Below are 144179 nucleotides of genomic sequence, written 5' to 3'. Positions count from 1 at the left end.
AAATTAGATCAATTAAAGTGAAAGATGCTCAGTCACATACTGGTCTAAGAGTTAGATGTTCAGGGAATAGAACTAAAACCAATTCTCCCTGAAACTGGAGAACATCCCAGGTGGAAAACAACAATTCCTGAAGGAAAGAAAGTAAAAGTATTAGTTTCTTTCTTTCTTTTTTTTTGAAGGTTAACACTTTTTAAAAAAATATCATGCATGTTTTGCCTGGCTATTTATACATTTCTACCCTCCTTGAACGACAACAGTAACAACAAAAACAGAAGAAAAAGGCACAAACCTTTGCTCATGAACTCAAAAAGGCCAACCAAAAGTTGACCCTAATTTTCTCAAAATTTAGAGATTTAATCTCCTTCGTTAGATTTTTTACACACTCAGTTAAATATTTCTTAACTAAAGAACTACAAGAGAGAAATGGGGAAACTGAACATGTTATTTCAAGACAAAGCAAATGTGTGAAAGTCCAGTACATATTATAGACAAGGTGAATTGGTTTGCTATCACTATTTATTATAACTGTTTATTATTGTTCAAGCATCTATGGCAGCTAGATGATTCTTCAATTTCAGCTGGACTCACTCATGCGTATCTGGTCATCTGCAGGTTGGGTAAGCAGCTCTCCTGATCTAGATGGGGCTCCCTCACAAAATCAAGCATCAACTAACTAGAAACTGGGGTGCCTCAGCTCTTCTCCACGTGGTCCCGCATTGCCCAGTAGACTAGCCCAGGCTCGTTCTTTTTTTTTTTAATAGATCTTTATTGGAGTATGATTACTTTACAGTGTTGTGTTAGTTTCTGTTGTGCATGAAAGTGAATCAGCCATATGCATACATATGTCCCCATATCCCCTCCCTTGTGAGCCTCCCTCCCATCTTCCCTATCCCACCCCTTAAGGTCATCGCGAAGCACCAAGCTGATCTCCCTGTGCTATGCTGCTGCTTCCCACTAGCTATCGATTTTACATTCGGTAGTGTGTATACGTCGATGCTCCTCTCACTTTGCCCCAGCTTCGCCCTTCCACCCCATGTCCTCAAGTCCATTCTCTATGTCTACATCTTTATTCCTGCCCTTCAACTATGTTCATCAGTACCTCTTATTTTTTTTTTTTTTAGATTCCATATATATGCATTAGCATACCGTATTTGTTTTTCTCTTTCTGACTTACTTCACTCTGTATGACAGACTCTAGGTCCATCCACCTCACTACGAATAACTCAATTTCATTTCTTTTTATGGCTGAGTAATATTCCATTGTACGTATGTGCCACATCTTCTTTATCCATTGATCTGTTGATGGACATTTAGGTTGCTTCCATGTCCTGGCTATTGTAAATAGTGCTGCAGTGAACATTGTGGTACATGACTCTTTTTGAATTATGGTGTTCTCAGGGTACATGCCCAGTAGTGGGATTGCTGGGTCATATGGTAGTTCTATTTTTAGTTTTTTAAGGAATCTCCATACTGTTCTCCATAGTGGCTGTATCAATTTACATTCCCGCCAACAGTGCAAGAGGGTTCCCTTTTCTCCACACCCTCTCCAGCATTTATTGTTTCTAGATTTTTTGATAATGGCCATTCTAACCGGTGTAAGGGGATATCTCATTGTAGTTTTGATTTGCATCTCTCTAATAATTAGTGATGTTGAGCATCTTTTTATGTGCCTCTTGGCCAGCTGTTATGTCTTCCTTGGTGAAATGTCTATTTAGGTCTTCTGCCCATTTTTTAATTGGATTGTTTATTATTTTTGATATTGAGCTCCATGAGCTGTTAGTATATTTTGGAGACTAATCCTTTGTCTGTTGTTTCATTTGCAAACCAGGCTCGTTCTTAATAGTGGAGGCCAGGTTTTGAGAAAGTGGAGGTACATGAGATCTCTTGAGAATGTAGGTTTGGAAATGGTACACTGTTGTTTCCCCCACATTCTATTGGCCAAACAAGTCAGAAGGCAATCTCTTATTTGAGTAATGGGGAAATAGGAATTTCAAAGTCATATCTTAAAGAGTATGGATATAGGGAGACCGTTACTTGGGCCATCAGTGCAATCGGTCTCTCTCACAAGAGATAAGCAATCTTCAGGGAAACGACTTTTATTGTAGACAAATTATTATAGACTAGCGACATCAAAACCATTGCCCCATGAAATGATAGAAGCTGGGGAAAAAAAGGAAACAAAAGTTGACTTCGGATCATGGAACAACCTGCCATTCATCAACCTCTCCTTATAACTGATGTTGTAATTACCAGTGGCTTTGGGTGTTGTTGGCTTTATGTTATATTGCTAGCACAATGATAGATAACACTGGATAACATTTATTAAACAGCTGCTATATATACCAAGTGTTAATGCTAGGCAGACTATCTACCTATCTAATCTTTTTTAACCTTCAAAAATGAGCCTATGGTGTACAACTTATTATAGAGGAAGAAGAACTTCTCCAAGAAACAAGAACTTCTCCAAGAAAGAATAAGAACAAGAACTTCTCCAAGAAAACATCACTAATAAATTAGAGGATTTGAATCTAGAGCCCAAACACATGCTTTTTTTTCTTTTTAAAAGCATGAATGTTTAACTACATAGATAGACATTTACAGTGGACATCCTTATTATTTGCCTCTCTGGCATCTTCTCCCTCTTTTAGTGGCAGTCCCAAGTTTTATTCGAGACTTTTAGTCTTCATGGTGTCAGTGCCCTACAGGTGCTGAGCTCTCAGCCAATCAGTGTATTGCTTTCTTCTGGCCACTATCATTTCCTTCTTCTGGTCCACACTTGGGCACCTAACTACTTAGTAATCTAATTGGAGCAATTCTCAGGCTCCTTCTAGGACCAGTGGCTCAACAAAGACAGGCTACCAGAGGTCTGCCACAGGGCAGACAGTAAAGGGGTGCATGGTCTGTGGAGAATTTAAAAGCAATAGTAAAACTAAGTACACGTCAGTTGCTTTTTATTATGACCATCTACTGGAAATTATAAGAAATGTTAATGAGGAACTACTACTCCCTCTCAATTTGTCTGCTCTGACTGCCAGCCCCTTTCCCTAACTGGAACATCCTGGGTAGGATTACTATGATGAAGAAACTGGCTTCTTTCTCCAGATTCAAACAGGGAAACCAAGACCCCAGGAATTGCTGGTAATTTCCTCTTATGAAAAATTTGGGCCTGAGCATGGAAACAGCCCAGGGGAAGTAGAGCCAAACTGACTCAAGCCACAGATGAAGTTACCTTGAACCTAGGTTTTTTCAGTTTGCTTGAGTCAACAATGTCTTTCTCTCTCTCTTTTTTTTTTTGTATACATATATCCCCTCCCTCTTGGACCTCCCTCCCCCCCCATTTTCTCTCTTTTTTAAAGACTCTGTGATTTGTTTCAGAAATCCAACCAACGCAAGGAGAAAACTTTCTGTTTTAAACCCAGAACATTAACGTTAAGGGTAGAAGTCTCTTTGACCACTATAATTAGTTTGTGTTTATTCTTTGGGCTTGACACACTTTTTCTGAAAAAGGGCCAGATAGTAAATATTTTGGCTTATGTTTTCTATTAATTAAATACTAATTAACTAATGGAAAGTTTTAGGCTTATATTTACTGTCTCTATACCAACTATTCAACTCTGCCATTGTAGCCTGAAAGCATCAGCTACATTTAAATTTAAAGTATCATTAAATTTCGCCATCGACAAAATTTAATCAGATGATTGTGACTGTATTCTAATAAAATTTTATGTACAATAAAATTTGAATTTCACATAATTTTCATGTGTTTCAAACTATTTTTCTTCTTCAGATTTTTCCTTCAACCATTTAAAATTTTAAAAACCATTCTTAGCTACAGACCTTACAAAACCAGACAAGCCATAGTTTGGTGACCCTTTTCTCCAGACTATTTAAAATATTAATATGCACATATATGTATCCATGGAAAATAGTTTCCTTTGAGATTTTGAAATGTATAGATGATATTGATTTACATATACCTTTCTACAACATACTTTTATAACTCAATAAAAGATTTTTAGAAATTTAACCATATTCGGACTTCCCTGGTGGCACAGTGGTTAAGAATCCGCCTGCCAATGCAGGGGACACGGGTTCAAGCCCTGGTCCAGGAAGATCCCACATGCCGCAGAGCAACTAAGCCTGTGCGCCACAACTACTGAGCCTGCGCTCTAGAGCCTGTGAGCCACAACTACTGAGCCTGCGTGCTGCAACTACTGAAGCCCACACGCCTAGAGCCCGTGCTCTGCAAGAGAAACCATGCACTGCAATGAGAAGCCCACGTACCGCAATGACAGCAACGAAGACTGAACGCAGCCAAAAATAAATTAATTGATTAAAAAAATTTAAGCGTTAATCCAAACCCTCCTTTTTAAGTGCTTCTTACTAATATAATATTGATAATTCTAAGAGATACTTAGGCTATTTCTACCTTTTTGTAACAAACACTTTTACTTATGTCACCTTTTTCCCAGGCATAGTACATTTTCAGGGTAGGTGCCCAATTGTTCCTGGGAAATGTGTCATAAGCATTTGAAATTTTAAACTGTATGAGAGTATCGCATTCCTCACACCCTCATAAACATTTGATGTCATTAAACCTTTTAATATTTGACCATATGATAGATGAATGTTGTTTTAAATGTTATTTCCCTGAATGTTATTGAAGATGAATACATTTTTACATCTGCGTTGACCATTTGTAGTTTCTATGAATTGACTGTTCCTTTCTTTTGCTAATTGTTATTGTACCGCGTGTCCTTTCTTATTGGTTTATAGAAATTCTTTGCATATTCTTGATGAAAACCCTTTATCATTACATTGCAAATATTTTCTCTTCGTATGTCTTCATCGTTTTTTCTATTAGTGATGTATTTCATCAATGCGAAGTTCTAACATTTGATATAGTCAAACATCAATTTTTGGTGTCACAGATCTTCCCCATTTCAAGGACATAAACTTAAGCATTTTTACTTTCTTCTATTATTTTTATTTTTTTGTCTTTTACATTAAGGTATTTAATCCATCCAGAATTTAATATTATCATTTCCATAAGGAAGAATATAATTATTTTTTCAAAATGATTAGACAGTTGCCTAGAAAGCATTTATTGAATAATCTGTCTTTTCTCCACTGATATAAAATGCTGCATCTATCATGTCTAATTTCCCAACTATGCATGGGCCATTCTCTGTATTATCTAGTTAATTTCACTGATGTATTTGTTCCTTAGCCAATTTCACACAGTTTTAATTACTATACTTTATAAGATGTTTTAATGTCACACAGGGAAAAATCCATCTTTTGTTTTTAAATATTGTCTTGGCCACCATTTTGCATTTTCTCTTGTACATGAATTTTAGAATTAAATTTTCAACTGCTGTGAAAAATTTTATTGGTATTTTATTTGGAATTAATTGAATTGATAAATTAATATGGTAACAATTGATAGTCATAAAATACTGAGTTTATGGATCCATAAATATATCTTTCTATATATGAAATCATTTTTTATGTCCTTCAGTATCATTCTATATTTTTCCATGGATTTAAAAAAATTAACTGGTTATATTGCTATCTATTTTGTTTGTGTGCCTATGAAAAATGACATCTTTTTTCTTACAATGGGTTATGTAAGTCTCTAGACAAACTATCAATTTTTATACATAAATGAGAGTGTCCTATAGTTTGCTGTAATTTGCTATCACTATTTGATTCCAGTGTTTTATGTGAGTCATAAAATAAATTTAGTGGCTTTCCACATTTTCCTATGCTCTGAAACAGTTCGTATAAGCTGGGAATTCCATGTTCCTGAAGGTTTGGTAGACATCACCTATAAAGGAATTAGGATTTAGTACCTTTTGAGGGTCAGGCATAATATATTTGTAAAAACTGCATTGACTGCAATATATTCAACGGATGATGGTTTAATCAGGTATTCTACTTATTTGTGGCAGTTTTTATAATTTAAATTTTATTAGTAAATTGTGCAATTCATTTCATATTTATTGGTATCATATTGCACATATGACCCTTACTTTTCAAACCTCTTCTTTTGTGTAGTTATATCCTAGGATATTACTATTCTTCTAGTAGTTATTCCTAACTTAAAAACACATAATTTAATTTGTACTTTATAGTCAATATCAACATTTCACCAGCACCTATATCTAATATGCAGATGTAGATATCAATATATTAGCTATATCTGTATATGCCTAAATACGTATTTTGCTTGAAAGCTTACAGTTGTTTACTGCATGCCTACCCAATGTCAGGCACTTTACTAACCAATCCGCAAAATCCCACTGCAAAAAAAGTAGGCATTCTTATTCCCATTTTACCAAAAAGGAACCTCAGAGAGCTTAAGTGAAGTATTCAGGATCTCATAGCTAGAAAGGCGGGCAACTGGGGCTTAAATGTAAATCAAAGCCTGTCCTATACCTAGCCCAAGCACTGTCCAGAAATCCAGTTTTGAATAGACTTTCATCTAGCTTCTGTCAAAAGTGAATTTAGGCCAAATGATACAATAACAGACTATGATGGCAAATTTAATCCCTGGTTGATCAACAGAATCAATTTAGAGGCTTTAAAATATACATAATTGTGTGAGTCCTATTCCAAGATCTACTGAATCAGAATTTCTAGGAATAAGACCAATACATATATGCTTGATATTTTATATTTTGAAACATTCCCCAGATAATTCTCATGGTCCAGGTTTGTGAAGTACTCATCCAAGGTTTACATTAATGATTCATTCCACTAAACTAATATTCCTCAAAAGTATGGTCTATTGAGCTGATGCCCACTAAATAATAATCTCTCAGTCAGAAGTTCTGTAATTGTATCTTAAACAAGCTCCCTGGGTAATCTTGTGCACACTGAAGTTCAAGGACCATCACTATATGCTTACTGAGTTCTATCCTTAATATATCTTATTTTGGCTCCTTAGTATTTTCATAACTGACAAACTAATCTTGAGTTTTTGGCTTTGTGGAGGATCCAAAAACAATAACAAATAAAACAAAAAACAGGTATATGGAGAACACTTCAACATTCCTTGTGAAATTATCATCAGCAAAATTCTATTGATTGTGACTTGAGAACCAAGCTGAAAGCTCAAGATAACTTGAAAGTTTCATTATATTAATTACACACGGGGTGGTTTCTGGTCAAATTATTGTTCCTTTTTCTTCATCACAGTTGCCCAATCATTGACATTTTGGGTCAGACAATGCTTTTTTGAAGGACAGGGAGTAGCTGTCCTATGCATTGTAAGACATTTAGCAGATTCCCTGGCCTCTTCCCACTACACAGCAGTAGCAATCCACCTACCCAGCTCCCCCCCCCGCCCCAACTGATGACTGAAAATGTCTTCAGACATTGCTAAATGTCCCCTGGAGGGCAAAATCACTCCCCAAATTGCCCACTGCATTACAGGATGGCTTATCTCTTCTCACTGACTTTATAGTTAAGACTCTTGCATGAGTATTTGAATTATGAGTCACCTCAAGTAATTGTGGGAGTTGTGAATTATAAACACATTTGAAACAACAAATATTACAACTTTATTAAAAATCCATTCATAGATTAATATTCAGAAACTGATTGAGTCTTTATATAATTATTAACAGATTCCAAAATAATTTAACAGATTCTTCACTTCAATATGACCTTTTGGAGACCTGTGAAATGACCTGCCATCCCAAGCTTGTTCTCTTGTCTAACAATTTAGCTAGCATTATCAACAATTCTTCAAAAATACGTCCTAGTTCTTTAGGGCATGATAGCATATGAAGTCTATCCATGGACACTACAGCAGATAACAAATTATATAGACCTGGGTAAGTGAAGGGGAGATGAATGTAACCATTGAGTTAATATTTGTCCTTCGTCATGTTTGTCTTTTTATCCATTGTTCAGGAAAATGTCATAAAAAAGTTTGTCATAGCTCAGTGTTTGATGTTGGATCCGGGTATTGGTCCAGAAGAATAAGTATTTATTTGTAATATTTGAGACCCAGCTAATCTTGGGTTTCAGAGCTAGTTCTCATTAAAATCACTAGCATTTCTATTTACACTTTTTCCTATCTGTTGACATTTTGTAAATAAATATTTAGACACCAAGTGGCTGCATCTATAGGACTTCACATTTGGGGATAAAAAAATGAAAAATATCATTATCTAGCCATTTCCTAAGTTTGCATGTTTTGTTCTATGTTAATGATGCTAATTAAAATCAAACAGAGCAAATAAAAAGTAACAGGGGCTCCATTTTCCTATATATCATATAAAAGAAGGCATGAGAAACAGAGTAATTTAAGGATATCTTGTGCTTATGTAAGTTAGGAAATATGTATTTTACTAAAATTCATTTCTTTTTTAATTTCTAGAAGATTCTGAACAGAGAAAACACTGTTATGTTACACTTAGGATTCTGGTATTCATTATAGCTATACTGCTTTACATAATTAGAAGGCCACTGAAAATAAACGTAGTTTACTTGCATTCAATTAACACTAACTGAGCGTATATATTATGCAGATGTTGTGCCAGGTGCCCGGGAAGACTAAGATGAATAATCATGGTCGCTGTCCTTGGGGAGCTCGTAGTCCCTGGGGGAAAGAGATTGTGACTAATGGTAGTAAGAAGTGGGTAACAGATACATGCTTGCCGTGTGGACACAGGCCATGGACTGAGGGGTCAGTAAGCAGTTCTGGAGTGTGGCTGGAGGTCACAGTGCAGTGGGAGGATGTTATAGAAGATGGGCTGCAGTGGCGGTCTGCAGATTCCACAGGAAAAAAATGAAGAAAGAGTATCTTCCTCACAGTTACCTTCTGGTAACACAAAAGCTGGGTAGGTACATTTTTTGCTGCTCTTTCATATAACAAAATAAATCAGTTTTTTTTTAACTGGAGTTTGGCCAGTGGTGTATTAAGCAATAAAGATGCTCCAAGTCAAAAATCATTTATTTGGTACTTTTGGTTTCAAATGTTACCTTCTTTCTCCTAGTCTAACTACGTAACTTTCACTCGTGTTTTAAAGAACAAAGAGAGCTTGAAGTGATAAAACGTGTATCATTAACTTCATTGATTTGGATATATTCCATTTTATTGAAGGTCATGTCAATTATAGACTTGATGCTCTATATTTTAACCAACTGAAGCCAACCCTGTCATTTTCCCCCTCATAATAGAAGGGTGGCTAAGGGTTTGAATCTACCTTTAGATAAGCGTATTTAATATAATACAACTCAAGCCAAAAGCATTGTCACACTAGCCTATTGGGGTGCTCAGGATATATCCAAGTGCATTAAGTCAAGGGCAGCAGCAGCAGAAACAGCCCTGGCTTCCCAGCTCCTTGTTCCTTCACTCACACGTCCTGCCTCTAGGTCAAGGTGTTCTGAATCTCCTGGTCTTTCTCCCCCCTTTCTCTTTGCCAAACTGTACTCTCAGAAAAGGATCTGATATTTATATCTTGGTATAAATTTAAGTCATTGTATTATCTCTCAATACTTGCTTCTGAATCATACCTTTAATTTTTGTTACTTGCTTTGTTACTTGCTTCTGAATCATACCTTTAATTATGTATACAATACATTTTAGATATCTGTGAGTAGGAAAAGGAGATCCAGTTAACATAAGGACGTACTTAGTAAATACCTAATGGCTGACTGTTGGATTACTCACCAAGTATTAGCTGCTTTGGGTCATAGGAAAATGAAGCATGTAACTTTATACCTTCAAATAATGTTAGAGGTAGAAGAGAGACACCTACTTCAGCTTCTGCAGTTTACAGATTACAGGACTAATGGCCAGCAAGTGAAGAACCAGGAGCCTGGGGTAGCACAGCTGGAAACAGAGCTCTGATCTCCTGATCAAAATACTCCCACTATGCAACATGCTATTTTCTGCAAAGCAGGCGACACAGTCCCCAGTGCAAAAGACTGAAGATAGATAGAGTTTATAACGTATGACTCTTAGGCTGTGCCTTTTGATTCTTACATTATTGTCTCTGGTTATGTTTTACCAGAACTACAGCCCAGCCTTAGCCATAGAGACACTCTACAGCATTGCTATTGGTTAGTAATTTCAACATTGACCTTTGTTTTCAGAGACACTAATCATCCTGATTATTATGTTCTGTCTGTGTTTTATCACATATGCCTCTTTCTTGGTACTGTTGCATGTACATGATGTTCCATCATCACTGAGAGCTTTAAGCCTCATCTTCTTCATCAATTTTTATCAAAATATGTTTTACTTATGTTTGTAAACCAAACGTTCCCTGGCCTTACTGGCCTACACCTACAAAATAAAATTACATTTCCTTTAATAACCATATTATGACGACTTAGAATGAGCATTCTATTCAACTGCAAGGAATCCAGTGTCTCAGCTGGGGAGATTTACGTACTCTGCCAATCCAGGCTGTCTTCTGGCGTCTCAGCCTTCTCTGGTCTCTACGCTGCCCCATGAGTTGCTACTTGTTCCACTGCAGGTCACCTCTTGATAGGCTGAGAGTGCAGTGTCTCTCAAGTTATCAGCCCTTCTCTGTGCATCCTCAGTGGGGATGCTATTGCACCCACAGGGGTGAAAATTGGTTCTTGAGGGGTGAAAACATCTTATCTTACTGTTTAAATGTAGAAGGCACAGAAATGCATATAGTACATATACAGTCTATCTGTGGCATGAAACTTTCATGAGGAGGAAAGCAGTTAGGGAAAAAAAGGGGGGGAGGAAATTGCTTGACTTTTCATAGCCCAGCTGAGACCAACCTGCAGGCGTTTACAAGATTTACTTAACTAAAGATTTTGGGAGTGACATCAGGTGAACATCCTGGGAAAGTGCTAGATCTAGTCTCACTCAGAACACATCCTCCCTTAGGGCACCTCACAATGCACCCCTCCACCTAGGTCCTGATCGACTTTTTTTCTCATCGGTGTTACTACCCTCTCTCCAGGAGAGTTCTGGACGTGTCTGTGATTTACATTTTACATTTCCCCTCCCAGTTTCATTCTCTGTCCTGGAGCTGCCGGTTTCCAGGGTGGTTGACTGTGGAAATTTCCACTCCCTCCAGAGTACTCATTACTCATAACAGGTCACCTTGCCTCATGGCCTCCAGAAGGAAAATCTTGTTGGAATATCCTAGTCTGATATAGTACAGTTTTCAAGTCTGTGATATCTGGGTCTTAAATTACTCTAAAATTATAACATCAACAATTTAACCTAGTTTGAGATTAGTCAAACCCAATCTAATACCCTTTCAGTTTCCCTTTTGTCTGAAAAGAGATCATATTGCCAAGTCTTCCCGGTCATCTCTGAGATCATTGTGCTCAAATTCCAGTACAAATAATTAGAAAAAGGTGAAGAAATTCTTTAACTATTCTGTCAAAGTATAATAGTTACTTATTCTTGAAAAATCCATTATCACTTTGTCTTCCTTTAGGTTCCACCACAAGAGTGACCCAACTGAGGTGTCAGTTGTTGGGTAGTTGATCTATGGTTTTACTCTATTTCAGATTGAAGTGCGTACTGATGATAAGTGAAAAGCTTCCAGCAGGTTACCAACTTACCCCTGTTTGTCTGGGACTTGATCTTAGCACTGAAAGTCCTGGGTCCCAGGAAACCACTCAGTCTTGGGCAAACTAGTTTCCACCTTTTAAGTGACTACTTAGAGACCATTCTAGCAAAGGTGACTTAACATTGGCAGGTATTATCACAATTTCCTGTGGTGCGGTGCTGAGTTTGTTTCCTGGATGCTACATTCTTCCTTACTCTATTTCTCACCGTAAAAAGCAAAGCTATGCAGCAATATTACTTTTCCCTATATAACAAGTTAAACATTTTATCTTATAATCAATATGTGAACACATATCTTTTAGAAACTGGACATTGAGGCAGTCATTCGGTAACAGGCCTCTAATAGGAAAAGCTATTATCTTTGACAGCTGAAAGTGGTGAATCATTCTATTTGGTAATCACAGTTTGCTGGTTGTCATGAAAAAACATTTTAAATATTGCATGATACTGCTTAGCCCTCTGCCCCTCCTTGTCAATGCCACTGCTGTGTCTCCTGAGAGATCCAATATGTTAGGGCATGCCCACTGAAAATTGAAGCTGTATAATCTATTACCATGCAAAATAGAAATCAGCTTCATGCTGTGGGTAGCATTGAAACAGCCTTGTTACATTTACAAAGATTGTTCTGATAAGAGCATCCCCAGTTGACCAACATATGGGCTCTGATGAGGCTATGTGTCTCTCATTTAATTTATAGTTGGAGCTTCCACCTTTGAGGTTTAACTAGCTTTTCAATGGGACATTTTGCACCTGTGCAGTGTTACTAATCCCAGAGACTATTTTCCTCTTTATCCTGTGGAATTATCGAGAGAGGCCAATTAAGGGGGGGAAAAAAGCAACTCAGGGAAATAGAAATATGCTGTATCCCAGAGGTTATGAGATGGAGCACATGAGGGAAGATGAATTCCTCTTTGAATTTGCTACTATAATTTTAAAATAACATCATATATATATATATATATAAATTGGCACATATTGCAGGAAGCTTTTAATGAGTTTTACAATTCTCTATTAATTCCTATTGTAGATATAGTTCATATATTTTTGAAGTTCCTACTGTATAGATTAATGACAACAGACAACTCTTTCTTCTCTTCTTTCTTTGCCAGAAAGAACAGAGGTCAGTATCGCATAACTTCCATATCAGCTGGAGGAAAGTAGAAGACGCCCTCATCTCTATGTTACAAATGGAGAGACCATCGCACAAAGACACTGTGAAATCTCCAGCAACCTCATAACTTGCCAGCAGGCCTGAAATATGATCAAGTCAGGGCTCTTACATCCCTGTGAGCTTTCTGGCAGGAAAATGGACCCACTTTTTCTCTTTACTTTGTCTTGTTCTGAAAAACATAGTTCATTAAGTTTTCAAAGGATTGATTTTCTGATAGTTTTTTATGATAATGCTTAAGCACAGCCAGGAAGGAAATCAAAACATCAGGTATTAGAAGTTCTGTGCAATCTAAATAGGGAAGAGATTGAATTTAAATACATAAACTGGAATAAGCCGAATATTTTCACATTTCAAAGTTTCAGTTATAGCAGTGTTCCCCTCTGCTATGTTGAGATTGTGACCTTTTATATCTACTATTGTTTTGAAGTGCCTGAAAGGCAGTCACCCCACCTCTGTCCTGTTTCAATTGTAGTAGGAAGTTTTGGTGCCAAGGAATTAAATCTGATCAATTATGGAAGATTTTATGTAATTTTTCTGCTTATATTAGAAAGATTTAATAGTGCCCTAATTGCTTAATATGACTGCTCAGATTTCATTAAGATAAAATTATAGTAGATTATTGTAATATTTAATTATGAACAAGAGACTTGGCTTCGTTACAGGGAGTTCTGACAAAATACATAGGTTGAACCATATGATTCAGTTTCATTCAGTTCAGTCTCACAATTTCAGATCTTGAAATAATTGTGGCTATGCTATTTTAATAATCCAAGTCTGATGTAGGTTTTCCTCTCTTCATAAAGAGCTCAGTCAACAAATTAATAAGCTTTGCACTCAGAATTTTAGGCTAATAGAGACTTGGGAAAACTAACCAAGTTTTAAAGCGATCCAAACTTTTTGAAGTTTTGATACATGCCTATTATTTCTTTATTTCTTTTGCTGTTTCCTTTTGCTAAAAAAAGCATTCAAAGTACCGGCAAATGAATATTCACGTGCAATGAATATTCTTTAAAAATAAGTTTTATAGCGAAAGAAGTTTTATTTTGAGACTTTTATAATATTTTCCTTCCATAGAAACATCTTAATATATAGGGAAGCCTGGATTGGTTCATCCTTCAACTTAAGTTGATTATTTAAACTCTGTCTATTCCCAAAAGAATTTGAGTTGGCCCACAAAAATACACACAATACAAAAGGATGATAAATAAATTAGGAAACTGAGAAGATAGAAAAATGAGAAATATTAATTTAAAAAAACCTAAATACTTGGCAGGAAAATGGAACTCAGGGATTCCACCATTAGCACTTTCATCCTTAGATCAGTGCATCTCAACCTTGTCTGTGTGTTCAGACCAACTGGGAAGCTTTTAAAGGAAGGTGAAAGATTTATACGATCTTAAGAGAAACCAGAGTATTAGGGAAGCTTTTGAAAAACACAAATGTCTGCACCCCACCTCAGGTCAGTTATGTAAGAATTTTGAGGGTGGGGTCTGGGCACTGCTACCTTCAGAAAATTATGTAGGTTATTCTAATATGCAACCAAAATTAAGAATCATTGCCCTCTGCCAAAAAAAACAAATAACACCCCACAACGTGTTCTCTCCTTTTGAATGTAAAGAAAGTTACGAGACTTTCACAGCAACCCATTCTGTCTCTTACATCATTTCATCATATCATTTTATCTTCATAGTAATCCTGTAAAATAAGATCTAGTTTTATGTCCTTTTTACACATGAGATCAGACCGGTCAACTTGGTAAGGTCACTCAACAAGGATACAGGGAACGTGGATTCAACCTTAGACTGACATCACAAAAACCTATTTCCTTAACTTAATTCCTATATCCCCACCCTAGAATCTTCTTCTATGCTGCTAGTAGTAAAAAAATATATGCTAATAAACCAAATGATAGGAATGCTGTCAGCAAAGGGCTTATTCTATTACTTTCCTTCCGTGACAATATGAAAAAACTCTGATAAAAAGGGCTGAACAAATTCAGTTACCAAGTGTACCACACTCACGCCCAGAGATAACTGGAAGAAGCTCCACCATGACCCAGTCTGCTTTTCCAGGGTATATCTCCACACATTTATTCCTTTTCCTAAGACTGCACATATTTTTCTGTAAATGACTACTTGTCATTTACATTCATTGTGTTCTGATAAAGGGCTGTCATAGCTTTAAAGTAACCTTCAAAGAAACCATCCCAAATCAAACACTTATAGATCTCTGTCTCCCTACTCCTTATCTTGGAATGAATATCTGAGAAGGAAATCCTTTCACCACATATTCGTTGGGAAGGAAAATGGATTGTTTTTTCCATATGCGAGGCAGGATTTTTGATGAACTTTGAGATATTCTGGTATTTTATGCACCTGTCACTTTGTTCAGTCAAAGTAGTTTTGTTTCTTGACAACCTGTTCAGTAATATCAAGAGGCCAGCGAGAAGTTGAGCTAAATTAGGTAAGAGATTCCTAAATGATACTTGTATTGAGGAGCGGCTTTTTATAAACCCACTTCATAGTGGAGACCTTGGGAGTAAAGTGGTCCTAAACCTTTCCTGGTGTCCAATACTGTGTTCCTCTATCTTGATAAGATGCATTTTAGAAAATTCTTATAAGAGACAGAGACTGGATAGGTATATTCATTCTGACACATTCTTTATAGAAACATTAGTAGCTTCAACTGTCCGTTCGAGGTGGTGAGATTTGGGGCCAGTTTATTTTTCCACTATGTATCATTATTCTCTAAGAGTCACATTTTCTAAAGTGCACATTTATAATTTACCGTAATTTATAAACAAAATAATGAATAAGAGGCATGGAAACAGCTTTAGAGGACATCTGAAAAGAAACAAAAAACTAGAGAACAGTATCATGAATTATCGTTAAAGACAAATTAAAATGGCACAAAACATTTTGTGAACTATAGGCAATGCCTCTGGGAGTCTTGGCATGGGGAAGGGAACAACTAGATGGGTACTCGGTCTGCCATGGAAGAAACTGCTGGACAAGTCAGTGCCGGGGCAGAGCCGACGCTGAGTTCTTCAAGAAGCAAGGAAACTGAACACACAGCTCTGGACTCCTTTAATCTAGGATCTTCCTTCTCAGGGGAATGACATACCCTGAAGGAATTAAATGAGGTTGGCCTTGCAGCTCTGCCAGGCACAAAAGAAAGTGTGGAGGGAGGTTAGGTATTCTGCTTGTTCCCCATCTTTCCACTGCCAACCCCAGAAATTTTTTTAAAAAATAATAATGAAATATCTTTATCAGTTTGTGTTTTTCCTGATTAGAGAAAAGAGAATCTTGGAGGCCGGATTTGGAACCCGGGTCAGAGAAGCATTGCTGGGTAAACCCTGCTCTCTGCGTCTTCATCAGGGATCTATTGACAAGTTGGTCTGGTTGTGCTCTGCATCCCCACAGGGCATTTGCACCCAGCCCTGCTGACTGGGGAGCAGTGCAATGCAGCTTCTGACAGATAGCTTGGTTGTTTTGTTATAAGGAGTTTCATTTCCCAAGGATGAATTATGAAGACTTTTTTCTCTCTTGTTGTTGTTTTAGGGCTGTCTTATCTGAAAATGTGTTCATTAAGTTATCACGCATTGCCTTCTTTCTAGCCCTACACATTTAATACAGGTAAATTACTCCTTAGAAGACAGCTTCCCATAGTTGGAATAGCACCTGGGGTAATACAACCAAGAGAGCAGTCCTGAAGGGTTGGGCATGAGAGGTGGACTTGGTGAAAGAAAGAATAAAGAAACGATCAGATCAGGCTTGAAGGTAGGCAGGATTCCTGTGGTAGCCCTTGGTTAGGTCCATTTCTCTTTCTGTTTTGCCTCCTAATCAGACTTGTTGTTATTTACCCGCTGACCTCTGTTTCTCCATGACACTCTCCCAGCTGGCCTTCCTACTAAATCTCTTTGCTGGCTGAACATCGGCCTTCCCCAGCTAAAACCCAGCCAGAAAAATACTACCTCTATCTCAATAGACCGGAGTATGGCACTCTAGGAATGGAAGCAACAGCTATGGCTCCTGCACTGAGTCAGTCGGGTATTCAATTCAAACAAATGACCACTTAGTAGGCAGCTACTGTGTTCAATGGTCCTGGGATAGTACAGAAAGAGATGCAAAGATTAAAATATAGTCTCTGCCCTTGGGTAGTTTGGGACCTGCTTTGGGGATAAAGCAATTGTTTTCAAGAACAATAGTAAGCACAGCAAGAGAGATGTGGCACTGTGTTATGAAAGGGGGATATTCAGAGAATTTCCTCGCTGCTCTCCCTCCCCCCACACGCAGTGAGCTCCTAACAACATGAGGTGTTAGGACTTCATGCCCTCTGTGCCCCAGTGACTGCCTCATGCAAGTCTGTCACACAGTGTTTGTAAGCCATTATTTTGGAGAAGAGATATGCAGTGGTGTAAATCTGAAAGGGCTTACTAGGCAGGAGAAGTGCTGCTGGGGAGTTAGGGATGAAGGTTGGAAGAGCATTCTGGTTGGAAAAAAACAAACAAACAGGTGCAACAGTCCAGAGACATATAATCCCTGCCCAACTTCCTGTGCTCACTGACTCCCACTTCAGCCAGGAATTTTGAGGAGGGATTTCCACACAGGTATTTGAAAATAAGACTTATCTGGTAAAAATAGCTTAGTTGGGTCTCCCAACTCTGACATCACTCAGGAATCATCTGCTGGCTTCCTTCCCTTCCTCCCATTCTTTCATTCCTAACCTTTCCACTGCTCTTTGGTGTCCTATTTCCCTTTTCCCTTGCCCTGAGCTCCCCACGCCATCCTCATCCCTGCAGAGGAAGCTCTGAGAAGCTCTAACAGAAGCTCTGAGAGTTGGTGTGGCTGCAGCATGACATAAAAAAGTCCATTTTCCACGTTTGTATTTTGCCTCTGCAAGGTTTAAACCTCTCCTCTCCTCGCTGCCTCACCCCCTAAAAATCTGCATCAAGTTCATGTGCATCTTCAACTCTCTCCTCCTCAGCTCCCCGGAATGCAACTTTTCACAATGTTCTGGCTCCCCAGGAGGTCTGAGGATCTAGTGTATGGCCTTGGTTTTATAATAAAAGGCTGGTAAAATGTCCTTTTTTTTTTTTACTTCCACCTTCTCCACTGGATTGTTCAGTTTTGGCTTTCCTATCTTCCCTTGTATCTTAGTAAGGTTTCCTTCCAGACATTTCTTCAAATGACTTGACAACAGCCCTGCTATCTTCTAAGAACCTAACATCACTTTGGCTGCTTTAGAAAAATGTGTCTGTTTTTCCATCTCATTAAGAAGCATCTGCAATCTCTCTGAAAACACATGAAAGGGATATACTGAGGGCATGCCAGAATCTGAAAGTCCCGTTGAAATTAAAGCCCATTAGTGTTTTTTATGACATCAAAGAGTTACCCATGCATTTAAAATATGTACTATTTTGTTTTGGATATGGGTAGGATAGGATGTAAAAGCAAACATATTTGCTTCTTAGTTTATAGTCATAGGAATCAAAGGAAAGAAGAGGAAAAGAGAAAAGGGAAGAAAAGACAGAACTGACTCTTTCCATCTCAGGTTATTTCTGAAATGACAAAATGACGATCTTTCACAATTCTCCAAGCTGTGTTCGTGTTGCTACTGTTCCACTGCTCTCAGGGGTGACTCGCCCAGGACAGGGTCCCTTTCAGCCTCTCTGGCTACTAAGCTGAGGCAAACATAGCCACAAGGTGTCACTATTGCTAAAATAGCTCTGCACCTACAGATTCCGATACATATATAACTTAGCTTTCATTTTGTTTTTAAGCAGGGTCTTTGGGAGAGGCCCTTTCGGATTGGCAGTATCAGCTGCCTCCTTCACTGCGAACACACTGTGACCTTGCGTGAGGCTTGGATTCCTAATCTGGAAATTGGATAGAAGAAAACAATTCCTGTTTTTCAGGATAGTTATCAGCTTTAAATTAAAACACCTGGTGTAGCTGGGTTTCGCAGGCAGCACCGAGTAAGCTCTCAACACAGGTTAGCTCCCTTAACTCAGAAAGTGAGGACTGGGGTTGGGAGGTAGGAGAGAGTGAGAGAGTGGTAAAATTTTGAGCCCGCCTGCCTTCCTTCCTTCCCTCCTTCCTCTCTTTTGATTTTAGAGCTGCAAAAAAATATATCATCTAGTACAGAGTTCTGGCTATTGTTAATAGCCGTGCCATTAAAAAAAATGTTTGGGAGAAGCTAAGTACTATAGCTTCCTTTGGCAGAGTCAAAGTATTAAAGTCCTATTAAAGTGTCTAAGGAGTCCTGTCATGAAGAAACCTATTTAATCAGATTATTTTGTTGAATCCAAAGTTCCCCAAGTTTCTTTGAGCCAAGACATATTTTTTTTTGTTTGTTTATTATCATCCAGATTGGGAAACTTTAGTCTGGTTTAACTTCTTTGTCATGTAGATGAGAAAACAGAAACCCAGAGAGTAACGTTTGGTTCATAAAACACATGTCTTAGAAGTGGCAGAGCTGGTCTGGAACCACTGCGGTGTTAGCACTGGTTTGTACCAGATCACAAGAACCAGTTGTGCTCATCTCTTTCCAATCCTGTGTTTAGTGATAACCAGGTTTGTTTGCCTGACATGCAGCAAGCCAAAGACTGAGATGAACAACTTTACAGCCAAGAGAGAGTTTACTCACAAGGCAGCCAAGCAAGGAGATGGGAGAACAAGTCTTAGATCTGCCTCCCCAAAGGCCAGGGTGTTCGGGTATTTATGGGATAAGCAGGTGGTCTTAGGCTGGGGAAAGGTGATTGGAAGCAGGGGAAAAGGTGAGTAAATCCGTGTTCTGTGCAGGTGTGCCTGGGTCACATGCTTCCACATATTCAACGTGGAGGCGCTTAGCGTGACCTGAGGGTCGGGTTTCCAGCCCTCTGACGTCTAAAGGCCATTCATCGGACAGCTGCACAGGCCCAGTTTTAGGGTCAGTGGTCCCAACCAACCCCCAGCCAGCGTGCACTGGGCAGAGGTTGACTCCAGTTTCCTATAAAACAACTGGGCTGCGTGAAGGTGGGAAGGTATGCAATTAAAGAGAGGAAAAGAATGAAAGAAAGAAAAAAAAACCTGAAACAATCAATGAAGGCAGTTTACAATCAAAGGGTTTACAAGCAAAGAGGTTCTCTTATGTTATTCTGTAAGACAAGTTCAAGAATTTCTATTAGTTATCAGCTCCTGATAACTCTGTGGGGCATGGTTTCAAGGTTGAAAGCTTGAAATCCACCTCAGTGGGAATATCTACACCACAGAAATTGTCGAACACCACAAATTGTTTTTTTTTTCTCCAAAGTTTACCAGCACACCACTGTTAGAACCCAAATCCCCATTTCATTGATGTTTTCAGCCTCTAAGGACTTCAAAGCAGATGTTTTGGGAGAGGAATGACTAAAACTCAGAATATTAGTACCACTGAATGTGCATGCATGACACATACTGATGTCATTAGGGGGAGAAGCAGAATATATCCCTCATGTTAAGAGGTATTTCAGTTTCCATCTGGGTTCTAACCTGGCAGGGCACAGGCAGTCAAATTTCAAGATAGAGGAAGATTATTTGCTAACTGGCCAGAATCTCTTCCAGCCCAACGCTGACTCTTGGGGTAGCTTCAGGGGCCAGAACAAATTCAGTGACTCCATGCACCCCACTGCTGGCCGACTATGGCTTATTTTATAGGTTCATGGGATGCTAAAAAGTCTCTCTCACTAATATATAAATATAACAATAATGAGGAGGTTGACAGCCATCACTGGAGTACTTTTCCCAGGCCCTGCATTCAAAACTTCTCACACCCAGTCCTAATCTTACAGAGGAGAAAACTGAAACGCATCCAACTTTAATAACATGTCCATGGTCACACAACTAATACTTGTCTGCCAGACTTTAAATAGCATGATTTTCCCTCAAGCCACTTCAGGCTTCCTCAGGTATAGTGGAAGAGGAGCAGAAATGAGGTGCCTGGCGCGGACACTCCTCAATAAGAAAATGCCCCGGAAACAAGGAAGAAAGCACTCGATGGGGGAGGCATCTGCCTGCTCTGTTTAAAACTCACACTTTCCAGGCTTCCCTGCTGGCGCAGTGGTTGAGAGTCCGCCTGCCAATGCAGGGGACACGGGTTCGTGCCCCGGTGCGGGAAGATCCCACATGCCGCGGAGCGGCTGGTCCCGTGAGCCATGGCCGCTGAGCCTGCGCGTCCGGAGCCTGTGCTCCGCAACGGGAGAGGCCACAACAGTGAGAGGCCCGCGTACCGCAAAAAAAAAACAAAAACAAAAACAAAAACTCACACTTTCCGGGCTTCCCTGGTGGCGCAGTGCTTGAGAGTCCGCCTGCTGATTCAGGATACACGGGTTCGTGCCCCGGTCCGGGAAGATCGCACATGCCGCGGACTGGGCCCGTGAGCCATGGCCGCTGAGCCTGCGCGTCGAGCCATGGCCGCTGAGCCTGCGCGTCGAGCCATGGCCGCTGAGCCTGCGTGTCCGGAGCCTGTGCTCCGCAACGGGAGGGGCCACAGCAGTGAGAGGCCCGCGTACCGCAAAAAAAAAACCCCAAAAAACCTCACACTTTCCTTAGACAGGAGGGCGGAAATGGAATTGTTTCATGCCCAATGGGGGGGATATTAGGTAAATACATTGGAAACAGAGAGATTGCCGTAGTTGATTGCTTCTGAGCAGAGAAAATATGGAAGTTAAAGTAGCTTTTACAAATAATAGCTTGGGTGTTAAACCAGAATGACAAGCTGCTTCATGCTTTTGGGAAATGGCTTCAAATCATTCATCAGTCGTTTCAGTCACAACATTAGCATCAGCAGAGACTGAAGTTTGAAGTGAGATGGCAGCTGAAAGCAGGAGAAGCACAGAGCCACGTGGGCTCTGGCCGGAGCCCTGGGCTGTGGGATTCCTAGGCGCTGTGGATGGGGGAGGGGGGGGCGATGCCATGGAAGCCCAGAGCCCAGGCATGAGAGAGTTGGGGTCACTGGTCTGTCCTCTGCACGTGCCTCCAGCCCCACTCCTAGCAGCTGTGGATGCTGAGAACCCGGCCTTGCAATAAGAGAGGCCGCTCCAGCTCCACAGTAATTTGCTCAGTCCGGCTTTTTTGTTTGGGGAATGAAGCGCTGGAGCCATGGAGCACCTCTGCATTCAGGCTGGGACACTGACTTTGTGCTCTCTCTGGTCTACTGGTTGAGCTTCACACAGATTTTTCTTCCTGGAGGGTTTATCTATTTTGTTGATAAATTTGAATTTGATACCACCAAATTTGAGCCAGAAATCATTTCCTATACTACTATTTACGGCTCAAATCAGATAAGTACCACTCTCTACAATGGACTAGAGATCTGTCAGTCATGGTCAAGCATCCCAAATCAAGCCCTCATTATGTGAGTTTGGCTGAATTGGCTCTTTTTAAGCGTGGAGCATGCCGTTGCTACATACTACTGGGTTGCCTGCCTCTAAAATGTCCTGTGCCGAGCATCTCATAACCTGGAGTGGAAAGGCCGCAAGTGTAACCTGTCATGACCACAACTCCCTTCCAAGGAGGGATCTGAGAGGAGCTTTCAGGTGGTTGCTTATATAGGTAACCATGCTCTCTGCAGCACATGGTCCTGGATTATTCTTCCACTGCAGCCGTAGGACATAGCTTGATGTAAGGACTGGCTGAGAAGGAAAAACACTCAGAGTGTGGCTCCAGGGTCCTTCCAGCATGACAGCTGCAGGGGGCTTGTGGCTTAGCACTAGATTGTTTTCCCAGTGTACAGGCTTCCCACCAAGGAGAGTCGATGGAAAGTTCAGCCCATCCACTCGACAAGAGTAATCTGCACACACCCCTGAATTGGGAGCTAAAGCAGTTTAAGAGTGAAAAAGCATGAAAATTTAGACTCTGATAGGATCAGAAGTTTAAATTAAAAAAATATATAATAGAATATTAAATGGAATAGCAAGATCTACTATCCATCGGTGCTATGAAGTGGAATTGATGATGAAACTTTTGCTGCCTACCATTTTATTTTAGACCCTAAACAGCACAACAGATTCCAAAATTAATTATAAAAAGCGAGGGCAACTACATCACAGTCTTTGTGTGCTTATCGCCATCCACCAGAGCAGTCCATTAGTACTGCTTTATCAGAGGATGTTAGAATGCAGACACATCAACAAAGCTCATTTATTAATGCCATGAACAAATTAGATCATCAGAGCTTATTCCTAAATTTTTGAATGAAAGCTGAATATTAATAAGTAAACAGACAATTCAAAACAAAACAGTGCATACGCTACAGAAAACCCTCTTCTCCCTGTCCCCCTCCCCAAATGAATATTCTCCATCTTCGAACCTATAAAGTTTTCCCTATTTGCCTAGGTCACCTATACCCAGGGGACCTTCTGCATTTCCTTGGTTATGGGAAGGAGATGCTTTCCAGTGAGACAACCATTGTTCAACTCTGTGTGATTTCTCATATTTCTCTTCTACTGTCCTACATTATACCTTGTTTCCAACAGAATTGGTCTTCTCACTATTCAATAAATATAATTTACTTTTCTGTCTCTGTGTGTCCACCCGTGCCATTGTTTCCACCTAGAATGCCCCTTTCTTTCAGTTTTAACTCTCAAGTCCTACTTATCTTTCAAAACTCAGCTAAAAATCACCTAACCTGGCCCTGAGAACGGGATATGATCTTGTCCACCTGCAGTCATCTGAAAAGATTATTTTCAAGTTTTTGTGTGTGTAAGAATCATATGTAGAGCATATTAAAAATGTAGATTCCCAGGCCTTACTCCCAATGATTCTGATTAAGCAGATCTGGGATAGGGCTCCATAATCTTCATTTAAAAAAATATCACCAGTTAATTCTTTTTTTTTTAATATTGCCAATTTTGGTAATTTGTTTTTTAAAGAAATTAACATATCACAGGCAGAATGAAATGAAGTTGGTCACCTCAAGTGTTTCAGTGAAACACACACACACACACACACACACAGCACACCGCAACACCATAAGACAATGTCCCACAATAATTGCCTAGAAACATTTAAAATACAGACTCCTTTTAATTTCCTAAACATTACACAGCTGTGTACGGCATTCTGAGAAAACAGGCTTCAAGTATGTTGTTCTTACTGAGACCAGGAAAAATTGCCAAGAAAGCATCAGATAAGTTCAAATTACAATTATTATTATTGCCATAAATCAAAGGGTTTATTTAAGAGAGCTAAGGTTTCCTCATCGGAACTTTGAAGTCAGAGTAACCCATTTATTTATTTATTTATTTATTTATTTATTTATTTGCTAGTATATAGAAATTAAATATATTCAATTTTATTGAGATATAATTGACATATAACACTATAGAGTTTAAGGTGTAGAACATAGCGATTTGATATATGTATGCACTGCAAAATTACCACAATAAGTTTAGTTAATATCCATTACCTCACATAGTTACAATTTTTTTCCTTGTGTTGTTAGATTGTTTAAATATATTGACCCTGAATCCTATGGCTTTTTATTTTATTTTATTTATTTATTCTTTTATACAGCAGGTTCTTATTAGTTACCTATTTTATACATATTGGTGTATATATATCAATCCCAATCTCCCAATTTATCATCACCAGTTAATTCTGATGCACTAAGTTTGTGGACCATTCCTGCTATAGACTGAATGTTTATGTCCCTCACCCCCATTTCACAGATTGAAAGCTAATCTCCATTGTGATGGTCTCAGGAGGTTTTGGGATGAGGTCCTGAGAGTAGATTCCTCATGAATGGGATTAGTGACCTCATAAAAGAGGTTCCAGCCAAACGTTATTTTTGAGGCAGTTCTCTTTTATTCTCATTATAAAAATATAAAGCCTTGGTCCCTATCTTTAGAATTGGAAGAAAATTTGTCAGTTTTGAGGGCATTGTTTGTATTCATTGCTCATGGCTGTGACTTGATGCCAGCTAATTCACCAATACCTTCAGAAGTGGCTGGGGAGTCTAAATGTACGGTCTGAACTGTCTGACAAACAACCATTGTCTCAGTTCCTCCACCGATGGAAAAAATTATGGTTTTTCATTAAGCATACACCTAGCTAAACTTAGTGAACTATTGCTTTGCAGAGAAGCCTGGACCCTATTTTACTTAATTTGCTTTGTATTAAAATTGTTCAATTAAATCTGGGAAGAAAAATAAGGTGTTCCTGTAATGTTTATATGAAAGCCATTTTTCTAAATGAGTTCCTGTATGAATATACATAGCATTTTATCAAAAGTAATAGTCTTGGCCTGAAAAAAAATCATAGCACTATATATTAATTATCCAAAGCAGTGGCTTTATTTATGACCTCTTTGACACAGCCTTCACCTCAGTAGTCTCAACCCCAGAAGCTGTGAAGAAAATAAAAAAGGAACTGAATGTAGGTTCTCAACTGGAACGATGGTTAATTACTTCTGTTCTGCACTATTTGTGCTGTATGGTCAGTAACATGCTAATGAGTTTCAATTAAGTTACCTCTGCAAAACTAAGTTACCTTTGCAAAATTCTGCCAAGAAACAGAAATTGTGTCATATAAGGTGGGATGTTGGATGAATATTGTCTTGCTATCAGTGACCATATATGCTTGACCCCTGACTTTTCCATTATGTGTGATTCAGAATCACTGATGTGTGTTATGGGGTTAAGGTCATGATTACAAGTGGCTGAGAAGAAAGTAAAAGAATTAATAGGGGAAACAACTGTAACTCTAATACGTTATGGGAAACCTGAAAGATGTTCTGTGGACTGTTGCACCCTAAGCCTTGTCAGCAGAATGCTGAGGTGGGAAGGTGACTGGCCTGAAAGAAGGCGCTGGAATTAGAACATTTGTCAGTGTGTTCTTCATGGAACACTAATCCCTTAAAAAATGAGAGGAAAATAATTTTCCCATGGCCAAAGAATTTGGGAAACATTATATACTCTATCTTCCCATGCCACCTTGGAGATTTATACAATTAAAGATTCTGAAATTCCCGCAATTAAAGAAAGACCAAAAAGTAATTAAATTTATTAACCAATACCTCCTGATATTTTCCTGAACTAAACCGTTATTTTGAGAACCATCTGTGGAAATGATGTCCTGGTGTCTGGGAACATGAGTTTGGGGAGTGTTTCCTGCACTTCCAGAACTGATAAGAAAGAGTAGCTCACTGTGCCTGAACTATTTATACAAACCATGTGGTTTAGGAGGAACACCTGCTTTCCTTCTGAGAGTGTGGGATTTAGGGATGTGCTAGGCAGAGGGTACCAATGTTACCAGCCCCCTATAAAAACCTTGGACATTAAGTATCTAAAGAATCTCTCTGGTTGGTAACATTTCACACGTGCTGTGACAATGCGTTGCTGGTGGAAATTAGGTGCATCTGTGGGATTCACTGGGCGAGGAAGCTTGTGCCTGGTATTCCCTTTGTTGAGTGTGATATTCGCATCATTTCACACTAACACTGCTGAGCTGTGTGAGTCCGCCTAGCAAATTATTGAACCCGAGGGTGATCTTGGGCACCCCCAAACACATGTGGTGAGCAAGGAAGACACATCTCTGCCCTCACAGGAGTTACCATCTAATGGTAGGTGATAAACCAGTACTTATAAAAATGATCATTTATAAACCTACGATTAAGATAAATAATTTTTATAAAAAGGAAAAGTGCAAGTTTCTGTGAGACAAGTAACAGCAAACTGAATGTGGATTGGGAATATCAGAAAAGGCTGTGCTGAGGAAGTGAGAATTAAGATGAGTCCTGAAGGATGGACAGGAGTTACTCAAGATGAAAGGAAGGGGATGAACAATTTGGACAGAGGTAACAATGACTGCAAAGACTCTAAGACTTGCTATAGCAAGACCCTGGTCTTGCTATTGCATTGTGCGTATATCAGAAGGAAGTCCAGTCATGCTGAGGATATTTATAGGTTGAGACTGACCCCAGAGTCAAAAGATCTGGCTTCTTTTATACGTGCCTTATTGGCGAGCAATTGCACTCCTAGGAATATACTCAACAGAAGCAGTGCACATATATACACCAAAGTAGATGTCCAATGATGTTTATAGCAGACAAAAACCATAAATGACACAAATGTTTTCTATAGAAGTATGGATAAACAAATTACAGTGTATTTATATAATGGAATATTATACAGCCATAAATTTGAAGAAACTATTGATACATGCAGCAAGATGGATGAATCTCAAAAAACAGAATGATGATCAAAAGAAACCAGACATAAAAAAGAACATTTATATTGATTTATATCAAAATTTAAAACTATAAAACAAATCAATGGTGATAGAAGTGACGATATTGTTTACCTTGAAGTGTAGTGACTGGGAGTAGCATAAGTAGCACTGGGTGCTACTAATATTCTATTTGTTGATCTGGGTAGTGAATATATGAATGTGTTCAGTTTATGAAAACCTACTGTACTGTACACTTAAAGTCTGCATACTTTTCTACAGATACGTTTTAGCTCAAAAAAAGTTTACAACAAAAAATCTGAGTTCTTGCCTTGTTATTAACAAGCCCTTTTACTTTGGACAAATCACAGACTCATCAAGCCTCAAATTTTTCATCTCTAAAATGAATGAAGGGCTTCCCTGATGGCACAGTGGTTAAGAATCTGCCTGCCGATGCAGGGGACGCGGGTTCGAGCCCTGGTCCGGGAAGATCCCACATGCCGCGGAGCAACTAAGCCCGCACGCCACAACTACTGAACCTGTGTGCCACAACTACTGAAGCCCGCATGCCTAGAGTCCATGCTCCACAACAAGAGAAGCCACCACAGTGAGAAGCCCGCGCACCGCAACGAAGAGTAGCCCCCGCTCGCAGCAACTAGAGAAAGTCCGCGCGCGGCAACGATGACCCAATGCAGCCAAAATTAAATAAAATAAAAATAAACTTATTAAAAAAAAAGAATCAAAACACCTGCCTTTTCTTCAGTTTTTAATAGAAATCAAATGTCTTCATGAATGATATTATAATCTGATTGGTAGATGGTATATCAACTTGTGATGTCATTTAAAATATTCATACTCATCTCCGTTGACTCTCAATTATTCATTCAGTGCCTAGTTATCTAATCTGTGAGTTTCCTGGACTTCAGCTCTTCTCTTCTATACTATTTACCCATAGCAGAACATGCAGAAATAAAAGAAAAAGCAACGAATTGTTTGTTTTCAATGGGCACGTATGCCTTAAAAGTTTATGTTGTAGTATAGTTTTTAGATTGTCAAAGTATTGCCATTGTGTATGCTAACTTGAATCTCTAAAAATTTATTTTGATTACTAAAAACAATTGCTACAATTTATTGACTGTTTATATCACAGATGGGCATCACATATATGGTAATATATGTATATATACATACATATCTGTGCATTATACGTATATACATATATATAATCATCTTATTGAATCCTCACCTCAAACCCATGAAGTAAGTTTTGTAAAAAAACATTTTGCAGGGCTTCCCTGGTGGCGCAGTGGTTGAGAGTCCGCCTGCCAATGCAGGGGACACGGGTTCGTGCCCCAGTCCGGGAAGATCCCACGTGCCGCGGAGCGGCTGGGCCCGTGAGCCATGGCCACTGAGCCTGCGCGTCCGGAGCCTGTGCTCCGCAACGGGAGAGGCCACAACAGTGAGAGGCCCGCGTCCCGCAAAGAAGAAAACAAAAACAAAAAAACATTTTGCAGATAAGAAAACTGAGGTTCAGTGAGGTTACAGTACTTGTGTAAGGTTATGTAAGATGTGGCTGAATTAGATTTGGTACCTGGGACTTTTTGCCTCCACAGTCCCTGCTTTTCATCCACACTATACCCTCCTGTTGGGGGTGCCTCTGGAGCACAGGTTTCATTCATGCTTCCTATATGGATCAGCTGTGGCACGGACATTGACCACCGGCAGCAACTCTTTTATTTAGCAAACACCAGTGCCAAACAGTCTGTCTTTTGCACATGACAAAGTCTACATTATAAAAAGAATATATGTAATCTATTTATTTGGTAATTCACTGCATCTCACTATTTGCCCCATACAAAATGCCTGATAGGAAACTAACTTTTGTGATGAAATCACAGCTTCAAAGCAAAGATTTGCAGCATTAGAAAGACATGTACAGGGCTCCCCTGATGGTGCAGTCGTTAAGAATCCGCCTGCTAACGGAGGGGACGTGGGTTCGAGCCCTGGTCTGTGAAGATCCCACATGCTTCGGAGCAACTAAGCCCATGCGCCACAACTACTGAGCCTGTGCTCTAGAGCCCACGAGCCACAACTACTGAGCCCATGTGCCTAGAGCCTGTGCTCTGCAACAAGAGAAGCCACCGCAATGAGAAGCCTGCTTGCTGCAACTAGAGAAAGCCCGCGCGCAGCAGCAAAGACCCAACGCAGCCACCCCCCTCAAAAAAAAAAGAAAGACGTGTAAAAGATCTCTTGTGATTTGATCTTTTTTACAGAATTTTGTCTTCCAGGAACCTCTCAACCCTTCATTTTAGAACAGATCTCAGTCTCCCACCCCAGATCCTCAATCTTTGTCCAGGATTACAAGAGACTTTTGTCTAAAACGTGCCTGCATGCAAGTATAGTTGAAAAGGTAGAGGAACAGAGGTGATGGGGGGTTGAGGCAGAGGTTGAAACCTCAGGAAGCCTTAGAAAGGACAGAAGATGTTACAGGACAGTTTACAGTGGGTAGACCAAGGAATCACAGTGCTTGGATTTTGATAATAAAACAAAGATGAGACCTTTTCAGGCCTGCATAAGAGAAGGAGGGCATTGGTTACTGAGATCTGCACACAGGGTAATTAAGAAAGAGGAGATATAATCAGCTTCCTGCTTCTGTATTCAGGGCCCAGCCAGCATCAGCAAAGCCTTGCACTCATCCATTTTATGTAAGAGGGTTGACACAAAAGACCATAACAAGCGTGGTAGCTGCCCTCAGAGGGGTTCTAACTTAACACCTCGAGCCTTCACAGAGATGTAAGCTTGCATAGAAAGGCAACAAAGGTGAGGGCAGGCAGGGTGGGGTGGGAATGAGGGCTGAGGGGTGGAGCCCAGGTGAAGGAAATGGGAGCAATCGCTGCATAGGAGAATGCTCTCCATCAGTAGGCTGGTCACAACTTGTCTAGGAACAAACTTAAGAAACTTTGTGTATCTAACTTTGTGTCTCTTTTCCTCTCCATTCTGCTATCACTTCCCTGGAGCCTTTTGTCTCATCTGTAAAAGAAAGGCACAGAAATGGATCATCTCCGAGGTCCTTGCCAGCTCTGACAGCCTATGACTAATCCTTCCGTGTGAATGCAGTGCTTTACAGTGGATGTAATACCACATTGCCTTTGGGGAGAAAACTAGGCTGAGTGTAGAATTATGAATTTGACCTTTGAAATTTAAACTGTTTTGATTGTATTTTTACTGTTTTCCTAAGGGAGCCATTCACGTTGCTTTTGTACTTGAAAACTAAACATAGTTCTTAAAGGGAATTGGTGAAAATGACGATTATCCATCATTCAACACTGGGGTCTGTCTCAAGGACTGGTTAGAGGGCATGTGGCTATTTGAGGTGGAGGAAATGAAGCAGGAGAGGAAGTTTATTATGCCAAATACAGTGCTCACTAGAAAGCCTAGGAAACCCAGCCTCCTGAGCTCAATGGGATTTTGAAACACTTGCTGTTTGAAATAATTCACTCTTGCCTAAAGGTATAAAAGAATATTTTTCCAATTTTCCTCTTGAAATATCACCAGCTGTCCCAGACATTTAAAAAAATAGTAGTATTTGGATGTATTGTATTTTAAAAAGAGTCAGCAAGATTCAGCTTACCTTTGCCTTAAGGCTTTGTGACTTTACATTTGCAGTCAATTTGAAAAATAGTGTGAGATGTCTGTTAAACTTTGAACACAGTGAGACTTACACATCTGCCTTTTTGAGACTACAAAATAATCCTGTATCTTTTGGTAAAGAGCCAATAAATTGACCCTTAGGAAAGAGGCAAACCATATCCATGTATCTAAATGCCTCTAGCAAGAGAGCCTGCTCTTTTTTGGACACGTAAATTGAACACAGCAACAGCTCCAAAATCCGTCTTTCGGATGAACATAAGAGAATTCTTAGTTCAGAATGGCCTAGAGGAAACCCCTGAGTACTATATGAATTATGTGGGATCTACTTAGAAAATGGCTATTTCAATATTCTACTTAATAGGTGACATTTGCATCAAGAACTCTGAGGATTACAGATATGGACAGAGTTGTTTTATTTATTACATCACCTTATGTTCCCAGGGGTGCCCCACATGTTTCTGAGATAGAGTTCCCCTGTTAAGTTGTGTCATAATGGAAGTAGATCTATTTCTTTTTGTTTTTAAATGACTTTATGTGAACGTTAATTAAGGCCACTTTGTGCTATGTCCTATTGTCTTAGGTCAAGTTCCTGGGAAACAGATTCTGGGACAGATATTTGTGAGCAGGAAGTTTATTGGAGGGGGTGGGTACTCTCAGGAACAATATCTCTGATGGGTGAAGGAAACAAGATTAAGCAGAGGGAGAAATTGAATTGTGTGGATATGGCTCCTATGGCCAAACAGTCACTGCTATACTCTCTGTAATGGTTAATTTTATGTACCAATTTTGCTGGGCCAAAGGAGGTCCAGATAGTTGGTCAAGCATTGCTTTGGGTGTTTCTGTATTCCATAAGGAGGGTGTTTTTGGATGATATTAACATTTTGAATTGACAGACTGAGTAAGGCAGATTGCTCTCCCTAATGTGGGTGGGCCTCATCCAACTGGTTGAAGGCCTGAATAGAACAAAGGAATGACCTTCCCCTAAGTCTCTTGCCTGGTAATCTTCAAACTGAAATACTGATTCTTCTTGCTTGAAGTTGTTCAAACTGGGATATCAAGCTCTTCCTGGTTCTACGGAAGCTTGGGGGATTGGCTGTGAAGATTTTGGACTTGCCAGCCTCCATTTCCATAGCTGTGTGAGCCAATTCCTTATAATAAACCTCTCTCTCTCTCTCTCTGGCATTTTCAGCAGGAAAAGTACTCCACGTAATTCTTCTAGAGATGCTTGGGGACGACACTTTGAGAAACGTGAATCTACTGGACCCATCTGAGGAAATACTGACCAACAGCAGAGCCATTCCTTGTGGCATTCTGGCCACTGGGAAGATCACAGTGATAACTCTTGGTGAGATGCATTCTGCGGTGAATTTTAGTATTCTCATGCTTTTTAGGCAGTAGGGAGTTTTCTCATCCAACTGAAAATAACTAAAATGTAGATCCGATTGAGTTTTCTTCTTCTCCGTTCACTGAGTGAAAGACAGACATCAGAAGCATAGAGAATTGGTAGCGGAGATTTGCAATGATCAAAATAATGCTTGGATGGCTTGACTTGAACTCTGGCTTCTCAGACATGCTGACAACTCTGAAGGCATTGTGCCGCTCCATAGCTTGGACTGACAAGCAACTAACCGTGAAATAGAAAGAGAATTTCAAAACAATTTCTTAAGAAGTGAAATGTGAACAATAAACTTACTGATTCCATTTAGTCACTTTTTATTGACAGAATGCTCCCGTTTTGAATATCTGAATGAAATATTCATTAATAGATTATTTAAGGTACTATATACTGCCTTTATTTTTTAGAGGTTTTTTTTTTCTTTTAACTAAACAAACTCCCCTTCTTCTCTGTCTCCCTTCAAATGGTATTTTTCCTAAAACATCTACAAATGAGCATCACAAAATTTAGCACTTGACCATGTATTCCTTTGCCCTGTATATATAAAATAAGAAAATGCATTGAAAGCACTTTGAAAATATAAAGCACTATGTTCCTATAAAATTACCATGATAATATTAGGAGGGCTGTATGAGTTCCCCTACTGTAGTACAGGTTGCTGGAAAATAAGGATTTGTCTTCTACTCTCTTTGTAGCCCTCATGGCTCCCGGCACAGGCTGAGGCAAATAGGAGACACCTGCTGACTTGACAATATTTTATTACCATTTGTAAGCCTTCACTTATTCTCTGCAGTCCCTCTCATTAAAATCTTATAAAATCAATTCCTAAAACCGTCACCTATAGTTTAAACACATTTGATACTGACTGTAAGAAAATTTGGTGCTCCTACATTAGAAACATGTGGCATCTGGCCTCTCTTCCATTTTTTCCCCGTGACAAAAATTGCATTTGACCTTGGGAACTCTTTTCTGAGAAGCCTGAATGTGACTCCAAAACCCTTCTTAACACCTACTCCAGGATTCTGGGCCAGTCAGTCAGGGTTCCCTATCAATCAAGACTCAGGGTAACATCTTTACCATCCTTTTCCTAGATATTAACTCCAAGTTATAAGTCCGTCTGGACTTGTGGAAAAGGAACTAGTCAGGACATCATAAATTTGGGGCTTCCAGGGCTCACATTGCCATCAACAAGCTGTCTGACCCTAGGCAAGTAATTAAATATATCGGAACCTTCATTTTCTCATCTGCAGTGTAAGTTATTTAAACCTACTGCCAGTTGTGAGATTTTGTGATGCAGTGGATGGAGGCCAGGCAATCACAGTTTGGTCAGGCTCTCAGCAATCATAAAAATCCAATAAAATATGCTTTTTTCCCATTCAGAAAAAGAACACTTATGTTTGACGTAGCTGCTAGACATTTCCATGAGGCTGTGTTTGCAAATTCTTGATGATTCTTTAATTTTTATAGTTTCTCTGTGAGGATAGCAGTCACACTGGTTGTAACTGAGGTAACTAAGCCTTGGCTGCACGAAGTATTTGGACAGGCCTGTGACATAACTCTGTTACCACAACCATTTTCCAGGTCCCACTAGGACGGCACTTTGAGACAATAAATGTACCTATTCCTTAACGCTTCTACAAAAGCCATGCTCTGACTCTAAAGCAAAAACTTTATACCACATTTCATTTTGAGAGGCTTTGGACAATGATGTTATATGTCTGAATCAGAAGGTTCCTAATAACAATCCAATCAGCCAAGGATGCCGCAGTTGACAAAACTCTCAGAAAGTTAGCTGCCCTGCTTTGTCCTGCTCTAGCCTTGAGCTCCAGGAGGAGAACAACTTTTACATTATGTCTGAAGCCCAAAAGCCACCTGTGCCTATTGGTGGCTTGATCACCAGCTCAAACAGACCTACTAGTAACTATGAGGTGAGGATTGTATGCAGAAGGGGATATGATACCACCGTGTAAACTGTGGAGCAAAAGCATGGTATTCTCTGTGAGAAAAAGAGAAACACGGCATAAACATGGCTGAAATTTGTTTATGTTATGAAGGCACATCCTGAGTGGTCAAATAGAAAGAAATGATAATATCCAGAGTTGTTTCACAACTTCTTGACTAAAGTGCAGTGGATATCAGAGTGTTTGTCATCCACGATTAGTGCTCCCAGAGGCCCTCAGAAAGCCACGCTCATCTGAAGGAGACTCATTGAGTGCTCTCTTTCTGTTGCTGTTTCTCTTCTTCTCTCCATCCTCTCTCTCTCCACTTCTTTCTGTCTCCATCTCTGTCTCTCTCTCTCTGACACACACACACACACACACACACACACACACCACACATACATAAGCATACACACATTTCTTTATAACAACCTAACGATTTTGATCACAGTCTTATCTCTGAGGACTTTAGACAGAGTCCAGTTGTTTTCTATAGCTTTCCAAACTGTTTCTTTTACAGGGATATTTACAATCCTAGAACAAACAGAAAATCTATGACTCATTGTGAGGTTGACAAACACACTCATTGCGACAATGCTCTGTTTTCCTGCGTGCGAGTTTTACTAAGTCATACTTGCAACCTTGTTGTTTGTGGACAGAGAGCCAATTTATTTTGACTTTTACTGGATATTCATGTAATCGTATATTAACTAGGTGTGAACTGTATACAAATCTTATCAAGTAACTCAGAGGCCTTAAAAGATACCTGGGATTCATGTGGCATCTGAGAATTCCAAAGTGTCCTCCCATGTGTGACAGTGCTAAGGAAGATTCATCTTGCAGAATTCTAACACTATAAGAAACTTAGAGGGAAATATAAGGACAGGCAGGAAACTTATTAAATCTTTTTATCACCATACTTCATTCTCTCTGAATTTGAACAAAGGATCTAAGTTGAAGGAAGCAACTAATGCTGTGTTGACAAGTGGATGAATAATGGCTATCTTTTTGTTCCCTAAAATTGTTTTGAACTACATGTGCTATATTTTACATTTTCTGAGGAAAATAGGTTTTTAAGTTCCTAGGCTGTATGATATAGAAATTAAACTACCTGGACTTTTCAAAAAATAAATCACATAAAGTATGATTTCATGGATGAAGGAGTTAAGCGTCCAAGAGAAGCTGCCCTCTGACCTCATTTGTTAATGAATGTGGTCTGTCATGGTGATGGGAGGTGGTCATAATCAGTACAAAGTAGTCAATCTATAAATACCTGTGGAAGTTTTCTTCTTCAGTTCAAGATAGACTGAGCTACAGTCTTCTCCTGTGAAATCCATAACATACACATCTGAAAAATCACTAGTACCTGGAATAATGCCTAGGACATGGTAAGCTCTTGATCAATATTTATTCTTTAATGAAAATTAACCATTTTCAGATGGAAAGCAATAGATCCTCTACATTATGCTGAAAATTTCTGCATTGTCCTGAAAGCCAAAGAGGACACAGCTAGGAGAGGCATTCAAATCACCATTCACAAACATAAAGGGCACCAGAGGGGTCTGGAGACCTCCTGCTGTGCCAGGCTGACCTTTTCAAGGCTGGAAATGAAGGAGGTCTTGGGAGGTCTGGGGTTGACACCTGGCAGTGTGTGTTACTCCAAGTTCTGCGCAGCACTTCTTTACAAACCATTATAGAAGAATATCGTGTTTCAACAATGAGTAAGGCCATGTATACTGCTTCCAATCTGTCCTGGGTCCAACAGAAGAGAGGAGGGGTCATAGCAGCAGTAACAACATTCCTCATCCCCTTAGGGAATAAAACAAAGGGTAGAAAATGTGCAGGGCTGAAGCCCCTCATTCCCAGCCTCAGCATCCCATTTTCTTTCTCCCGCCTCTAAAGAGAAGAGGCCCTGGAAGGGGTTCCTGGCTTGGTAGGATTATGATAGGGGCCGACCTTGGAGCTGCTCTCTGAGGGACGTGCTGACGCTTTGTTTGCAAGCGCTCCGTAACAGCAGCCAATGCTGATGAGAATACATGATTACCGCACCAAACAGAAGTTCAGGTGTCTGAGCAGTTAGACTAATTCAGTCACAACTGCTGCCACATTTGATTTGGAAAAAGAGCCAAGAAAATTATCAGCAAGCTAGAACCTGAATGTAAATGTTGATCTAGTTTACTCATTTATACTAGGATCATCGTGCAGCTGAAGAACATTGCTCCATCATGACTAAGCCACGTGGTTAAAAACATCTAACATAGATTTTCCAGTTAACAAACAGATGTTATCCTTACAACACAGCAAGTTCAATATTATTTTACATTTAACTTATTGGGACACTAATGCTCAGCTAAGCCTTGTGATCACACAGTTACCCAAGGCTTCCAGTCATTCTAACATCCTTTTTGCTATATACTAAAGCCATCTTTTCAGAAATCACCTTCAACCTTTCTTCTCCCTTGGTCTGATGGCCTGTCATTTTCCAAAATAAAAATAGTAACAGTACCTTACTATTTGTAATTCTTGAAGATCTCTTATAAGAATATTAAATCTAAACTACTTATAATCTGAGGGAAATATGGTTATCTTTGGGCCGGAGAATTTTTATAGGAAAGATATCCACAATCATGTTTGGAGGGCAAGGTAGATATATAAAAAATAATTTACTTGTTTTTCTCCATCATATGAAGAAATGTTAACTGAAGTCCTTGGCAATTCTTTTCCTACTGTCAGTGAACGTGCAGATACATATGATAAGGAATTAAGAAGTTCAAACAGCATTATCTAAGTTTTTACAGCATGAGATGAGTTACCATGAATGAAGATGAACTCACTATTTTCTCTTTGGGAAGAGTGGAACTTGTTTGTTACACCGAAAAAGTTCGTAGGAAAATGGGGAACACGGCTGCAGGGATTAATGCTGTCAATCATGGGTTGGGTCTCTGTCCTTCCCACTAACTTCCTCTCTGCAGTTGCCACTTGAAGCTAGCTCTGTTCTGAACTGGGCCAGAGGTCAACTGTGTGGTTGCAACCAAGTCACCCTGCTTTGGAAACCAGTCTCAGAAGTGGTTGCATCCCTTGTCTCACAGTGGTTCTCAGTCCCATGTCTTTGACCAATACTAAGTCTTATCCCTGCATGGCCTGTTTGCTGGACTCTGAGCTTCATACATAACAATTTGTGGTGCCCTCTGGCCCTGCCACAAAGCTGCCTTGTGTGCCTGGATATCAGTTGGAATTGGAAAACCAGACAAGACACAATGAAGAGTCCATCTCTAGCATATGAGTTCTCAGAGGCATAAAAGGGCACTTTCATGTGTATTTTCTTGCCATAGGATTTCTGGTTGTCACCTCAATTTACTAATTTTTTTTCTTTTCTGTACACAGGATAAGGGGATGCCTTTCTCCTTGGCAAAGTCTATAATACTGAAAAGTTGTCATAGAGTACAGATCCATCTGACAGTGTGTCAATGATGATTATTAAAGCACCCAGTTGTCTTATGGGAGGGACTATGTGGTTGGGAATAAGAACACTTGATTCCTTGAACACAGCAGTCATTGTGAGCAGATTACCTCCAACTCTACAAATAGACGCAAAGAGCAACAAAGTTTTCCTAACATGTAAAACTCAGATCTCTTGATTCTTCCTCCTGATTTTTTATTCAGTTCCAAAGTGATTTTGATTACTTCAGAGCACTGACCAAGATAGATAGCCAAACACTTAGAAAAAAATCACAAATGACAGGTTATGAAAAATATTGTAAGACATTTTTGAGATATGTAGCAAAAGAAAAATTCTAGTAAAAGCCCCTGAAATATCCGAGCACAGTAATTATGTGCAAAATGAATGGGGCAAAAGCAAGAAACTCTGTGTCATAGTCTCTGACTAAACAATGGATGACCAGTTACCCACTTGTGGTGGGTTAAAAAATGGCCCCCCAAAGAGATATACATCCTAAAACCTGGAATCTGTGAATGTTATCTTTTTGGAAAAAAAAGACCTTAAAGATGTGGTTAAGAACCTTGAAATGGGGGAATTATCCTGCATTAGCCAGGTGGGCCCTAAATGCAATCACATGTGTTCTTATGAGAGGGAAGCAGATATCAGAGATGAGGAGATGAAGACAATACCACAGGGGACGAGATTAGAGTGATGTGGCCACAAGGCAAGGAATGCCAGTAGTCATCAAAAGCTGGAAGAGACAAGGACCAGATTCTCCCCTAGAGCCTCTATGAGAGGCTCCCAATATCTTGACGTCAGCCCAGCAATACTGATTTCAAATTTCTGTTCTCTGGAACTGTGAGAGAATGAATTTCTGTTGTTATAAGCCATCAGGTTGGTGGTAATTTGTTATAGTAACCATAGGAAACTAATACTTCGTCCATGAATCAGACAAAAGATGTTTTAACGAAACATGCCCTATAGGCATTTATTTCAGGTTGGTGACACCCTTCAAAAACAAGCTGCAGTTCTTGAGTAGAATTTTCAGAACGTTTTTCTATCTGGGGTATCTCTATTCCTTCTAATTCTCTTATTTAAAAAATGCGGAGTACTAACTTCACTTAGCAGATGTGGCTGCTGACCTGGAAAGTTTCATCAGCAGTATAGAAGAGGGAGAACAAGATTCTGGGTCCTGAGACTGCAAGGGGGTCAAGTGAGATAAGGCCAGGCATTGGCATCTGAGTCAAGACAAAACATTTTCTCCCACATGTACTAAGGATTAGGAAAGCTGAACTCTAACATTGATCTCCAATGATTACCTATGTCTTCCTGAGCAAATAACTTCATTTCTCTAGGTCTCAGTTTCCTCATCTGTGAAATGAGAGAGTCATTTAGACATACTCAGCAATTCCTTGAAGCCCTAACATGCTATGGCTTTATCCAGCCCAGAGTTGGAATAAAAATTTTTAACAAGCTCAGCCTTAAAGACAAAGAATTAGAGTTTGTGGTCACCTATATGAGTATCAGACATCTCACTACCCTCATCACATACACATCACACATAGGAGTGTGTGTGTGTGTGTGTGTGTGAAATATTCCTCTGTCCATTTAAAAACTTCTGGATGAAATGATATACCACAGAGTAAATAAATTTATAAATCCTCTTTATAGCTCTTCTCATTTGGTTATTGTCTTAGATACATTACACTGAAACTATTAGTTTATACATCTGTCTCTACCATTAAATAATAATCTTCCTGAGAGAAGGGCCTGAATCTTATTCATCACTGAATCCCCATGGCCTACCACTTAAGTGCCTGGCAGAAAGCAGGTGTTCAATAAATATTTGTTGGATAGATGCATGGCTGACTAGCTGGCCTCTCCCCCGTGCTAGGATATCAGAACCCACATAAGCAGTAGACTGGAAGGTCCCAGGAAGGGGAGGAGCCTTAAAGCAAACAAACAAAGAACATTACCTGCATCTCCTACCCATGGTGGACAGTATTGTCCACAAAGCATCTACCCCAGATTTTTTTCATAGCTTGAAGCCTTTATCATGTTTTATTTTGGGAGAAAATTGGGTGTGCTTTATCAGAGGTTTGTCTTTGTAGAACATTATTTATCTGTCTAAAGCACCATTAAATTGTTAATTGAAGTAAAAGAGACTTAATTTGTAACTGGGACTTGATGAAGTGGTAATTAGAAACAAATGTTGTATTGCAATGGAATGCTTTTCCTTATTATTAGCATGCCTATTCATTCTTTTTAAAATTACTCTGTTCAGTTGAATTTCAGTAGATGAACTTCAGGTATTTTTCCACTGAAAAATGACAGTGAAGAAAATTGCCAAGCAATGTGACAGTAAGTAAAGAAATGAGTATTTGGTTGGGCTACTTTTCATGATTCTTCTTGCTATTCTTTTACGAATTAATCCAACTTGTGAGGAAGAAAATATGCTGAGTTATACTCCACTCTACCTGAAAAAAAATTACTCTACAGACACAATGTCATCAAGGGCTGGATTAAGCTTGATTTGTAACAGGATACTCTTTGACACTCACAGGTTAAAAAAAAATCCATTAGAGGGCCCTTAATTTATAGCATCTTTAAGAGAAAGCACTGATACCAAACTAACAATAAATTAACAATACTCCACTCAGATAGGAGACCTTGTATTTATCTGAATTCCTTTCATCTCTGTGAACCAAGATGTAAGATGTTTTCTTTCTTTTTAGGCTGACCTGGGGCTGCTGTCAAGAGACATGGGATCCTTTCCACATCCTTCTCAGGCAAGTCATTCAAATCACAACTATAGATCCTTGTAGTACAGGATCTGTTTTATTATACTCTGATACATCATCTATAAAATATATACTCAAATAAATGAGTTATAGTCAGCCGAGTTACATCATTTAGGTGGACATACTTTAACTAGTAAGTCAGATTTCCTTCCTTCCAAACCAATTTTATATTTCTGTTAAATCTGGTCCCTGGGAAAGTTGGGTTCCTTACTAACTGGTCTGTGGGTGCAAACAGATCAAGTCTAAACTACTCCCTCTCAGCCATTGGACCCCTTTTTCTTGTTATTTAGATGTCTACAAATCTCTTCCTTTATGCCTCTAGGCTCAATGCACCTCTTCCCCAATCATCTTCATCACTTCTCTGTTCTTCACTCTGCAATTGGTTTTTAAATATCTCTTACTGTCTGTTTCTTAGGAAATGACATCTTTCTCTGGCTCTACCAACCAGACTCTAGAGTATATTTCTCTTAGTCAGTTTCTGCCTTATTCTTACCATATAATGAGATATGAATAGTGAAAAAATTCCAAAACCCTTATCATGGGGCTGGGCTTTTTAAAATATCAACCAGCTTTAGCAGAATATGAATAGAGCTGCATCCAGAAGACTTGCATGTAGCTCTTGAGTTCTTTTATCCAGGTCACCATTTTTGGATGGTGTCTCAAAAGAGTTGAGAAATCCTGGACAGAGTTTCCTGGGGAATTTAGACCCCCTGGGAAAGTTTATTATAATCAGTTAATAATCTATCACAGGATAGTTTATGACATTAACATTTATTCATTCACCCCTCATCAGCCACCTCAGGCTTCAAAACAAAACAAAAGCCAACCAACTACTAGGCAAAGTTTCCCCGGACAGTATAGCAACGTTCTGTCTCCCAAGTCTTACTTTCATGGGATGGAAAGTGTTATTGTAATGCTAAGAAGGACACACTTTTCTGGGGGCAGACCCAAGGAAGCAAGTGATGGAAGAACACAGTGGTGTGGCTTCGGGAATTCAGAATTTTCCAAGATTCCTCATTTGCTTTCCTGCTTACCTACTACTCGGAAGTTTAGGGTCTTCCCTGGAGAGTAGAGGAGATTAAGGGCCATATCAATGTTATCCCCTGATTTAGATACAGGGAATGAGCCACCAGACCTCTGGGCTCAAGGTCACTCACCAATTTATATCACTGTGAGTTGGTCCTTGGATATTAGAACAATACCAAAGGAAATGTCACTTATTCAGTAGAACAAGACAAAGTGGAATAAAGAAGAGAGTAAATTACACTGTTGGAAAGAAGCAGGCAGGATGGCTCTCTAACCTTGATGGCTGGGATCCATCTTAGGTCTAAAATGGGAAGGATTCCTCTTCCTCTAGGGAAAACCAAGAGTAAAGCAAATCATTTGGTCTCCCTTCAGCTCCCTCCATTCTTTGCATACTTAAAGTGTTTATCTGGTCTTGCGTCTGAATTCCACAGGTGATCAGATTCACCTGGGTGACTTCCACTTTGATAGCTATCAAAGCTATCTCCCTTAATGTAAATCAGCAGTCTCAAAGCCATAAGTACTGTCAAAAAAAAAAAAAATCAGAATAGACATAACCAAATAATACAGTGAGACTTTCTCAAGAAAATTTAATATCTAAGTCAAATCAAAGTCACGCAACAAAAAGAACAAGAATTTATTTTGTTGGGCTTCCCTGGTGGTGCAGTGGTTGGGGGTCCGCCTGCTGATGCAGGGGGCGCGGGTTCGTGCCCCGGTCTGGGAGGATCCCGCGTGCCGCGGAGCGGCTGGGCCCGTGGGCCGTGGCCGCTGGGCCTGCGCGTCCGGAGCCTGTGCTCCACAACGGGAGAGGCCACAGCAGTGAGGGGCCCGCGTACCGGAAAAAAAAAAAAATAATAATAATAATTTATTTTGTTGTAGCCACTTACCTCCAAATAGATTTCAATTATGTTGATTACCGAGGGTGTTTGGCAAAGAAAAACAGCCCGGGACTTGTAGTTATAAGTCCTAGGTTTTTGTTCTGGGTTGGTTACTAATAAGTTTTGTGACCATAAGCAAATCATTTAACCTGCCTTTCCTCTCTGTCTTCTTATCCATAAAATACGGATAATAATGCATGTCCTACACCTATTTGTTCCACATACAGCTCATAACACAGAATATATAAACTAAATAAAAAATGAGATGTACCATAGCAAAATCATCCTAATCCAGCCCCCTTCCCTGTTCTTTTATATACAGGGTAAAGTCACAAAGTGTTTAGATAACTAACCTGATACTGTGAAAATCTTTCTAAAAGGCTGTCTCATTTAAGAAGAAGCCAAAATTAAAAGACAAATAAAAAGCCCTTTCTCTCAGGCATCACTTTCCTCAGAAGTGAGATAAACCTGGGACCCTGACACTGGCTGATGTGGCTGTGGGATTATTTGTGGGGAGAGTGGGATGGTCACACAGGAAATGAAGAGGACGACTACGATTTTAGCCATTTGCAGAGTCAGTTCCTCCTTTGGGGTCAATGGTGGGAGCAGCAGGGAATGAAATCTGAGATGAGTGCCTGGGACCTTGCACCTGGAAAGGGCTGTCTAACCTGCCACTGTTCTTTTGTGTGTTACACATCCACTCTCACCGGAAAGATTAAAAAGTATTTATGTCCTTTCTCTTTACTATGTGCCAGAGGAAATGCCTGAATGCTCTCAATTTCTAAAAGGCTAAACAAAAGTAAAGGCAGAAAGACAGGCTTGAGGTAGCACTGCTTTCCTTTTCCTCACTGACAAAGGCCGTAGGTGCTCCAATTTCTGAGCACCAAACTACAAACATCCTTGCTATGTTTAGCCAAGGACAGGTATGATTCGCTAAATGACTGGACTGCATCTAGGTATCTGTTTTAGGATTCAGCCAAAGTTGCAAAGTTTTCCCTTTTAGATTAAGAAAGTTGAATGAACTTGCTTGTTATGTCAATAGTAAGGATTAGGTCAGGATTTGAATGCAGTTCTGTCCAACTGGCAAAGCCAGTACATGTTTCACCTCTCCACACTGAGGCAATAGCTGTGATTCACATACCCAGCACTTATTTCAGCCTGAAAGGGTTTGAAGTGATTTACAAATGGCAGAAGGAGTATCTCATTTCCGATTGCATGCATGAGCTTTCTTCTCCCTCACAGATTGTGAAGCCCTTACTGTCCCCATTACTGACACTCATGCAACATATGGGTTCACTTGGCTTTCACAGATGGCGCTCTGTCTGCATTTGTTGAATGGTAAGTGGAAGTTCGTCATGGGGACTCTTGGAAAGTAAGCACAGAAAATATCAAACAGGAAAATGTCCTCTGAAAAAGTTAAGCAATTTACAGAGTATGAAGGTGCTTTCTTAGGAACTTCGGGGTCTTAAAGAAGTTTTTAATACTTTTATTCAACAAACATGTAGCCCTTAGCGTGGGCTGATACTGTCAGTGTTTTACAATGGTCAGCCTTTTCAGTTCTTACGAGAACCTGTGACGTAGATGCTATTATTTTTCCTATTTGGCAGATGAGGGAGTTGAGGCACACAGAGGGTACGTGATTTCTGTCCAAAGTCACAAATCTAATTAGTGAAAAATCTAGGATTCAAACCCAGGTTCCTGCTCCAGAATCCATGCTCGTGAGCCTTCTGCTTTGCTGCTTCTAGGGGACAGTTGGAATAGACATGATATAAACAAAGATTCAGTAAGGCGCCTAAGCATTATGAACCTGAATGTTTTCCCCTTGAATCTTTAGCTTTTTATTAGCTAAGATGTAAAAATATCTTCAAAGCATTAAAATCTGGCATTTGACATATTCCTATTTAAAAAGAAATTGAAACAATTTTCAATTAGTGAGGATACGCGGGAGGACTCTGCCCTCCACGTGTACTCGTTGGGACCAACCTTGCCTGGTCTGTGCACTGGGGACTGGAGACAGTCCGCTAGCCACTAGGGGTCCAGAAGGAGCACAGCCTTGGGACACGATGCGTCCTCAGGGCTGAATGAATAAACGCCACACCTTATCCTTCCATCCCACAACGGGGGCTTGATTCAAGTACTGGGGGAAGGCAGCTTAGTCCTGCTCCTAGTGGTCCCCGAGATCCACCCTTCAGTCTCTCATGGGCCTTTCAACTTCAACTCTGCTTCACTGTGCCCTTTCCTTCATGTGGCTTTTACCAGTTCCACCTTCCGGTTTCACGCCTTTATTGTCTTCTACTTTCTAATCATTTAGTTAACATATATCTTATTTAACTTATATCTATTGGGCAACTACCATGAACAGGCACTCCACTTACAGTTTCTTTTTTTTTTTTTGCAGTACGCGGGCCTCTCACTGTCGTGACCTCTCCCGTTGCAGAGCACAGGCTCCGGACGCGCAGGCCCAGCGGCCATGGCTCACGGGCCCAGCCGCTCCACGGCATGTGGGATCTTTCCAGACCGGGGCACGAACCCATGTCCCCTGCATCGGCAGGCGGACTCTCAACCACTGCGCCACCAGGGAAGCCCTACAGTTTCATTTTAACCGTCATAGAATTATAGAAAACTCCTAAGTCATCTCAGTTTATGTCATGTGCAAACAACTGTGTCAACCAAATATTCCATGAACGTTTATAAGAGGATTCATTAGTCTCCTATGGCTGCTATAACACATTGCCACCCACTTGGTGGCTTAAAACAACACCTCATCACCTCTCTTTCTCTTCTAGTCAAAACTCCCTCAGCCTCTCTCGTTTAAGGACACTTAGGATTATGCTTAAGGCCCCTCTGGATAATCCAGGATAACTTATCCATCTCAAGATCCTTAATCTCATCTGCAAAGTTCCTTTGGTCATATAAAGGCTCATTCACAGGTTCCAGGATGCAGATATCTTTGGGGCCATTATTCAGCCTACCATAGATGCCCAAATAGACTTATTTACCTTTCTGAGAGTAAGATATCCATTTTCATGCTCAGTGGACAAACCAAAACCACAAAATGTCAACTGACGTTAAATCTACACACCCAAAAGATAAAGTCAATAACGTGTTTCCTCTTTTTAGTAAAACAGGCAGTCTGAATGCAGTTAAGCACCATCACAGTTGAATTATGTAAGGAGGCATTTTTTTCTTCAGTACCATTCCAAAGAAAATTACAATATGACCGTGTGACCACAATTCTCTACTTTTAACATAAATTTTGGAATTATCCGAGCCATTATGAAACTTCAAACTTTCCTTCTGAAAAAAAAAAAAAGTCTCTTGACCTTTTGGTTATTTCTTAGAAAAGTATGGTGGTTTTAGACATGTCCATAAATTTTAACGTTCCTCCCAGTAAGAGAAAACTTTTCTTCCTTTTTCTCTCCTAGAACCTCGGTGGACCTTTGTGACTACATCAACTAATGAAATACAGCAGAAGTGACATTCCATGACCTCCAAGGCTAGGTAAGAAAAAGCCATGCAGATTCTGCCAGTTTTTCCTGCGAGGCTCACTTTCAAGCCCTAAGCAGCCATTTTAAGAGTGTAACTAACTGAAGTGCCATGCTTGAGGGATCCCGTGGAAAGATCACCACACTGAAATGGAAAGAGATGCCTGAGGAGCGGCGGCATTCCCGCCCCAGCTGGCAAGTCCCCACCCCGAGCCCCAAGTCTTCACATCTTGTCTTCTAGATGTGGTCTCAGACATTCTGGGCCAGGAGTCTACTAACTAGGACCTGCAGACCAAGTCCAGCCCACACCTGTATTTTTTTTAAGGAAAGTTTTATTGGCGCGCAGCCACCCTCTTTCTTTTATGTATTGTCTGTGGCTGTTTTCCTGCTCTAGTGGCTGAGTTGAGTTGTTGTGACAGTGACTACTGGATTTGCAAAGCCTAGAATATTTACTATTTGGCTCTTTACAGAAAACGTTTGCCAATCCCTGTTGTATAGACAAACTTTCCTGAATGTACTCTATCCAAGTTGACAGCCCACAAAGTCTTTGAGCATAATAAATGCTTGTTTTATACCAGCAAGATTTGAAGTGGTTTGTTACGCAGCCTCAGATAGCTGATACAGAGTTAGGGTGATATCACTAAGACATTTCTTGGAGTGTCGTTTCTGTTTTAAAAATTATATATAAGCTCATGTAATAGTACTGATTTTGGGGAAAAAAATGTCCCTTCAGCTAGTACCTTATCTTGGCTCCCTTCACTGCAAACTCCTCTGAAGGGTGCATCTACCATTCTGCTCAGTTCATTCCAACCCGGTTACTGGTTTTTATCCTTACCACTCTTCCACAGTGGCTATTATCAAGATCATAAAGAATATCTTGCCAAAAGCAAGGTGTTCAATTTGCTCAACCTCTTAGAGTTCTTGTTCCTGTTTTTTTTCTTTTTTCTTTTTTTAAAATCTTGATTGAACTCCCTTTCCTTTCTTCCCAACGTTTCCAGGATCCCCTCACATCCATCCAGTGTTTTACCTGACATGACTTGGCATGTTTTACCATCCCCCTTTGACTCTTCCTCTTCCAGTAGACTTCCAGTTGTTTCAATTCTCCAGGGCTTGCTCCTGGATCCTCATCTCTTCCTTATCTACTTTTATTATCTACTATTTCTGTGGGTGACTTCATCCAGCTCTGTGGCTCCAGACTTGAACATCTTAGTGTCTACTGAAATTTCCATTGGGGTATCTAAGAAGTATGAAACTTAACATGGCCCAAATATAACTACTGAGTTTTGCTATAGAACCTGCCCCTCTCAGAGTCTTCCTCATCATATGAAATGGCATCACCACCTACTCAACTTCTCAGGTCAAAATTTTCATCATCTTTGATTTCTCTCTCATATACATTTCACACGTAATCCATCAGTAAGTCTCATGGCACTATTTAAAAAATATATCCCAACACTTATCATATTATCTTCAAGCCACCATCATTTCCCACCTTCAGCTAGTATTAAATTTGTGTTATTTCCTTATGTATGCAATACTTATCTTCATCACTACAAGTTCCTCAAGAGTCTAGAAGAATGCTTGGAGCACAAAATATCCTTATTAAATATCTTTAGATGAACGGACTGAATTTTAAAAGGAATTCAACTAAAAAATTTCCTGAGAAGATAAAAATAAATGAATGAAGGACAATGTCCAAAGATGCTATTAATTCTGCAAGAGGCAAAGAGGGAGATTTTGAGGCCTTGGTTACAACATTCCACTTCTTGAATTAAATGATGATTATTATGGTAGTTTACTTCAAAATTACTATTTACTTTTACAAACATATCTTATAGCCTTCTGTATTACAATGTTTTATAAAATGAAAGGATGTGTGCAGGAGTCGGAAAACTAAGGCTATGGCCCCAATGTAATCTGCAGCCTGCTTTTGTACAGTCCTTCAGCTAAGGAGAGTTTTTACATTTTAAAAGGTTATTAGAAAGAAAAGGAGGTGACAGAGACAGCACGTAGCCTACAAAGCCTAAAATATTTACTATTTGGTCCTTTACAGAAAATGTTTGCCACTTATTTGAAAATATAGGCATCAAGTAGATGTTTTATTGTATTAGAAACTATTTCAAAAATCCCACTGTTTTAAGATGGGGATTTGATGAAGAAGGTGATGAATAAGCAAGTGGCCTGAAGCCCTACAGACCTGATAAAGACAATTCATAAAAAACCCATAAATAATACAAGTGCTTCTAATTGACACAACCAAGGTCAATTAAATTTAATGCCAAAGATATTAAGGAGAGACATAATTGTTGAATATTAAAGATGTGAAAGAAGAAACATTTATGATTCAGTGTTCATTTAATATAAAATTTATGGCATACATTTTAGAATAGAGTAATTTTCCATTTCCTAAGGGGTTTACAGATTTTTAACTTTTTCTTCAGCTTATAGATGCAATTTCATATCTTAAGCTTAAATTCCTATTCCATCTCTCCAAATTGAAGACCAATTAAAATATTAAGCATTAAAAATATTAAATTGATTATATGAGAGAAAAACTGTCAAGTAAAATATTAATGGAAAGTGGATTAAAATGTTTGGGGCTGTATTAAATATTTACTAGGCATCACTTTCAATAAATTAGCAGGATTGCCAAAGTTTTTATTGCTGCTGCTATTAAAAGTGAACACCAAAATAGCTATTGCATTGGATGCAGATAAATTAACTTTTCAAATGAACATTATTCCTTTTAATGAGTTTTATGTTGCCATCTTGGATATCTACATTAAATACTAACTTTTAGATAATTCAATGTGCATAGCATGCTGGCTTAAGAATTTGGATAAATTGTGGGCTAGAGTTATATTTTTAAGATGCTTTTGGCTGTTATTTTAAGCCTATAGCATCTTTTCTTTCAAGTTAAATGAACAAATGTAAAAAATATATTTATGTGCTTTTTGTACTAGTAAGCTACATTCTTTTTGCATCCATTAATTTTATGTGTGGTAACAGCAGGCTATTTGGGTGGGGGAGAGTCCCTCTAACCACCACAAATTGTATGCAGCAGTGGCACAGGTGGAACTGTCAGTCATGGTTCCCTGCTCTCTCCTGACAATAGATGAGTTCTTGACCTGAGCCAGACAAGGGAGAGGGACCCTTATCTCTTGAGCAGAATGACTTACAGATGGAGAAGCAGTCGGCACCCAGGAGAGTCAGCCTGCTGAACAGGATACCTGAGCTCTTCTGCTTCTTGGTCCCTTCTGATCTGTTTCATCCACTTTCTTTTATTCAGTGAGCTACCCCATACCCTGCCAATCAATTTCAATTTTTTTGCCCCTCCCAACACAAACATCTGGTTTTCTCTTAGGTGAACCAGTCATTTTCTTTTATTTGCTGTACTCCATCTGAACACCTTCATTTAGGTTCACATGACATAGAACTAAAGCCTGAGAAATATAATGTTATGAACTGCATTTAAAAGATAAAAGCTATTAAAAATTGGCACAAATGATTTCACGGCATTTCACTACATATATTTGCCAGGTTTGTCTCACCCAAGCTGCAAATACTTTTATACCATGAATATTCTGTGTTTGTAGAGAGAGATGTTATCCAAATGGTTTCATGTGTATTGATGTTAACCCAGTATTCTAATATGATCTATGTGGCTGGAAAAAAGTCCTCTCCAGTCCTGTGATATTTGCTTGAACTGTGTGAATTCTCTTAGCTAATATGGATTCAGACAAACACTAAAATAAGAGTAAACACTAAGGAAACACATCTACTTTACCATAACAAGTGAAAACCATGTAGTTTGTGAATAGCACTTTCTTGTAATACCCAGTATGCCCAAATAAAATTTTTTTCTCTAATTTTCCACTGACCTTTTTGTTTCTAAACTATAAAGTTGAGTTGTAGAAGGGGCTAAAAGATTTGGAAAAATGATCATCTGTAAGAAATAACCACAGTTTCTATTTAGAATGCTTATTATTATTAACATCATCTAAATCAGCCCTCACAACAGCCCAAAGTACAGGCATTATCTCTTACTTGGTGAAAAAACTGAAGCTCAAAGAGGAAAAACTGACTTGCCTGAGGTCACCCCTTATTTATGAAGGAACAGAGCTGAAAGTTGAACCGAGGTATATCTGTCAGCAAAGCCCATGCTTTTACCCACTACACTATTTAATTTCTATAACAGATTCTATACTCTGTTCATCAGTCCATGAAAAAATATCTACAGGGTGCAAGAAAAAATTGGATACAATTTGTCACACAAAATGGCTTTTTAAAACCAACTCAGATAAGAGACTTGGGTAGGTTGTATTTGAAGAAAATAAAATGATGGTATATATATATCACAAATTCCAATATCTGCTTTCCTATGCTGATTTGAACCCTAGAACTCTTAAGTTCAATGTATAATACTTAAGGCTACTAAAGAGACAAGTTCAGAGTTCCCTTTAACAGTAAAATTTGAAAAACACAAATTAAAAAACTTTAAGCATTAAAATGTGAGAGAAAAGTACCATAATTTTATCTAGTGCTATCACAAACCCTGATGTGAAAAATGGGCATGAGGGACTTCCCGGTTGGTCTAGCGGTAAAGAATCCACCTTCCCCAGGGGAAAAAAAAAAATGCATATATAATGCAGAGAATTTTTTTAATATAAAGGATATACCAGCTCTCCCTCTAAGCCATTCTCCTCCAGTAGGCAAAAGTTCTTTTTTTCCCTAGTGTTCCAGTTGTGCCTGAATATATTTTCTCGTGCTCTGTCAAATGCATCTTTCTTATCTGCCACATACACCCATTGACCTCACTCATATATATTTCTCCTCTATTTCCTAAAGGGGATCCCTAGATCAAACACTCACACAGCACGATTAATTTGGGGGGGGCGGGAATTCTACTATATAAATATTATATCAGTAAAGAATGAAATTGGAAACATTTCATTTTTTAAGCCGAGTACATGCATCCGTTTCTGAGAGTGAAACTTTGTGAAAATCTCCAAAGATAATGGGAAATATAAGCAAAATGGTATTTGAAGATGATTTCAATATGAAGTAACCCCAGTCAATAATAAATACAATGGTTGTTTCCTTTGATTTAGAATTAAGCATAAAGCAACCCTAATTGCCTTAATAGGCATCTAACTGGAATCCATCATCTTCTAAGATGCATAGAATCCATCACAGTATTGCATTTTCCTCTTTGGCTATAAAATGTCAAGGAGGGGAAATGTGAGCTCTCTCTTTATTATCTTTGGCAAATCTCATTTCCTTTTTTTGTCAGGTGACTGGAGTGGCTTTCTCTTGGTAGCAGCTCTGGTTTTGCAAAGTTTGGCTTAACTTTCTTGGTCTCTGTAGATATTTACAACAACACAAACATGCTATGTTTGTAGAAATATGTCATCTGTTGCTCTTTGTTTGAGCTCAGCTGGGGTATACGAAGAGAAATCAGGTTTTGAAGAAAGAACTACAGAACAATTTGGACAGCTACAGGCATGAATCTCTGAAGAGGACAGCTGAACCAGGTTATGCATCAGACTGAGCTTCTTTGGCCTCAAATTGAGGCCTAGAAATAAAAAAGAAGGGCCTGTGAGATGGGGTAGCGTGGGGCTGGCACCAATTGTGTTGGTTGTTAAATTCATAGCATGTCCATGCTGTACTGAAACCTATTACTTTCCACAAGTTCAGATGGCAGGTTTTTAAAGTTATTTCTGGGTTTCAAAATGCCACCACCGTCAGAGAGCTTCAAGTCATACAGGGATGGAAAATAATCTCTCTACACCCACCCAACAAAACAGTGAATCCTTGCCTTGTACCACTTACAAGCATGCACAATAGCCATAAAGGCCTTTAGCCATCTGATTTCTGTTCCCTAAACAAGATATCAGTCAGCTCAGTCTGGTTGACTCTTTTGGTTGATATCAATTTACTTAAGTGCTACCTTCCTTTGAAAGGATTTACTATACTCAAATACTATTTCTTGAGTGCAGCTAAGAAGCAAAATATGTTTATTAACTGTTTAAAGAGACATATGCCTTTTCAGATTAAAAATGTGTATACTAATTTAAATACACACACACACACACACACACACACACACAAAGAATCTGCCTTCCACACGCCACAACTAGAGAGAAGCCTGCATGCTGCAACTAAGACCTGACACAGCCAAAAATAAAAAAAGAAAGAAAGAGAAAATGAAAAAAGAAAAATGGGCATTAAAAAATAGAAATTTTCAGTTCAGAATAGCTAAGCCATTGATGGCATCCTGCAGCCTGAGAATGAAGCTGAGGCCTGGAGAGGGTCTGTATCTGGGGACAGTGAGGATATCCTGATCCAGCCTGGCCTGAAGCTGGCCCTACTCTTGGATCTTTTAGCACTGAGAACCAATGAATTCTCTTTTATGTTTAAGCTCCATTTGAGTCAGATTATCGGTCACCTGAGGTAGAATGAGTCCTCATTCATACAAGTGTAACCACAGGATTAGGGAAAAAAAAAAAAAGAAATACCAAATGTTTACAGTATTATCTTTGGGTGGCAGGATCTTGGGTTATTCTTGTTACTCTCTTCCTATATTTTATTTCATTTTCCTACATTTTTGTAACAAGCATTGTGCAGAATTATGGATGGTGGGGATAGGGGACAGTGTTCTAAAGCAAGAATATAAATTCATGCTACATAAGAAAGGCATTTCCTCTAAAAATTAGGTTGAAAGAAAATCCAAACCCAGAATCTGTTAGGCTGCCTTCTGTAGGTGTGGTTTTCAGAGTAGACTCCCTGGACCAGCAGGATGGGTATCATGTGGGAACTTACTAGAAATGAAAATTCTCTGACAGCATTAGACTTACTGGATTAGAAACTCTAGGAGAGAAGCCTAACAACCTTCGTTTTAATAAGCTCCCCAGGTGATTCTGATGCATGTTCAAGTTTGTAAACCACTGTGCTAGAGGTATTGATACAAACTGGCTCTACATCCTGGATTTCAAGCAGAAGCACGTAGGTCCCAGCTTTCAGATGGGACTTAATGGAGCTTTTTGTGAAGGGAAAAAGAACTCTAGATAGTGCAGTTTTACTTTATGTTTAATCTCCCTGTGATTTCAACAAGGGATCTTAAAAAGTGTCTAACATATGCAGCAAATATGAATCTTGTGCTATAATTGGGTGTGTAGGAAACATTGTATATTTTTTGTTCATTCCACATCTTACCAAGTTGGCAGCAAATCCAATCGGAGGCAATCTTAGGACCTCCTCTCCCCACAGTTTTACAAGGGTCTTTGATTGAATCACGGGTGAGAGTTAATTCTAGAAAACCTGGAAGTATTGGGAAGTCATCTTAGGTTTTCAGCCCGCTCTGGTTACCACTGAGAAATCCAGGAGGCCCATTTAGTTCTGGTGATTCTGCCATTCTGTGGCAGACTTGGGGTCCCACACCATTCCTGGGGCTGGGAGCCTTTGTTCTAGGGCCTAGCTCCTCTGGAATACCATGCAGACATGCCATTGGAGGTCTTGTCGATACCCCTAGGAGATTTCAGGAGGCTGAGAACAAGTTCCCACAACTTTGGCAACCACAGCTTTCATTCCATTCCCATTCTGAAGGAACTTATTTTTCTGTGTAGCTACCCTCAAAACACTCTACCAAGGCAGCTAGCAAATTGTATCAGTGACCCCATGTTTTCAAAGAAAACTGGAATAGGTGTTGTCTTTAGATACAGTCCCTGCTTTCCCATATGCAAAAGCCTCAGCATTTACTGGTTCAATAAAAGAATTTTCTGTATGCTACTCAGTCATACACCAGCCTGACTAGAGTTCATACCTCTGTAATCTCTCTCTATGCTGGCTGCCTGGTTATAGGGTTAGGCTATTCCTCCTATCTAGGGTATCTAAACATTAGTGATAATAAAAATAAACTTTATATTTCAGTTGTATTTATATACTTCACTAGGAGCTTTCTATACTCTCTCGTTTACTTTCTCAAAATAGCCCTATGAGGTAATTCTAGTTTAAGTACTTGAGCTAGGTTGCCCCAGATCACAGGACTCTTGAGTGGAGGGAAAGCGATCAGGATTCAGCTCCAGCTCTGCCTCGTCTCCCCAGTACCTGACAGAGATTTGACTCTTTTCCTGCACCACACTGCCTCTTGCTCTACCCTTCTGAGGGCAACCAATCAAGGAACTCACATTTGGATCAGCTGTCCAAAGTGCATCAATGCAGCCAAAGCACCTGCTAGGTGCCCCTTGGAAGTAATCAAAACGAATGATTAGTAATGTTTTGGATTAAACCTCTCCTTGGTGGTGTGTGCTTTCTGGTCTTGTCCAGTATCATGAGTCAGGATCACATACTGGGGAAATAAAGAGTATTCTCTCCTGGAACAAACTTAAGAAGCTCAGTGTATTCTTCTGAAGTGTGAAGAGTGAGCACCATGTTGCATTCAGACAACACATCCTAACTAACAGGCTGGCCCAAGGGTCCAGACCAAAGAGGATGTGAGTTTTGAAATAACTACTGGAGAGGGTTTAAAAAGGAAAAACAAGGCTCATATAATAAATTCATATTAATGGAAATCTTTACTTAGCATTTATAAGTATCAAGCTCTATGCTAAGCATTCCAAATAGTATAATAGTTAATGCTCTCAAAAACTCTACGAAGTTGTTTTCTGTTCCCCAGGTAGATCATCTGTAAAATAGGGTTTATATTATCATCTCCATTACAGCATCATTGTGAGGACTAAATGAATGCATACGTGTCAAATGCTCAGGAGTGGACCTGGTACATAACAGACAGTCAATAAGTGTTAGTGATTATTCCCTCTCTTTTACATATGAGAAAACTATGGCTTAGCCATGCTGAACAAAGTTGCCCGAAATAGCCTGGTAAGTGTGAGAGTGAGTTTGCACCCTCTGACTCTGAGAACCATGCTGTAAACACCAGCACACTCCAGTTTCCCTGTGCTTTCTTTCAAAAGCCAGCTAAAAAGGCTTCTGGATCCCTCCCACCCAACCCCTCAAAAAGTGCACTTGGTCTTCTTAGAATTGATTACCTTTGCCTACTTAAAAATTTAGGAAGAACATTTATCGAGAGAGTGTGTGAAGTTTATTATCAAGAGTGTTAACAGGAATCAAGATAAACTTTCAGAGAAAGCCACTGACACTTTCATTAAGCACTGACCTACGCACTGAAAAGCCCTTTGATGGATGTCTCCGCTGTAGCTCCCATAGAAGCCTCCCAACTGCCGGCTACAGTAATGTAATCAGGTAACCTTTGTCTGTGACAAGCCCCGGGCCGGTGAATGTTAAAACACAAACAAAAGGAAATGACTTTTTGATTGAAATGGCTGTTTTGTGGATTGGCCTCACTGATAAAATCAGTCAAAACAAATACATTTACGCACCAACACATACTTAGAAAGATTGTGTTTGGAAATTTCATGGCAGATGTGCTCTCTTCTGCTTTTGCTTTTAAAGTCCTTGGTGTCAACTATCTTACGATAAGGGAGAATGTCCAGAAAGAGAGTTGACTATAGTTCTCAATTTTTAGTTACATAAGATCACATTGGGAATCTGTTAAACAGCAGCTTCCTGGGCCTTCGGAGCAGAAATTCTGATCCAATAGGTTTAGAATCAAGCCAAAGATTATATGTGTACATAAAATTTAAAAATTTTTTTATTGTTTAAAAATGGTGCCAGAGATGTCCCTGAGCTCTTGACAGATCAGGAGATGGAAAGAAAAAAAAGTTGTTGACAATGTTTTTACATTAATAAAAATGAATACTGAGAATATGAATTTCACATAACTTTTTTAAAGTGAGTGACTTGATATATACAATCTTAGGTAGAATGTATATTCCTAGGGGTAAGCATTGAACTTTTCACTTGATATTCCCAGTGCCTGGTACATGGTGGGCGCTAGGTATTGCTGAATGAAGGAAGAATGGATAAATGGTAATCTTAGGGTCTTGCCTCATTTTGGTGTCCTTGGTTTTGCTTTGCATTCAGCAAATAATCATTAATAGAGATTCCATATTTACACAAATGGAATAAATGAAGGTATCACTGAACAAACTACTCTTTAAATAGTCCCCACACTACAAAGTCCCCTCTTGGGAACACCTTTCACATGAACGAACCACCTGGGAGGAAGATGGCTCGTTTCCGGAATGAGCCAGGAAGAGCCTTCTTCTAAGCCAGGAAGATGGCTGGCTTAAAGATGGCTTCCCTGCCACCATCATGCGGTCCCGCTTCACTCCCACCCTACAGCTACCCTCAGACACCAGACGGCCCCAGACGACAGAACAGCAACTTAGCCCCTGACCCCAAACTCTCTCCATACATTTGCAGAGATTCTCTGGCATTCCTCCACCCCCTCCCCTAACCTTCTTCACTTTACTCCACCAGAACCCCTGGGCAGCCCTGGCCGGGCCCCCATTGCACCCTCGGGTCCTACTCCTTGTAGAGTCACTCAGGTGAGCACTTCAGGATAGCCTTCCTACTTCACATTGCTCTTACTCAGCTTTACCAAATTGAGAAGACAGAGGCAACTGAAGACTCTTTCCAGGCCTGGTTCCCTAGGCAGCAGCCAGACACGGGACACACGCCTTGTTCTCAGGGTTGACTCCTTCCCAGCCTTTATGACAGCACCACGATGAAAGAAGCGGTGAAGGAATTAACCCCTGAGAAGCAAACCTGAGTGCAAGTCTGTGATGAAACACTCTGGTCTCCTATTCTTTGTCCTTTTTAACTCATACCTAAATGACTTCACATAATTTAGGGGGTAAGAACAGAGAGGAAGGAGAACCATCTAGGTAGGAACGGTACCCCTCCAATTTGTGGCAACACTGGAGGTAAATAATAGTGTCTTCTTTTTAAATATGAGTAAACTAAATCTCAGAGCCTTTAGACAACTTTCCCCAAATGACACTGTTAGTGAGAAGCTGAGGCAAGATTGAATCCCAGCCTAATAGGACAGCATGTGCTCTCCATTCCCAAACACTTCCTCCCCAGTGGCAGCAAAGAACAAACACAGATGCCTATGGGATGTTGGGGGTATGCACCAAACAGGCTCCCTTTCTTAAGTCTTGTGTTTTAAGTTCATGTATATTTTGCATTTTCACAATATAGATGTGTGAGGTTGAAGGTAAAAGAAATGATTATTTCCTCAAAACTTCCAAGAAGATGAACCACACTTTTAATACCTCCAGCAGATTAGGGGTGACCGTCACTCAAGGGTGAAGCCTATCTCCAGTGCTACTGATTTATCCTTACTATCCCAACCTAAAAGTGATCTCAAGTTGAAACAGAAACTTTGGGCTGATAAGTATCTGGAAGAATAACTCCTCCTCAGTACGTCAGTATAAAATCTTCGCCTTGGTAGACATACTCAGCATCCAATTCGACAGGTTGATTCATCCAGTTACCTTTGGATGTGCCTTGTCTACAATTACATTCAGATATTATACATTAAGTTACTCCTTAATTCAAAGTTCAATGCAATAAATTATTCTTTGAGACTAGAAAAAGGTTGATTTTATTAGATATGAACGGTATATACTACAATGTTTCCACCCACTCATCAGCTCTAGACTTCTTGAAGTCAAAGGTAGAAAGTGAAAGAGGAAAAGATTTAGGTTACAAAATGCTTGGTAAGATATTATACCACAGTAGGAGAAGCAAATGTTTCCTTTTGCCTGTGAATTTTCAGGTCTCAATTTCTAAGTCCAACAGAACACTACTTTAAATGAAGGGCATATTTTTTTGCATATTTTGTTTTCTGCAATGAACATGGGGATGCAGATATTTTTTTGAGTTAGTGTTTTCATTTCCTTTGGATAAATACCCCAAAGTGGAATTGCTGGATCATACAGTAGTTCTATTTTAAATTTTTTGAGGAACCTCCATACTGTTTTCCACAGTGGCTTTATCAATTTACATTCCCACCAACAGTATGATAGGGTTCTCTTTTCCGTATATCCTCACCAACACTTGTTATTTCTTGTCTTTTTGATGATAGCCATTCTAACAGGTATGAGGTGATATCTCATTGAGGTTTTGATTTGCATTTCCCTGATGATTAGTGAGGTTGAGCACATTTCCATGTACCTGTTGGCCATGTATATATCTTCTTTGAAAAAAAATATTCAGATCCTCTGCTCACTTTTAATAGGATTGTTTTGTTTTTTGGTATTGAGTTAAATGAGTTGAAAGGCATATACTTTTATAGAATATGTTTTCAAAGTACTTGGCCTTTCATCTAACACTCATTGTTTGGGCTCCATTTCCCTGCACCACAACCTGGAAATTGTCTCTAGGAAAAAAGCCTTAATATATGTGGGACTCACCTTGTGAGGCGAATCAAGGATTGGGGCTCTGCTTTGGCTCCAGTCCTATCACTGCAAACAGTGATTTTATAAGATTTCTACAGGTTTCACAGTTATATAAAGTGGGAAGGTAGGTCCGATACCAACTACTCATCATGGCTGAGACCATAAATTTGCTTATATGGTCTTAGAGCAACACACACAAAAACTTGAGTTATTTTAAAATTACCATTTATTGCTAGGCTTTTGACAGAGGAAAACCTCAGGGGTAACTATAAGCATTTCATAGATTTCTTCCTGAGGATTTATCAATTTAATTAAAATCTTACTTGAGAACAGGCAACTGACTTCAATCATCACAGTGAATGATTATAAAATAAAGACTAACACACCTAAATAAGCCTAGGTGATCATTATTCTCGAAAGCTTCCATCTAATTGAGTTTTTAGAAATTCAGAGTCATTGTCTTATATAAACAATGTTGACCTTGGCAAGTTTATTTTACCAAAAATTAGATTTAATAGACCACTTTTAGGATATATAATCATAATTTTTTTGAGTCAGTAATGCCCCATGTGCCAACTGGAAATTAAGGACTTCCATAAAACATTTCTGATCACTACACCCCAACTAGATTAAGTTTCTGGGAAGAATTCTCCTACTGCCTAATTCATATAGCTTCCTATCCACCCAGAAATAGAGGAATTGGCCCCTTCACCTTGGCAATTTATAGAGGAATCCTACTCCCTTCTATATCTTGCCTACTTCCCCAAACAATCTTAGGCATCTTGAAATAAAGGAACATATGCAAGAGAATCATTTACATATGAATTAGAGAGCAACCACTTTTTAGAAACATCACTGGTAGAATATATTTGTAAAGAAATGCAAACATTTCAATAAATGACCCTGGCTTGTACTGTTGAAGCATTTAGGTGAGAAAATTGCTCAAAACTATTATAACAGGTAGCACCTCCATCATGGTGGTACTGACTTGGACTGAGATATTTCAAGAGCCATAAGCTTCAGCTCCTATATATTCTTCTCTAGTCTCCACAGTGTATTCCTACAAAAAGGAAGTGAAGTTGGCCTTGAGTAGCAATGACTTTAAGTCAAGACATAATCATCATTTGCCTGGACTACCGAAGGAACTTTCTACTACTATTTCTGTTTTTACCTTAGTAGTAAGTATCTATTGCTACATAACAAATTACCCCAACTTTTAGCTGCTTAAAATGACAAATATTATCTCACACAGTTTCTGAGGGTCAGGAGTCTGGGAGTCACTAAGCTGGCTTGGTCTGGCTTTGAGTTATCAGGATGTTGGCAGGGGCTATAATCATCTGAAGGCTTGAGTGAGGCTGAAGGATTTGCTGCAGACTTTGGCTTCTCACATGGCTGTTGGCAGGAGTTCCCAGTTTCTTGGCTAAAGGTTTTAGTTCCTTATGACATGGCAGCTGGCTTCCACCAGAGCAAATGATTAAAGAGGGTGGTGGGGGCCACACTGTCTTTCTTGACCTGGCCTTAGAGGTTAAGCACTGTCACTTCCATCATGTCCTATTCATTAGGAGTGAGTCACTAAATCCATCCACACTCAAGGGAGGGAGAATTAGGCTCCATTTCCTGAAGCAAGGAGTATCAAAGAATTTGTAGACATACTTTAAAACCACTACACTCCCCTCTTTGATAGAGTATATATACTGCAGTCACAATCTTTTACTAACAAATCTGTTTACATCTCTCTTCTTATTAGCCTTTCAATGGTATCTCACTGATTCGAAGATAAAAACACAATGTCTTTGGTGCTACTTGATGTGGCCAGTGCTCTCCCCCTACAAACCCCTCCAATGTTGCCTCCTATTTTTTCCCAGTTCTCTGTCTACTGGCCACATTCTCTTGCTTTCAGTTCCTCTAATATGCCAAATTCCTTTTGATTTAGGGCCTTTGCACATGCTGTTCCTGGAACCCAGAATGATCATCATCTTGCTGCACTTATTCATCATTCAGTTCTTGGTCCAAAGGATACTTCCTGAGGAGAGCTTCTCTGACTCATTAGCCTTTATTAGCTACTCAGCTACAGCTCTTGTTATAGCCTGTACTTTTCATCTGTGGGGCTGATCACAGTTTATGACTGCCTATTCATCGGACTATTTTGTTATGGCTGTAAAAAGTCTGTCTGATTTGTTCACCATTGAATCCTAGTGTTTGGTACAGGGTTTGGCTGGTATTAGTGCACAGTAAGTATCTGTACTGAATAGGTTATTAGGAAAGGAAGATGAATTGACAGAACAGAGACTTCTGCTTTGAGACCCAAGTTAGAAGAGGTAAGCAAATACATCTTTATCTCTAAGCTTAAGTAAAGAACAAAAGAAAAACATACCATAAATGTGCATAAAGTGGGATATACCAACGATGGAGACGCCAGCAGGGGAAGCACAATTACAGGAAGACAAGGAAGGCACACATGTAATCAGGACTCTGCTGCTGCGTCACAGATCTGGTTAGGTCATTAAAGAGATACAACCCTAATCTTAATCTTTGGCTCTGCACTGAACCGGTACAGCCTTGGTTCAGAAATGCATGAATATATTTGCACTTCAAGGTGACTTTGCAGGTAGGAGAATCATTATTCTTAGAACTTTTATTCTGATGTTTTGCCCCATCTGCTTGCCACTCCATCACTCACAAACTGATCTGAAAATATGCACACATGGTGGTAGTCTCTAAGCTGTAAACTGTGGGCAAGAAAGGCGCCCAAAAAGCATCACTTCCCCAGTCTCATCCTCTTTGTTAACATGACAAGGGTGAGGTTCCTGGATTAGAACCATTCTAGGTTTTGGGATGTCTTTTGCAATAGGAAGAGACATCTAGGTGAGAGTTGGAAAACGTCCACTGCTACTCATTGTGTTGTCAAACCCTTTGCACTCATGGGGACTAAGAGGCCTGCCTTTCAGAAAGTCCATTCACAGAGCATTGCAAGTGAGAAACAAAAACAGCTTGTTGGGAAATGAGTTCAGTCCCAGCAGCACAGCTCTGAGCCTGGAGGGAGGACAAACAAAGCCACTGCTAAGAATAAAGGCAAGTTCAGTGTTTCTCTCCTTATGGTTTATCTTGCTCCAGCCTCTTGTGTCCAGGCTTGAAAGCGTCTAGGGATCTGACTGAGCCTCTCTAATTGGGTGCCTGCAGTTCATCTTATTTTTCGTTAAAAAAATAAGCTCATCAGCACTGTAGCCTCAGGGGTCCACACGGAACATGTTTATAGAGAAGTTTTTGTGTTTATTAGCATTTCACAAAGCCCATTAGACAAAAGCCTCAGAAACTCGCCCAGTATCAGGAAGCTTCCAAATGTGAACACTTGATGTCACAAGCCCTAGGTCACTGCTAGTGACAGGCACACAGGGCCCTGAGAAGGCTATCCTTTCACTCAGCCCAGGTTACTTGAGTCAGGGGACCTTGAAGGGGACATCCCTCCAGAAAGTCACAGCCATTCGTTTTGGGTTGAGGTTGCAGGAAAGACATTTCCTTCGAAGTAAAAAATCATGAAGCACCTACTAACCTACTATGTGTCCGGCATGCTGGGTGATGTAAATATGCTGGCATGTGGATGTTCTCTTAATACCGACAATAATTTATGAGGTAGATGAGAGTTTCTTGTCTTACAGAAAAAGTCACTGAGGTAAAGAAAGATCAATGACTTGCCCCAAGTCCTACAAATAAGAGGAGTCAAAATTCAAAATCAAGTCTATCTAATCTCAGAGTCTCTCCTCCTCCTACCAGAATGTAGTCTCTTAATATAAATTATGATTTGCACAACAGCCCCTTTGAGAGTCTCATCCCAAACTACGGTGAAGTAGTACAAGGAGGGCAAAGGGCCAGCAGACCAGGATTTGGGTTCAGTACCTGCTAGGCCACCTGCTGGGCCACCTTGCTGGGCCGTTTCTTCATCGGGATCAGGTGCCCTCCTGGAGGAAGACTGAGCACGAGTCATGCATCAAGCAACCAATATGTCAAGACCTAAGAAGAAATAATGTTCCACAAGGATAAGCACAGCAGAAAGAAAACCAAATTAATTTCCATTGCTGCCAGAGGGGGGGAAAAAGACATTTCAGCAATTGATTCCAAATGCCGACTGTTATGAGACAGAACACAAGAGCAAGTGACTTCAAGTTAAACCTGACCGATTGATTAATAGAAACCATCAAGTAATTGCCTACTAATAGCAGCAGCCTGGAAGGCACTGGAATGTTTGTAAGGAAGTCTCAATTCCACCCAGCCCAAGCATTTCCTAACACTGGAAATGAAAGAACAGATTTTGTGACTATATTAAATATATGTAACGACCATTTTTAATTATTGCACTTAAGGGTGGTTGATTTACATATGCTTCCTAGTCTTTTCCTCCTCTCCTCCCACCAAGGTATGTAATAGCTGTTGAAGCAAGGACAGAATGAAATGCAAATAAGCAAAGATTGTACAACAGGGTCACGGTATGCTGCTTCTTAAGGCCAGCTGAAGCCATTTCATTAAGTCAGGAGAGAAACATTTTTACCCGTAAGGTTTATACATAAACATAAATGGGAGACATAAATGGGAGCCTGACTAACCCAACGTTCACCAAAAATTTAGCAAGGTAGAAACCCATTCCTCAAATATTTCTTGCTAAGTTGAGGTTTGATTTTTTGCATTGTTTCTGCATAAATAAAATAAAAACATTTTGAGTGAGCCATTACCATCAATCATCTGCCTATAATTAAAATAATTGGCACAGAGTTACATATGTCAAGAGTCAGAATAAACTCTTCCTTCATATGCAGTATGCTAGCTGTATGTTAGGAGACCATCTGCAAATATCCAACCTGAATCTCCTTCTGAGACATAAGATCCTGGAGGCAGTTAATGCAGAGCCAAACAGCAAGGTGTGATTAGCATAGGTGTTCTTCTAAGGAGTCTGAATCCATTTAAGTTTGTTCCAAATGTGGGTTTGCCCTAGGAAAGACCCAGAACGTATTTTTATTTTAAACCAAGTTGGCAAAGTATAGCCCAAGGCCAAATGCACCCCCCTTTCACCTATCTTTATAAATATAGTTTTACTGGAACACAATGACACATTTGTTTATGTATTATCTGTCTGCTTTCAGGCTACAAGGGCAGAGTTGAGTAGTACTGAGAGATGTCTGCAGTGCTGAATGTATTTACTATCTAGTGCTTCATGGAAAAAGTTTGTCTGCTCCTGATCTAAACCATGCCCAGTTCTCCTTTGAATTCTACCGCATAAAACCAATCAAACCAACAATGCTTATTAAGATCCTGTATGGGCAAACTGGTATGTTCACCTCCTACTGAGTCATCCCAGGTAGACTCTTCCCTGGGAACAGCCTCTAAGAGAGTAGAAATGATGGGACTGGCTGCTTGCACAGCCCAGAGTTTCAGGGTCACGGCCAACACCACAATCTTCCAAGCAGCATTATGGACCCATGGTCCCTCTCCCACGGCTGTCTTCTCAGTGTTTTGGTCAATATATGACATATGAGGCCCAGATCACACTATAACACAGCTGACACTCGGCCTGGACAAGACAGACTTATAAGAAACTGATGCCCACAAGATTTAAATTTTGGAATTAGCCTTGACAACAACCTATTCTGACTTTCAAGTGTCTTAGGCTTAAAGAGAAACAAAACAAATCAAAACAAAAATCATTAATTTTTTTTGGCTTGGCAGGCATTCTTTGTTTACAGTTATATGAAGGCATTCCTACTTAAATTCTTTTGGTACGGCAGGTTATTAATATTTTATATACAAAATATATAAACAGCTATTTGTATGTAATATCAAGAGAATATACAAACATATTTAGTCTATCAATACCTTTTCCAGAACTGAGAGGGAAAGATGACCAAAAAAACCCAGGTACTTTGAGATCACAGAGTGATGGCTGGGCCTATTAGGTCCTACTGCACTGTGCGCATCAGCATTTAGAGCCCCAGAATGATTGCTTTTTGAATGATGCCTTCATTACCAGGAAACTGCTTACAACTAAGCAGGATATGCCCAAAGCTTCATGTAATATCTTGGCTTCTCTATAATATTTTGATTGCACATTCATAAGAAGATAAGGGCTCTTGTTCTTTCAGAAAAAAGAAACAGGCATTTTAAACTTGGCAAGTTTTCTGGCAGTAAGTATTCTACAAGGGTTCATGACATTTCCATGAAGCTGTCTATAATACATCACCTATCAACCTCTTTGACACTATCTACACCAAAACATCCCAAAGGCAGTCAGAGGTGAAGGCTCTGGAGTCTAATTAACCTGAAAGTGTCAAGTTTTCAAATTCTCTCCAGCCTGAAGATCCTAGGAAATTTCATATGTTCATTAATTCTACAAATATTTATCAAGTTTAAGGCAATGTTAAGGATACAAAACTGGATAAGAACAGGTCCTTGCCTCCAAGCACCTCAAAATCTATTTGTTTCATAAGAGAGGGCTAGCGTGAGCTGTAAGTGGGCTGAAAAATTCCTAACAAAAATTCAGAGCTTTTCTGCAGTGAATCAGATCTAGCTGATTAGAAAATCATTTCTTAGGTGAAAAGGATTTTGCTAGATGGAAAGAGATTGTATACTGTCTTGAAATGGCTATAGTTTGTTTTTAAACCCACCGTGCGATACTCAAGTTTTAAAATTTCTCTCAATAAATTTCTTATTTACTTCAAGCAGTTCAGCCTATTTAATGCAAGAATTTAACACTATTTTTTAAAAGAATAGGAAGCTATTAATAGCCTTTGATAATCGTGAAAGATCAAAAATTTTAATAGTAATGTTGTGTCCATTGTGTTATTTAAAAAAAAGGGAAAGCAAAAATTCATAGCCTCTAAATGTAATTGGATCCTGGAATAGAAAAAGGCCATTGGTGAAATAACTAGGGAAATCTGAATGAAGTCTATAATTTAATAGTATTGTACCAATGTTAGATTCTTAGTTTTGATAAATGTATCATAATTACATAAAATGTTGACATTAGGGAAAACTGGATGACAGAGTGTATGGGGACTCCATTCTATTTTTGCAACTCCTCGGTAAATCTGAAATTATTTTAAAACAAAACGACTAAAGAATAATACCAAGTTATTGTTCAAAGCTATTTAGTTTTTCTCATATCTTAGTGTAGACGTGAGAGAAGGCAAACAGGAGCACCCGAAATTGGCCAGATAGATAGGCATTATCAGGCCTTTTTTTAAAATAAGAGCATGGAAGTATAGGCTTCCAGTGGCTCTTTCAAATGTAAAATGTACCACTCTGCTGTGAGATTTAGAGACAAAACCCTATAATTCTCTTTGAGATTAGAAATAGAAGGATCTTTCAGTTTATTCCAGTGCTTGTCAGTTTATCCATCAATACATTCCTTATGGCCAGAGAGTTAATGTGCACTTCAGAGGGTATAAAGGTTTGCCAGAGATGACGCACCTACGGATACAAACTATCTTCATCATCTCAGGTTTAACTTTAAAAATTCATTCAATACATTATGTTTTATATTACTTATCTATTTAACTGTTCTCTTGAAGTTCTTATAAAATTGATGACCAAACTAAACAAACCAAAGCAAAAACCGAAGCTCTTATATGTTAAAAAAAAAATTAGCTGATTGTATCTTGTTGATCTAAGGATATCATTTAATCTTAGATGTATATAAAATTTGCTGAGGGGTGAGAGTGGGAAGAGGGATGTACTATAATTTGAGAAGCCTAGAGTTCCTGGCCTAATAGAGTTCATGCAATTTGCTCAAGACCTGTACCACCTGAGTGAAGACCAACAACTCCTTGTGGGTGTGCACGTGGGTCTTGGCATGTGGGATGCCTCACTCTCACTTTTCTAGCCACAGAATCCTTCAGTCAAGGAAGCTTTCATCCCAGATAGTTCGAGAGGAACCTTCCCTTTTTATGTTCCCTGCCCTTTTTGTTTGTCATCTGCCGTCTTTTCCCCACATGGAAAAAGGGAGGACATTTTTCAGTATATCAAATTCAGTCAATTTAGCAATCCAGGGGACTGGCATGCATTTAAAGATGCTTTTCTTTCAGCTTGTTACACTGACAAGACCATTGTTATGGAGTCTGAAACACTGCATGAAAATAGGTGCCCTCCAGAGTCCTACTTCATTAGTCAGGTCTATAGAGTACAAGGGGAAGCAAATTCAATTGTATGACTTTAGGCAGTAAAGATTAGAGTGCAACTCTGATTTGAGAAAATCAGTCCCTATATTCCATTTATATAATTAAAGGCAGGTCAGTTTGAATTATTTAGATAATCCCCCTATTTATGGATTGGATTGGCTTAATCACTTGACCTGAGATTTATTACTCAGATAACATTTCCGTAATTGCTCAGGAAGTTCAATGTTTGCTTGTTTTTATCTTTAATTTCAGTTGATGACCAAAATTAGTATGGTAAGAACTGTTCTACCTAGTATTCTATCAATTAATTAGAACTGCAGTACAATGTACATGGATATAAATTGCAATTAGCCTGATGAACTAAGAATCTTAAATATTAAATTGCATATCCATGTTCTAAAAATTGCAACAGGAAATATAACACCCTATGTTTCTGGTATATGGTTAACTTTTGTAACCAAAAAGTATGTTTTATTTTTCTTTTCTTATTAGGGAGAACAAAAAAACCCAAAAAAACAAGTCAGCCTGTCTGGAAAAATCAAATCAGCCAACTCTACCCATTCCTGTGTAATTCTAGAAGTGACACCAAATCTGATCTTCAGATCAAACTTACAAGAAACTTTATACAGACACATTCAAGAGGGGCATGTTAATAAAAGTCATGAAAGAGGTATTGGTAATATGGCGCTGCAACATTTTAAAATTATCTCCTATTTTGTCACAAGGTAAGAGTTGTTTCCTCTATTTTTCCACTGATGCCCTTCTGAATTCACTTTTAAACATCTTTTAAAAATTGGAAAATGTATTTGCCAAGTTTATAATTTACTCATTTTCATGGGTTATAAGTTTAAAGCATAATTGTCTTTTCTATATGATATTATTCTAATCCTAGCACATAGTTGAAAGGAAATTGCTAGATTTACCTATCCCCAGTATTCATGGAATATTAATGCATTGGATTTCTCCTCTGTGTTTCTCTTGAGTTTGTAGGAAAAGCAATGTGAATTTTAATCATATCACATCATATAGGAGGTATGAAAATTTTTCAACACTTTATGCTATTTGGTAGAGTTTATTCTTTTGCCTGGTATAATATCTAAAATTGCATTTTGAAGCATAAACTCAGAACAAAAATCTCTCACTTAGTTTTTAATAGTCACCCCACCAAAGACAGCAGTGAACCTTCTGGAATCTGAAGATAGGAAAAAATATCCCCCAAAATGAAGCTAAGCCATAAGACATAAAACTTGATTTTGTAGTCCAGATACCCCTTCTCCCCTCTGCCACCCAAATATCCCTAATTGTATATATATAATATATATATAGTTAACATATATATAACACATATTTATACAGGGTGGAGGGGTGCTCATGGGATTATGGAGTCTAAGAAGTCCCAGGATCTGCATTTGGCAATCTGGAGACCTAGGAGCTCCAATGAACTCAGGAGCACTGAAGGCAGAAGAAGTGGATGTTCCAGCTCAAAGACAGTCAAGCAGAGAGAATGAATTTTCCCTTACTCTGTTTTTTGTTCTATTCAGGCCTTCAACAGATTGGATGAGGCCCACCAACACTGGGGAGGGCAATCTGCTTCACTCAGTGAACGTGTTTAAGAAAATATCTGTGCACCCCATGGCCCAGTCAAGTTGACATTTAAAATTAGCCATCATACAAATTAAATCATGGTAGAATGTCAGAGAGCTTATAAGCTACCTAGATATTTAGCCTCAGAAGAGTTCTAATGAGAGACAACCTATGCCTCAAACTGCAGCATCTGTAATTTCTACTGTTTAGCAGACTTAACCTCCTCCCATCCTCTGATTCCTTGGAAAATACTTCCTCCATTCTATATGTTTCTAATGAGATATCAGTTATGCTTTAGTAATGGTCAGTCCCAGTACTCTATTCCCCTGGACACACTGAATAGAAAGAGAAGCATATTTTGCAAGCAGGGCCAAGGAGAGCCCTGCCTGGGATTCATATACAGCTGTAGAGAAGAATGCTGCTTTCTTTCTACTGGTTGTCAAACCAGGATGGTGTGAAGTTGTGGTTTCAAGTGGCCATCTTCTCTGGCCACATGGAGGAAACTGTAACAAAAAGTAAAGAGACCATCATGCAGAGAGAAGAGACAAACAGAAACATGACATGGAGGGGAAGACAGACTGTTAAAGATTTGAAACTCTCGATATAGTTGGCCCTGAAGGCATCACTCCTGGACTTTCTGCTTAAGTGAGATAATAATTTTTTGTTTTAAGTTCATTTGAATTGTGACCAAGAGAACCCTGGTTAATACAAACTATGGATTCCTCTGCAAAGTGTCATGAAAGATAAAATGCAAAATGTCTTTAGAAGCAAACAAACTCAAGGGCACTGTTGAGAGCCCTTATGAAGTTAGATCTCCACCAACCTCTGAGAAATTGGCCAATGTCTGATTTCATAACTATACACTACACAAGGGCTGAAACTTCATGTTTAGTAAGCAAAACTGTTATGATAGTTCTTTTGCTAATTAAAATACTTTTGCTAAAAAAAGAAGGGTTCCAAAAGGCATAGAATGGCATCTGGGTCCCAGGGATGGGTCACTGTCTCTCGCCTTTTGGCCCCCTTCCCCACATACCCTGCATCACAGCATGGCCTTCCACTATAGCACACTATAGCACACGTTTCTCAATGTCCTAATATAACATCAGTCACACAATACAGTGTCCTGCAGATGGTGGATTGGTTGGATTGTGCTGTCAGAAATTTAATACAACCAGAAAAGACATAGAAATCATTGTATCATCTGGAGTAGGGGGTGGTGGGGGAGGGAGTCATTCTATTCTGTCATAGTATAAAAACTGAAAAATATTCTCAAGATAGATATTAAAAGTAAAGGAAAATGAGGAGCCTCATTTTATGGAATGACCAACCTCTCATTTCAGATTTTTCCCTCTCTCATCTTTTTCAAGTTTATTCCATGTCTCTGCCTAGAAGGTCCCTGTGTAGCCAGACTAAGGAAGTCAAAGCTTTTCCATCTTCTACCAAATCCTAGTCAGTATAATATATTGACATAAAAAAAGCAACATTATTAAAAGTCAGATTTGGGCCAACATTGTTTTTTTCTTGACTCACATATTTTCTCAGATCCTCTGGATCCACAGAATAACCAAAACACTAATCTCTCAGCCATGTCATTTGAACGGTACCAGCAAAATGAGCAATAATCATCCCACGCTCTATCCATTCATTACAGCCAAACCCCCTGTACACAGATAGATGCCATGTTGAACAAGAGCCTTATCCCAGCAGCTCTTCCATAGCATAGAGCTCTGGCATTCACTCCCTCCAGTGAGGTCCCTCAGCAAAACTCATATAGTCTAGCAGACTAGGACTTTGAAGGAATGTTTCTTTAAGGATTTACTACAAGTGATTTTAGGAGAGGTTCCTTCTAAAAACAGGAGGGTTTAGCTCCAAAAGAGCTCACCTTCCTTTTTGTAAACTTCACCATTTTCATGTGGAAATAATCCATACAGATTTAATATTCTCAGCATTTATTCATGTTTGTGGACTTCCTTCCAACTCCCACACACATTTCCCACATCCTGCTTCTCTTGAAAAGTGGAATATTCTAGGTTTGCTCGGAGTGGAGCATAATGGAATAATTGTTTCACAGTTCCCATAAACTCTGCTTTCAAGTGGGTCCTCCAGGCTCTGCCCTTCAACCACATAGTATGTTGCAGTCTCCTGTGATCCAACTAGACTCAGATTCTTCCTCCCCTCCTCTCACATGGTCGGGTGCCTAGACCCCGACCCCTGCCATTTATGGCTCCTCTTTCTCTTTTCTTAGACTTTCCCATTGTTCGTTATGCTATGTGTCTTGATCATTTGCCAGCTCATCATGTGTGGTTGAACTCTAATCCTCTCCAGAGTTAAACTAATGAACGTGTTCCCTCTTTTACCACAGAAAATCAATTATTTTTGCCTTAACATCAAATGCCTTAAATAGCTACTTCAGAAACCCAAAGGGATAAAGGTAGAAACCTAAGCCAAAAAACCCACCAAAACCACATCTCCCCGCCAAAAAACACCCCAGAAACACTGTTACAAATAGCAAAGCAAGGGTCAAAGGCTGACCCTCTCCTATTGAAATTTATCTTTCTCTCTGTTTTCCCATACATTTGAATCTAATTTGTTTTCCCTCAAAAGGTGGAAGAGCTTTTCACACTTAGTGGAATTTACTTCTAAAGTATTAACGTTAACATTACCAAACATTGTAAGTCCTGCTTCACAGTTTATATACTTGTATATATTGTATTTAATATATGCATATGATTCATAAGTACTTAAGTAGGTCCCAGATAAATAAATACTCATTTATTCAACAAAATATGCTTTGAAAGCTCCTGATGCCAGAGGAAGGGACAGTGACAAAAGGCCAACAATTTGGGATGTTCTGTGGAAAATGGATTCTATGGTGCAAGAGGGGATATGTGTAAGTTAGTTGGAAAGTTGGTATGGTATAGGTGTGGAGTGGCCTGGATTAGAGTGGGATTGGTAGTGGTGGTGGAGAACGAGAGGAGAGGGATTTGAGAGAGATTTAGGGTGTAAAATCAATAGTCTATGTTGACGGACTGGATTTTGGGTTTGGGCAGGATATAATTTCCAAAGTGTGATGTGTCAAGGAACTGCTAGGTTTCTGGATGTGTTAACTGGATGGTTAAAGTACTGTTCATGAAATTAGGAAGCAGTGGGAGAGAACACTTAGGGGAAGTAGATTAGAAGTTTGGTTTTAGAGAGGTTGAGTTTGAGATACATCTGAATTCATCCCAAAGGAGATATCAGATAGGTAGTTGGATATATACGTCTCGAAGTCAGATGAGCGGTCTGTGCTGGAAATACAAACTTGGAAGTTGTCAGTGTGTGGCTGTTAACACCATGAAAATAGATATGGCCATCTGGCGTGAAGTTGTAGAACGATAAGAGTCCCTAGGAAAGTGCTTCCAGAAGGAGAAACTATCAAAAGAGACGAAGAGGCTAGGGCCATAGGACTAGAAGGCATTGAGGGAGACTGCAATAAAACACATAATAAAACAGATGCTGTAAATATAAACTCAATGAAAATATGGCTAATGATACTACAAAGTCACATAAGAGATTTTTGTACTTATGGACACGGACTTAAAAGCTGTTTCTGTGTGTGTGATGTAAGTTTCAGAAAACTGGAAGGGATGGATGAAGAGTGGAGTGGCTGAAGTAAGCACATGCCAGGCAACTTCCAAGTGCTTTACAGACATAATCGTATTTAATCCTCACAGTAGCTCTTACAGATAAGGATACTAACTGTTCAGACAAGTGAGACAAGATGACCTGCCCAAGCTCACACAGCTCTGTGAGGCAGCAGTGCTAGAGCTCAACACCCAAGGTTAAAGATATCTGATTGAGTTTTGTTGTTGATTATCTTTTTTTTAATTAATGATGAAATACTCTTTCTAAAAGTGAAAGCGGAATAAGTTTGCAAGTCACCTTTGAAATATTCAAAACAAAGAAATAAAACATGATAGTCTTTATTTTAGGGTGTTCCTTCTCATTTTATGAATACATGAACATATTTTTAAAACATATTTATAAAAGCATCTGCACCCTGCCCCTTGCTCTCCCTATTTCCACTCTGCAGAGCAATCACTTTGAACACTTTCACCTGTGTGGTTGCTCTTGGTTATGCTGCTGAATTTGTTTTCATATTTCTAAATGATACGCGGTGGATATAGCCCAATTACACATGCCCACTCTCCCTTCTCTTCCTAGCCAATACAATTATATCATGATTTCAGTTATAGAAAACCATGTTATATATTGGCATAACTTTGTAAATATTGTTCATTAGAGACAGATGTATCATGTTTATATTTTCTCTTGAGTTAATAATTGCTTCATTTTAACTCGCATGCTTTTTAATAAACCTATTCTTAACTTCCCACCCTAAGGTGACATATCCTTAGTGTCACCATAAGCCAATCACAAGCTGTTTCAAAATGCTCGTTTGTCAGCTAAGCCCTTCCATTTCCCAGCATTTTCATGCCTGGTTATGTTTTTTTTTCTTTCTGTCTTTTTTTTTTTTTTTTTTTTTTTATGGTACGCGGGCCTCTCACTGTTGTGGCCTCTCCCGTTGCGGAGCACAGGCTCCGGACGCGCAGGCTCAGCGTCCATGGCTCACGGGCCCAGCCGCTCCGCGGCATGTGGGATCCTCCCGGACCGGGGCGTGAACCCGTGTCCCCTGCATCGGCAGGCGGACTCTCAACCACTGCACCACCAGGGAAGCCCCCCCTAGTTATGTTTTTATTCTCCTGTTTACTTTCTGTCTCCCAGCTTTCCCTGGAGGTGTGCTCTTCTCTTAGGCTCTCACTCCATTCTCTTTCAAATGGAATCTATTAACAGAGGGTGGAAAGCAATCTGATACCTGTCCCAGGTCATTGACATTTTGAGCACTGGATCCCTCAACTGTGAAATGTAAGGACTTGTTCCCTGTAGAAGGCAGGTGAATAAAGGACAGGGGCCTACTGGCACCTTAACCAGTCTAAGAGGCCATGATGCGTCACTTTGGGTGTTGGAGTGTTGTCTCATCAGCCTCACAGCACTGGCATGTTGATTTAAGACAATAACCTTCCACAAGGACCCTCCCTCCACAAGACTGGCGCCATAGTCATTCTTAGTATAGAAACATTCAAGTGAAGGCTGACTTCAAAACAATCTATATACTCTATTAATCTTTCATTAAACCAAATCATTCCTTAAAGTGTAACTTACATTAGTAAGTTGTTTTTCCTAGTTGTTAAAGCACATTATTAAATATTTTATAAGTGATTGCTGTCACTATGTCAGAAATATAAGAACATCAGGGAATTTTACATTCATTCTTAGGAAAGTAATTATGCAGTAAGTTTTAGAGAAAAGTAAACTGGTTTACAGTCACTATTCATTTATTTTTGCAAGGACTATTGCTATTTTAGAAAAATCATGCAACTTTAACTATGTACAATTGAAAACTAGATACTGTTACATATTTCAATTGGATTGTTCAATCTAATTGCCAATCACTGTAATTTGGGTCTAAGCTGGACTTTATAAGGGGCCATATTATTTTGCTCTAAAGACAGTGACAGTCTCTGGTTAAGGACGGCACACAGACCACACTTTGCAGTAAGTGATAAAGCCTCTTTAAGTTGTGAGATCTCTGCTGGTCAAATTCCACCGACAGAAGTTCCCTGGCCTACTCACTGGCTAGGTCAGTTACACTCACAGTGAGGTCACAGCACTGGCAGCATCAGAATTTAGTAGGAAAATTCTTGGGCCCCACTTCAGACCTCTTAAGTCAGAAATCCTGTGAGCAGTTCCTACAGCACTCGGGCCTAAATCAGTAGTTCTCAAACGTTAGTTAGTGTATCAGAATCACCTGGACACCCATTGCTGGGATTGACCCTAATTCAGTAGTTCCCAGGCAATGCTGATGCTGCTAGTCAGGGGACTACACTTTTCGAACTGATGACCTAGGCAAATGAAACACCATGTGAATGTTACCATGTTACTAAACGGAAGGTGACTCTCTGTATCCCATGATTTTGTTCGAGGGAACTTACCTGATTTCCTTTGGATGTATGCACATGTAGGGAAGAAAAGGGAGAGTCCATCCTTTAACACACACTTATGACACCTACTCTGTGGCAGGCAAGAGAAAGACAAGGACCACATCCTGGAGTTCACACCCTAGCAGGGGAAAACAACAATCAACAAATAAGAAAACAAAACATTTTGTTATGGCTATTTTACATGCTTTAAAGTGCTAAAAAGAATAAGTGCTGTGCTAATAAAGTGCCTAAGAGGGGAACCTGAGTATCTGGGGGAAATCAAGAAGTGATTTTTCAGCTTGCAATCTGAAGGATGATGTATTAGTTTTCTATTGCTGCTGTAACAAATTACACAAACATAGTGTTTTATCTTACATAATGTTTTATCCTACAGTTCGGTAGGATAGAATTTAGACACAGATCTCACTAGATAAAAATCAAAGCATCAGCAGGACTCTATTCTTTCCTGGAGGCTCTAAGACAGAACCTGTTTCCTCACCCTTTCCAGCCCCTAGAGGCTGCTCTTATCCTTGGCTCATGGTCCCCTCCCTCTGTAGCAACACCAGCAACACTGTATCACTCTTCAGGCACCTTCCTTTAAGAGCCACATTATCCTCTGACTCTCTTTCTCCTCTCTTGTCCACTTTTAAGGACCCTTCTGATTACACTGGGCCCACCTGGATAATCCAGGCTCATTAAGGTCGGCTGATTAGCAACTGTAATTCTATCTGCAACTTAATTACACCTTAGCATGTACACACAGGTTCTGGAGGTCAGGATACTGCCATTTTTAATGACTAACATTCCGCTTACTACAGGTGACATGAATTTAGCAGAGTTAAAAGAAGAGAAAGAACGTTCGAAACACATGTTGCTCTAAAACCAACATATGTGGGTGGAGACCCAGGGAATGACAGGAGCGTGACATTTAAAAAGGGGAGCGAACTACACTGTGACCTGAGTAAGAAAGTGAAGGAGAATATGGTGAAAGAGGAGGATGGTGTTTAAGAGACAGGGTCTCCAGAAGACATAAATTTACAAACAAATTAATTAAAATTAAAATTTTGGCAGAGGAGATGAATGAAAACAAAAAATAAGCCACCAGAATATGCTGAAATCTTATTAAAGCAAACATACCCCAAAACTTTTATCCATGTAATGAGCAGACATATCCAACTCTCAATTTCAAAGTGACTATTTCACTTTGTAATAATGGCTTATCTATTGCTGGGAATGCTTAAAGTTAGACTCAGTTTTCCAAGATTTCTGCCAGAAATATCAATAGAAGAAAGGTCACTGTTCTTGAGAGCTACGTGATAGGTGAAGAAATTAGGAGAAAGAAAAGTTTCCATGTTATCTTTCTTACCCAGGCAAACTAGTTTTTATCTATTTGATATGATAATAATTTTTAAAGGATAATTTATCATTATGAGCAAATGTTACACGGAAATTGCAATGTAGAAATATTTCCTTTCTGGCATCTAAAATGTTCTGAGAGACACCCAGGAAGATCATTGGTACATAAGATAATTAGTCTATTTTGCCCTTGGGAAGACCCTAGAAGGGACTACTATTCTGAGTCTAAATGCAGTTCTCTGTGCTAGAGCAGGGGCTCTTAGGCAGCCTGAAACTCCTGACATTACCTGCAAAGTTATCCACATAGGTCTATTTTCCCTGTCCATTGTTTTGAGGGAAGGAGATCGTGGCTTTAATCAAAGGATTCTCCGACTTTAAAAAGCATAAGATTTTTAGGGCAGTAAAACTGTGATGGTACAGTGGTAGATACTAATTTGTCCAAACCCACAGAATGTACACCACCAAGAGTGAACTCTAATGTATGTTACAGACTTTGGGTGATAATGATGTCTTGATGTAGGTTCAAAAGGTATAAGCATGAAAGCAGGAGCACCATCACAACTGATAACCACTGTTCACATGTTGGTAAACATCTCTCCAGATTCTTCTGTCCCTCTTTCTATCTCCACACACATTCACACGTGCACATACACACACACACAAGTTAAATGTATATATTTACATATGAATAATTCTTCATAGAAAGAATACTCAAAGTATGTTACGAACATGATTTTATGATACTAGCACAATTTATATATGGTTAATCTCACTGATGTTATTTTCTGTTGGCATTTTTTAATAATGATAAAATGAACATTATGGTGGCTACATCCTTTTACACTCATTTTCTCCTTGGGAAAAGTGTCAGGGTGTTATTTCTGCTTCAAAGTATAAAATAACTTAATCAACATCATATTTCAACATCAACAGCATATTTCTCTCATCAATCAGCCTTGGACTGATTGGTAGTAATCAGAAGGTAATACCTTCTTTTGAGAATTGCCTTTATTCTCATATTGATTGACATATTTCTCTTTTATTAATTGAATTTAAAAACTCATTTCAGATGATAATAATTTATACATTTTGACAACATGTATTTTCAGTTTATAATTTTAACCTTATGTATTAGCTAGTGTAGACTAAATTATTTAACAACTAGGCCTCTACATTTATAATGGCTCATTCAGTGAAGTGGTTTTGGGATCCAGGTGCTTTGATCTTGTGACTTTACTGTCAGCTCCTGCCTTATCTTCATCTACATCCAGCTGAGGTGGGGAGAGAATATGGAGGAGGTACACTGGCCTTTTGTAAATCTTGGCCCGTAAGTTAGCACGCATTAGTTTCACTTATATTTCACTGGCTACACTTAGTGGCAAATGGGATGGGGAAATTTAGTCCCTGGCTGGGCTGTTACTTCCCATCTACAACTGTATACTCTAGGAAGGATGAACAAAATTTAGGAAACAGATACAATTTCTGATACAACTTGGACCGTTTCGACAAGCAGAAGTTTTTCAGTTTTATGAAATTAAATCAAACATTCTTTTTCTTTGCAAATTACTTTCTGATTCATTGCATAGGACCATGGAGACTGAGCAGAATGTGGTAACCCAGAGCTCGCAACACTCTTCTCGTTGGGCTGGGGAGATAGAAATGAAGTTCAGAGCCTCCGAGACAACCAGGACTTGAAGGATCGAGATCCCAGAAAAAGAGGGGACTGCAGAAAAGGAAGCCCGCCCTTCTATAGATAACCTACCCTCAATGCATTTGCTGACCCCGAACCAGTGCAAGTCTTGTGAGAGGCTTTGAGAAACCATGCGGAAAGCAGCTTCCAAAAGGCTAAAGCTTTAAGCAAAGGACACAGTGATTGGATGGTTCCAGGAAGACTGAATTTTGAGTTTACCAGGGAGGAATGGCTCAGGCCCAGGAGGAATGAGAGCCTGAAGGAGCTGTGCTCCAAAAGTAAGGGCAGATCAAAAATAAAATAGCTTAACCAGATATAACTGCCTACCAGAATGAAATTAAATCTCCTAAAAAAATAATATCTGGTAATTCCACTTGATAGCTCTCTGCACCTGTTTATGACCAGAGCGATAAACTGGTTACAGGGAACCCGGAATGATTCACTACTTTCCCTTCTCCTCCCTTATCTTTTGGTTTCACTGAAAAAATGCTGGCTAACTGCTTTGGAGATGTAAGGTTGCTTTTATTTATTTATTTATTTATTTATTTATTTATTTATTCATTCATTCATTCATTCATTCATTCAGAGGACATGATTTGCTTGTCCTGCCATGAGTTAAGCAGCCTCTGTGGATTGTTAGAAAAAAGGTTTTCTTTCTTCCTTTTTATCTCCTGTGGGCCATGGAGATCCTACAATTCTGGAATAGTTGGTGGTTCATGTTTGACTTGGCTCCGGTTATAAACTGGAATTTTTACAAACCAAGAATTTATTATTGCCATTTAAAAACAAATTGTAAAACAAGCAATTGGTTTAGGTATTTGATATGAAAATATAGTCCCATTCCTTTATTTTAATGTTGCTATAGAACTGGGGGCAAAAATACATTCTACTTCTCAATTTTCCATGCTCCATACTTGCTCTCTGTCCTTAACACTAAATGTGCTAACTTCCTTGTTTTTAAATCACATTTTTAGTTTCAAAAAACTTATTTTTGTTACGTTCTACAAATACCTTCCATTTAAATTTTTTAGAAAAAAATCTAGAGGGAAAAAGCCATAGAAGCTAAAACTTTTCCTACTTCCAACAAATAAGAAGAGAATAAGTCTGCTTGTAGAAGGTGTTTTTGAAAAAAAAATTAGTTTCTAATTATATCTTGGTAAATAAACTTTATTTCTTGAGCAAAATGGGTTTTTAAGAAATATAATGTGAGATTCTGGAAATGGAGGGTGCAGCAAAAAGAGCATGCACCCTTTCTATCATGGTATTGCCATCCTATTGTATTTCAGGTTGTGGACAGCACATTAAAATTATATTGTGTGAGTGTGTGTGCAAAAAGTAAGGGTCCAATTTAAGTTCATTAGTGGCATCAATACAAATCCTCTGGTCTGAAATAGAATCCTGCCCCATTCTCTGACACACACAGAAATTAAGAGTATCCATGCATGTCAAATACAGCTTAAAATAGCTGGGCGTTTAGATAAACATAAAAACTATGTTCTATAAAAGTGAACTAAATCCTGTGGGGCATGTAGGAAAAAAAATAACTACTTTTGCTCTATGCTTTTGCCTTAAGGATATTCATGAAAGAGGTTTTTTTATTTTGTATTTATTTGAAACATTTCATAATTAGTCCCTAAAAGAACTGTTAGACTCACCATAAGGTAGAGAAAATAAATACATTTTTAAGGTCTGGATTTCTATTATATTTAGATTTTAAAAGTTTAAGCAAAGCTTGCTAATTTCACTCCATTCTTTTTGTAACAGAACCAGTTCACAAACTTGTGGTGCATCAGTTTGGGAACAGTTTTATTTTACCTGTACAGATTTCAATTTTATGGGTCTTTTACTTTTCAAATGTATAATATATAGATATGCTCTATCTTTATACTAACTCATTCCATTATAATTTTTACTGAGACTCTCATCTGTTTACCTAAATCTTTGATGCTTTAGGCCCCATTTTTCAAAGCAGAATTCATTTTGTTCTTTAAAAGCATTGAACAAACCAGAAAATGCATCATACCATATACTGAGATGGAAAATGCTGAATTTGTGTGCTTTTTTCCCAGTAAAAAAAATTTAAAATTTTATCAAGTGACATTACATATTTTCTACAATTCAATTAAGAGTTAATAGAGATGCTAAGAAACAAGACCTATGACTAAAAACAAAGAGAAAAAAGACAATATAAACAGACCCACAGGTGATTCAGGTATTGAACCCATACATTAGTAACCCCTAAAGAGTATTTTCAAGAAAATAGGTGAAAAATCATCAGATCCCAATGACTTCACCAATGAATTCTTCCAATTATGTAAGGAATTAAGCTAGCATAACCTTGACTCTAAAACCTGACAAGTCATTACAAGAAAGGAAAATTACAGGCAAGTTTCTCTCATGAATAAAGATATATAAATTTTTAACAAATACTGTCAAATTGAAGTAAATAGTATATGAAAAAAGAATACTATATCATGATCAAATTGAGTTCATTCTGGGAATGCAAAGTTGGTTTAACATTTTAAAATTAATTTAATTCACCACATTAAAAGAAGAATTTAAAAGCTGATCATCTCAAAAGATTCAGAAAAAGAATATGATAAAATCCTATAACCATTAATGATTCTTAAAAAAAACGTCTCGGCAAACTAGGAACATAAACTTCTTGAATCTGACAAAGTATTTATAAAAAGTATCTATGAAAACATTTATACGTAATGTTATAATACTGAAAGTTATCACCTTGACTTTAGACATAAGTTCAACACTGTGCTGGAGATCCTAACCAGTGCAATAAAGAAAAAAATAGAAAAAGAAAAAGGATTAGGGATTGTAGATGAAGAAATAAAATTATCCACTTTTTATAGACAACTTGCTTGAATCAGTGGATAATCTATCAGAATTTACTTTTATTTCATTTTTATATACTAGCAACAGTTAGAAGAAATTCTTAAGAAATATACTATTCATAATAACATCAAAAATATCAATACATAGGGATACAAGACCTCTACACAGAAAACTATAGAACATTATTGTGAGAAATTGAGGAAACCCAATAGAATTAGAGAAATACATTGTGCTTAAGAATTGGAAAACTCCACGTTGTAAAGACATCATAGTTCCCCTACTGCAGTGCAAGCCCAGTCAAAATAGCAGTAGGATTTTTTTAAAAGTAAAACTTGACAAGCTTTTTCTAAAACTTACATGGAAACACAAAAGGGTCTTAGTTAAGACATTCTCGACAAAGAAGAGCATTGTAGGAGGACTTGTTTTACTAAGTCATTATAAAGCTATTTAAGAGAGTGAGTTGCTGAAGCAAGGATAAAAGAATAGACCAATGGAATAAACAGAGAGCTTATAAAAAGGCAACAGATGTAGAGGTACTTGGTTCATGAGAAAGAACTGGGGGAGATGGGAAAAGAACAGTATTTTTAATAATAATGATAATGGAAAAATTGGGTATCCATACAGGAAAAAAAATGCAACTTGATTACTATCTCATACCATACACGAAACTAATTACAGTTAAAGTATAGATATAAATGTGAATGACAAAACACTAATAATTTAGAGTGCAAGAAAGATTCAGATGTCCACTAAATTTTTCCTCAAAACTGTGACTACTGAAGACCATACACAAACACCATCTTCGGGGCGTCTCCAGATGACTTCAGGGAAATGAAAATATAACTCTTCACCGCCCCCCCCCCGCAATAAATCCTGCAGAATTCATCAAATGCCATTAGATAGTGGTAAGATGGGAATCCCCAGGTGGTCCAGTGGTTATGACTCCGTGCTTCCACTGCAGGGGGCCCAGGTTCAATCCCTGGTTGGGGAACTAAGATCCCACAAGCTACGTGGTGCGACCAGAAAATAAATAAATTAATTTAATTAAATAGTGATAAGGCAAGATTAGAGTTCTGGAAATTTTAATCTGGTGTGTTTGAGGGGAGTGGACCTGAAAGCGAGGAAATTAAGAAGCCCCAGCAAGATTTGGCGTGTTTGAAACTTTTAATAATATCGTTAGTTTTGAAATGGAAAGAAAGGGGCAAATCAAAAAGACACTTCAAGAGGACTTGGCCATTGGGTTGATGGTGTTGGCAAAGTGGGGAAAGGTCATAGTGACTCAGAGGTTTTGAGGCTTAATCATATCATTAACAAGGGTAGAAAATCAGACAGGCAAACTGCTTTGGGGAAGATAATGACTGAGTTTGAGATAATGGCAGGATATCCAAACAGAAATGCTCAAAAGAATGGTAGAGATAAGTTACTGGAAATAAAGGGGCCAGGCCTAGAGTGACAGAGTAGGATATCAGTAACGTCTGCGGGTAAATGACACATGGCTGGCTACTCACTGTCTGTCCCAATTCTCTCACATCTATTCACTGAGTTACAATTGTGGTGTCATCTGCGTACGCTCGGCTGGTTTTGGAGTAGAGGGGAAAGGACAGTGCTGGCATAGAGACTGACAATTCTTCAGAGGGCTGCCTGTGAGTAACTCTTAAGTCACACAGATACTAAGCAAAATTGTGAACTAAGCTTGTCTTAAGGCCTTCTAGATAAAGAGTTGTATCAATAGACCCTGGCAAACTACTCCATTATTCCACTAGCATTAGAATCTGTCACGTACTTTCTTTCATCAGTTAAGTTAACCCTCACCCAGCAGAATATTAGTGGGGTATGAAGCCTCACCTGAAGACCAGTCCACTTAATTTTCTCAGTTGAGCTGAGGAAGGACACTGGTCATCTGGTGTGGAAGAAAAGCCTCTTCATAACTCTTTTCCTATTCTCTCTGGTACAGGGATAAGGCACTAGATAAATATTCATGGCCGTGCATAATGGATGTCATTGGTCACTGTCCCTCGAATGAATGGCACCTGTATGCAAAAAAAAAAGAAAGTCATTATTTAATGGAAAAAAGTTCTAAGTGGTCCAGATTTCAGAGGACTGCATAACCATGAATATTTATGTAACACGTTATCGTTTAAAAACACTTTTTAAAATCTTTTCAAAGCTTTCTAAGTGAGCTATAAAAATTCACCCTAGCCTAGAATAGGCATGCATGCTAAGTGCCCAGAAGTGCCGTATCAACCCTCTACTACAGTTGAGGCTGTGAAGGCAAATTCTCTCTCCCCTGCTCCTATGAAATCAATTTTTCTAATTTTCTCTGTAAGAGTTCTTATTTCCACATAACTCCTTGATAACAGTTATTGCTCAAATTATGTTTTTGACCTTGAGGCCCTATTTATAGAGAATTTTTAACAGGGGGAAATACTGGGGCAAGAGAAGAAATCAAATTCCTAGCATCTCCCATAAAGACCTGCTTCAAACAAGATCAGGTCTTTATCCTTGCCTCCCAAGAGAAAATGGTTTTCTAACCCCAATAAAGAGAATTCAATAAAATAAAATAAACAAGAGTAAAGGCACGTGGCCAAACACACCTGGGTTAGGCATACAAATCATTGCCCTAACCAACTAACCATAACTTTCACGGCCGGTTTATGATAGTGATAAAGGCCTCAGTGATGGGGGTGAGTACAGAGCCCTAAGCTATTGCATGAAATCTGTTTATGGCTCAGAGCAGAGGTCAAGAGCTTTTATGCAAGGACTCAAACCACATACATGCTTTAATGTACTAAGAAATAACCTTTTCCCGTACCCCTGCATCCACTTAGAGACTCTGCTCTGCCCAAACTTCTGGAATCCCCATCACTCAACATCAGCTGCTTGGACCAACCAGGGATGGACCCCTTACCCATGTGTGACCAATCGGAATTCTCTTCCAGAAAACTCGTGCTGCGAAACGGTTTGCTACACGGATCAAACTGGAAGGTCAAAGAGACATGGGGCCGAGGCTTTCATTCTGGAACAGTTATAGGAATCCAGTGTTCAAAGAGAAGAGTAAAGTAGGTGAGAGGTGCTGCGAGAAGATACCACGTAGCCCCAGAGGGACAAAGTCAGCTGCATCTGGACTCTCCACAAAGAAGCCAGCCTCTACTTTGTGCAATTGTAATCCACGATGTCCACCTTGAAATTCTGTCTTCCTACTTGTCCCAAAATGCAAAAAAACAAAAAGCCCTGCAAGAAATATAACATCATGCCAACTTTACTCATTGTTAACTTTACTGTTCATTTAAAAATACCTTTTAAAACAGTTTGTAAGTTAGATATTCTGGTTTCTAACATTGAGTCATAATGCAGAGCCTTTTAAAACATACAACACCAATATTTTCTAAGCAATGGAAATTAAACGTATCATCTTTAACCTAAAACAATGTTTTATAAATGTCAAAAATCTCTCTAAAATTGGAATATTAAAAGGGCAGCCTATGCAAAGTGCAGTTTGAAATTTAGCTCTGCTATGGGTCCAGATATTCAGAAAAAAAAAAAATCAAAGCTACTGATTCACTGACATTTAAGGAAGGAGTCATTTCCCAGAATGAGGTGTAAGTAATACATCCGAATTGCTGGAAGAGTGAAACGTCTTGGAGTTAAACACAAGAAAAAGCCTTATCCCTGCAATCACACTCTATCATTCAGGTTTTCTGGGATCATGCCTGCCTTGAGAAAAATTTTTCTACTGCTTATACATGCCAAGTCACAAGAATTTCACTCATCTATAGTTCATTAACCACTTACTGAGACCAACTTGGCGGGTGGTTTGGGAAAACGGTGCAACTAACAACCTCTTCCCTTCCTTCTTCTTTCCTTCTGCTTGGGGCAGCACCTGCATGCTCTATTTTCTTGTTTCCCTGAGAATTTCACCTCTCAGTTATTTCACCTTGATCAGTCTCTCCCTGCCGATATATATATCCTCTGTATTCACTCACTTTCTTCCTTTTTCTCTACCAACTATGTCCCCATTACCTTGGAAGATTTCTCTCTGCAGCCCAGGGCCAAGTTCACCAGTTTGCAATCTTTGCAGTTGCATAGGTCTCTTGGCTAGAAGAACATCCTGCCTGGTTTAATGCTCTGCACTCACTGTTTTGAACTAATGGAACCGTGGAGCATGCATATGAGCAGAGGAGATGGCAATATGCATGTTTATTGTTCATTGCCACCCCATTCACATGTAACACTTGTGACGTTCCACAAGCACAGGATTCCAGTGGACACATAATGCATGGAAGTTCTGCAAAACTCAAAGTGAGTACAAGGTAAGTGTTTTAAGTCTGTGACTGAATAAGTGTGGGCACTGACAGCCCTGAAAGACCACATGAACCAGAAGTTCTTCTGCAGAAAGAAGAAAACATCCAAGGAAACTTATATTCTTCCTTACTCATCTTACTTCCTTGTATTAGGCAGTTATATTTAAAATGATGACATCGAAGGAAAGGAAAAGATAGGGCAACTGTAATTACTTTACTTTTCAGTCCCTCCTAACTCACCAATAAGATGAAGACCAAGTTTTGGTAGACTATCAAGACCTGGCGCACATCAAGATTGGAATAAAAACAGTTGAGTTAGTTTTGTGCAGTGTTTCTACAAAATATTGTACATGCTCACGTAGGAGCTATGAAATTCGAACTGTGTGATTTTGGTGATTTCACATATGAGTTAAATGCTCTCATGCTTGCATTTAAAACTGAACAATCTAAAGGGTAAAATTCATGCCAATGATTTAAGATTTTATTTTTCTTTACTTAGAAGGACATAAAATGTCCTTCAAATATTATGCTTGATACACTGAATTTGTTTCATGATTGGAGATTTTGTTAATGTTGATTTAGCCAGTTTTGAAAAAGAAAAGTTTCAAATTTTGCACCACGATTCAGACATTTCCCGCTCATATTCTTGTTTCTGTAATTACTACAAGAAATAGTAGTAAAGACTAATTGTCATTTTTCGTCATTCATTTCCTAGAGACCCCAAAGATTAGATGTTTTCTATGAAATTATCCTATGAGAATTGAAAACAAGTTCTAAATACTCTTCATCTCTAAGAATCTTATTGGTCTTCATTCAGTAAGAAGAGTTAGGGATTTTATTAAAAAGGAAAAGAAAAATAGAAAATGATAAAAGTGAAGAGAACTCCCTCTAGTCTCTATGTCAACTGTGGTCCCACTGAATAACTATTTTTCTGTGTATTAAATGCATCTTTTCCACTTCATCTTTTGCATGCAAAATCTTCTCAGATGGGATTATCCTAACTTGAGACTGGCAACAGAAGCGATAAGCAACTATTTGGATTTTTGGGTCACAAGCTCAATACAAACCAGCTTTGCCTGTCTTGAGTTATATTCTTGGTACCCTTTATTACTTTATTTTTTATCCCTTTTATATTTTATTATTATATCTCCCTACCATGTAGGGGAAGTAGTTTATAAAAGGATAAGTACATATGTAATTTAAATGATGTTTTGGTAAACTCAACATTAGATTTAAAAAATTACATTAATATGAGAAAGCCTTCTTTAAGCAAGATGATTTTTCTGACATGTTTTGCTTATAGAACACGTGTACTTCTTACAAAAGAACTGTCACAGATTGTAAGATAAAATGCCATCATCTCTCTTATTGAAACGTCAGTGTTTATTTGCAATAATTGTTTCTGATAAAATCTTCATTTAATTCTCATGTTTTTAGAGAATGGTTGTTTATTTTTATGAATACTGTTTTCCTCTCAAAATGCTATTGGATTAAGCTTATTTCCCAGGTTAATAACTTTTATTAAAAATTGTTTTTTTGGGTTGTTAGTATTTTACAAAAACGACCTTAGAGCAGAGACTTACTCTGACACTACTATAGTCAATGTTCATACTGAGACACTATGAGGGAACACTAAATGATCAGACATTGCATTCTCAGAAGTCTATAGTATGGAGATTATCCCACTGTCATACAGCAACGACGACAAAACGGCAAGCATCCAGTGGTTTCTGAGCATCTACTATGTATCAGACTTCTTTTTATAAAAAGTTATCTCATTTAATCCTCACGATAATCCTGTGAGATAAAATGAAATTCTAGGACTAATCCCGATTCCAGAACCACTCCACCCGCGCCAGCACCCCGTTTCAATTGGCACATTACCCTGTGTAAACTGTATTTCAGTATCCTTTGTGTAAGTTAAAAAGGTCTAAGTGGGAGGAAGTTGAGGGGTCCCTCGAGCCCTTAACAGCTAATGGCCGCGGTTCTTTCTAGAAATGCAACAAACTCGGAAACAGGGAACGAAATCTTCAGTGCTTCCGAGGAGACCCTGTTACTTTTATCGACTGTTTTAATCCGAGCAGCAGCCCTAGTGCAAGGGGCCTGGTTTTCCCTACACCACTGGTGACCCGGCACCGATGGGCTACACTCTTCCTTCCCGTCTATGGGTCTCAGATTACTTATGTGTGAGATCAGAAACTTGGATAAAGTTTTCTTTGACTTTACCTGAACTAACTCGAGGTGAGAGGAAGTGAAAGGCGGCACCTGGAAAGAGAAGTCAACCATCCTCTCATGGTCTGGGAGGGACAGATGTATAGCGTTAAACTCGGGGGCCGACAGCTGAGAGAAAGAGCCAGGCCGCAGCTGAGATCCATACTCCCAGGCCCGCAGTCAGAACCGGGTAAGCGCGCGTCCCTTTTCCGGAAGCCACGCCCGCTCCTCCAGCCTGGTTCACCCCCACGCCCCTACCACACTCCCGGCCTCGGCGGCGAACTACATTTCCCAGAATGTAGTTCGGTCATGCGGCCGCCTCGCAGGGCGCCGAGAAGCGCCTTGGGTGACGCCATCAGCCAGCGCCACGTTTAGACTACCCTGATGTCGTGGCGCTTTAGGGGAAGAAGTTGGTGTTTCGCCGTGCCCCGGTACTGAGGACGCAGTCCGGGTGACCCCTGGCCTCTTCCCACCCCTCCGCCCGCCTTTTCCCCCGCTCCTCTGGCAGGATGAGGCGTGCAGGCCTGGGTAAGAAGAGGGCTGAGATTCTAAGTTCGGGGGCCCTAGAACTGGCCGTGCTGGGCGCGGGGACCGGAAGGAAATCGGATCTGTTTCGTGTCTCTGGAATCTGAACCAGAGAGCAGGGTGTATGGACGGGTCTTTGGAGGCGATACCAAGTGGAAACACACCATTTGTCCGAGATCCTGGGGCGTTCCTTAAGTTTAGTTCAGTCCCAGGTATGGATGGTAGGTTTACAGAGAGTAGTGGAGGACTGGAGGTGAGGTATGTACAGGTGCCAACTCAGTGATGAGTCTTTTAGTGTTATTGACGGTCTGAGCGTGATTATGGAAATTGCTGTCTTCGGTTTCTTTTTATTGGACCTGATGTTAGTTTCTTCAGAAGCGAAGTTTGAAGAGTGAGTGTTGCATGCACAGCACACTAATAATCATCATATTAGCCTGGTTACAGTGAGTTACAAAGGTAAACGTACGTATCATTACTGTTAAAGGCCGTTTTACCCAGAACAGTTCTTATCTGAGCCTTGTTCCACTGGTAAGACGGTAGAATGTAGTAATTCTTCGTGACTTAGCATTTGTTCTTGACCTTTTAGCTTAGGAAGAAGGTTCACCAAGCAGCAGGAACAAATTAGGCACAAGGACTTATAATGGGCTATTATAACACAGAGCCATTAAAACAGCATTTTCTGGTTCTGAAACTATTAAGAGATAATTGGGAAAAAGAAAAAACCTGCCAAATCAGTGTATAATATACCTGAAAAAATATATGAAATATTGAAAAAAGATAATGTTACCTTTTTTAGTTCTTATAAGATGGAAAAAGAAAAAAAAAAGTTTTCAAGTGTCAGGTATTTAAAGTTAGTGAAAGTTGCCAGTAACTCTAGGCATGTACATTCATTAGTAAATTGTAGTATGAGAAACAGCTTTTGAAAAATGTAGTTTTTGTGAATACTTGGATCATAGAAGGAAAGTTGGCCAAATAAATTGTAGAGAAAAAATATAACTCATTTTGAACAAGGTTAGTTTTATATGCCTAAATGTTTTTCCTTTTTATCATTACTAATGACAGCAAACATTTATTGTGTACTTGAGTAAGCTCTAGGTATACAGTCGTTTGTAGCTCTGCTTGTGTTCCCCAAAGCTTCCAATCTAGTTGAGGAGTAGAAATATGTACAAAGATAAATTATAGTACAAGGCGGTAGCTATACAACCAAATACCAAATAAGTTGTACAGGTAGTGAATGTCTCGGGGATTTCACAGATAGAGCACTTGGTACTTTGTGGAGACATAGGACCTTGAACTAAAGCTTAAATAATGAAGTGTAGGAGAGGTAATTTCCAGTTGGAAGGATGACCCTTTCCCCCCAGAAATAGTTGTAGGGCTGGAATCTAGAATTATGAATGATGTGTTTTAAAGGATTATGATTAAGCCAATTTGGTTGAAGTAGGAGACATAGAACCAGAACCAACCACATTGTGTAGACCTTTGAGTGCTAGGCCAAGGAATTTGGATCTCATTGGTAGGTCTTTTGGCCCCTTTGAATGTTTTTGTGCAGCAGTGTGCCATGATAAATTGCAGGAAAGGGACTAGAGAAATGATGGTTCTGAGCCCTGACTGTACATTAGAATCACCTGGAGAGCTTTTAGGGCTTTGATACCCGGACCCCAGCCCAGACTAATGAAATTACAATCTCTAGAATAGAGTGGTTTTTTGTTTTTAAGCTCCCCTGTAGTTGAGAGGAGGAAAGGTGATGTATCAATTGCTGTAATTTACATTGGTGTGATGTGACATGATGTGACAGGAGCTTTTTTTTTTTTTTAAAGGATCAGTCTGTATTGACCTGGAACTTTAAACCAGGGATCGTGAATCAGTAGATATTCATGTGGAGAAGCTTCCACACTTCACATGTCCCTCTCGGTGATTTGGTTCAGTTATTGATAGAAACTATCCAAAAGCAGCATTTGTCTAATGGACAAAGTCTGAGGATCATCTTTGGCACCCATTAGCTTTCCTACAACTTTTTATAGCAGTTAAGTCACACAAAGAATAACAACTCCTAACATTTTATTTTATTTTATTTATTTATTAATTAATATTGGTAGTGAATGATGGTGTGAGGGAAGATTAACTCTTTAATAGAAGAAATGTGCCTTGAAATACTTATGAGAATTTCACTTTTAATAAATGGGACAGTATTGAAGAACTCTAAAAATAAAATTAAGATAGGGAAAAATAACAATAAAGGAAGTGAGACAAATAGCCATTAATTTAGAAATGAATTCCTTGGTTGTCAAGTGGTTAAATTCATCCAGTCAGTAATGACTTATTGGACAAACGTTATATATCTAGGACCTTAGTCACATAAAATATGAAGACATTTTTCTTTTCTGTAAGGATTTTGGTCCTTATTAGAGTTTGTACAGACTATCATTGATGAATAGGGTGAGAATGCATTGTTTAAATGATTATTTTAATCACTGAGTGGAGGAAAATATTATGTCTAGTCACCTGAGTCCTTAACTTTTATAATGGCACACTTAGCTTTGTGGATAGTGTGTCAGCAGTTGAGGGAAAATTTGGGGAAAGCGACTCCTCCCCAGGAACATACTCATTTAGCATTTTGTTGTGGTTTTTGTGGTGGTGGAGATTGTGTGTCTGCTGCATGTAAAGTACTTATTAGGTACAGGGGATATAGAAGAAGGTTGAGACACTGCCTCACTGCCTCTGTCCTCAAAGAAGCCTGTGACCCCACTGCTGACAAAGGCAGGCACATTCAAAGTTGAGTAACAGTGAATTCAGATTCTGTTCATTAATTAGTTAATTTACAAGTATTTACTGGGTGTGCCTTACTGGGTGTGTGTATATTTGTGGGGGAATCTATAGCCACGAGCAGAACAAATTTACTTTCTGCCCTTGGAGTGCAGTCTAGAGTGTGATATTAGTGTTACATATAGTCAGAGCTGTAAGAATTCAAAGGAGAGAGTTTTGCTCTTTAGAGAAAGTGAGCTTTGTGCTGTGCCTTGAAAGAGCTTTCTGTTCACACTTTGACCTTTCTTCAACAACCAGTGCTGCCTGCTACTTCCTGCCCTTCCATATGTTACTGTCACTGCCACTCCATCCACTCTTTGAGTTTATGGAGACCTTTAGTTTCTGTATCATCCCTTTCCTCCATATTCTCAGGCTTCTGTTAACACTACTTCAGTCCTTGTCCAGTTGAATCCCCATAATCCATATATTCACCCAGTCTTTTTGCAAGGAATCTCATCCTCTTGGGGCTCTGTTCTTCAGCAGCCCCAACACTGTAAACCTCCAACTCTTGATCAGCCCAACCATCCAGCGTTTCATGGGCTAACTTAGGCTGATGAGTTCTTCTGGAGAAAAATCACACTACAATATATTGCCTCAGCCAGGATTGCTTTATCCCTGTAGTAATCCTGTATAACCCTAGTCACTTTCCTCCATTATTCTCTTTACTGTTTATTCCCCCAAATGATCACCATTCTTCAAAGACAGGCTTTTCTCTTTTTTACTGAGAAAATTGTCAATAGTTTAAAAAAAAATGCGGTTAGATAACACTGTCAGCTGTGCTTTCCTCTCTCAATCCTCCAACATGTTAGTATATGTATTCACTGTTCAAGGCTCACTCTCCCTGTTTGATGGCCTGATGAATATCAAGTACTATATTAGGCAGTGGCTTGGACTATAGTCCTGTATCCCAATGCTATTCCCTAGAAGATGAGCTCCAAAAAGTGGCACCTAGAAAGAACAATGAATCTGATACATGGAGTTTCTCAAGTATTTGTTGAAGAATGAATGAGTCCCTCTCTTAAATCTCAGCTAATATTCTCCAAGTTATTCCAGCACTTTTCTATTTAAAAGAAAGAGATGCTAGTAAAGGACCCTCCCTCTGCCATGAACTTCATCCTGCTGTATTATCCTCTTTCTGCCTTTCTCTTCATAGCCAAGCTTCTTCCATACGTAGTTGATGTTATGATACTTTTAGATTTTTTTTTAAACTGTGTAGTTCTAGGGAGCAGGAAATGTGTCCAGAATCTCCTTATATATCAGTGCCTATTTCAGTGTCTTGTGGGCAATCAATATGCAGTCAACAAATGCGTTTTGAACTGAATTCAGTATTCTTTGCTTAAGAGAGGGTATTAGAATTGTTCTAATCTCTATTTGGTTATTAATTTTTAAAGTTCATTTGGAGTGTGAATAATAGACATACATGGTCTGCAACGCCCTCCAGGGGTCTTTTTCGGTTCTTTCTTGTCAAGGTTTCAAAAGTTTTTGCTGCAACTCTGCTTGTGACTCTAATCCTTGCAGGTGAAGGAGTACCTCCTGGCAACTATGGGAACTATGGCTATCCTAATAGTGGGTATAGTGCCTGTGAAGAAGAAAATGAGAGACTCACAGAAAGTCTGAGAAACAAAGTAACTGCTATAAAATCTGTAGGTATAAAGCACATATTATATACTTTTTAATTTGTGTATTTATATATACATGTATATTTTATACTTATAAAATATATACTTTTATTGGTATCATACTAAGGAATTCAGTTACAAAATAGTGTAGTTTGGTGATATGAGCTTTTTTTCCCCAAATTTAACAATTCAGAGATAATAAAGCACCTATGAAACTAGATAGCCCAAATCACCTAACTATGTTCTACAACTGTCATTCACGCCAGGGAAAGAAATTTCCAGGAGAAAAAAGCTTTCTTCTAACAAGCCTAAATTATCAATATTGGAATTTTAAAAAAAATCATTTAATTCTTAATTTCCTCGAAATGTTGTATTTTCTAAATTATTCACATTATACAAAATTGCTTAGTTCATAGATCAACTACTTTTGATTTAATATGACCTTGAAAACAATACTCATTTCAAAATATAACAGTCTCCAGGCTTTTACAATTCTACTTTCCAAAGGCTAATGAAATAGCAATTAAGTTTTAGCAACATGACTCAAAATTTAGACATGATTTAAGTACAAGTTTAGAAAATGTGGCCAATCAAAACATATGGTATATTTGTTTTGTTTTGTTTTTAACTTCAGAATTTTTTTTGTAGTTAAATCTAAAATACTGTATGTTGTCTGTACTAATGTCTCAGAGTAATCCACCTTCCACCCCCAAGCAGCTCATCTTCTGACTTTTCTTCTTCTAGTCTCAAAAGCTACAAATCTGTCTTTCATGTTTCTGCCTTTGTACCTCACGTCAGTCACCAAGTCCTGTGCTTTTTTTTCTACTGTTCCTATTTCCACCTTTCTCTTTCTAATACTATCCCCCGGTTTTCTTAGGTGAACTGTTGGGAGAGTCTTTTAACCTATCTGTTCCTAATTTTTCCCATGTTTTGGTCTGAGCTACACCCTGTCACCAGTCATCTTTTTAGAGTATTTTTTAACTTGCATCCTCGCTCCCAGAAGTCTTCAGTGGCCTCCCATGATGTGAGAAATGAAGTTCACACTCTATAGTTCCATCAAATAGGTTCTGCAAATATTGTCCACAGCTTTTCAGACCTTACCTCCTGTACCTCCAGAATGTATACATGCTTTCTGCCAGACATATTCAAGTACTCCTTGTGTCCTACGCATGCTGTCCCTCTCCCACTCCTGTATATTTGGGCATGCTATCACTTTGCCTTAGACTGCCTCTCCCTCCTGACATTGGCTGAAGTCTTGCCCTTCTGAAAGGCTCCACCTCATTGCATCTTCTCTCCTCCAGTCCATTCCTGATCACCACATAAAAGTAACCTTTTCCTTATGAACATAAGACCATTTGTACCATTTCTGTAGCACTTATTGCATAATGATCTGCATTGGAATTATCTGTATGTAAAAGAAATTTACCAGAAATAGGGTTTTCTATTGTACTTAGTTTTATATTCTACATAGCACTTACCATAATTCCTTATAGTGGTATTGACTTAATATGTATTAAATAAAGGATTACCAGAAGATGGTTTTAACAGTGTATGTGATTGATTCCGCATTAAAATAAACATGCAGTACACTTATAGAGCATTCACTGGAAGCTTATGCTGCCAAAACCTAATTGCTATTTCATTAGTCTTTGGAAAATAGAATTATATTCAGCCTGGAGACTGTTACATTCTGAAATGAGTATTGTGTTCAAGGTCATATTAAATCAAAAGGAGTTGATCTATAAGCAATATTGTATAATGTTAATAATTTAAAAAATACAACATTCAGGCCATCATCAAAAAATCTAGAAACAATAAACGCTGGAGAGGGTGTGGAGAAAAGGGAACACTCTTGCACTGCTGGTGGCAATGTGAATTGGTACAGCCACTATGGAGAACAGTCTGGAGGTTCCTTAACAAACTACAAATAGAACTACCATATGACCCAGCAATCCCACTACTGGGCATATACCCTGAGAAAACCAAAATTCAAAAAGAGTCATGTACCAAAATGTTCATTGCAGCTCTGTTTACAATAGCCAGGACATGGAAGCAACCTAAGTGTCCATCATCGGATGAATGGATAAAGAAGATGTGGCACATATATACAATGGAATATTACTCAGCCATAAAAAGAAACGAAATTGAGCTCTTTGTAATGAGGTGGATAGACCTAGAGTCTGTCATACAGAGTGAAGTAAGTCAGAAAGAGAGAGACAAATACCGTATGCTAACACATATATATGGAATTTAAGAAAAAAGAAAATGTCATGAAGAACCTAGGGGTAAGACAGGAATAAAGACACAGACCTACTAGAGAATGGACTTGAGGATATGGGGAGGGGGAAGGGTGAGCTGTGACAAAGCGAGAGAGAGGCATGGTCATATATACACTACTAAACGTAAAATAGATAGCTAGTGGGAAGCAGCCGCATTGCACAGGGAGATCAGCTTGGTGCTTTGTGACCGCCTGGAGGGGTGGGATAGGGAGGGTGGGAGGGAGGGAGACGCAAGAGGGAAGACATATGGGAACATATGTATATGTATAACTGATTCACTTTGTTATAAAGCAGAAACTAACACACCATTGTAAAGCAATTATACTCCAATAAAGATGTAAAAAAATAAAAAATACAACATTCAGAGGAAATTAAGAATTAAATGATTTTTTTTTAATTCCAATGTTGATAATTTAGGCTTCTTGTTAGAAGAAAGCTTTTTTCTCCTGTAAATTTCTTCCCCTGGCATGAATGACAGTTGTAGAAACAGGTGATTTGGGCTATCTAGTTTCATAGGTGCTTTATTATCTCTGAATTGTTAAATTTGGGGAAAAAGCTCACATTCTGATCTATAGAATTCTAGCATGGTTTTGCATCACTATTACCCCAGATGCTTTCCACACAAAATAAGTTGAGAACAATATTTTGCAGTGGTTTGCCAAAATTTTTAGTAGTTTCCAAGATTTAGTAGTAGTGTGTTTATTCAAATATCTTAGAAATGAAGCCTTTGATGAATTTGTTGTATAAAGTATTAGATAGGTTTTGGTTTGAATAGCAGCTGTACTCAATTATGGTATTTCATTCAGACTCAGCCTCTTTTGTGCATAGCTTCAGGATGTGGGTAACACTAACTTGTGAGTTTTTTTTCCAATTTATTATCATATTTTAAAGAAAAACACCTGTAGAATCTAAAGAAATAATTAATTTAGATGTTTATTCAAAGTAATGCTACATTCATTAGGAAAATATTGCTTATATCTGGATTTGAATTGATAATATGGGAACTTGTATACATTTTTAAAAGGTAAATGAAGAAATATACAAACAAATGCTATTGTGTAAACAGTATAGAGAAAAAAGAATGCAAGGATAAGAGAACCAGAGAGAAATATGTACCAAAATTAAAAGATGGAATTGAATATTAAGATGAAATCAAAATGAAGAACAGGGAGACAATGTCCATAGTTGGGAAGGAATAGAAATTCTAAATTTATTTTTCATTAATTTCAGTGAGAAAAGTAACAAAAGAAGAGAGTATATTTTATATTTTTAGAATACAGTTTTATTTGAGAAAATGTTTATGCTTAGAATGTCATTATTGTTTTTACTTTATAACACTTAAAAACATTTATGAAAGTAATAATGTTTACGCTTTCTACTTTATAGCTTTCCATTGAAATAGGCCATGAAGTTAAACATCAAAATAAATTATTAGCTGAAATGGTAAGTGAATATGATTTTAACTTTAAGAAACTTGATCTGATATTCTCAAATCTGGTTTGGAATACCTCTAAGATTCGTTTTTGCCATCATTTTACATTTTTTATCTTGCCTAACACATACAAGTAGGAGGAGGAGGTGGAAGCCAATTTATCTTTAATCCTGTGCTTAGAAACACCGTTAAAAACTCAGGACAAATGACTATTTTGAGTCTTCTTAAAGATCTCTGGATATAGACTGTCAAGTAATCAAAAGCACTTTATGTCCAACCAACCAAATGTCTTTTACTTAAGGTAGACCTATTTCTTTTGCTTGATCTTCTAAAGATCACTGTGAACAAGTCAATAAGATTTGAACATAGTAACATCCCCAAGCCTTTTATCTCTAGTCTAAACAAACTCAGTAATATATGCCTGTTCTTGTTAGAGGCTTTTTTCATTCTCCAGTGTTTATTTTGTATGTCAAATTCCTCTGGGCCTTCCCTAGTTTCTTCAAATGCTTTTAAAATTATACTGTTCAAAAATGAATATTGCACTGAAAGCAATCGCCTTGTGAAAGTTGTACGTTAGAATCACTTGCGGAACTTTGAAAATATTTATGCCTGGTCCTCACTCTAAATATACTGATTCAGAATTTTAGGGGGAGGGGCCTAGGTATATGTATTTTGAAAAAAGGATCCCAGGTGATTCTGATGCATAACCCCACTGAAAACTATAGATGTAAAGTTCTTGAACTGCATAGAGCCTGAATTGTGCAAAGGCTGTCATTGTGCTAGGGCCTTACATCTCAGGATATTTAGATTTCTATGGAAATGCGGTATTTCTAATCCATACCTAGTTCTCTCATCTTTTTTTGTTCTTTTTTTTAACACCTTTATTGGAGTATAATTGCTTTACAATGCTGTGTTAGTTTCTGCTTAACAACAAAATGAATCAGTTATATATATACATATGTTCCCATATCTCTTCCCTCTTGCGTCTCCCTCCCTCACACCCTCCCTATCCCACCCCTCCTGGCGGTCACAGAGCACCCAGCTGATACCCCTGTGCTATGCGGCTGCTTCCCACTAGCTATCTGCCTTACCTTTGGTAGTGTATATATGTCCATGCCTCTCTCGCTTTGTGACAGCTCACACTTCCGCCTCCCATATCCTCAAGTTCATTCTCTAGTAGGTCTGTGTCTTTATTCCTGTCTTACCCCTAGGTTCTTCATGACATTTTTTTTTCTTAAATTCCATATATATGTGTTAGCATACGGTATTTGTCTTTCTCTTTCTGACTTACTTCACTCTGTATGACAGACTCTAGGTCTATCCACCTCATTACAAATAGCTCAATTTCATTTCTTTTTATGGCTGAGTAATATTCCATTGTATATATGTGCCACATCTTCTTTATCCATTCATTCGTTGATGGGCACTTAGGTTGTTTCTATCTCCGGGCTATTGCAAATAGAGCTGCAGTGAACATTTTGGTACATGACTCTTTTTGAATTTTGGTTTTCTCAGGGTATATGCCCAATAGTGGGATTGCTGGGTCATATGGTAGTTCTATTTGTAGTTTTTTAAGGAACCTCCATAGTGGCTGAACCAATTCACATTCCCACCAGCAGTGCAAGAGTGTTCCCTTTTCTCCACACCCTCTCCAGCATTTATTGTTTCTAAATTTTTTTGATAATGGCCATTCTGACTGGTGTGAGATGATATCTCATTGTAGTTTTGATTTGCATTTCCCTAATGATTAGTGATGTTGAGCATTCTTTCATGTGTGTGTTGGCAGTCTGTATATCTTCTTTGGAGAAATGTCTATTTAGGGCTTCTGCCTATTTTTGGATTGGGCTGTTTGTTGTTTTGTTATTGAGCTGCATGAGCTGCTTGTAACTTTTGGAGATTAATCCTTTGTCAGTTGCTTCATTTGGAAATATTTTCTCCCATTCTGAGGGTTGCCTTTTGGTCTTGTTTATGGTTTCCTTTGCTGTGCAAAAGCTTTGAAGTTTCATTAGGTCCCATTTGTTTATTTTTGTTTTTATTTCCACTTCTCTAGGAGGTGGGTCAAAAAGGATCTTGCTGTGATTTATGTCATAGAGTGTTGTGCCTATGTTTTCCTCTAAGAGTTTCATAGTTTCTGGCCTTACATTTAGGTCTTTAATCCATTTTGAACTTATTTTTGTGTATGGTGTTAGGGAGTGATCTAATCTGATACTTTTTCATGTACCTATCCAGTTTTCCCAGCACCACTTATTGAAGAGGCTGTCCTTTCTCCACTGTACTTTCCTGCCTCCTTTATCAAAGATAAGGTGACCATATGTGCGTGGGTTTATCTCTGGGCTTTCTATCCTGTTCCATTGATCTATCTTTCTGTTTTTGTGCCAGTACCATACTGTCTTGATTACTGTAGCTTTGTAGTATAGTCTGAAGTCAGGGCACCTGCTTCCTGCAGCTCCGTTTTTCGTTCTCAAGATTGCTTTGGCTATTCGGGGTCTTTTGTGTTTGCATACAAATTGTGAAATTTTTTGTTTTAGTTCTGTGAAAAATGCCAGTGGTAGTTTGATAAGGATTGCATTGACTCTATAGATTGCTTTGGGTAGTAGAGTCATTTTCACAATGTTCTTTCTTCCAATCCAAGAACTTGGTATATCTCTCCATCTATTTGTATCATCTTTAATTTCTTTCATCAGTGTCTTATAATTTTCTGCATACACGTCTTTTGTCTCCTTAGGTAGGTTTATTCCTAGATATTTTATTCTTTTTGTTGCAGTGGTAAATGGGAGTGTTTTCTTGATTTCACTTTCAGATTTTTCATCATTAGTGTATAGGAATGCAAGAGATTTCTGTGCATTAATTTTGTATCCTGCAACTTTACCAAATTCGTTGATTATCTCTGGTAGTTTTCTGGTAGCATCTTTAGGATTCTTTATGTATAGTATCATGTCATCTGCAAACAGTGACAGCTTTACTTCTTCTTTTCTGATTTGGATTCCTTTTATTTCCTTTTCTCCTCTGATTGCTGTGGCTAAAACTTCCAAAACTATGTTGAATAAGAGTGGTGAGAGTGGGCAACCTTGTCTTGTTCCTGATCTTAGTGGAAATGCTTTCAGTTTTTCACCATTGAGGGTGATGTTGGCTGTGGGTTTGTCATATAATGCCTTTATTATGTTGAGGAAAGTTCCCTCTGTGCCTACTTTCTGCAAGCTTTTTATCATAAATGGGTGTTGAATTTTGTCAAAAGCTTTCTCTGCATCTATTGAGATGATCATATGGTTTTTCTCCTTCAGTTTGTTAATGTGGTGTATCTCATTGATAGATTTGCGTATATGGAAGAATCCTTGCATTCCCGGAATAAACCCCACTTGATCATGGTGTATGATCCTTTTAATGTGCTGTTGGATTCTGTTTGCTAGTATCTTGTTGAGGATTTTTGCATCTGTGTTCATCAGTGATATCGGCCTGCAGTTTTCTTTCTTTGTGACATCCTTGTCTGGTTTTGGTATCAAGGTGATGGTGGCCTCGTAGAAGGAATTTGGGAGTGTTCCTCCCTCTGTTATATTTTGGAACAGTTTGAGAAGGATAGGTGTTAGCTCTTCACTAAATGTTTGATAGAATTCGCCTGTGAAGGCATCTGGTCCTGGGCTTTTGTTTGTTGGAAGATTTTTAATCACAGTTTCAATTTCAGTGCTTGTGATTGGTCTGTTCACATTTTCTATTTCTTCCTGATTCAGTCTTGGCAGGTTGTGCCTTTCTAAGAATTTGTCCATTTCTTCCAGGTTGTCCATTTTATTGGCATAGAGTTGCTTGTAGTAATCCCTCATGATCTTTTGTATTTCTGCAGTGTCAGTTGCTACTTCTCCTTTTTCATTTCTAATTCTATTGATTTGAGTCTTCTCCCTTTTTTTCTTGATGAGTCTGGCTAATGGCTTATCAATTTTGTTTATCTTCTCAAAGAACCACCTTTCAGTTTTATTGATCTTTGCTATGCTTTCCTTCATTTCTTTTTCATTTATTTCTGATCTGATTTTTATGATTTCTTTCCTTCTGCTAATTTTGGTGGTTTTTTTGTTCTTCTTTCTCTGATTGCTTTAGGTGCAAGGTTAGGTTGTTTATTCGAGATGTTTCCTGTTTCCTAAGGTAGGATTGTATAGCTATAAACTTCCCTCTTAGAACTGCTTTTGCTGCATCCCATAGATTTTGGGTCATCGTGTCTCCATTGTCATTTGTTTCTAGGTATTTTTTTATTTCCTCTTTGATTTCTTCAGTGATCACTTCGTTATTAAGTTGTGTATTGTTTAGCCTCCATGTGTTTGTATTTTTTACAGATCTTTTCCTGTAATTGATATCTGGTCTCACGGCTTTGTCGTCGGAAAAGATACTTGATACAATTTCAATTTTCTTAAATTTACCAAGGCTTGATTTGTGACCCAAGATATGATCTATCCTGGCGAATGTTCCATGAGCACTTGAGAAAAATGTGTATTCTGTTCTTTTTGGATGGAGTGTCATATAAATATCAATTAAGTCCATCTTGTTTAATGTATCATTTAAAGCTTGTGTTTCCTTATTTATTTTCATTGTGGATGATCTGTCCATTGGTGAAAGTGGGGTGTTAAAGTCTCCTACTATGAATGTGTTACTGCCGATTTCCCCTTTTATGGCTGTTAGTATTTGCCTTATGTATTGAGGTGCTGCTATGTTGGGTGCATAAGTATTTACAATTGTTGTATCTTCTTCTTGGATCGATCCCTTGATCGTTTTGTAGTGTCCTTCTTTGTCTCTTCTAATAGTCTTTATTTTAAAGTCTATTTTGTCTGATATGAGAATTGCTACTCCAGCTTTCTTTTGGTTTCCATTTGCATGGAATATCTTTTTCCATCCCCTTACTTTCTGTCTGTATGTGTCTCTAGGTCTGAAGCGGGTCTCTTGTAGACAGCAAATATATGGGTCTTGTTTTTGTATCCATTCAGCAATCTGTGTCTGTTGTTGGGAGTATTTAGTCCATTTACATTTAAGGTAATTATCGATATGTATGTTCCTATTCCCATATTCTAAATTGTTTTGGGTTCGTTATTGTAGGTGTTTTCCTTCTCCTGTGTTTCTTGCCTAGAGAAGTTCCTTTAGCAGTTGTAGAGCTGGTTTGGTTGTGCTGAAGTCTCTTAGCTTTTGCTTGTCTGTAAAGGTTTTAATTTCTCCATCAAATCTCAATGAGATCCTTGCTGGGTAGAGTAATATTGGTTGCAGGTTTTTCTCCTTCATCACTTTAAATATGTCCTGCCAGTCCCTTCTGGCTTGCAGAGTTCCTGCTGAAAGATCACCTGTTAACCTTATGGGGATTCCCTTGTGTGTTATTTGTTGTTTTTCCCTTGCTGCTTTTAAAATGTTTTCTTTGCATTTAATTTTTGACAGTTTGATTAATATGTGTCTTGGCGTATTTCTCCTTGAATTTATCCTGTATGGGACTCTCTGTGCTTCCTGGACTTGATTAACTATTTCCTTTCCCTTATTACGGAAGTTTTCAACTATAATCTCTTCAAATATCTTCTCAGTCCCTTTCTTTTTCTCTTCTTCTTTTAGTACCCCTATAATTCAAATGTTGGTGCGTTTAATGTTGTCCCAGAGGTCTCTGAGACTGTCCGCAGTTCTTTTCATTCTTTTTTCTTTATTCTGCTGTGCTGTAGTTATTTCCACTATTTTTTCTTCCAGGTCACTTATCCGTTCTTCTGTCTCAGTTATTCTGGTAGTGATTCCATCTAGAGTATTTTTCATTTCATTTATTGTGTTGTTCATCATTGTTTGTTTCACCTTTAGTTCTTCTAGGTCCTTGTTAAATGTTTCTTGCATTTTGTCTATTTCCAAGATTTTGGATCATCTTTACTATCATTATTCTGAATTCTTTTTCAGGTAGACTGCCTATTTCCTCTTCATTTGTTAGGTCTGGTGGGTTTTTATCTTACTCCTTCATCTGCTGTGTGTTTTTCTGTCTTCTCACTTTGCTTATCTTACTGTGTTTGGGGTCTCCTTTTTGCAGGCTGCAGGTTTGTACTTCCCGTTGTTTTTGGTGTCTGTCCCCAGTGGCTAAGGTTGGTTCAGTGGGTTGTGTAGGCTTCCTGGTGGAGGGGACTAGTGCCTGTGTTCTGGTGGATGAGGCTGGATCTTGTGTTTCTGGTGGGCAGGTCCACATCTGGTGGTGTGTTTTGGGGTGTCTGTGGACTTATTATGATTTTGGGCAGCCTCTCTGCTAATGGGTGGGTTTGTGTTCCTGTCTTGCTAGTTGTTTGGCATAGGATGTCCAGCACTGTAGCTTGCTGGTCGATGTGTGAAGTGAAGCTGGGTGCTGGTGTTGAGATGGAGATTTCTGGGAGATTTTCGCTGTTTGATATTATGTGGAGCTGGGAGGTCTCTTGTGGACCATTGTCCTGAAGTTGGCTCTCCCACCTCAGAGGCACAGCACTAACTCCTGGCTGCAGCACCAAAAGCCTTTCATCCACACGGTTAATTTGGGATAATTCGTTGTCTATTCATGTATTCCACAGATGCAGGGTACATCAAGTTGATTGTGGAGCTTTAATCCGCTGCTTCTGAGGCTGCTGGGAGAGATTTCCCTTTCTCTTCTTTGTTCTCACAGCTCCCAGGGGTCAGCTTTGGATTTGGCCCCGCTTCTGCGTGTAGGTCGTTGGATGGCGTCTGTTCTTCGCTCAGACAGGACGGGGTTCAAGGAGCCGCTGATGCTGGGGCTCTGGCTCACTCAGGCCAGGGGTAGGGAGGGGCACGGAGTGCGGGGCGAGCCTGCGGCTGCAGAGGCCAGCGTGACGTTGCAGCAGCCTGAGGTGCACCGTGCGTTCTCCCCGGGGTAGTTGTCCCTGGATCACAGGACCCTGGCAGTGGCTGGCTGCACAGGCTCCCCAGAAGGGGGGGTGTGGATAGTGACCTGTGCTCGCACACAGGCTTCTTGGTGGTGGCAGCAGCAGCCTTAGCGTCTCATGCCCGTGTCTGGGGTCCGCGCTTTTAGCCACGTCTCGCGCCCGTCTCTGGAGCTCCTTTAAGCAGCGTTCTTAATCCCCTCTCCTCATGCACCAGGAAACAAAGAGGGAAGAAAAAGTCTCTTGCCTCTTTGGCAGGTCCAGACTTTTCCCCGGACTCCCTACTGGCCAGCCGTGGTGCACTAACCCCCTGCAGGCTGTGTTCACGCCGCTAACCACAGTCCTCTCCCTGCGCTCCGACCGAAGCCCGAGCCTCAGCTCCCACCCCCGCTCACTCCGGCAGGGGAGCAGACAAGCCTCTCGGGCTGGTGATTGCTGGTCGGCACCAATCCTCTGTGCGGGAATTTCTCTGCTTTGCCCCCCGCACCCCTGTTGCTGTGCTCTCCTCCGTGGCTCCAAAGCTTTCCCCCTCCGCCCCCCACAGTCTCCGCCCGTGAAGGGGCTTCCTAGTGTGTGGAAACATTTCCTCCTTCACATCTCCCTCCCACTGGTGCAGGTCCCGTCCCTATCCTTTTGTCTTTGTTTATTCTTTTTTTTTTTTCCCTACCAAGGTACGTGGGGGGTTTGTTTTCTTTTGGGAGGTCTGAGGTCTTCTGCCAGCATTCAGTAGGTGTTCTGTAGGAGTTGTTCCACGTGTAGATGTATTTCTGGTGTATCTGTGGGATGGAAGGTGATCTCCGCGTGTTACTCTTACGCTATCTTCCCGTCAATCCTAGTTCTCTCATCTTAAGGACTTCTTTTCTAGCCTTTTTTTTTTTTTAACATCTTTATCGGAGTATAATTGCTTTACAGTGGTGTGTTAGTTTTTGCTGTATAAAAAAGTGAATCAGCTATATGTATACATATATCCCCGTATCCCCTCCCTCTTGCATCTCCCTTCCACCCTCCCTATCCAACACCTCTAGGTGGTCACAAAGCATCGATCTGATCTCCCTGTGCTATGTGGCTGCTTCCCACTATCTATTTTACATTTGGTAGTGTATATATGTCCAGGCCACTCTCTCACTTTGTCCCAGCTTACCCTTCCCCCTCCCTGTGTCCTCAAGTCCATTCTCTATGTCTACGTCTTTATTCCTGTCCTGCCCCCTAGGTTCCTCAGAACCGTTTTTTTTTTAGATTCCATATATATGTGTTAGCATAGGGTATTTGTTTTTCTGACTTACTTCACTCTGTATGACAGACCCTAGGTGCATCCATCTCACTACAAATAACTCAGTTTTGTTTCTTTTTATGGCTGAGTAATATTCCATTGTATATATGTGCCACATCTTTTTGGTTTACACCTTTATTGGAGTATAATTGCTTTACAATGGTGTGTTAGTTTCTGCTTTATAACAAAGTGAATTAGTTATACATATGTTCCCATATCTCTTCCCTCTTGCGTCTCCCTCCCTCCCACCCTCCCTATCCCACCCCTCTAGGTGGTCACAAAGCACTGAGCTGATCTCCCTGTGCTATGTGGCTGCTTCCCACTAGCTATCTATTTTATGTTTGGTAGTGTATATATGTCCATGCCACTCTCTCACTTTGTCACAGCTTACCCTTCCCCCTCTGCATATCCTCAAGTCCATTCCCTAGTAGGTCTGTGTCTTTATTCCTGTCTTACCCCTAGGTTCTTCATGACATTTTTTTTTCTTAAATTCCATATATATGTGTTAGCATACAGTATTTGCCTTTCTCTTTCTGACTTACTTCACTCTGTATGACAGACTCTAGGTCCATCCATCTCATTACAAATAGCTCAATTTTGTTTCTTTTTATGGCTTAGTAATAAGCCATGGTATATATGTGCCACATCTTCTTTATCCATTCATCTGTTGATGGGCACTTAGGTTGCTTCCATGTCCTGGCTATTGTAAATAGAGCTGCAATGAACATTGTGGTACATGACTCTTTGAATTATGGTTTTCTCAGGGTATATGCCCAGTAGTGGGATTGCTGGTTCATAGGGTAGGTCAACTTTTAGTTTTTTAAGGAACCTCCATACTGTTCTCCATAGTGGCTGTATCAATTTACATTCCCGACAACAGTGCAAGAGGGTTCCGTTTCCTCCACACCCTCTCCACCTATGTTTTAATGTGGTCGTTTTTCCCCATCCATATTTGTAGTCTGTACCACATTTTACCACCTCTACATGATATTCTCTTAACTTTTAATAGACTCTGCTGACCTTCAAAGTCAACTATGTAAATAAAAGGATCTTAAAAGTAAAGGTACATTTAACTGCTAACCATATTAAATTTTGGATGAATTCTGTACTAGGAAGCAACCCACCATTTGACCTTGGAGAGCAGTGCCCCAACAAAAAGTGGGAAAAAACCTGTGTGATAGTAGATAAACTACTTACTTTATTGTTAACATTTTTTAATCCACATAATTGGAATAAGACCTAAATACTTTGGGGTTTTGAATTGCTCTGGAGCTGAAAGAATGTTTATTGGATAATGAAAGAGCTTTTTATTTATTGAGAAAATTATTTTGCATGGAGTAATCAAGCTGATTAAGTTATAAACAGAGTCCTGAATTGATTAAACATAGAAAATGTCATTAAAAATGTATTCTAATAACAGTATATTAAATTACTTAAATATGCATGTGTAGAATATTAGAATTCAACTAGTATATTTTGTTTTCCTTTTCTCCTCATAGGATTCACAGTTTGATTCTACAACTGGATTTCTAGGTAAAACCATGGGGAAACTGAAGATTTTATCCAGAGGGAGCCAAACAAAGCTGCTGTGCTATATGATGCTGTTTTCATTGTTTGTCTTTTTTGTCATTTATTGGATTATTAAACTGAGGTGATGCAAGTCACTGAGTTTGGAATTTGTTCCAACTTAACGGCTTGGAGTACCACTTCAGTAAAAAATCAGCATCAAAACATTCCTAAATTTCAAATAACAGTATGGCATTTTCCATCGAACGTTACTGAATTTTACTTGTTTTATAAATCACATTAGATAATACAGTGCTCTTTGAATACTGTTTCTTAATGATTCATTTTTTGCCCCTATTTTCAGGGGTACTGAGATGGTCTGGGGTCAGCCTGGCCCTAATAAGTTTTTTTCCTGTTTTTTTTGCTGTCAGGTTAAATAGCAGTATAATATCCTGTTGTTACCATAAATGTAGGTTTATGTTCCACATAAAGAAACTTAGTGGGAAAATAACAGTGCCTGGAGAGCCTTGTGCTGAGCTCTTGAGGTGGTGAGAAAGTTTGTGATGGATGGTAAATGTATTTTCCTGAACTGTCATCACCCCTGATGATGTACTCTCCTTTCCTCCTTTCCTCCATAAAATTGTAGGCTGATTTCTTTTTACCTACAGGTTTCCTAATAATTTTTGATGATATGACTCTTCTTCTGCTTCTGCCCAAGGACCTCATTCTTTAATAAAACTTGTTATTTTGGCCTATTTCTAGTAAGGTTCAAAACAAATGTGTACCCGTATAGTTGTCATTTTCTATTAACTTTATAGATGTACCATTGACTTGGCTTATAATAGTTTTATGATTTTAGCTACTTAGGCCATTTGGTTATCATTTATGACAGAATAATGTGAAGCTAAAGTAATTGCTAAGCTCTGAATGGAAATAAAATGTTCAAGAAAAGTAATTGCCTCTGCTTTATTATGTGCTCAAAATAAATACTGTAAATACTCAGGCATTGACCTTGCAGTTAAGGGCACTATTACTTTAATCCAGTGTATTTGTCTATAGAAAACAAAATACAAAAGTGGACTGTTGAATAGAAAGAGATATTAAAATGTGAAATACTCCGTATTGCTACTATTTTGGAATCTGCCCATTTATGGGCTCCAAAAATAAAATTTTTAATGAACTATATTAATTGACTGTTGCTTCTTTGTTCAAGTCTCTCTCTCTCTTTTTCCTCCATAGACTGAGAAGTGGTCTGAAAACTCAGAACAAACTCAGGAAAGCTTAACATATTTGTATTATTTCAGAACTTGCTGCAAACAAATGAGATAAATCATGACTGGTTTCAAAATTCTCTTTAATTCTTTAAATTTTTATTTAAAAATCTATTATCTTCGATTTTGCTGAGTTTGCAATCCTTTTTTGCTCATCCCTACTTACCTATCAATTTAGGCCTATCTTTTCTTGCTCCACTTGTTGTCATTTGGGCTCCACCTGACAGGTTAAAACTCTAGACCTGAGAGGGGTTAAGTGACAGCATGTAAGAGACAGGCCTGAGGTGTGAGGTGAGGGACACTGGTTTGGGTTAGATGACCTGGGTTCAAATCTCCATTCCTTCACTTGCTCAGTGTTTGGGGGCCTGTTTCTTCATTTAATCATCTATTTCATAAGATTATTGTGAGAGGAAGATAATATATTGGAAAGTGCTTGACACATGATAATGACTCAATAAATGTTAGTTCTCCATATCATGAACAGACATGTCAGAAAAGGGAGTAAATTTAAGGGCAAGACAGTAAGTTTGAGGTGAGGATGTGACCTCCAAGTGGAAATTTGTATCAGACAATTAGAGATTGTTTTTCAAGAATTATTTAACTGTGTCCTCTGCCAACTATGTAACATCAGAGCTCAGAGAAAACTCAAAAATCATTGTCAATAATTAAAATTGCAGAAAAGGGAAGAACAGAAGGCTAAAAAAATGACCAGAAGATGGAAACAAGAGAATCAACAATGGAAATAGGTGAGATCAAAGCCTCAGGAAAAGCAATGATGGCAAGAGAAGGATGGATTTCAAGATTAAGGTTTGGCTATTATAAGAAAGTACTTTGTAAAGTATTAAAACACTATTTCAATGTTGGCTATTATCAAGGACGGGAGGATTTCAGGAAAAGGGGTTTGGGGTGATGTAAAAGTGATTCTCATCACTGCATTATCCAGCATTTCATATTTTACAATTCTTTTTTAAGAGCTGCCTAAAATAGGTCCCTAACCAGCATTTTATATCACCCCTCCCCATTACTGCCTTTGCTGAGAGTGCTGAGATTCCTGGCAGGCAGGGAACTCTGGAAAGGTCTGTCTCTGCCCTATCAGGGATCCTTCTGCCAGCACCTCTTTCTTCCTTCTGCTTAGGGACCCCTAGGAAAAAGTACTTCGAGAAATAAAATTTTGGGAAAACATCAAATATGGACAAGTTCTAATTCTTCATAATCCTTTACAAACTCATTGCTAAATCTGAAAAGGACTTTATTGCTATTGGTGTTGGGGAGGTTGATTGTAATAATTGAACAAAATATTCACATTATTTTGAATTTTTAGTCAGCGTAAGATTTGCAGGTGGTTGGGTGGTGGGTAACACACTATAAATCCTATATTTTAAATGGGAAAGCAGCTTTAGAAAAATCTCAGGTGTCCAAAGTTTTTTCCGCAAAATACCTGGTCACTTCATTTCACTAGGAGTTGGTCTTTGGAAGTGTGCTGACACATTTGCAAATAATAGAAAGTTTAACTTACCTGCTCCATCCCTTACAGATGCCAGGCATAGGTTTCCACAATGAGGAAAGGGAGAATTATACATAATAGTGATAGAATTTAAATCAGCATGTAAATTAATTCTTGACCAGAGAATCGTTGTCAAATCTAAAACAAATGGGCAACATTTGAAGCATCAGAATTCTGGAGCAGAAAACCCTAGCACCTGCACCCATAAAAAGCTTCTGTTTCTACCAAACTGGTTTTCCTAATTTTTCAGTGCTCTTAAATTTCTAATTATATGTATTGAATTTGCTTCCTTGTAGAAAAAGTGGGAAAAGTGCTTGATAATTTGGGTTTATTCAGTTAGCAAATATGTTTATCAGGCCATATTGATGGATAAACTTTGACTCAATATTTACTGGGAAGTGGAATAGCATCATAGCTAAGACCGAAAGCTGTGCAGTCACACTGCCTGAGCATAAATCCTGGCTCCACCATTTACATCATAACTTTGGGCTGATGACCTCTCCACCTCAGTTACTTTATTTGTAAAACAGGAATAAAAATTGTATATAGGTAGCAGTAATACACTCATAGGGTTATTATGATAAAAAAAATGATATTCCTTATAAAGAACTTCAAATGGGTTCCTGGCACTCAATAGTGGCTGTTGCTTTTGTGGGTCTGTGGATGGGCACTTGGGAATTTTAATCACACCAGCCAGACAATTTTGGCTGCTTTCTCCCGCTCTCAAAATCCTGCCAAGGATAAAAGCAGCTGTTGATCTTTTCTGGGAAGAGTCATCATTTTCTGGAATTTAGTTCATTTATGTTTCTTTGTATCCTTGGCAATCTGATGGTATTTTTTTTTTTAAACCTATGACTTTTGAGTGTATCTGGCTTGAATTATTGGAGTGAGAACAACAGATTTTTTAACTCTCTGGAAGCAGAATTTTGGAGGGAGAGAGCTTAGTTTTCTACTTGCTAAAAAGTTATAAACACTCCATTTCCTTTTTACTTTTTCTATAGTTAAATTTTTAACTTTCTTCTATTTTGAAATATTGATTAATGGTATGAGGTGAGGGGCACAAATGATTTTATTTTTAATTTACAAAGTGCCAACCAGTTATTCCCACAGTAAATATTAACACCTTTTTTTTCTCCTTATATGTTGTTACGGTACATGACAGGGTCATTTTCTTGTATATGTATTTTGTTCCATTCACTTTCTTTATCCTTGCACCAATACCACACTATTTTAATTATTGTAGTTTCATAGCATATTAATAGCCAGCACATATCTATTCAATTTATTCTTTCTGATGAACTTCAACGTAGTTTGATAATATTTTAATAAAGCATAGTGAATTTTGATAAGAATCACATTAATCTTTTATAACCTTCACTGAAAACAAAAAACGAAAACATTCCCCTACTGGAATGTTAGATTTTGACTCCAAGCAAATTTCACATTTTTTTTCATTATATATTTATATTTAATGATATATAGTGGTAAACCAGCTCTCTTGGGGGTGGGGGGATTGATTCATAGTAATTTTTAATTTCTGTGGTATAAGTATTTCCACCACACTTGATTTCAAGCTACCAAATGTAACACTGAATACAGAGTTATGAAAACAGACGGACAACTGGATCTAATAATGTGGTACAAGCTGGCTCTAGTACACCACTGGTTACATTGATGATAAATATTCTTTTTAAAAATGTAGAAGTTATTTGTTTCCTAAATGAGAATCTCACACTTACATTTTAATAGGAAAAAACTCAGGCAACATGAACTTAAATTGATAAATTAACCAGAATACTATTTTTTTCAATGTCATATGTCAACTTCTTTTCTCAATATTTATGGGTAAACTCATGCTACATTTATTGATCTCCCATTTTCTGGTAGTTCAAATACTGTGTACAAATTATATATTTTAAAAGGTAGCTGATTATTGTTGTTCTCTATGCTTTTCCCTCCAGTTAAATGTTCAAACAGTGCAGGAATTGTTCTGGATATTTTATAAAGCTTTCCTCTTTACAGACAAATGTTATCTTAGCTGAGGTGTTCGTGTCTCGCCTGCTCGCCCTTTGAGAAGAGTTTTTCATGTGCCTTTAAAGGACTACCATACGCACTGAAGAGCTCTGCAAAGGGCCAAGTCCAGGTCTTAAAATAATCTTTCCTAATCTTCAAAATGAACAGAATGATTGAAATACACATAAAGTGTTTTTGACCAAAAAAATCATCCATATATTAGGTGTGAGACTTGAAAATTCACAAAAGCTTAATCATCTGTAACTTTAATAGTAAAGGATAACGCAAAATGTAACCACATTATCCACTGTAAACGTTAGTATTCTACAAAGTGTTTACAACGCTTAAGAAGAAAAATTAATGTTTAATGGTTTCTTTTTACTAATAGGTCAACTTTGCAACTTCAACAAGGATCAATTTTATATACATAATTGTATAAAAATTGTTCTTACTGTGCTTTTTCAAAGATCCATAATCGTGGTGTGAGTCACATGAAAGCAGACAGCTGAATCTGCTTATATCAGTATTTATGACTTCTTTTATGCCTACAATGAATTTGGAAATGAGCAGAAAAATCATAGCATAGCTGAAGTAAAAGTCCAGATAAAACATATATTGTATAATGAAAAACTTTGCTGTCATTAATTTATATTTTATAAGTATTTATAATTATTCCTCCTCAACTTTATCTCATTAATGAATAAATCATCCTGTAAGTTGATAATTTATGAAGCTTTCTGCATTATTGAATAATCCATTGGCTTTAAAGCATATAAGCTAAGCTCTCTTACTTTCAAGAAAACTGGAGTGTAATTGTTATGTGAGATAACCTGTATTTCAGAAAATTTATTGGACTGGAATGCTTTAGTCTGCTTACGTACAGATTTAATGCTTAGTGTCTTCAAAAAGTCTTTTAAAATATTTTAATCTCACATTAATGTATATTTATGTTTAAATTATTTGAACATTATTTGAACATTTTTAAAGGTAAGTTGAATTTATTTTGTTTGTGTGCGTGTGCACACACACACACACACCCCAATTCCATACTATTAGATTAAAATTCCTTCAACATTAATGGATTCTCTTCTATGTTACTGCTTGAAAGACAAGCAAATTTCTGAATGGGGTATGCTATTCTGCTCCCTTAAACTATCTTTACTTTGCATTTACTTCTCGTGACTGAACAATTTAAAGTTAGTACTAAAATAGTTCTATTCACACAGAGAGCTTTTTAAAGGAGAGCAATGAGTATACATTCTTTTTACTGATTACATACTGTTTCATCCTCAAAATTCCCACGAAATGACCTCTTCCGAAGGCTTGGTGAAAAACTGAATGCCGAGGACAGGGTGTCTACCAATATTACACTGTAGTAGATCTCCAGAAGTGTCTGGTGAATAAGTTGATGTTTCCTACTAGAGAACATGTCGTTTTTATTACCTCTCACTAAAATTCCAGTGCTGAGACCATAGAAAGCCCTTAATAAAAATGTGTGGCATGATAAATAACATTCCAAGTTCAGTTATGAGCTGAGTTTCTCTGAATATCCGAGGCACAGTACGGTAGCCGTTAGGCTAATTAGGGACCAAAAATTATTGCTAATTTAAAATTCTTATGTTTTTGACTTTTTAAAGCTGAAGGAAGATGGGCTAAAAATTGAACGCTCTGCCTAAGAGGTCAAGGACGGACACCACTTAATCAGGCACAAGTGGCAGAGGAGTTGAGGAAAGCCATTTAATATTCCTCTTCTTCCACCACCAATCACATTTCAAAACAGAAGAGGTTTATCAACATCTCTGACCCAAGGTGATCAGATGGGTACAGCATTCTACTCCAGAAAACCTAGGTTGTTTTAAGAATTTTTTTTTTCTGTTTCTGACTAACTAGACTTGACTACTGTCCTTAGCCAAGATGTTTGCATGTAACTCAAAGCGCTACAACAAGATGTGCAATCCACCTAGTCATTAATGTAAGTGGTGGCTTCTCATTTACCAGAGAACTTCACTGGCACCCAGATCAAGGTCAGAGAATGGGACGTTCCATACTAGTGGAGACATGCACATCCAGTGACCATAGCATTCTTGGGTGGCCCACACTTTGCTACCACTGACAATATAGTCATCACTTTCTTCACATCTGTTATCTCAATATCTGCTGAAAAAGTAAATCAGAGGAAATGGAAGCTTCATTTTTTATCTTTCAGAACAGGCAGTCCATTTTCATCCATGAAAGGCAAGTGATAAATATTAACAACTTAGTAACTCTTCTCTTTTAAGTCTACCTTGAATTTTCAGAGCTAAAAATTTCTGGTCTGTTCACAGGATTATAGAATTTATAGTGATTTGTAAAATGAGAATTCCAACATATATCTAATATTCCCAAAGTGAAAATTGAGAAAATGGAAATGAGGCAAGTTTTGAAAGAGATAATGAATGAAAATTCTCCAGAAATTGAAAAAAATTACTGAGTTCTCAGATCGATATGCCACACTACGATGCAAACAGGTTATAAAGGAAAGAAAAGAAGCAAAGCCCCAGAGCTAGGCACATCATATTAACAGTGCAAACATTAAAGATGAAGAAGTCTTAAATGTATTTCTTTAGTAAGAGGACAATTGTACATAGAATGAAGAAGATGAACATGAGGAGAACATTTTAAAGAAAAACAGTACCTTGAGGGCTTCCCTGGTGGCGCAGTGGTTGAGAGTCCGCCTGCCGATGCAGGGGACACGGGTTCGTGCCCTGGTCCGGGAAGATCCCACATGCCGTGGAGCGGCTGGGCCCGTGAGCCATGGCCGCGGAGCCTGCGCGTCTGGAGCCTGTGCTCCGCAATGGGAGAGGCCACAACAGTGAGAGGCCCGCGTAATGCAAAAAAAAAAAAAAAAAAGTACCTAATTTTTCAGGCCATATTCTTGCAAATGTGAACTGTTCTTTGCCCTATTCTCATATCTTATAGACTAAGAAAAATGGGAGAAAATGGCTTGTGAAATAAAACCACTCCAATCTATGGAATTCCATAATGGAGACTAAAGTAGCACCACTTCAGACACATAGGTGAGGATTAATGGGAACAGAGATCAGAGAGGAAGGAACTAAGCTTAAATTTATACCCCAAATTCAGGTAATTATGTCACACCTGTTCTTGTACAAGGAGATAGTATGGCCTCAAGTGTGCTGCTCCTTTTCAAAGCCTTGTACCCACTAATACAAGGAATAAGATCCTTAAAAACAGTAATAAATACCGTTGGAAAGTCAAATCTAGGAAAAACACATAGGATTATGGTAGTTTAAGAAGACTTGTTTCACTCACTTTTAACATCAGATCCTGTACCAGTTTCACAGCTGCACAGACAAGAGGTAAACTCCCCAGCAATGGATGGAAAAGACTCTGCTGTTCTTCACTCCCATGCCTGAAGTTGAGGGGTCAAAGGAACAAAGGATTAAAACTGGACATATAATTATAGGCAAAGTAAATGACTAGTTCCATGAGAATCGGGGCTGGTTGTTGTGTGTCCTGGTCTATTCCCAGGGCCCAGGTGCTCGATAAATATTTACTGAGTGAAAGAATTAATGTAATCTGATACACAAAGGAAGACGTAATTTTAAAATACAATTTAGATCAATCTGAAATACATCATACTTTCTCAAGATAAATTTTAAAAGCAAACAGAATCTAGCTACTGATTTTTTGTGCAATCATATTTAAGAGGACAAGTTTATGAAAATGAAGAGATCATGTTAAGCTGAAGTTCACTAATTTATCACATGACACTTAAGGGAAAAGCTCACTCTTTTCAGGCGATAAAAGCATATTTTTAAGTAGAGATACTGATAATGCATCGTTCAGTTTGTTGTATGTTCTTGCCATTGTATTGAAAGTTGGCAAAGCTGGGCTTTCTTGGTGGACATTGGTTGTTTTTACGTAGCCAGCAACCAGGGACTTCCTATTATGGGGCATTCTCAGCTTGTAAAAGTGTTGCTTCCCACCCCAGAAGCCAAAGTGGCTGAAGACACTGTCTTCCTGCCCTCCTGGTAGCCTAGCTGTAGGCTCAGAATCCAGGCTTGACCAACCAGGACTTCAAAAGATGTAAGCAGCTGAGAAACTACTAATGGCAGAAGCCTCAGCATCAACTGTTGCACAGAGATCGATGTGCAGTCCAGTGGCAGCAGCCTGAATGTGCCATGTTGAATGGACTGGCAGAAAAAAGAAAACAATACGTAGCCTTGCCACCCACTAGTGGCAGTGCCAGTGGCAACCAACCATAGTGTTCATGAGTCATGACTGGCTATGCTTCCTGCTCTCTAGCCAAGCTTCATTTGTCCATATCCACGTTCTCTTCTTGATCCCCCAGATTCCAGAATGATTATGTGGGAAACCTTCAACCAGATTCATTTTCTCTTCAAGTTAGCCACAGCTATTTTCTTAGCATTAATAAACTCTTACTGATATACCTTACCATTTGTGATACAAGTTCATGTATTACAGTCATTTTAATATCACTAAGAGAAAACACACAAAATGGGCATACGGTCTCTTACCTTACATATTTGCCACCTTAACTTATAGAAGAAAAAGTTCTGTGAATTGTGGGGTGAGTTAATTTGTTAAGAAGTATTTCTAATTTGTCTTGGCACTACATAAACCATTATCTATGTAGACAGCAACGCATATCATAACAGCTGCAGGTGACTCTTTAAATTCAACTCAAAATCTGACTATGCTGCATCATACACTTTGTCTTTCAGATAATGCATTCTTAGTAAAAAGGCATGTTTCATTTTTAACTAGGTAACTTACCTCTCGGGAGTAAGATATTGATGATATTTTTAGTCTATACACTGGTATTACTTTCCTTTGAGCTATAAGTAGCAGCTATAGGGACATGCTGATCTGATTCATCATTTGAACATCCTTCTGGGTCATACATAAACATAAAACAGACAACTTATATTTGCTAAAGTAATTTAAAAGGCTCACATCATCATAGAGGTCTAGAGGAAGAAACCTGGATGCTATTCCAAAAGGTCTCACTTTGCTGAAGGAGAGAAAAAAAAAAAGAAAACAGACTTATATACACGTATGTATATATTCTATTACATAAAATATTCTGATTCTACGTGCACCTGCAACTGCACTTAAATTTCCTTTCACTCATTCATTCAGGGACATCATCATGTCAAGAGAGATTTAAACTTCAGTAATGGAAAAAATAAATAAAAACTTTCTCAATCTTAAATGGAAGGAAGTTGCAATCAAGTAAATGTTTATTTTCCAGAGGGCCCAAATGTAAAAATATTGATCACGATTCCTACAGGCAACACAGTGGGATTTTTGTCATATAGAAGACTTTTTCTTGTTCCACAAACTATGAGGTCTAATAGTTTCTTTTTGAGAGGAGGGAACACAGGAAGGTGCTACCTGTGAAGTCTTCTGTAAGCCTGGATAATGTAAGATGATGACTTCGCTTCTGCTCTTTTTTAAAAAAAGAAAAAAATGCCTTATTATAAGTAGATTCTCAGTCCATCTTTATGAATTTTGGATTCATAAGGGAAGAGGATGTTTTTTCCTTAACTAAGGAATGTTTTTTTCAGAGAAGAGAATGTTTTTTCCTTAATTAAGGAAGAATTCATTGTTTACAGGCTCTGGTACTCTATCTAAAGAACATAGGGTCTCTCTCTCCTTCAACTTCTCCCTAATTGCCATTCAGCAGCTATTAAAGTTCTGTACAATTCCTATCCATGCAACGGCCCTTTCTGCTTACTTGCAGCTATTTTATGTTACTTACACATAAGGATTTTACAATACAACTAAAAAAATAATTGGCACACAGAAATAACTGGTTAAGATCTGTTTGGGATAGAGGGGGAATATAGCTTTTATTAAAATGTTTTAAATGGCTAGATGAATGTTTTTGAGTTTAATAGTATCCAATGAAGCTTATTGTCTAGAATAAATTGTTTCTTAAAAGTTAAGAACTATAAAATATGTGGGAAATTGATATAACTTTTTAATTCATAGGATAAATACGTTTAATAAGTAGAATATCAACCTTTAAAAATTTTAAGTCTATAACTACATAAACTGCAGAAAAGATGTCATTAAGAAAAATAAAAGCCACATAAATTTTTATTCTACAAGAATTAAAGTAGTTAATTTTAAGTTATTATTTCTGACCCCTGCCTGCTTCTTTTATTACAAGAAACAGTAAAAATACTTTTCTTCTTAAAGCTAATGGTTGTGAAATAGATTTTAGGGGCAATGTGATCCAAGCCACCATTTAAAAAGTGATAAAACTACGAGATCATCACATGAGTTGAATTGCCTAACGTCTCAGAGGTCGGTGGTAGCAAAGTTGAAGCTAGATCTGGTTACCTTTTAATCAAGTGTTTTGTACATATCACCACCTAGACTCCCCCTCAAATGTGTTTGCTTTTCAACCACTTTTGTCATGTGAATGTCACTCAAAAGAAATAGAGTTGACAGCAAGTTTCTTTGTTGGTTTTAAAACACCTAAATATATACATCAGGCAAGAAAGACTTGCTTATGCTACCGTAACAAACCACAGAAACTTCTCAGTGGCTTAAAAGGCCAAAGTCTATTTCTTGCTCTTTGCCACATGCCCATGGCCAGTTGTCTAGGGACCTCTGCTCTGTGTTATCCTCTGTGCTTACATTGAGGGAGGTCCCATCTCTGAGCGTCATAATTACTGAGGGAAGAAAACTGGAATGCGGCAGACAGTGCTTTATGCTTTACGCTTTTGTCCAGCAGTGACATGTGACATTATGATCACACTTCACTGCCAAATCCCATCTCACGGCCACCCAAATATCAGAAGGCAGAAAGGGAAATCTTCCTATGTGCCTAGACAGAGAGAAAAATATTTGGTGATTTGGTGAGCAGCATTAATGACATATATAGATATATATATTTATGTAAAACAGCTATCTATTCTTTTGAGCTTTGCGGGCAAAATATTCACTTCATTATACATTCACTGAATAATGAATATTCATCTATCTGCAAAAATGCTACCAGAAGACAGAAGGCTAATGAAATTTGGTATCTGATTATACCTACCTGCTTCGTGAAATATATTACTAAACAGGTTTTTAAATGGATAACATATAAGACAAAAAAACTACAATTTAAACCAGTTTTAAAAAACCCATTATGTAAAAGAATGAAATTAGAACACTCCCTTATACCATACACAAAAAATAAACTCAAAATGGATTAAAGATCTAAATGTAAGGCCAGATACTATAAAACTCTTAGAGGAAAACACAGGCAGAACCTCTCTGACATAAACTGCAGCAAGATCTTTTTGGATCCACCTCCTAGAGTAATGAAAATAAAAACAAAGATAAACAAATGGGACCTATTAAACTTAAAAGTTTTGCAGAGCAAAGGAAGCCATAAACAACAAAAGACAACACAGAATGGGAGAAAATATTTGCAAATGAATTGACTGACAAGGGATTAATCTGCAAAATATACAAACAACTCATGCAGCTCAATATCATAAAAACAAACAACCCAATCAAAAAAAATGGGTGGAAGATCTAAATAGACATTTCTCCAAAGAAGACATGCAGATGGCCAAGAAGTACAAGAAAAGATGCTCAACACATCACTAATTATAGAGAAATGCAAATCAAAACTACAATGAGATATCACCTCACACCAGTCAGAATGGCCATCATCAAAAAGTCTACAGACAATAAATGCTGGAGAGGGTGTGGAGAAAAGGGAACCCTCTTGCACTGTTGGTGGGAATGTAAATTGGTACAGCCATTATGGAGAACATTATAGAGTTTCCTCAAAAAAACTAAAAATAGAATTACCATATGACCCAGCAATCCCACTACTGGACGTATATCCCGAGAAAACCATAATTCAAAAAGAGTCATGTACCAAAACGTTCACTGCAGCTCTATTTACAATAGCCAGGACATGGAAGCAACCTAAGTGTCCATCGACAGAGGCATGGATAAAGAAGATGTGGCACATATATACAATGGAATATTACTCAGCCATAAAAAAGAACAAAATAATGCCATTTACCGCAACAATGGATGGACCTAGATTGTCATACTGAATGAAGTCAGTCAGACAGAGAAAGACAAATATCATATGATATTGCTTATATGTGGGATCTTTAAAAATGGTACAACTTAACTTATTTGCAAAACAGAAACAGAGTCATAGATGTAAAAAACCAACATGGTTACCAGGGGGGAAAGGGAGTGGAGGGATAAATTGGGAGTTGGGATTGACATATACACACTACTATATATAAAATAGATAACTAATAAGGACCTACTGTATAGCACTGGGAACTCTACTCAATACTCTGTAATGACCTATATGGGAAAAGAATCTAGAAAAGAGTGGAGATATATATATATATATGTATATCAGATTAACTTTGCTGTACAGCAGAAACTAACACAATATTGTAAATCAACTATAATCCACTAAAAATATTTTTTTAATAAAATAAAAATGTTTGCTGAATTAAAAAAAACATTATGATTTGAAGATTCAATTTCTTCAGAAATACACTTATTTATTTATTAGACAAACACTTTGCAGACAAATGCTACCTTTCCCCTGAATTCAGTTTTACCCAGTTTAATAATGAAGTAGGGCAGAAAATTTATGCCATAGGTATTTTTTCTGTTTTATTGAAAAATCACCATGGTTTGAGGGAAGTACCTAGAGAAAGAATGAAACAGCCTTGGTGTAGAGAAGATCTAAACATCTGAATGGGAATATCATTAAAAACACTAAATGTTTTTAGGGGAAAGAAAGTTAGAAGGCAAATAAAATGCTCCTGCATTGTCTACACTGTATGTGCTATGTTAGCTCATTTAAGCATTTACTTTTTTTTTCAGGTGCTGTGCAGCTTATACAGGGTTAATATAGGAGAACAATTGCCTGCACAAAGAATAAAAATGTTATGACAATTTTAAGAATGTAATTTACCCAAAGTCTTAAAAGCCAACTAATTGAAGCTTTGATGGGGCAGGAAAAATTTTGAGTCAGAAACACTTGGTTTTAGATTGGGATGGACATATATACACTAATATGTATAAAATAGATAACTAATAAGAACCTGCTGTATAAAAAATAAATAAAATAAAATTCAAAAAAAAAAAGAAACACTTAGGTTTAAATTTTAGCCTTTCCATTTTTAGCTGTGTAGTAAGTCATGTAATCTCTCCGGCACTGTTTCCTTTTCTGTGAACTGGGGATACCTTTATCTCCGTCACAGGACTGTTGAAAGGATCTTTCATTCGTTAAGCAAAATATTTAATAAGCTGCTCCAACAGGCCACCCACTTTGCTGGGCATTAGGGATAAATTAAGCACAAAGCCGGCTAGAGAGAAGCTAAATCCAGGGATAATAAAAATAAGCATATTTTGATAAAGAAGTAAGTAAGTAGGGTAATCAGAGTGAGACTTACTGGGGAGGCCACTTTAGAGGGGATGGTCAGAGAAGGTCTCTCTGGGGTTGGGAGGATGAGACAACCGAGCAAAGAACTTGGGGTTAAGGCTGGCGGGACAGTGGACATAGAATTGCAGTGGTGGGAGGCTGACTCAAAGAGATGGTGCATAAAAAGCACCCACAGAACATCTCACACTTCTGCATCACCATTTCCCTACCCACTGCCACCTACTTACACTTGTAGTCACTCTGCTTTGCAGACAAACACTTGATTGGACGTGTGGTAACAGTTGCAGTAAGTTTCAACGGCATGAAATCTAGTGAGTAAAATAGCAACCAATAAAAGCCTTTGGGAAAATTCATTATTAGTATTAATATAATAATTTAAGTATAGTTGCCTAAGATATTTTCAAAGGAGAAAAAAAAGTAATTTTGAATAGAGTTTCTTAGGCATGTGTAATCTTACGATAGGTCACCAATTCTAAAATACTCAAATAAAAACAAGTTGATGTTTTCCTTTCTACAATTTAATTAATAGGTTAATTGAACTGTATTACAGTTATAGCAAAATAAATATTCTAACAATATATTCCTTTTAGTCTAAATAACATTCAAATTCAGTTACCTGATCTCAGAGGGTGGTAGCCAAAGTTGCTAAATTATCTAGGATGAGCTGAACAAATATCTTGCTTATAACAATTTTCATCTGAATGCCCCTTGAGGTGTTTGTGTATTTTTCATGTCTCGTTACCTTTACTTAAAAAATTGCTCTGAGGAAGACAGGCCAGCCAAATAAAACAGGCCAGCCAAATAAAACAGACCATCCAAATAAAATTGTCTCTGAAAGATGCAATAACAAAGCTCCACCACTAAGCTCCATCTAACACTTTGATCATGTATTCCTGTCAATTACCAGGCAATTGTCTCCCGACTCCACCCACCTAAAATTCAAACTTATGAGAAAAAACATGTATTAAAGACAAGACATATTCCAACTACTATCCTAGTGTTTAGATTAAAGCAAATTCTAAGTGACTGTCAAGCAGAATTGTCCCTTCACCTTTGAGCTGAAAGCCCTGTGAACAATGGACAAATCTTAATTCCATGTTATGAATCCTTGAAAGATCTAGAGGAGACCAAACTCGAGTATCCATGTGCCCATCATTAAATGATGACACTATTATTAACCACGAATAATCATGATGGGATAAAATGTGAAACACACTAAAGTGCTATAATACTAAGCTAAATTCCTATTTTCTAAAGTATAATAAAATTTTTTTCTTTTATATTTCCCCCAAAAGTTATTGTTCAGAGATCCTGCCTGCATTCATCTCCCCTAGTAGACAGAGTTGATAGTGTCAGAGCATAAGAATTTATGTTTAAATTGTCATTACACCACTTACTGTGAATATTATATATCATGTATACATATATATGTTTGTATATATACTATAAATAGACACCTTTCAAATATAGCCTGTTTAGTAAAGCTCTCAAAATAATCTTGTCATATCTTCTTTGCTCTACTTTTGAAAGTAAAAATGTTAACATCCTGGTCTTCCCTGGTGGCGCAGTGGTTGAGAGTCCGCCTGCACATGCAGGGGACACGGGTTTGTGCCCCGGTCCGGGAAGATCCCACGTGCAGCCGAGCAGCTGGGCCCGTGAGCCATGGCCGCTGAGCCTGCGCGTCCGGAGCCTGTGCTCCGCAATGGGAGAGGCCACAGCAGTGAGAAGCCCGCGTACCGCAAAACAAACAAACAAAGTAACATCCTTCCTTCACAATGTGAAAAATGGTTCCGGATGTGTGAGGGGATGGGGAAGAGGAAGGATAAAAGAATGATTTAGGTTTCCTATCGCATCAGCCTTCCATTCATTCACTGCTCAGTTTTTCCGCAGCTCTCCTGAAATTATATTTACTTTAACTTTAAACAAAATGTTCGAATTACTTGGAAACTAAGATGGAGGTGTTTTCACAGTGGACCACTCAGGTTCCACCTAATGATAACAGTGGAAGCCTGGTTCATCTATTCCTTGTCATTTGTCCAGAAGCCTAAAAGGAAACAGGCTTCCTTTCAGTCCCATCTACCACAGCTACATATCAGGAAATAATATGTCAAAATAATGGCTTGGAGACACTGTGAAATCCTACAGTGCCTCCCAAAACATCCAAGAAAGAGGTAAGTTTTTTTTAAAACAAATATATTTTGTGGACTCCTAATACTTTGAAAATTGAAAACAATATCTGGAGTTATAGTTGAGCATGAGATTGAAAGATGGTATCATGACATTCTTCAACTATTCGAGAGAAAGCAGCATTTTCCACATATACTCATTATATCAGGGATCGTTTTAGTTTTCAAAAATGGTGAGTCTGCTTGTAATTAGAACATAAAGGATGACTCAATGGCAATTTAAGTTTCTATACAAAGACAACATTAACTGGCAGGGGATCTCTCCTATCAAAAGCCAAATCTTTGCTGTTAAAGTTTTCAGATATTTTCTAACATACAGTATAAAATTTTTTGCATACCTTTTTAAAATAAAAATGTGTTAATTTTTCACAACCAAAGCCACACATAAGGAATTTCCTGACTAAAAGATAAAAACATGTCTTTCTCTGAATATGCATACTTGTAGAAATTTTAGAAAATGGAAAAGTAATGAAGGAGAAAATAAAAATCATCTATATTTTCACTGTCCAAAGATCACTGCTCTTAACATTCTGATACATTTTGTTTCAGTTTTAAAAACTTTTTGTTTAGAAAAAATTTTAGAAGGATAGAAAAGTTGTAAATACAGCACAGAGAGTTAACTTATTTTCTTCACACAGCTTCCCTTAATGTTAATTCCTTGCATAACTGTAGTACAATTACCAAAACTAAGAAATCAGCATTGGTATAATACTATTACCTAAGTCACAGACTTTATTAAAACTTCTCCAGTTTTTGTTTATTAATGTCCTTTCACTGTTTCTAGGATCCTGTTTAGGATCTCGTGTTGCATTTAGTTGTCATGTCTCTGACATGTGATGAAATTGACTTCTGAAGTGGCCTTGTCAGTTATTTTGTAGAGTGTCCATCAGTTTGGTTTTGTTTGATGTTTTCTCATGATTAGATTGAGGTTATGTATTTTTGGTGAGAATACTGGAGATGTGATGTGTCCCTCTCCATGTATCATATCAGGGAATATATGATGTCAACATATCTTATCATAGGTTATGTTAACCTTGATCACTTTGTAAAACTGGTGTCTGCCAAGTTTCTCCATTCTACAGTTACTATCTTCTCCTTTGTAATTTATAAATATTTTGGAAGAGGTACTGGATTCTCTTCTTCCATAGTATGGACCGTCTTTCATCCCACATGTGAAGTTTTGACATCTGTGGCATCCATAACTGCAAGTAGCCCAGGACTTTTTTTTTTTTTTTTTGATATCTGTTAGCTATATTTCAGATATCTCTGTAACCAACTGATTCAATGATCCTTGAAAGCTAAATGAAAAGAATCTCAAATTTTCCCACTCTTTTGTGGGCTCTTGATACTATTTAATTTTAGAGCCAACTTTTCATTTTTGAAGTTGAAAAGGCTGAAGAACTTAGCCCATTTACAGCATCAAAAAATAAATGAAATGGAGAAGATAAGGCCGTCTTGAGGCAGTACAATAATAGTCTTCCCACTGAAATATACAATTGTCTTCATAAAATGGTCAAGGGCAGATGGGAGAAGGAAAAAAGATAAGGATGATGCTGTCTGCCCACTTTTTTTCTAAGGCAAGGGTTGAAGATTTTTCAAGTAAAATAGGAATATTCAATTTTACCTCCACGCAGGGATTATTTCAGTGTAGCAGGAAGTGGTTTTCTACCCATCTGAAAACTCTTCTCAGCCAGACCATCAAAGATTGTAGATGTAAGCAGAGGTGGGGCAGAAGGAGCACACATGTGAATCAATCAGCCTGTATTTGAATCAACCATCCATCAATTACCAGCTAAGTGACTTCAAGGAAGTCACTTAATCTTTCTGGCTGTCTATTTCCCCACCCGTAAAGTAACACAGACCTCACAGGTTGTTATTAGGATCAAATAAAAAATTTGTGTTGAAAGGCCTGGCACATAATAGGCTTTCTATAAATACTAATTGAATTAGAAAACAACCTTGGGTCAACATGTTCTGCCTTTAAGCCAACACCAGTGATAGCACTTTGTGTATATTGGTTTTGTTGCCTGTCTACTTAGGCATTGTCGTGGACATTATAACACAGGAGAAACAAACTTCGTCTCTGACAGATGGGAGCTCACATTCTAGAGCTAACAGTTCACACTCAATCACATACGGACAGGATGATACACTAATGTCTACAGCAGAATTATGGCCAAAAACTTGATGTTGAGTGTCTGTCGTTCTCTGGGTAGGAAGAAATACAACCATAGGCTGGTGCCTCAAATAAAGCCCTATTTTAAGAAAAGTGAAGCCTCTTTCAGGAATTTTCTCAAGACTGCTTTTCTTTCTTTTTTTTAAAATTCCAATTGGAGTCTAAAAAAAATTTTTGCAGCTGCTAAAAAGGGCTGCAAAATCTCTTTAAAAAATTTATTTAATAAAGCATTTTCCTGCCTCTTTAAAAGAAAGCTTACTTCATGGAAAGTTACTAAATAAATAAAGCTTTCTTAGTTAAATCTCATTAGCAACCAACCCATATCATTAATAAAATTTCCTATTTGTTGCCTTAACCTAAAATAGGGTAACTCTATAATTTATTATCCAGACTGAGACACTGGGGAGTGACAGTGGGCTTCATTAATAATTACACTGGGACCATAAAGCATGTTTAGCGATGGTCTTGGGAAAACCTGGACAGAAGTTCACTCTAACTTTCCAGAAAGATTGACTAGCCTGATCACTGGTGTCTAAGAGAACTGGTGCACGAGGGTCCTGCAGAAGGGAGTAGGCTGTTTAGATTCAGCAGAAGCGTTTTATGATTCTTTTTCCCCCTGAATTGGAAGATTTGCATGTAATTTAAATTTTAGCATTAACTGTAGCATTAAGAAAAACTCTGTATACCTAAATTGTCCCCAAATTTCAAAGGAGGAATAGATTTCCTGTATTGATGTTCTGGACTTTGATTTAGTGTTTGCTGCTGCCTTAGAGACAGCATGTTAATTTTGTGATTATTAGATTTGAACCTCATTGTATGGCACCCCCCCACTCCCCCCGCCAAAGGGACACATTTTCTGCAGGTCTGAGGATAAATGGTTAAAAGACAAATCTGGGCTTTCAGATAAAGCTTGCAGAGAAACAGAACTACCTCTGTATATATTAGAGTTTATAGATATTTCTGTTTAAATATTACAGTGTATGCAGTATATATTTGAGTCTATTAGATTTATCAGTTAGGTGCACTGGGAGTTGAGCTAATATTGTGCAGTGTTCTTTCTGCCAAGTAATTTTCTTAATAACATAAATATCCACAGTAATTGTTATTATAACTAACTCACAGATATTTAAAAGGCTGTGATAATGGCATCTCGCCCTTTTCAGGGCTCAGACAAGGCCTGTTTATTCTATGTATGTCCTGCCTTTCAAGCTTTCTACGTTCACTTTGAAAATTCACAACATTTAGGTATACCTTCCAGCTAGTACATTACTGGAGACACTAAAAGGTTTAAAGAAAAAAGTGAATGACTGAATTTTGAAAACCTGATTAGTATTTTTTTTTGTCAAAAGTCAGATACTATATAATATTTAACACTTTTATCTAATATTTAACACTTTTATCCCCAGCTGCATTTGGAAATTTGTTTTCCTCTTCTTTTTTGTATGACATTTATTTTATAACCCAAGTAGTATTTTTGAACTGTTTTCTATGTGCTGAGCACGATTATCATTGTGAGGATGACAAAGTGAATAAGACATGTGTCCTGTCTCAAGGGGATCACTATCTCATTTTTGTTATTTAGAAAAAGGTAAATAGGGTAAAGATTATATTTGTATTGTATGTGCCCAGGGTTCAGAAAAAAATATGCAAATTCTAAAATTATTTTGAAGTCTAGCTATTTAAAAGGTCAAGAGAAGTGTTTTCTTCTCAAGAGCTGATAGAGATGGAGGAAAATCTGCCAACCAAAGAGGTTCAATTTGGACATGCATTCATTAGCTTCTCCATACACTGGCACTCTATGCAGACAAGAGAAGGTATTTACTGAATGTTCAGGGGGCTGTCAGCCTAAATGAGTGCATTTCCCAAAGGGGAAACACCATTTTCCACTAATATTTAATTATTTCTTTTTTTTCCCCCTCTATTAAAAAAAGGTCCTGATGAACAGTCTTTGCAAAACCCATTTATTTACCTCTTTCACGAATGTTAGATTGTATAAAATTTCATTTTGGAGTGAAATATCTTTACTGGAAATGCTCTTGTATAACAGCAATTTCATATAACAGATCGATTATGAATTTAGATATTTCACTTACAAGGAACCACTGACTGAGAATGACTAGTAATTTATACTCTCTCTGTGAAGACAGAAAAAAGGACTTGTAGAAATTCATCAAATTAGTAAATATTTGGGTAATTATCACTTACCTAAAGTTAGTTTAAAATAATATATGTTAAATCTCTCAACTTTGCAGAGGTTGAGAAAAAAAATGCAGATCCTCTAAACTTAATAGGAGACAAAAACCTCCTCAACTACACTTCTCTAAGTTGTATTACTCTCTCTAGCTACACACACACACACACACACACACACACACACACACACACACACTCTGGACCACTCATTCGGGTACAAAATCATATTTGACTTTCATTGTTACTTAGATGTTTCACATGTGTGTCATCCTTCCCCAATTATATGTTATAAATTCCAAAACGAAGACAGTATAGTACTGCAAAAGCATATGGGTTTTAAGTTCCCAGACAGCTGGGTGAAAATTCCAGTTCTGCCATTTACCAGGTGTATGACCTTGGCTAATTTATGAACCCTTCTGAGGCTCAATCTCCTTATCTATTAAATGGGCCTAACTTCTAGGATTATTATGGGGCATACAAATAATAAAGCACATGTTTATTGAATGTGCTTTAGACACACTGACACTCATATTTTTTCCCCACAAAAGGCATTTGTATCTCTTCTGAATTCTGTACATAGCATGATTTTCTGCACATTGTCAAGAATGTCAAATGACAATGAATATTAAGCTCTGGCTGCCCTGTCTTGAGAGCCACTACTGAACAGATACTACTTTTATATGTATGGTTATGGAATATTTCTATATTTTTAGTGTTTGACTATTTCAGTCTGGTAAATTAGGAATAATCTGCTTTGCAAATTAGATGTATTTTGTAAAATTATGCCAGCACATTTGCAGTTAATTGTTTTTAAGAATAATTGAAGGCTTATGACAAAGGGTACAAAGTTTCAGTTATGGAAGATGAATAAGTTCAAGAGATCTAATGTAGAAAATGCTGACTACAATTAGCAATATGGTATTGGATACTTGAAATTTGCTAAGAGGGTAGATCTTAAGTGTTCTCACCACCAAAAAAAAAAAAAAAACACACAAAAAAGTGATGTTTATCGAAACATCAAGTTGTACACCTTCAATATGTACCATTTTTATTTGTCAAATACATCTCAATAAAGTCAAAAAATCATATTTGGTTGGTCATGTTTACCATATTTGTAGATTTGATGAACCACCAAGAGAGTAATTATGATAAATTTGAAGTGGAGGCGGCGGGAGTAATATGGAGGAAATGGTTCACCACTAAACTGAAATATGTAAGAATTAAATATGTTCATTATTGTGTTACTGAAATAAAAAGGTCAAATGGAATATCATTTTAATGTTCCACGCAATGTAAACAATTCTCTGTTAATATATTCTGGTCAGTATGTGTCAAATGAGTTTCTGCTAGAAGTAAATTTGGTTATGTCCTTCATGGGCAAAGAAACTCAATAGAAATGCCTATTATTACTTTGTTTTTTCAAATACTCATGGAATATTGTGATAATTTTGCAGAGATGTCACAAATAGAACTGGATTCTATTCTTTCTGGTGGTTTATGTGATAACTTCTGTGGAATGGAAACACTAAACTAAAATAATGCAGTTCTTAATCATCTATGAGTAGCACAGCATTTTTGTCCTGAAATGCAAGAGAATTTATTAGAAATTGTTAAAGATTTGTAAACAAATGGAAAATTTGAGTTATTAATAGATTTTATAATGCAACATTCAATTCAGCTTTTAAAAATAGATATAAAATCTAGTTTTAGTTTCCTAACAATTATAAAGCAAAATCTGTCATTTACATATTCTAAGTATTTCCTTCCAGTCTCATTAATTCTTAGATCTGTGAGAATTGAGCCAACATGCCATGCAGGAATTTCACAGCTAAAGTAAAGTTGGTGGACTTAGGCCAAGTGTTTCTCAATAGTGAGGTAGTTAAATACAATATGGTATACACTTATAATGGAATGCTATTTAGTTACTGACATGATAGAGCAGTTATATCCACACAGATAACTTTTAAAGGTTCTATTTAAATATTATTCAAATTAAGTAAAGTATTTCATGTGTGAACTAAAATTTACATTTACAAAAATAAACCCCATGACATCTCTGGTTTATAACCTTTCACTGTTTAAAATTTTAAACACAAATAAAACCCCCAAATTGTCACATAGAGTAACAGAATTGAATTAATTCAAGTTCTGTTTCTTCATCCTTTTTGTTTTTTTGGCCACACCGTGCAGCATGTGGGATCTTAGTTCCCTGACCAGAGTTCAAACCCATGTTCCCTGCATTGGGAGCACAGAGTCTTAACCACTGGACCACCAGGGAAGTCCCTCTTCATCTTTATAATGATATAATCTATATAATTATAATTCATCTACTTATTGATAGTAAAATATTATGTTTATATTTAATATAAATTTTATATACTATATATTTATATAATATAAAATTTACAATATAAGCATTTTATAAATATCCTTCTTTATTTCTAACCTACTGCTTAAAAGCAGAAATTGGGGAGGTTGGAGATATAACTGGTACCCAAAGCAAGTTTGAATAATTAAATAATTTTGAACTATCGCAAACAGATTCTCGAATAGTGTGTGTGTCCGAGTCTGTGGGTGTTGGGATTGACTATCTGGGAGTTCTCTGAACTTACTTTTGTGTAAAATACAATACTTATCAAAAGATAATAAAAATATGCTAATTTGAGCATATTTTAAATATATGCTTTAATATATTAATGCATATTTTTAATATATGCTTTTAATATATTATTATTATTTAATTTATTTATTTTTGGCTGTGTTGGGTCTTCGTTGCTGTGTGTGGGCTTTCTCTAGTTATGGCCAGCAGGGGCTACTCTTTGTTGCAGTGCGTGAGCTTCTCACTGCAGTGGCTTCTTTTGTTGCGGAGCATGGCTTTAGGTGCACAGGCTTCAGTAGTTGTGGCACACGGGCTTAGCTGCTCCGCAGCATGTGACATCTTCCCTGATCAGGGCTCAAACCCATGTCCCCTGCATTGGCAGGCGGATTCTTAACCACTGAGTCACCAGGGAAGCCCTTAATATATTATTGAAACCCAACAGTAAAAAAGCAATTTAGAAATTAGATCAACAGGATTCTTTTCTAGGAGGGGTACTTTATCACTGACGTTTAAAACACTGCAGGTGGATGGTATTATTAAAAATAAGATGGATCTTTACTTGATTTTATTATTGTTTTAAATTGTTTTACACCAGTGCCTAATTTTTTTTAAATTGAGATATAATTGACACGTAGCATTTTATAAGTTCAAGGTGTACATGCTGACTTGATACATTTATACACTGCAGTATGATTACCATCATACAGTTAGCTAACACCTCCATCACATCACATAATTATCATTTCTCTTTTGTGTTGAGGACATTTAAGATGCAGTCTCCCAGCAACTTTGAAGTATGTAATACAGTACTGTTGATTATAATCACTGCACTGTACATTAGATTTCCAGAACCCATTCAACTTCCAGATGAGATGGTGCCTATTCTTACTGCCTGCATCTGGGGTGGACTACTCTCACCACCCTGGCTTGCTAAGCCACTACTAAAATATTTTTTAAAAAGTGAACATGGGGTTTCCCTGGTGGCGCAGTGGTTGACAGTCCTCCTGCCGATGCAGGGGACACGGGTTCGTGCCAAGGTCCAGGAAGATCCCACATGCCGCGGAGCGGCTGGGCCCTGAGCTTGCGCGTCCGGGGCCTGTGCTCCGCAACAGGAGAGGCCACAACAGTGAGAAGCCCGCGTACAGCAAAAAAAAAAAAAAAAAAAAAAAATTGAACATGGTCAAAATAGCCAAAGGAATAGTATTAATGTTCGCCATTGAACTTGAGAAGTTGGTTAAACTACCTAGAATGGCTAAAATTACTGATCTGATTCTCATATTTCTAAAGAGCCTCCTCCTCTGTTATGAAGAATGGACTGATTTGTCCCAAGTGAAAGGAGTTGAGAGAATGGGACTTCTCAACTGCCCTTTTGATATCTCCTCTCTTCTAAGCAGTAAAACACCTTTTGGCCATCCAAACAGATAGCTGCAAAGTGTTTAGCACAATGCCTGGCCCAAAGTAAACTCTCAATAAATTCTTACCATTACTATCAGGGGCCCATCCCATATATAGCCTAGTGACAGACTGTGGGGTGTCAACCCTATAGCCACTCCTCCTCCCTCTGCCTTACTCTCAGAACCTTGTGTACAAGTCTCAGATAGCCCTGTGCTTCAGAGTTAACTTCAGAGTAACTTGCTTCAGAGTAACTTCTCCACCTGCAAATCTTGATTCCTAAGGTCAGATTAAGGTTGCACCATGTCTTTTTTCCAGTGCTTAATTTAGAAATAAGCATATGATGCAATTCTGGCCAAGGTGACATGAAAATCTGATAAAGGCACCTGGGAAAGTTCCTTTTTGGGAGTGGAGGTGGGGTGGGAAAATAGACTATCTTCTAGTTCTTTAACGTCCTGTGGGAATGTCATGATTAGCTTGTGCAGCCATCTTAAGGGTATAGTGGTCTGGCGTGAGTAGGGGGTGAATCAACCCGATGGGGTTGTCAGTTTGACAATGTGGAAAGAATCTGGGTCTTTGGTGGCATCCTGGAACCACTGAATCAAACAGCCCTGGAACTTCTCTAACTCTGGACTTTGAGTTATATGTGTGCCACCTAATATTGGTTCTTCTATTTTATTCAAAAGCATCTATGAACTGACATGTCTCTCATTATCCTAAATATATGATTTCCAAACATGTTCCAAAAATGTACCTATGAATTAGGAAGCTTCAAGGATGGAAAGTATTACTCATTTGCTGCCCTTCCACTATAGCAGCTGTTCCTTCTATAGTAACGATTTTTGATACTTAGTAAAAAGAATCATTCATACAGTTGTGGAAGTACCTGCATTCTAAAACCATACAGCAACTTCTGGAATGCTATCTATTGCCACCCCATCTTCATAATCTCTTAAGGAGCCTTCTGTGCTTATTTACTCCACATTACAATGGGTATTCATAGATTGGGAACACTTTTCTTCTAATTCATCCAAAGTGGGTTGACAGTCACAGTAGTCACAGTTCTATACCATACTGGTCATCCTTCTCATATTACTTATCACCATTAAAATCACTTACATATTCCTCTTTGGAAGCTGGCATCCATAAAATAGTGAATACTAACTCATCCTAATTTATTGAGTCTAGTCTAGAAAAAGCAGTATCATTATCAGCATCATACTTTTTCTATTCTTCACAAATTATGGCAGTTCCCGGAATTGTCCTTTCCAAATCTGAAATTCCTCAAAGTATATTGCTCAACATTTAGGCTCCTAGAGACCAGAAGTAATACCAATACATGCAGCTCCTGGCATGTCTTATTGTACTGACTGGCTGTTAATGTCATTTCCAACTAGGTTTAGATATAGGAAAGTCTTCAAAAAGCTAATTTTGAACACAGCAACAGAAATAAGGTAGAAACCCAAAAGTAAATTTGTCATCATGTAAAACAACCAGGCTCACGCTGCCTTTTCTTGCCCATGACACAGTTTAAAAATGATCTTTTAGTAAACTGAAGACAACCTAAAGATCGGTTTATTTATTTAACAAATAATTAAGTGGCTACCATGTGTCCACTACTATTCTAAATTCTGAAGATATAGTAGTTAATAAAGCATCTGCCCTCATTGAAGAACGATTAACTTTTAGTGGAAGGAACAAAGAAATAGATAAATAAATAAAATATCTAGTAAATATATATGTCAGAGGATGATAAGTGCTATGGAAGAAAAAATCTGACTAATAGATTCAGCATGCAATATCCTGGCTTGCTATTTAAACTTTAAGAGATTTAGGAAATGTCTACTCATTTTTGTTCTATTGATATATGTCTACTCATTTTTGTTCTATTGATATACTGATATATTAAAACAATATATTAATGTTTTAGTCTTAAAAGGAAAAGAAAAAATGTTAAATATCTAGCTGCCTCTTGGCCCTTCTATTAACAGTAACTGCCTCTTTTGACCTATTAGAGAATAAACATCTTTGACATAGGCTTGACAAAGTCACAGCCAATACTGATTTAAAATACATTTGATGCTGTTTTTCTGACATCAGATCAGTTGCAGAGGATTTTTTTTTTTCTGAACATCGAAGTGAATGTACAAAAATGTCTGGTTTTCTTTCTGTAGAAATGGAAATAAGTTTCAGGGATATAGTTAAAGAGTCAAATATATCCAGTTTTAATCTCAGTCAGGGTGTTTAGAATCTTATTAGCTATTCTGTGATGTGAACTGAGGGGAGTCCATTAGCTCAATATTTTGAATTTCAAATAATGTATCCTATTTTATTTTACCATTAAATTATGAAATTTTTGAACCCTGTGTATAAAGAAATAATTCTTAGAACTTTATCTTAGTACCTGGAAATTCTCAATTTACATTCTTAAATATACTTTACAGGTCCTATTAGCTTTTGAAAGCTAACAACGTATTTTCATCTTTGTTTTGTGAAACCTCGCTTCCATGCTTATCAGAGTTGTTTTGTGGTCAGCTGTAGTTTCAGACTATGAGTGAATATAGAAGAACACCAAAACAAAGACTAAGTTTTTTTTTAATATGGCTGAATTTGCATAATTTTCCTTTGACTTTTTTTTTTTATTATGATCTATTTTCAATGACAACTCTTTGACAAGACTAGAAGGCCACTGCTATGGAAACTATACATCCAGAATACAGAGCATGAATTGTATTTTTATATATGAGGTAAAGCTCACCTATAAAACCTGTGTATAACCCTAGCAGCATATAACTGGCCTATAAAAATACTAGGAGATAGATCATTAAGAATTATATCTGTGCGGGGCTTCCCTGGTGGCGCAGTGGTTGAGAGTCCTCCTGTCAATGCAGGGAACACGGGTTCGTGCCCCGGTCCGGGAAGATCCCACATGCCGCGGAGCAGCTGGGCCCGTGAGCCATGGCCGCTGAGCCCGTGAGCCATGGCCGCTGAGCCTGCGCGTCCGGAGCCTGCGCTCCGCAACGGGAGAGGCCACAACAGTGAGAGGCCCGCGTACCACAAAAAAAAAAAAAAAAGAATTATATCTGTATGAAATGATCTCTGCATGAAATTAGAAATATCTAGGGAGTTCTTAGCATCTGCACTAGAACTAGAATTATTCCCATAGAGCACCGTATTAACTTTACAGTGTGATATTTTATAACAAAAAAATGTTGACAACACCCAATGAACTATGATATTGTTAAAAAACTAATTTTTTTGAGGAAACTGATTTTAAAAAACACATATATACTGATGAAAAACACACAACCTTTTAGAAATCTTTAAAATCTACTTCCATAACACTCATCCATAGTTTGGTACCTATTGGTGACAACGTTTTGATGAGTCAAAATTTTGTAAATACACACACACACGCACACACACAACACATATGTATGCATATATAAATTCGGTATAAGGTTAAAAATAGTTTTTAGGGCTTCCCTGGTGGTACAGTGGTTAAGAATCCACCTGACAATGCAGGGGAGGCGGGTTTGAGCCCTGGTCCAGGTAGATCCCACATGCCACAGAGCAACTAGGCCCATGCACCACAACTACTGAGCCTGTGCTCTAGAGCCCGCGAGCCACAACCACTGAGCCCACGTGCCACAACTACTGAAGCCTGCGCACCTAGAGCCCGTGCTCTGCAACAAGAGAAGCCACCACAGTGAGAAGCCCATGCACTGCAACGAAGAGTAGCCCCTGCTTGCTGCAACTAGAGAAAGCCTGCGCACAGCAACGAAGACCCAACGCTGCCAAAAATAAATAAATAAATTTTTTTAAAAAAATAGTTTTTTAGCAGGGAGAATTATCCTCTTGTATCAATTAGTGTGGTAGCCGGCCTCCAAGAAAGCCTGGAACAATTCCCACCTCTTGATATTCACGCCTTTGCAAAATTCCCTCTCCAGGACTGACTACTTAATCTCCAGGGATCAGTGCAATATGAGAACACAGTGCCCCATGTTCAAAATCAGAAAAAAATTGCCCTTAAAGGTACTAAAATACAGTGTATTTTTTTTCTATGGATACTCTCTCAATTTCTGATGGCATTTTTTATTTGCTATTTATTGTCAACCATATTATTTATGTGTGTGTGTGTAAAATATTTACAGATTGTCCCTTCAGACTTCACTTACAAAACATAAACTCAAAATATAAAATTATTATGCTTTTCACGATGGCATCAGCAGAGCGTCAAACCAAATGTGCCCTTCTGGGCATGGGGCTCTCTACAGCTACACAAGTTGCAAGCCCAGGAAACCAGTCCTTCCTTATTATCATTATACCAGGGATGATCTGATCATGGGACACTTCAGCCCCCATAACTGCATAAGCCTATTCCTTACAATAAATCATATATATGTTTGTGTGTGTGTATATATATATATATATATATATATATATGTATATATCTCCTATTGGTTCTGTTTCTCTGGAGAACCCTGACACTACAATGCTTTTGGATATCTCCAGGAGAGGTAGGAAGTGATGGTAAATAGCCACATTGGTACTGAGGGTCCAGAGCTGCATCATGAGATTAACGCTCTGGCAACACCGTGGAGAAAAAATGAAGGGGACCACAGTACATGGGGCTAAACCAATTAGGAAGATACTTGAGCAGTCCAGGTGGGAGATGACAGTAGCTTAGTTCAGAATAGTATCCATAAAATCAAAGTGAGGGTCTAAGGCAAAATGAGTAAGAGAATTTGCCTCAGGCTGTACCCCAGTTAGGACCTCACATGACCACTGACATGCGGCTTAAAGTAACAATTCCTGAAATTTGCCTTCAACTCTATTTTACACAAATTGCTATTTTCTCATTACCAATAAGTTCCCACCATCAGTTTTATTTGCTGGGCTAAAAAATGCAGTGAAATAATCAGTGACATTCTTGTACACCATGATTCTCAGACTTCTCATACAGTGACACAAAACCCAAATCTTGAAACACATGAAAAACTTCTCTCACTGACACTACTGCTACTACCACTATGAATCATACTTTTGCACATACACGTTTTAAATGTAAATGAAGCCACATGGTTTAAAGTTGTAGAGGGAATGGAAAGGAATGATAGTAAGGGTAAATTCGCACTCTTGTCGTCAAGCACGTGACTGTCCCCTAATAGCTATCCTTTTCACTTTTGTGTGAGGTAAAGTGTACAACACACTACTAGAGGCCCTATCCCATCTTCTGTTTCACTCTTAGAGACCATATGTGAAATTTAATACCTGCCTAAATTTACTGCATTTGTAATTTTTCAGATGAGGTTTTTTTTTTTTACCTTTAAGTACACTTACAGCATTTCTCTAGGGTGAATCCTGACTTGATTTAAGAAATACATTATTTATTTTGTTTCAAAATAGAGATTTTATGTATTGAACTACCAACGGGATGCTAAGATATATTTAGTCTTAATTATCAACCTTACAAGTTTGGGGGGAATTAACATCAGTTACCAAACCAGATTGTCTCTAGAGCGACTGCCTTTTGGTGGCTCAGATTCTTCATGTTTCCTCCACGCCCCTTCATTTAGAGGGCTGCACACCGGGCGACCAAGTTGGTATTGAAGAGCTGAATGTCTTAGCTGTAGATGACCAGGAAGTAACCCTAATAAACCAACTAGATTATTTCTCAAGAGTGCTAAAATTAGGGCAGTTTCTCTCTCACACACACACAAACAAACACAAACACACACACACACACACACACACACTCTTTCTCTGGTCAGAACTGTTATCCCTGGAACAGTTTCTACCACTGGGATGGAAAAGCAGCAGGGAACATGGGCATGCAAGATGGAGGGAAAAAGAAAACAAAACCAGCAGAATATGGGGGAAGTAAGGGACAGACAGTCTGGAAAATTTTAGTTCTTGGTTTTAGTCCTATCTGTCTTTGGCATCCTTAGAACATTTCTGTGTAATGGTTTCCTTTTTAGCTCAAACTCTTTCAAATTCCTTTCTCCCACTTGTAATTAAAACAGTTCCAAGTAGTATAATCTCCCAGTCACACCACTGGCACAAGAAAGCACAGACTGGTTGCCAGTATTTTGCTCATACTCTGAGACTGATCTATATTAACTGCAACTTTCCCAAAGAACCTGAGATGATAGCTCTGCAGGTAAATGCACAAAATGGGGAGGCGGTGGCTTGCCCTTTACCTCCTCCTGCTTCAACTCTCTGAGCAGTCTCTCTGGCAGTGCCGTATCCTCCAAGCCTGCTCAGTTCTGCAGGCAGCTCGGGCTTGGCTCATTTATCAAAACTGTCTGGTTTCTGTTCCCTGACTGGCCAAAGTGATTTTTGCTCCTTTGGCTACAGGAAAGTGGAAAGGAACGAATGGGCAGAAAATTAGGAAAAGTTGAAAAGTGTGAAGGATGGAAGAAGCAAGGGAAGCAGATTATGAAAAGGGAGGTCATGCGAAAGCAAAGAGTGTGGGGTTGGTCAGAAATAAAGGCCAACAGGTGGAAGTAATAAGAAATGAGAGTAAACTAAATAAGTGAGCATGCAGAGTCCACTGGATGCAAAGGAAAACTGCATGTTCACTCTTCCTTACTCTCTGGCCTCACTTCTTCCTGATTTTTCAGTCAAAAGATGTTATTCCTTAATGGCTCTTTAATCTCAACAGGTGTTCAAACCTTCTCTACCTACTCTAAATATGGGCACCCCAGCCTTTCCCTCAACCCTGGTTGGACATTAGAATCACTTGGGCGATGTTTTAAAATGCTGACACCTGGGCTCCACATCAGGCCACATATATCAGAACCTTTGGAAGCGTGACCCAGCACTGATTTTTTTTTTTTTTTGAAGTATAGTTGATTTACAATGTTGTGTTAGTTTCAGGTGTATAGCAAAGTGATTCAGTTATACGTATCTATTCTTTTTCAGATTCTTTTCCATTGTAGGTTATTACAAGGTATTGAATATCGTTCCCTGTACTATACACTAGGACCTTGTTGTTTATCTATGTTATATATAAAGTATTGATAGTTTGTATCTGTTAATCCCATATTCCTAACTTATCCAATTTCTCTCTCCCCCACCCGTTTCCCCTTTAGTAACCATAAGTTTGTTTTCTGCGTCTGACAGCACTAGTATTTTAAAATGCTGCCCAGCTGCCCACTTCCTACTTCCTTCGTCCAGAACCATACAATAAAAACTCTATTATTATATTTCTTCTGCCTCAAATTTCTTCAGCTATTGTCACTCATATGTTCTTCCTTCCCTATGACCTTAGAGGAAAATTGTCTGCTGTCCTTTCCAAGATAATGCTCTCGTGTGCGTCCACTACCTTCTATTTGCGATATTAACTTGCTTTATTGCCGCTTCTCTTTTTCATTTCAATTTCTCCCTTTTCTTAACCTAAAAACTGCCCCAGACAGCTTCTCATTAAGGAAAACTCTTCACCCAACTTCCTCTCCTGGTAGCAATTCTTCTTCATTATATTCACTATCAAATTTCTTCTTCCACGCTCTTATGCATTGTCCTCCTGTTTCACGTTTCAACATAGTTTTCACTGTCAACTCCAGTGACACTGCTCACTCAAAGACGAATGATGACTCTGGTGCTCAGGTCCCTCGACTTGCCTTGGTCCTCGTTCAACGCAACCTTCCTACACTAGGTTCCTCTGGTCCTCCTGATGCTCTGCCCTATCTCTCTTGCCTTTGGCTAAAATGCTGTATCTGCCTCCTCCTATCCGTCCCCCGAAGTCTCACCCCTCTTTTAAATCTCATTTCAAACGTTCCCTCATCCATAAAGCTTTCATGTCATAGAATCCTCATATCATAGAATCAACCTCTACAGCTATTAACAGCAATTCTTCCCTTCATAATTAATCATTTAAGGTGTTTTAAATGCTACCTTAGAAAAACTGTTATCTAATTTTTTGTAATAAAACTTAATTTTTTTTTTCATAAAGAAATACTAACAATTCTGGGAGGTCTATTTGGATGTGAGGAGTAGGAAAGGCATAAGGGTCAAGGTTGGTTCCCAGGTGTCTGGCTTGAGCAAACAACCTTTGAAAAGGAACATGTTAAAGGAGTGAGAAATGGAAATTAGTACATTTTAGAGCGGGTCCGTATGCAAAATGCCTGAGGGTCATACAGACTCATAAGTGAGATAAACACATAAAGTTCTGTTGGTGTTGAGGCCATGGAAGTAAGTCTGTTTCTCTGTTGAAAGCATTCAAAGTGAGAAGTGGTTCAGGACAGAAGCTTGCAGACACCAATACTTGAGAATAAGACAAAGGAAGAGATTCCAGCTTCCTATTTAACTAAAACTTATATAACGGACAAAATCAAATACTTTTAAACACTTGGTACCATGTAGATAGATTGCAACTTTCATTATGCTTATTTTATACACAAAACAGAGCACTGTTGAATGATGAAAGGAAATTAAGTCAGTCTAGCAGGAGCTGTGTTCATCACAAAGTCGCTCTAGTTGTTTGTTTCCTGCCTCACCCCCACCCAGAACCTTTGCTTGTAACTCTGCCTGTGGTGAAGTTTTCTATTTCTTCCAATAGAAGCTAGCAACTCCAAAATATTTGGTCCTATCCTTTGGGACAGTCCCTGTCCCTAGAAAAACCTAGGAACGGTAAGTGCGTGAAGCCTTAAATGCCTGTTGAAAGTGTGGCTACACGTCTGCTAGAGAATTTTCACAAGTTAACAGTAACAACAACCGTTACAGAAAATAATGTAAGAAGAGATTCTCTTGGGAATAAAATAACCTATTTCCTTAAGTATGATTACATCTTCTCGGCTTTGAAGGCTTCTCTGATATATCACCATCATCCTTAACATTTTAGGAACATCTTATGTGTCAGACATTGTGCTAAGTGCTTTACTCCTTATAACAACTCAGTTATGACCATTTTAAAAAGCAGAAACTGAGGTTTAGAACAAGTTACCAGAGGTCGCATCATTATTAAACACCTACAATAGTTACCATATGTAAATACAATCCAAGAGTCCCTAACCATCACAACTACGGTGATCGTTATGTTCAGGTTATGGTTAGTTTATGTTTGTGTTTCTCAAACTTGTTTATGCCATTTGTGCATTTTATTCTAATTATGTGACTTCATTATGTGAATAAGTGATATAGAAGGGTTAAAGAAAGTATGTTGTTTGATGAAAACAAAGTTGAATGGATTTACAAACAACATTGTAAAGATGGATTGCTGAACACTGCTGTTGAATTAGGTATGGGCAAGACAATAAAATTTCTAAAACTTTATGCAGCATTCAAATTGCTTTTCAAGTCTCTAAACTCTTGTTTCACATGTTTTCTTTTTTGAAATTGAGATTTAATGATGTATACATTATGTTATTTTCAGGTGTGCAATATAGTGATTTGGTGTTTGCATGTATTGTGAAATGATCACCATAATAAGTCTAGTTAACATCCATCCCCATCAATAGTTACAATGTTTTTTCTTGTGTTAGGGACTTCTGAGATCTATTCTCTTAGCAACTTTCAAATATGCAATACAGTATTATTAACTATAATCACCATGCTGGACATTACATCCTCATGACTTATTTTACTTTTTTAACAGCTAGAATTGGGCACTAGATATTGCATTATGATTGTGGTTTATGAAAAAAAAAAGTAGGCACTGCAATCAGCAGATACACACCCAAAGGAAATGTGTTGGCACTATATCAAATGAACATGCCTTTGTAAGTTTTAAATTTAAACAAAATATTTACAGTATACATGTATCACTTTTTATGACTCACAGCTTTAATCAGCTTTTTTGATGACGTGCCCAACCACTGGTCCCATGGCAAGGCTTCTACCAAACACATAATGCTGCAGTGTTCACAGTGGATCACTTGCTATCACACCTGTCTTCTAACTAGCTTGAGAACTCCTTGATTACAGCATCAGTGATCTCCCAATTATTATATATGACTTTGAAATGTATCTTAGTATTTAATCTTTTAATAATAAATAAGTCTGATAATCTGACAACTTGCAATAGCCTCAAGATAAAAATCAAGCGTTTTGCAATATTGATCCCAGGGAAGCTTAGGCACTCAATGCCCACATTCTCTACCTAATACACAGCTGCCTTTCTCTTTTCTAAATAGTATTTCTATATATCTTGAAACAGTAAATAATTGGTTTAATCTGAAACATGCCCTCTGCCCCCCCCATTTAAAATTCCCAGGTGATATAGGGGAGGAACCCAGTATTTATTATACACCTACTACATGGTAGAAATGGGTTAGGTACTTTACATGACATTTCATTGTTATAGCAACAGTGCATGGTAGATATTATTACACTCATTTTACAGATGAGAAAACTAAAATGCCAAGGAGAGAAATAATCACTCAGCATTACATATAAAATAGGGATTCAAACACAAGTTTGTCTAATTCCAGATTCTACAATCATTCTGATGCACTGTGGTACTTATGTCACCAAAGAATAATTACATAACAAGGGTAAATAACAGTAAGAATTTCAAGGGAATCGATTTTTGCACAACCTGCTTGTATTTATTTATTTGATTTATTACATTGTTTTAAAGGGTCATTTAAAGGATCTCATGCTGTTTTTTAAATAGGCCTTTAAAGGCTACAGCTTTAAAGAGAAATGATTTGCTTATTCTGACAATAGGAGTATCTTAATCCATAAATGTTACGACTGTGTAATCCTTGTCTAAAGAAAGAGATAGATTTGATAGATAGATAGAGACAGACAGGGAGAGGGAGAAAAGGAAGGAAGGAAGGGAGGGAGGGAGGGAAAAAAAAGGAAGAAAGAAAGAAAGAAAGGAAGAGGGCTTCCCTAGTGGTGCAGTGGTTGAGAGTCCACCTGTCGATGCAGGGGACATGGGTTTGTGCCCCGGTCCGGGAAGATCCCACGTGCCACGGAGCGGCTGGGCCCGTGAGCCATGGCTGCTGAGCCTGCGCGTCCGGAGCCTGCGCTCCACAACGGGAGAGGCCACAACAGTGAGAGGCCCGCGAACAGCAAAAAAAAAAAAAAAAAAAAAAAAAAAAAGAAAGGAAGTAAGAGAAAGAAAGAAAAAGGAAGAAAGAAAGAAGGGAGGGAGGGAGGAAGGAAGGAAGAGAAAGAAAGAGAAAAAGAGAAACAGAGAAAGAAAAGAAAAAGAAAAATTAATTTGCAGGCCATTTATATTGGATATATAGTCTATATACAAACATACGTACATATACACATTCATACCTAAATATGTACATTTCAACTTATGTTGCCACTTTTCTAGGCCAGATGGTTTTATATTATATTCATATATGAGCACATGTGTGTCTCTATAAATTCTCTACCTGCAACTCTTTCTAAGAATTTGCTACAATGTGCTACATAAAATACATAGAAATTCCTGTGAGCATCTATCTGTGATTTCACACAATTACATCATGCCAGGAACTCCATCTACCCCTCTGCGTTCCACTGGGTGCACTCAATTTTGTTTCCAGCAAAAGTTGTGTCATGGACTCATCATGCAAGGTTGACAGTCCAGAAAATAACTTGTTTTGATGAGCAGCCCATCTCTCACATCTCATCAGTCCTCTTGAGCCTTTATGAAATGCTGTTGAACCACTGTGAACACAACCAGTAGCAGGTTCCTGGTGACACATTTTTTGTATGTGTGTAGGAGAGAAAGAAGATTCAGGCATAGTATAAATTCAGCCCTCCTCCATGTTTTTCAGACCAACAACAGGGGTGGCCCACTTAACTCCCATTGTTGTCTCTCTAACAATGAGTGGGGAGAAGTTCTTCCTTTCTGTGATAAAAGTTCTAATCAAAGAAGTACTCTACTGAGAGTAGGCCTAAATATAAATATTAGGGATTTCTGTTTTTGCCCTGCACCAATATGCATATTCTATTAGTAAATGAATAACAAAAACATTATTTATTTTTTAAAGTTTATAATTTTTTAATGGTAACTTTTATATATATTTTAAATTAATTTATTTATTTTTGGCTGCATTGGGTCTTCGTTGTTGCATGTGGGCTTCTCATTGTGGTGGCTTCTCTTGTTGTGGAACACGGGCTCTAGGCATGCGGTCTTCAGCCGTTGGGGCACGCGGGCTCAATAGTTGTGGCTCGTGGGCTCTAGAGCTCAGGCTCAGGAGTTGTGGTGCATGGGCTTAGTTGCTCCATGGCATGGGGGATCTTCCCCGACTGGGGCTCGAACTCGTGTCCCCTGCATTGGCAGGCGGATTCTTAACCACTGTGCCATCAAGGAAGTCCCCAAAAACATATTGTAGAAGGGTAAAGTTACCAACCCTTGGGGAGGAAAGTGACTTGGATAATGAAAATGCCACCAGGCACTTAACTCCAGCAACTCGGGCAGGGACAATTATAATATAATTTATCACCAGAAAGCATACTAAGATGCAGAATACATAATCATCTCATCAGGAAGCTGGGAACAGTGGCGAAACTCATTTGAATTAAGAACCAAAAAGTGTTATTAGTCTCAAGGAAATTATAAGGTGTGAAACAATCAGTAAAACTGAGATAAATGCTAACAGCCCTTCCAGAGGTAATGTTAATTTGGGGGGGGGGGGCGATTCAAGTCTGTAACTATCAAAGGGTTAAAAATGTACCACAACTTTAGGAGTAAGAATGGCTTGTTAGGGATGTATACATACTTGAAAGAGAATAAAATTTTCTACTTTGCTTTCTTTCAGAGAGCTATGTATTTTCATATCACCACTATAAAAATCAAATTATTTCCGTTTGCTGAGAGCCTAAAAGTACCTCACCCAGGGTCTAAATTTCATTGAGTGCACAGCGTTTAGGTTTTCTCTGCTATAGTCAAATTTTCTTTTGTTTTTAAGGGACTCTGTGTTATGTATAAACCACACTATGCTCTTTTTTAGACTGAACTGAGAGCTACGCTAAAAATGTAGTATCTGGCACACTTTAATAGCACTGGATCCTTTTCAACCATTTTCACATGTGCTTTTGCAAGAGACTAGCCCTGGGTAGGGGAAGAAAGAGCAGTCTTTTTTGTCCCATGCATTCTCCAGGAAGAATTTCTTAATAAATGCCTCACCCCACAGGGCTAGCAGCATCTCTCAATGGCCCAGCCTAGCACTAGGTGAGCGCCCGCGGGCACAGCGTGGACAAACCAGCTCCCTTTCCTTTCTCTCCCCAGTGCAGACAAGCCAGGATGTAATTTCCAAAATGAATCATTCTTCAAAACAACAAAAATAAGCAAAGGAACTTTTCCTCAGCTTCTGCTAAGGTGCTCGGTCCTTCCGAGGAAGCTAAGGCTGCGTTGGGGTGAGGCCCTCACTTCATCCGGCGACTAGCACCATGCCCGGCAGACCCTGCCTAGCCCTCGCCCGCACCATGGCCTCCGTCTCGGAGCTTGCCTGCATCTACTCGGCCCTCATCCTACACGATGATGAGGTGACGGTCACGGAGGATAAGATCAATGCCCTCATTAAAGCAGCCGGTGTAAATGTTGAACCTTTCTGGCCAGGCTTGTTTGCAAAGGCTTTGGCCAATGTCAACATCGGGAGCCTCATCTGCAACGTGGGGGCAGGTGGACCTGCCCCAGCAGCTGGGACTGCCCCAGCAGGAGGTCCCGCCCCCTCCCCCACTGCTGCCCCAGCAGAGGAGAAGAAAGTGGAAGCAAAGAAAGAAGAATCTGAAGAGTCTGATGATGACGTGGGCTTTGGTCTTTTTCACTAAACCTTTAGTAGCACGTTCAATAAAAAGCTGAGCTCTTTAAAAAAAATAATAATAATAAGCAAAGGAAATGCAAAACTATAAAGATAAATGATATTAGTATAAAGTGGAAGTGTCCAATCTAGGACATCTGAAGCCTGCAAAGAAACAATGGTGGCAAAGGAGAAAAAACATAAAGAGTTAAGCTAACTCATCTTGCTATAAAGTCTTTTGCTATAAAGGTTTATTTTGGTCTTACACTGGTTATTTGTGCTTGGATATGGTATGTATACTGAAGACCCTCCATTTTTGTTGTAATGTGTTTTTGTTTTATTTTGTTTTGTTTTATTGAATTTTTAAATTTAATTTTATTTATTTATTTTTTATACAGCAGGTTATTAGTTATCTGTTTTATACATATTAGTTTATACATGTCAATCCCAGTCCTCAATTCATCCCACCACCTCCCCTCCCCACTTTCCCCTCTTGGTGTCCATACATTTGTTCTCTACATCTGTGTCTCTATTTCTGCCTTGCAAACTGGTTCATCTGTACCACTTTTCTAGATTCCACATATATGCGTTAATATACGATATTTGTTTTTCTCTTCTGACTTACTTCACTCTGTATGACAGTCTCTAGGTCCGTCCATGTCTCTACAAATAACCCAGTTTTGTTCCTTTTTATGGCTGAGTAATATTCCATTGTATATATGTACCACATCTTCTTTATCCATTCGTCTGTTGATGGGCATTTTGGTTGCTTCCATGACCTGGCTATTGTAAACAGTGCTGCAATGAACACAGGGGTGCATGTGTCTTTTTGAATTATGGGTTTCACTGGGTGTATGCCCAGTAGTGGGATTGCTGGGTCATATGGTAGGTCTATTTTTAGTTTTTTAAGGAACCTCCATACTGTTCTCCATAGTGGCTGTATCAATTTACATTCCCACCAACAGGGCAAGAGGTTTCCCTTTTCTCCACACCGTCTCCAGCATTTGTTGTCTGTAGATTTTCTGATGATGCCCATTCTAACTGGTGTGAGGTGACACCTCATTGTAGTTTTGATTTGCATTTCTCTAATAATTAGTGATGTTGAGCAGCTTTTCATGTGCTTCTTGGCCATCTGTATGTCTTCTTTGGAGAAATGTCTATTTAGGTCTTCTGCCCATTTTTTGATTGGGTTGTTTCTTTTTTTTAATATTGAGCTGCACAAGCTGTTTATATACTTTGAAGATTAAGCCTTTGTCTGTTGATTCGTTTGCAAATATTTTCTCCCATTCTGAGTGTTGTCTTTTTGTTTTATTTATAGTTTCCTTTGCTGGTAATGTGTTTGTTTTA

General features: G+C 38.4%; 1 protein-coding gene, 1 long non-coding RNA gene and 1 pseudogene across 4 annotated transcripts; all 3 read left to right on the top strand.

The window, feature by feature from the left end:
- Positions 1 to 29354: 29354 nt before the first annotated feature.
- LOC111181065 (uncharacterized) lies at positions 29355 to 86018 on the top strand. 3 transcript variants are annotated; one of them, XR_002646351.3, is made up of 8 exons: positions 29361 to 29758; positions 31779 to 31934; positions 40100 to 40153; positions 44465 to 45567; positions 66532 to 66764; positions 76586 to 76967; positions 81083 to 81182; positions 82368 to 86016. It is a non-coding gene; the product is annotated as an uncharacterized LOC111181065 (long non-coding RNA). The 3 variants fall into 3 exon arrangements; XR_002646352.3 differs by having other exon boundaries at positions 29355 to 29758; positions 76586 to 81182; positions 82479 to 86018; XR_002646349.3 differs by having other exon boundaries at positions 29355 to 29758; positions 76586 to 81182; positions 82368 to 86017.
- Positions 86019 to 86403: 385 nt separating this feature from the next.
- BET1 (Bet1 golgi vesicular membrane trafficking protein) lies at positions 86404 to 105526 on the top strand. The gene is made up of 4 exons (XM_022586095.2): positions 86404 to 86579; positions 90897 to 91021; positions 94663 to 94719; positions 104335 to 105526. The coding sequence occupies exons 1-4, from the start codon at positions 86561 to 86563 to the stop codon at positions 104488 to 104490; spliced, it is 357 nt and encodes a 118-aa protein (XP_022441803.1). The 5' UTR covers positions 86404 to 86560; the 3' UTR covers positions 104491 to 105526.
- A 36890-nt stretch (positions 105527 to 142416) lies between these two features.
- LOC111182529 (large ribosomal subunit protein P1 pseudogene) lies at positions 142417 to 142878 on the top strand (annotated as a pseudogene).
- The last annotated feature ends 1301 nt before the right edge of the window (positions 142879 to 144179 follow it).

The sequence above is a fragment of the Delphinapterus leucas genome, chromosome 9, assembly GCF_059928025.1.
Source record: "Delphinapterus leucas isolate spDelLeu-1000000601 "Yukka" chromosome 9, BTC_Dleu_Yukka2, whole genome shotgun sequence".
NCBI classification, from domain to species: domain Eukaryota; kingdom Metazoa; phylum Chordata; class Mammalia; order Artiodactyla; family Monodontidae; genus Delphinapterus; species Delphinapterus leucas.
Note: the sequence above shows the minus strand (reverse complement) of the source record. Positions and strands in the feature narration are given on the sequence as shown.

Bases quoted from the DNA above. Each gene is read 5' to 3' on its own strand.
- BET1 (XM_022586095.2), top strand. The intron at 91,022-94,662 runs GTAGGTATAAAG...TCTACTTTATAG, and splicing joins AAGTAACTGCTATAAAATCT to CTTTCCATTGAAATAGGCCA. The intron at 94,720-104,334 runs GTAAGTGAATAT...TTCTCCTCATAG, and splicing joins ATAAATTATTAGCTGAAATG to GATTCACAGTTTGATTCTAC.